This window comes from Amphiprion ocellaris, chromosome 5 (genome assembly GCF_022539595.1).
Source record: "Amphiprion ocellaris isolate individual 3 ecotype Okinawa chromosome 5, ASM2253959v1, whole genome shotgun sequence".
Lineage (NCBI taxonomy): Eukaryota > Metazoa > Chordata > Actinopteri > Pomacentridae > Amphiprion > Amphiprion ocellaris.
Window position 1 is genome coordinate 15,442,438 of NC_072770.1, and position 144,179 is coordinate 15,586,616.

Below are 144,179 nucleotides of genomic sequence, written 5' to 3' on the forward strand. Positions count from 1 at the left end.
GCAGAACAATGATACATTTCTTGAAAGCTTTCAGGCAAATATTTGACATTGTGGTAAAAGAGCAATTTTTGAACATACCATGCGGCAAAAAAGTCAACTATTCCACACCTGTCGCTATATTCCTGTCAGTGCTTTTCATTGCTGTAGCTTTTTAACCAGGAAGATGTTGCCATTAATGTACCTGCCAGATAATCTCTGATTAGTTGGCGGTTTCTCTAACTGGCAGAAACATCCATTAAGTTGATTAAAACCTAATCAGTTCCCTCAGGTTATCAAGCAGAGGTCTTACTAGCTGTTCCCAGAGAGTCTCCAGAAAGTCTGGAGAGAGTGCCATCGGTTACTGGTTCTGCTGTCTGCAATAAGATGCCTCCTGACTTCAGGTGTATTTTAACTGTTTCCATATTCAAGGACAAACTAAAGAATGTCGTCTTCAACCAGGCTTATGCTAAATTATTGTGTGTTTATTTGTAATGTTGGATGTGCTGATCGCTACATGAGCTGTTATGTGCACAGGGGGATTCCATTTGTTTGTGTTGATGTTTTTTTTATTATTGTTGCTGTGTGATACATTTGATGTACATTAGGTGTAAGCTTTATTGATTCAGATTGAGCATTTGACTTTTACTTCTATTCCTATGTTTATGTTGTCTACATTGCCTATTTTCTTCTGTTTATGACTACATACTTATACTTTCTATTTTGATGTAAAGCACATTGGGTGTCTGTATAATAAAATGTGCTATTTATGTAAATAAAATTGCCATTGCCATTAATAGAGCACATTGACATTATTGCTGGTTGTCTCCCATTTATTTAGCATTTAACAGATCTGGAACAAGGATGTGGGCAGGGTCAAGATGTTTAAGGACATGCAGTCGTGAACAAAAGTTTACATACACTTGTAAAGATCACGTATATAATGGCAGTTTTTAGTTTTCAGTGACACTACAACTCTTAATTTTCTGTAATGGAATGACTGAAACAGATGCATCTTTGAGCTGGTGATCACATGGACAAATAAATGCCTTCTGGAAGAAAGTTCTGTGGTCAGATGAAACAAAAATTAAGCTACATGGAGGAGAGAAGGTGAGTCTTTCGACCCCAAGAACATCAAATCTAACATCAAGCATGATGGTAGTAGTATTATGCTCTAAGGATGTTTTGCTGCTTGTGGAAGTAAACGGAGTATTTGTGAATGAGGCTGATTACCTCCACATTCCTCAGGAAAACCTGAAATTACGAGCCAGAAGATTAGGCCAAGGATGCAGTTGGGTGTTCCAACAAGATAATGACCCTAAACACATATCAGAAGTGGTAAAGAAATGTCTACATCAGGCTAGAAATGAAGTTTTACACCAGCTTTCCCAAAGTCTGACTTAAAAGCCATTGAGAACCTGTGGACAATGCTGAAAAAATAGGCCTCTGTAGGAAAACCAAAAAATGTTGTTGAACTGCACCATTTCTGTTAAGAGGAGTGGTCAAAGACACAACCAGACGCTGGCCAGAAGCTTATAGGTGAGGGGCACACCTTTAACTGAGATGCTGGAGGGTGTTTCTCCCCATTTAATGCGCTATACATGGGAGACAGCTTCAAATGATTCCATCAAAAAGGCAGTGCCTGTGCACTACTTTTCATCAGAAGCTGGCAGGTAGCCAGATGTGCATTTCTCAAACCAACCAGTTTACTCTTCATTCTTGAAACATTTTAGTCAATATATGGCACAAAAAGTCAAAAAGCACAATGTATGTCATCACACAATATGTAATAATGATGTTTGATTAAAGTCCTCATTGATTACAACTCATAAAACCTCATATCTGTTTATCCAAATTACATATTTAGAAGTATTTTTCCATGTAAATAATACCATCACGCTTTAAAATGCCTGAGATGTAACTTTACATCTTTACCTATTTTACTGTCACTCTCCATCCACCCCTATGCTGCTGGCCTGCAGCTCAAGCACACCAACTCACCCTTTGAGGCTGATCAAATGCTGTAAAACTACAATAATTGACAAAATAACATGTTGTAATATTGGAGCAATTAAGTCATACATGGAAAGAAGAGAAAGAAAAACAGCAAATTGTACACAATCGCTGTACAATTTGTACTGTAATGTACTTAGTAATTGTTCTTTACAACATCAGTAATGTAACAGTAAAATATATCATGAGCTTTTGGCTTGTTTGCAATATTAAGTGTGCATGTGTTGCTAAAGAAGACTCATAATTTCTCTTTTGGCAACTCTGCAAGCAAAAGCAGAACACATCTCTTCTTTCCTGCTTCTCCTCGGGAAGCCCAACCTCACAAGTTGACAGTTCCTTGTGTTACATACATAAGAAATCCTTGGTGTTCATGTTTTTTAAGAGTGTCATTGGTACAGTGCAGTTTCAAGATGTGGAGTTGTGGCACTGGCAACTTATTTCACCCATGATATGTATTTTAGCAGGTAAAAAACACCATTAGGACATGTTATTAGGTTAGAAATCTTATCTGCCGCTGCTGAAGCAGCACTGCTATCTCAAAAAAGCTTGATTTAATTAGTAATATAGAAACAGGCTGTATATATTGTTCTGCAGTTCTACCAACTATGGTTTGTTCCTGGCATTAGTAATCATTTTGTAACATACTACAGGCCTCACACTGTACCACCAGTATGCTATTTTTGATTGCCACTGCCTGCCCATGCAGTCTGCACTTTACCTACTACTACACTACTAGTGCGCCCCCACATATCAGAAGCGTGCTCAGTGGTTTTAATACGTGACTGGCCCTGCTGTAAGCTGCAGCAATGTGCTTTTAATGGAGACAAACACACATCCAGCACAGCTGATGGAATTCAACCTGTGGCAGACTATGGTGCTCCATTTCCACACATTTCTGTCCTCACTCTATCCATTACAGTCTGGTTCAGCCGCTGAGCCACACATAAACCTGCTGGCCAAAGACTATTAGCTGCAGCTTGGTGTTCATCTACAAACTTTGGGCAGGACCACACCACTAGGAACAACTTTTTCCAGCTCGAATCTGCAATCCAGAATAGGTTTAGGTGACTAAGTGGGTGAGAACTCTCTTTTTTTCCTAACCACTTGTCCCTTGACACTTCCATTCTGTACATTACACAATACTGGTTTTGCTTTAATTTAACCACACTAGCACAGCACATACTATCCCAGGTTTGTTTGTGTTGATGTTATTTTGCAGTTTATGTTCAACAAATAAGGGGATTAAAGCAAACATGCAGCAATTAATTAGTTTCAGTCTCTAATTGTTTGTTCCTTTTTTCAGACTTACCTTTCTTGGTTCCATTGTTCTAACTCACCATACAGGACTAGTGTTTAGAAGCAGGCCACCAAGCACTTCCTGAATTTATGGCATTGGTGAAGTCGGTGTGACATCATGGGACCAAACCAAGTGGAAGGCTTTTTTTCTTTCTTTATGAATGTTTCTTTTGTATTGAAATGCATCATGCAATAGCGACTTCAAGTGATTAGCTCATATGGAGATATTTAGAAATGCCAGTAAGTTTGTAGTTTCTACAGTGATATTGTTTATGGTTTTGTTTGCATCCAGGTTATAGAGAAGGTCCCCCTGCTGTCTGGTGGTAGGGCTGAAGTGATGAGGGTGTGAAGTGATCACCAAATACAAGGAGCTGAGATGTTGCTCCCTCACAAGAGAGGTGAGGCTATGCTGACAAATCTTGTGCCTTTGTTTGAATACTTATGGGTTAAGGGTTAATTAATAATTTTTTTTCTCCCTTGGAATAATTTTCTTGTTTTGTTTTGTTACCCTGAGTCTCATGTGCAAGGAGAAGCACTGTAAAATAAGGTAAGAATACTCTACCATGGTTGTCATGCATCAGTGCTATACTAGTAGTTATATGAAACAAATATTGACAATGAAATTAAACAAAGACTGCAATGGGACATTGTAGTACAGTATTTGAAGAGTCATCCAGCATCAAAGTCTCAGCTTGGTGAATGGAGGTGAGTGGGTTCTTAGCATTCAGTTGTCTATGCCTGGTTCCTTTGACGCTATTCTTGCGTAGTCAGACCATTCTCAGGTGCTGTGTCAGTGCAAGAACGGTCTGGTTGCACCTCATAGTCTTTCTGCTGTAGGAGAAAAATCCTTTACATTTTTGCTGCTCAGCTCAGGATGCAGTGATGGTGCAGCTGCAAAATAGTGAGTAATTTATTTGGTCGAACATGTTACCTTTGGGCGCCACTTGTGGCTTTCTCCTCTGCTTCCACTCTCTGCATCTAACTTTTCTATGAGAAACAACAACCTCTAACCAGCAACCAACCCACTTGAAATATATATATCTAAATGTATATGGTTGGGGTTTTTTGTGTGTGGATTATCTATTTTAACAGTTTACAGTGCTTACCTTCCTGCATGCAAGTGTTCCACCAAAACAGTTCCCCCAGTACTATTTTACAGCAGGGCCATTGTTGGGCTGTGTAACTGGACAACCCAAATCTTCCACCAGACTTGTCATGTTCAACATGTAGTTTGCTGTTTGAAGATTGCTGTTGTTTCAAGCGAGTTTTTCCGTAGGTGCACACATTGATGCAATATTTTCCATCCAGCAGTTTGTATGCACACACAGTGTGTGCATGATAATAGTGAAAGAATGGAAATTGTGAAAATTTTGATCTCATATCACAAACATGTTTGTACATTTGGGACAAGAGGAAAATATTAATGTATAAATAGAGGCCACATGTGACAAAGTGCAATGGAAACAGGTGTCCTATTGCAGTTTCACACTGTAAAAACATACTTAAATTTCTGTTCCATCGAATGTGTGTTTTCTCAGTGGGTGTAGCTGCTAGTCGGTTAACTGACTGCTGTATTGTGCGGAATCCTCTGTCTGAATCATTTTCTCTGACTCTGAGCATTTTCCACCCAAAATATGTTACAGGAGTCAGAAAATCTTTTAGAGCTGATTAACTCTGAAAGGCTCACTATAAACAAACTGAAAACACTCACTAGCCTGAGGCTTGTCGAAGACTGTAATTACAATGGTGAACTCTCCATTCAAAAGTGTCTGAACACTTAATTATGTAGTCACCAAATATAAGACTATACCCCCACTTGCATTTGCGCCAATATGGTATAATTTCACTCAGCAGCAATAGAGAACTCTGAGAATACCTTTTGTTTTTTATGCATTCGGCTTAGGTGCTGTTCAAAAACTCTTGCAACAGTGGAAAACCATACATTTAGGGATCAATGCACCTGGCATAGGATGTTTTTTAACTAAAATGTCTTTTACTCACAACTGCATGTGTTAAATACAAGATGCAACATGTAGTTGTGGGAGATTTGAACTTGTTTAACCCTCTGAACCCGAAATAGTTGTGAACAACAGTTTCCACACACTTGTAAAGACTATGTATATCTTACAGTCTTGAGGTTCCAATAACTCTTATAACTTTTTATTCTCTATGATGGAATAATTGAAACCCAGGTATCTTTAACACACAAAAAACAATCATGGAGTTTGGTTCTTTCATAGATTTATTAGATGTCTTCTGAAAATATGACAAAATTGCTGTGTCCAAAATATGCATACAGTAGTGCTAATATTTATATATAAAGCTCCCTTGTCCACTTTCATCCCAATTCTGGTAGCTGTCCACAAGCTTCTGGTTGTATCTCTGTCTGCTTCTTTTGACAGATTTGGTAAAGTTAAACAAAATTTGCAGGCCTTTTGATGCAGACTTGTTTCTTGATCACAATCCACAGGTTCTTAAAGTGGTTTAAGTCAGGACGTTAGAAAGCTCAGTCTAAAACTTTAATTCTAGCCAGATTTATGCATCTCTTTGCTACTTTTCTGTTTTTTGGGGGTCACTGTCTTGCTAGAACACCCAAATATGTCCAAGACCAAACCTTCAGGCTGATGATTTTAGGTTTTTGGAAACAGCCCCAGTGAATAATACTACCACCACCATGCTGGATGGTAGGTGCAGTGTTCTTAGAGTTGAGGGCCTTACCTTCTCTCCTATGTGTATATTTCAGGTCATTGTGACCAGTTGCCCTGAGGAGCACAACATTTTTAGTTTTGTAGAGCATCTGGGGCAAGTGACTCATTTTTGAATGAGGCATGTTGAATAAAGTATTTTTGATGATTTTGTTTGAATGTATTTCCTTACAAAACTGTATGTCACATAAGGTTTAGGACTGTTAGAAAACTGAAAATCTGATGATTCTTTGACATTTTCTGGTTCTCATCAATTGTGCATATTTGTTTTTTGTGTTTTGAGTTTAGACTACGCATTAGCCTAGCCTGATGAGGCATTAGGCTAGGCTAATGCCTCATCAGGCTAGCCTAGAATTTACTTTTTAGTAGTAATATATACATATATAGGTGCATCTCATATAATTGGAATCTGGTGGAAAAAGTTCACTATTTTTCATGAGACATTGCTGAAAGTGAAAATTATATATATTTTAGACTTATCACAAATAAATTTTAATATTTTAAGCTTTTATTTGTTTTAACTTTGATGATAATGACATACATGGAGGCAATCGGCCTGTGGCACTGCTAAGGTATATTGGATGTCCAGGGTGCCTTGATAGTGGCTTTCAGCTCTTCTTTATTGGTGAGTCTGATTCATCCCATTGTCATCTTTACAATATGCTACAGATTTTATATGGGGGTCAGATCTGATGAGTTGGCTGGCCATTCTAGCACTGTAATGCCATGGTCTGTGAGTGGTTTAGGCAGTGTGGGCATATGCCAGGACCTGCTGGGAGACAATATCTGCATCTCCAAAAAGATCTTCAGAAGACAGAAGCATGTAGTACTCCAAAATGTGCTGGTTGATAGCTGCATTGATTTTGAATTTGATTGTGCAGGGTGAACCCACACCGTCAGATTACATGGGCAACCAAATCAACACTGACTGTGGAAACGTCACACTGGACTTCAAGGAATTTGATCATCTGGCTCTCTTCTCTTCCTCCAGACTCTGGGACCTTGATTTCCAAAAGGAATGGAAAATTTACTTTTGCATGAAGAGAGGTCTGTTGACCACTGAGGCTCTGCTTAGCCCAAGAAAGATGCTTCTGACCCTGCTGGGTTTTCAGGAGTGGCTTGACAGTAGGAATCTGACACTTGAAGCCAGTTTCTTGGACATGTCTGTATGTGATGGCATTGGATGAAATAGCTCCACCCACAGTCCACTGCTTGTGAATCTCTGCTACATTTTTGAATCTGCTTTTCTTGACCGTCATCTCAAGTCTGTGGTCATCCCTTTAGCTTGTGCACCTTTTCCTACCACACTTTTCCTTCCAGTCAGTTTTCTATTAATATGCTTTGATACAGCACTCTGAACAGCCAGCCCCTTCAGCAATGTACTTTTGAGGCTTAACTCCTTGTGGACATTGTCAATGGTTGTCTTCTGGACAACAGTCAAATCAGCAGTATTCTCAATGAGTTCAGTTGTGTGTACTGAACCAGACTGAGAAAGTAAAGGCTCTTTGCAGGTGTTTTGAGTTTATTAGGTGATTGGAGCTCATCTTGGGAATTAATTTTGAGGGGGTTTCATGTGATGTAAGCTGTTGTCATCAAAGTTAAAACACGTAAAGGCTTGAAATATTTCAAGTTATGTGTAATTAGTCTAGAACATATACAGTTTTCACTTTAAGCAATGTCTGGTTAAAAACATAAAATCTTTTCCAATATATTCTGTGAGATGCACCTCTACATCAATATTGCTTTGATTGAACAAATATGCCATTGTGTACAGGAATGACAGGCTACTCCTACAACACCATCACAGTATGTGGCACAAAGAAAGGCAGCAGCAGCAGCAGACGCAAGGACAAAGGAATAAAGAAACATGTTTCTTGACATGAGGAGTGAACCATGAAAGCATGTTTAGATTGTTTACTTTGGAGGCCAAATAACTCCCAAGCCACTTTATTTCTCTGAAACCGTGCAGTCTCAGGAACTACCAAGAAGGCAAGCTAATTGAGCGGTCGAGGTTGTGCCTTTGTTGAGAAGCTTGTTCTGGTTTTAATTAACGCCAGTGGACCTCTGAAGGCTTTTGAGTGAGAAGTCATACAAGACAGGAGCTCATTCAACCACAGAGTTCGAAGAGTCCACTTTCATCAACCAGTTGTGTTGGTGTTCTGGTAGAAGGCATTGAATATGTTTGTGAGAGTATATTCTTTTGCTGTCTGGATGCTAGCACACTGCTTAGCACTGTCAAACACCCTCATTGTCTTTTTAAAAGAACGCATAATAGAACGCTGCTATTTGAGTAATTACAGCTAAAACTGAACCATTTAGCAGTTAAGCTTTGTCTTTGATCCTTGCTGGTTCCATGTGGTTTCTTAACTGACAAATGTGTTGTTTCCAGCACAGCCAGCCGTTCCATTAGCCTACTGTTATTGAGATTAATGTTGTTGTGATTGTTATTACCTGCACCATTGTTGCTGAGAGTGGGCCGAATTGGAGGGGCGGTAAGGAGAGCCAGGCTGAAATTTATTCCAATTTCTGTAGAAGATGTTGAAAAGACAAATTCTACTTAACATGAGTGGTGGGGTGGCTCTCTTCACCCTGACACCCACCCAGCATCTTCCAACATGGTTTCTACATTTCTACAACACTGACAAACCCATTTGCACAAGGAACAATTAGTTTGATTGGTCTTTTGTGTCCTGCTGTGCAACATTGTCTTGGCTGACTTTGGCCTAGATCAGTCAGGTTTGCTACAGGAAAAAGGTTGTAATGACTGTCTGAACAGTTCTAATTGTTCTCTCCTTCCACTGTTCGACACACACACGCACAAAATGGTACTTGTAATTAGAATTTTTTTCAGTGACCGATTAGAAACAAGACAATTTAATTGCTACTGTGCTGTAAGGCTGCCTACTGTTTCTCTGTACAGGAGAGTGATGCACTGGATTCTTGCAAGTTACTCTTTGAATTCTTGCTTTTCAAACTTTCTTGCTGAAGCTAGACATACCGAGCCGAGCAGAGATCGTGGATAAATAGCTATTCTCAGCCTACAGAGAGCAGTGGGGCCCCGGGGGCGAGCATGTGCTTTAATAGATGGGTGATGATATACATAATATTTCAGTTTTGACAGCAAATCTGTTCTTAAGTTGCCGTGACAGCCACTCAAATTCATGCCAGAAAGCTATCAAATGGAATGGATTATTCCCTGTGTTCCCTGTCTACAAACAAAGCTGAGCAGGAGCATGACACAGTTCCTCTGGCAGTGGTTTGCGGGGTGGCATGCTGCCAAGGAACAAAGGGCCCAGCTTGGCAGGGGCACATGTGATGGAACAACAGGAACATCTTCTTAGCTCCGGCTCAACCTTCAAACTTGTGCAGGTAAAGAAAAACAGCTGTGCACAGTCTCAGACGATCGCAGTCTCGCTCCCGACGTGAAAACACAGCTGCTTATTGCACTCTGCTCTGCAGTGAATCATACCAATTAATGTCCTCATGATCCTTCCTTCCTGGCGAATTTAGATGAATGGCACCATTGGTTCTCTTTTGGAATCGCTTACAGCACATCTCCAAATATCAGTATATCAACATCTGCAGAAAAGGACGTGTGATCACTGAGAGGCTCTCAGCTTCATGCACTATTTATATTTCTCTGTGCTCTTTCTTACCATTCATGGATATAAACATACATTTCAGTGTTATGTTCTTCTGCACTGAAGTCATAACTTGGCATGTTCGATCATTCCCTGTACAAAACTGTGTCATTTACTTTTGACAAGACTTTCAATTCACTCCACTTGATTTTAGCCTTAATAGCCTGCAAAAGAAATCAACTCTGGAGCAGAAAAGTCAGCATTAAACACAAGAATAAAAGTAGTTCATCACTCATTAATGTGAAATGCCACATACTTAAAAGAAGGAAGCCTCAAACCTGCTTGTTAAAATGAAGCAGTCTACAAGATACTTTCCATCCTGTATTAATACCCAAATTGGCACCCTGGGGCGGTTGGTGCAGGAGAAAATAGCATTAGCTTTCCTCACCACGAATATGCTCCTTGAAGACTTACTCACACCAGTAAACATCCAGTACTGTGTACTTTTACCAAGTTTCTCTATCTGTTTATTTCTGCCTCTAACAGCCACAACAAAAGCCACTACCTCATTCAGACAAAATGATAGTATCAATGTGAGACTGCAGGAAAGAAAACATTATCTACAAACAGGATAAAATGTCTATCCAAGTATTAAATTATGCAAGCATGTGGAGGGAGCATAACCCAGGAGGGAGGCAATAGATGAAAGGCTGTGTGAGGACACCACTGACCCAGATAGCCTGAAATCTGTCAGCAACAGCAAGCACAACATGCTTCCCACAATAGTCACATCCAATTCGACATGTCTCAGATTTACAATTTGAAGTCAAAGGCATCTCATTTAAAACACGTTTTATTTATCCCCCAGACTTTCCTCAGTCTTGCATGAAGTTCACTCTGTTAAACCTCTAACTTTTCAAGTTAAAAGCTCAATTCCAAACTTTGGTGAAATGTATTTTCTCTGTGCATTCTATCTTTACAATCTCCCTCCTCTGATTCCAGTGAGTGCCTGCAGTGGATTAGTTTGTTGAAGGCTGGAGATGGGTAATGGCTAAGTTCTCCAGCCAGTCTAATTTATTCACATTTTATCTCAATCTTTCTACTTCCCCAACCTCCCTCTTCAACCTCCCGGCACCTTTCTTTCTACTTTTTGCTCCAATTTTGTCCTCAGTAGGGATGTTGTGTTTGATCGGCATTAGGCTACCCAGCAGCACTTCCTTAAGTCATGTTTTTTAAGATTATGTGAAATACTATTGTTAGTTACAATGCTGCCATAGAAAAGATAATATCCACTAAAACCACACTTAGACTGGACTTTTTGTCAATATAGAATACAATATTGAGTGTATTTTTATGAAAATGCCATATAAACTTTGCAGTCTCCAGAAAATAGTCATAAAAACGAAGCCTCTGAACAGTAAGAAACTCTTGCTGCATATAGTCTGTGGGCTCCCATCACATTTGAAGCAGTTCAGATAAGCTTCCTGTATATTTACCAAGATTTCAGTATGCAGTATTGCTTAAATGTCAGATTGTATCACCTGGCAATAATTGCATTATTTCTTGATTGAACAGTGTTAGCTTTTATGATCAATCAGACAAATATTTAAGAAAGATTATATTGCTCAAGTCAGAAAGTCAGCACAATAAAAGTGAATACACCTCTAATCACTGACACTAAACTGAAACTAATTTGGGAATACTTGTGATTTACAATTAGCCTTATTTGTTTGAAACAAGGTTAGATAAAGACCTGTAAAGACCACGACTTCCTCAATTTGGGACCAGAGTGTCTATCTGCATGTTTACATCATGGGTCCACACTGAAAAGAATTCCTGGAGGAACTGATTGTGAGACTTCAAATACATGGAAAAGGCTACAGAAAAAAAAACTGTCAAAAAAACAGTTGCAAGAGTCATCAGGAGTTATAGAATGGGCCATAATACCACCAATCAGAGCCACAGTAGGTGTCTACCTCTAATGAAGCAAAGGACAGTGTACTAGTCTTACAGTGTAGCTCTAAAAAACAGACAGGGAAGTTCTTCAGACTTGGCACAAGGGTTGTTAGTGAACCAGACCATGAACCTGGTCCAGTCTACCACAGTGAATACATAGTCCTCACAGTGAAGCACAGAGGTGGGAATGTGATGATATGAAGCTGCATGATTACAAAAGGTGCTGGAGAGATGACATTTATAGATACCACCTTGAATGACTGTGGATGTTCCCAAATATTGGATAACAAGATGACTGATTGGAAATCACAGGTATATTCAGTTTTTCAGTGATCGCAGGTTTTCTAACTTGTGTGTTACTAATTACAAGTGTATTGACTTTATTGCACAGGGGTATATTCACTTTCAGTGTATACATTACATCAAGTGAGTAAATACTGGGTACATTAACTCCAGTACTATACTGTACTGTAAGTATTCCTTTGAGGTACTTGAACTTGAATATTTCCATTTAATACAATTTTTTAACTTCGAGTTCACTTTATTTCCGGGGCGGATATATTGTACATTCTACACTAAATATATCTGATAGAAGAAGATTTTACACAAAGGATAATCAAACAAATTTTTAAAAATAGCATATCCTTGAAGATTAAACCCATCATTTCCAATCTTTTTTGTCTTCTGATATCTTACAAATATAGTGTGCGTCTCAGATGTCTGAGCTGCTAATAGCTCCATAAATTTCCGTCTAAACTGATGTGGTTTCATTTCAATAAATGTTCAAATGATCCAATATCTTACTTTTAATCAAAGATTAGAGAATCAGTCAAAAAATAAAATGAAAACAGATTTGTGCATTACAACTTTGTAATTTCTGTTCCTCTGTACCATTAATCATCTGATGACCCGTCAGATTTATCTGCTGTTCCTGTATATACGACTGTATTGAATGCAGCAGCTACAACAGTAACACGCTGCTGACTTACTGATGCTTCGGCATCATTGATCATATTGTGTCATATTTACTCATGTGTTTTAATACATGAGATTCATTATGATATGTGTTGAATTATTATTAATGTCTCTGCTCAGTGTTCATTTCAAGCGTATGTATGGGAACATTTGTCAAGGCAAAGTAAGCCTCATAAATTAAATCTCAACATTAACAAAACAAACTTGTAATTCTGTGCATTTATTGACAACATATAGACCTCTATGCAAAACAGTTTTCCTACTACATCACCATTTTGCAATGTCAAAATAACAAAAATAAATGAAACTTGACTTGCTGGACATGACATTCTATTGATGTTAGAGGCCTCAAAAGCTGGTGCTATGTCAATCAATGACTGTATTTTTGGAAGGAAATATGGATACATTCATACACTTACAAGAACTTTCTGGTGCCTCTAGACCCTTTTTTTTTATAATTGTGTGCTTTTTTTCCAGTTTCAAGGGCCAATAATTGAAATGTTGGCCTCTGTTGGAGCCATTTAATCATTTGGATTTGCTGGAAACAATTTTTACTGAGTTCTCATCAAATTTCATGACTGTGGAACATGTCTTGAGTTATTAAAGCCTTACAATGGCTTTTCCTGGCAATATGTTTTTTTAAGCTAAAATTTGAAAAAAAAGGTCTCATTTCTGAAAACACATGAAATTCTCAAAATGCTGCCAACATATGTTACGGCACTTAGTTTTGGGTTCAAAACAATACATAAGTAAACTCTGAACAAAATGTGAGATGGTGGAGCAACACAGCTACCCTATAAGACATAGACTGACCTAGAAGGAAGTAAAAATTACACAAAACAGAGAAGCATATGAAAACACAGATATTTAATTCCTGTAACTTTAAAATATTAAACGCATTTAATTTCCATGATAAATTAGTTAAACTGGGCAAGACTAAGAGCAAAGTTCTTTGTCAGTATCATAGCCTTTATACAAATTAATTTTGTTTTGAGTACATATTCACACTTAAAAAGGCAACAAAATCATCATGTAACCTTTTTTTCCCCCTCAACTTTATCTGATTGTGTTGTTAATGCTGGATTTTCAGTGCAGTTTAAGGCACGACCGATTAAATCACTGGCGCAGCTATAACGCTGTGCAATATTTATCCCCCGTAATTAGCAAGTGGCTGTTATATAATCTACTAAGCATCATCAACATCATGTAATAAAGAAATTAATATGTTTAATGCATAATTGAAATAATGGCGATACCAGATGCCTGTGGGCGTTCTGCTTAGCTTCAAGAAGTCAGTCAAAGCAACAAATCGGCCTGTAAATTTAGATGTTCATTCATCAGGAAGTGTTTCCAGCTGAATAGATTTTCATTCATTTTTTTCAGTGGTCAGAATTCCTAAAGCTGATTTCAGGAAAGACTAATTAAGGAGTAGGAAGTAGAAAAAGCTACAACACTGTACACATGTTACCATATTAAATTTGCATGACTGCGACATGTTTCGGCTTCTATTGTGGACTATTGTTGGGTTACTAATGATGAATAATTAACGATAATTAGGGTCTTTGCAATGTAGGGTTATTATATACTTTGGCATAGGCTTTTTTAAATTAAATTAATGATGATGATGAGGCTGCTTGTCATGCTTGTCCCTTATATTGTTTTAACTTAGTCTCATCTTTATATTTTTAACAAGGGTCATATTAAAAAAAAAAAAAGAAGCACTGGCAATAATCATGGGATTCGCTCTGGGGACTGCAGTGTCCCAGATATTCAGTGGCTTCTATTAGAAAGGGTTGGTAGGTCACATGCTTCTACCAAGGCACCATTAAGGGAAGGTTTGGCATTTGTGATACAGTGTGGATTTATGTAACAAGGATAATTAAAGTTGTTTATAATAGAGTTATAATAGGTTAGTTGGGGGACTGTGTCTAGGCTGAGATTGGTAAATTGCTCATATTGCCACTGTTGACTGGCAACTGCAACACAAGACACCAGAGCTGGGAACAAAGTCACTCCCATTAACTGCTCCTTTTATAGCAGACACTTACTAGTTTGCCTCATAGTTAGTAGAAAATTAAGATTTTAGACTGTCTTTAGGTTTTGACCAAAGACAGTCTAAAAGTCTTTGACTGTCTTTGGATTGGAAGTCTTTGACTGCCACTGTTCCCCTAGCAGGTCAAATATGTTACATCGAAAAACATCAAAAACATGCTGGGGTTAATTGGTGATTCTAAATTGTCCATTGGTCTGAATGTGAGTGTGATTGTCTGTCTCTATGTGTAGCCCTGCGACAGACTGGTGACCTATCCAGGCCCAAATCGGCTGGATAGGCTCCAGCCTCCCCCCGATCCTAATGAGGATAAAGCTGCGTATAGATAATAGATGGATGGACACTTACTCATCTTTTTTTGTCATTGCTAACAACTTTTCCACAGGGATCATATTTGTACTACTTCAGTATACAGCTGCTGCAATTAATCAGTATGCATCAACATATGTTTTTTTTTTTTTAACGAGCACATTTTTTAAACTTCTCTTCATTCTAAAAAGTATTTTCCGTGAGTATCATTACATTTTTGATGTGTCATGATGTCATTTTTGGCTCCAGTTATTGACTGACTGCAGTATGTTTACATACAACAGCAACAAAATTCATTCAGTCAGTATAAATTTGTCCAAAGACCCAAAAATGTTAAAGTGTAGGAGTATATAAAATGATCACAGAGCACAAAAAAAAGGCTTGTAAAATGTGAAAAGTTCAGCTAGTGAAACACATGAACACCTCGAGAGAAACAAACAGGCTTTAATCAGCATGGAGGTACTTTATTGTGTTTACTTCTCTCCGTTCTTTGAAATATCCATCTTGTCCATGTTACAGTTTTCTTAATCTACAGACTGAATTTTTTCACTTTGTTGAAGCATTTAATAGAAAGTTAAATTTCTTTTTGAGTTGCCCCCTCTTTATTAAAATCATGTTTGAGTTTTCCATTTTACTGTGCAATTTTGCATTTAAATAATATAAACCTTTGAATTTAAATTTACATTTTCTCAGCTGTCTATAGCTTGGTCGACGTATTAATTGGTTGAAAAGTAGTCAGGTAAATTTATAGTAAATTTTGTGTAGACTGATTTCAGACAGTGCACTGGGCAGGAAAGATGCAGCGTCCGTTGCTTTCAGCTCTGCTGCTGAGCTAGCTGACCGGTGGTTCCTGCTTTTCTGTAGTCATGCAGTTATTTAAAATTATTTTTTAAGCTGTTTCTTTACCACCGACTCTGCAGTTGCTTCCTGAAGCATCAGAAAAATATACCCGACTGCTTTAGAAAAGAAAAATCTCACCAGTCTTCCACCAATATAGATTTGCAATGCATCATGAAGGACTACTCAGCCTGAAATAAAACTTTCCATTTAGGAAAAAAAAAGCAACAATTGACACAAAGGCGGCGGTGACTCAGCTGTACTCAAAGAACAAATACATATGCTTCACCTCTGTGAGAAGTAGCAATGTGAACAAGGTTTAACAGGAAGTGGCACAATACCTCACTGCTTATGCACAGCAAAATGACACGAAGCAGATATTCACACATTCTCAAATCCATATATTCACCATCGGAGCTGGTCAGTGAAATGCAGTAGGTGGAAGCACTGTGTGAAATTCAGACTATTGCAATAGCAAACAGAGATTGTATTTTCTGCTATAGGCATTTCCCAATGAGAGGCTTTGCAGAATGTGACGAAACAGCTGTCAGACTGTTGTGCTGCACTCACACAAAGACTCACATCACTCACAATAGCTTTTTCAGTGTTACGAGTTCACACCCTTTACTCTGTCTGCTGCTTTACAGTAAATTTCATGTGACTAAGAGGGTACTTGTACAGAGGGAACTGTGACACAGACAATTCAGCTTAATCATAAAAGGTTGGACAATTGACTGTAATTACTGAAGTACAGCAATAATAAATGACATCAGTGGAAGCTGTGACACTACGTCTGTGATACAACTGAATGAATGTGTTGCCTTTTACAAACAACCTTGCTAGGAACCATCCGGGTCTACCATTTTCACTTATTTTTGCTATTAATTAATGTGCAGATTATTTTTTTCAAATAATAAGTCTAGTAGTGAATCTATAAAATGTCCAAAAATGTCTCTCAGAGTAAATGTGACCTCCTTAAATGTCTCATTTTGTCTGATCAACATCCCTTCAATATATATAGTTTAATGGGATAAATAGCACAAAGTGTATATGTCACCTGCAAGTATTTATCTGATATTTTCAAGTTAACACTAACATAAATACTTTCCTGTGCAATAATACAATTATAACTCCATTACTGTTTATTGCACTGTGTGGCTACATTTTTATTTTCTTACAACACTGCACATTTTTACATTTTATGCTTATACTTTTCTACTTATGTTTATATTTTTATGGTGCTTTTTCCTACTTATGTTTATCTTTGTATTTTTTGTACTGCTTAAATTACTAAGACTTGAAGGAGAACAACTGTAACGTAAGCAATATTCCCTTAATCAATAATATATTTCTGATTCAGAAAATATCTGTCTGAGTGGCTGAATATGAAGTGGCTTTTCTTTTTTTTTTTTGCATTGAAAGCAATTAAATTAGTGGAAAATTAACAATATTTTTGCTGATTATTCCAGTTGGCTTTTTAATTAGCAATTTTTTGGCTAGCATTAACATATTTCACATTTTCATTTTCATAGTACAGTGCACATTTTGTATTTTATGCTTACACTTTTCTCCTTATGTTTGTACTTTTTAATTTAAGACCTATTTTTCTACTTCAGTTTATTCTTTATTTTTTTCTACTGTTTACATTTCTAAGACTTGAATGAAAGCAACAGTAATGTCAGCAACACATATTTGTGACTCTGAACAGTATTTTTTTTTTTTTTTATTTAAAGTAATTCAATTAGTGGTAAAATTTACTAAAAAAGAAAAACTTTTTCTTTCAGATTTTTTTCCCCTGTTGACTTATTAATTGACTGTTTGTTAGGTAGCTTTAATTGTGAGCATGTGCTGCTGTCCAGGGGTCAGTAGTATATCCCTGCTGCCAGCAGAGGAATGTTAATGACAGCGAATGCGACAAATCTCAGTGGGAACTGTGGGTTAACTAACAATTTTATGTCTTGCTGTATCTCAAGCTAAACTATGCATGTGCAATCTGACTAACACAGAAACAAATTATAAATTGTGCCATAAAAAGAGTGGCCCACCTCAACCTCCTGACCTGACATTCCAAATGCCGGATTTAATCAGGTTTGCCAGCTTCGACATGATTACGGAGATATAACAGCAGGAAGGAAAGGCAAATAAGGATTAGAAAGAAAAAAACAACACCTACTGAAGGAAGAAATGTTCGCTGCAATAAATTCCATGCAGGTGGGCAGCGCATTGCCAAATGTTCATGTTTAGATGCCAAGATGCCGTCTTCACTGTAATGACTGTGCTGGTTGGAACAATATCACTGTCGCTCATAACATCAATGAATAATCAAACAGGGGCAGCTCTCCATTTTATTCACCGAAAAAAAATCCATTACTTCCATAATGATGCCTTCACACAATAGTAAAAATACAGATTTAAATGCATTTTCTAATGAGAAAGGTAAAACAGAAAAACTACAAGCAGTGATGTAAAAATATTTGAACCAGTTTGTTACCAGAGCAAAAAACATACTCATTCAGTGAGCATTTTAGGGAATTCTAACTCAGCCTTAAGGTCAGTTAAGGTGTTTTGAAGTTTTTTTTCATCTATTCTTATCCACACACGTGGACAAAAACTCAAAACATCGGTCTACAGACAAGAAGAAGATCAAGAATAGGACTGAGGTTGTGGAAAACAGTACACGTCGCGACATACATGAGGAGCATGAAAAGAGCAACTAGAGGATTCAGTTTTCTTGCACTTGTGTTGTCACTGCACTTACTGTGTGTCTCAAATTTTGGTCACACAGCGAAATTTATGTGTATAAAACCACGATTTTGCCTTTTCTCTTCATCAACACGCTCAGCTCACCTTTCAACTGGTATTTTGTGCTGTCAGGCTCAGGTGCTCTGCGGCTCAGCTCAGCTTTGTGCGTACTGCTAACAACAGCGTGGTAGCACATAAACAGCAAAGCATCCCAACAGATGGTGTGATATCAGAGCCTGCTTTGAATTTCACACATTTGAAGCTGAGATGATTTTTTGTTTTATTTTATTTTTTGAGTGTCGATGAAGGGGTTCATTATTTTCATTCTTCTAAACCACTTTCACTGTTTTTTCAGAGTCCTCGGAGTGCACAAACTTGTCATGAGGTGATTTTTATTATTTGTTTTAGCCCACCTGTTAATGAGAATGTGAACAACAGTGTAACTGAGAAATAATAGGAGCGCTCTCCACAGTGTGCCCTGAGATAATTGGACAAAGATGAAGAGAAGATGCACATTATAATTTAGTTCATATCTGATGTCCACTTTCATTCATTAAAGGCATCTATACACTTTATAGGATATATAACCAAATACAAGCTATTGCTGGACAAAAGAGCATTAGCTGTCATTTCATTTTCTTGATTTATGATTTGTTAGAAAGTAAAAATAACCCCTGCAGGCACATGAACTGAACATTTCTTGTTATGTTATTGGACAGTTCCTTTATTATTTCATAAGCAGCATTTATAGCAAGTTTGATAACTATTTGTAAAGTCACAGAACTTCATGAACTTGCTGAGGCCTTAACCAAGTGTAGCCCCGTGGCTACACTGAGCACATGGGGATGGTTAGTGGAGTGGAAGCTGCAACACTACGCTTCCACTACGGTCAATGAAGCTGGCTACACCAGGCATGTGAGCAGCATGTAAGTGGAGCTTACTCACTGGAGATCAAATGTAAAAATAGACCAGTCTTCTATTTATATTCTTTACACAACATATGTGGTTCAATTAACACACCAAACTGAACATAAAGTGTCTAATTAAAAAAATAAACTACTAGAGGAAATGGCTACAAACAGGGCTTTCACTTCAGGGTCTTGATCACCCTTTCTGCATTTATTTTACCCCTTACAGAGCTGGCTGTCATCTGGGGATGTTAACTTGCCCATACTACACAAACTGCAAAAAACAACCTTGAAATTTTATAGGACTATACTCCCTCCCAAACCAGACCACACAACATTACCTAAAGGAAAGCACACCTTCTTGTTTTGCTACATCCCTACACTGTCAATGCACTGCAGGTGTGGCCCCTAAATTAATAATACTCAGTGATAAAAACAACTTCAAGAATGGTTCACATACATTATGCATCCAGTGTTGCCACAGCATTAGATTAGTTAATGTCATTAGGAATTCCCTACTGATGACAGTTCGGGAACTGATAAATGTTCTGATTCTTCAAACCTTGTGGTGACATTGAACAACCATGGGATCATCTAAGCAGCTGACCTGGGATCATAAATGAAGCTAAATGATGCCTACAGAGCAGAGAAAAGCAATGAAAAATACCAAAGTGCATCCACCTTGCAAAAAAATCTGTCATAAAGAAATGGTGGTTAAGAGAAAGACAATATCTGGAAGACTGTGGAAAGCTGTCGGGTAAAACTGCACATGAGCTCAGTAGAAAGACAAAGCAAAACCACACGACTGCAAATCAGCTTGTAGTCGATTTACCTGCACCATTTGGCTGAATAGCAACAGCAGGAAACCTTACCTGCCATCTCATTCTAAAAGTCAATGTCTGTAGTCTGCAAAGTAACATCTGAATAAACCAGAGTCATTCTGGAAGTTCCAACTGAGCTCTTGAACTGTGAATACCAAAGAGATAATTAAAGATCTAAATAAAGGCAGCAGCATTTGACGAAACACCCACCTTGCCAACTGTTAAACATGGGTGGAAATATTCTGCTTTGGGGCTGTGTGGCAACCAGTGGCACAAGAAACACTGCAAGGATAGAGAGAAGAAAGGATTCCGCTGATGCAGTCAATCAGAACAGTTAAGCTGATGCTGGTTTCTACCACTACAAAGACTTTGGTCAAAATTGTGCTTTACGAAATACGCTGAGGACTGAAGAGGGTTCCATGGTTCTACCTGGTTCAGATTAGGTTGTTAGGGTTTAATTGTATGGCCATGGGTCTCTGGGTCAACAGGCTGCTTCTACTGCAGGTGGGCTGCAACTTTGTGCATGTTCCAACTTGTGGATTCACCTTTGTAGAACCTTTTTCAGTGATGTTTTCAGGACTATAAACAGTGCTGGTAAATACTTCTAAATCCTAAGTCCTATCTTCTCAAATATTACTATCAATAGTATAAAATTTACCATGTAGGCTATAGGCAGTTAGGGGGTCATTCTTATAATTGTTTGTGCCAAATTACATCTGCCCCAAGTTCCTGCAGTGGAAAGGCACTGATTATGTTTAATATCTGAGTGGATCTGAACAGATCCAAGCACTGTCATCTCTGATCACAATACATCACATTCTCCGTAACAAACTGTGTTTTTCTAGGAGTAATAGGACTTTGTATGTAAACAATATGGTATACATTAGTTATTTTGCTTTTAATGATTCTCTTACTTCTTACAATCATGCTCTTTGCCATCAGAACTGCTTTTAAAATGATCAAATTAACTAATTGTGTAACAGTTTGCTATGAGTTGCTTTGCTCACTTTGGATCAGATCTATATTGCTTTAGTCTATTTGGGTCAGGCGTAGCTTTGCTTAGGTCTGGATTAGATCTGTGTTTTGTGAAAATGAATTTATGGATAATGAGTTGGGGTAGGTTTTTCACGGGTTTGTTGGGATTAGGTTCACCATTTTGGACCATTGAAGAACTCCCAATCCCCAGACTTGAACATCATTAAAAGTCTGCTCGAAGATCTTAAATATGCCGTATGTGCAAGACAACTTAAAAATATCTCAAATTTTAAACTGACCCGCAAAGAATACTAGCTGAACATTCCTAAATTCGTTTTTGGATACAAAAAGAATTTTCATGCTGTGATATCTGCCGCAGGGTTTTTCAAATGAGTGCTTTTGCCAACTTTTTTCATATGCCTACCGTTTACAATTTTTATTTCAATTTTTTCAAAAAATCTTCAAGCTCTGACAATTAAAAAAGAAGATCACACAGTGGCATTTCAAGAATTGTCTGTTTCCTGCAGTGGAGGTATTTACATGTTTTCATTTCAGAAATCATCACAGTATAAACTAACTTGTACATGTATATATTCATATGTTCTGTCTTTAGCGTGTGTTTCATTGCAATGAAATTATTATGCAGTGCAGACTGGACAGCAGCTACATGAATAACCACTACGAACATAAAATAATGATACTAAGCTCAATATAAAAAGAACTGTGTAGGAGAAATAGCCTTTTCAACACATCGTTCCCAAATTGCAAGGATTTGCAAATAATTGGCCACTTGGCTGTTCCTTGGACGGCCTGCTTTTATTTCAAATTGAATGTGCTGAGACACAGAACCTGGAGAACAAAAACTGTGTAACTGTCCAAATACTTACCCTCTGGAGTGTATATTATGTAACAAAAAAATCTTTTTTCTTGGGCTTATGATGTTTTTTTCTACTTTTTCCACTCAGTCCACCTTTGACTTGTTCACAGGGAGGTGTTGCCCACATCTCGTTTTTTTTCTCACAGCACAGACCCAAAGTGCACCAATAAGACATAAAGTGCTATTCTCACCAGTGGATGCTGTTATACCTCCAACTTTAGAGAACTGGCAGTAACAACAATGGAAGCAGTGTAGTGTATGCTGCCAAGCCTGGAGCTTATAAAACAGAACTCACCAGTCTCTCCATCGAAGCCGTATATCTCAGTGGGAAGCGCTGGACACCTTCAGGGGGATCTCATCAGAGAAGTAAATGAGATATCTTACATGAAACTCGGATATGACAGACCAACCCATCATCCTATACCTGACGCCATACTGCAGGATAGGGGGGTCCAGTTAGAAAATTGCGCTGGCAGACACAAAACAAACCAATGGTCAACAGAGCTGACCTTCCTGGATTTTTCTACAAAGTGACTATGACTTTGTTGAAGAATCATTGTCGTCATACGCACCTAATAAATGTATTTTTACAGGCCCTTGTGGCTCCTTTACAACTGCTTTGTGAGGGTTTGGTGGATGTTGAGGTATTTGTTTAACTACACCAGTAGTGCAGTTATCTTTTGGTGGACAAGGAGACTTTCAGTCCTGGTGTGGGGAAAAAAGATGCTTCTATCTCCCAATTATGAAGCATTAAATCTTGCGGTGAGAAACTGCATCAAAACATATAGTTGACTGTCATTGCACAGTCTGTGAGTCGAAGATGTAAAAGAAAAAAAAAACATTATTGGAGCAGAAGGGAGAATATGTGGAGCCAGACCCCCAAAACATTCAACTCTGCTCTAACAGAGTTGATGAAGAATGAGCTAAACATCAATCCAGACTCCAGCAATAGTGAGGACAGCCAGGGTAACAAAGAGAAGAAGGAATCTGGTACTAAATACGTTCAAAGCAGCCTCTTTGACAGGGGGGTTCCGTCGTTTAAATGCTGAATGAGGTCTGGTTGGACAGTTTGTTATGGAGCATTTTAATTGTGAATGCAGGCTGTTTGAGACCACACTGAGTTTACGCATCGATGCTTAGTTAAAAATGTACGAAGAAAGAGTGGAAAGGATCACATCTCACATCCACTGCACCCGCTGTTGGAAGGACAACGTGATTCTGAAAAGATTGCTTTTTATTTCCAAGGCACACACTCATTTCAAACTTCTCGCCCACTTTTTATCAACCACACACCCCGCTCAGCGTGGTGCGCAAACCCTGCTTCTGGGAAAATGTATCCTGGCAGGTTTAAGCAGTTCTTTGACCCACTCATCGTTTACTTTGACCCGTTGCTTCATGGTGTACAGCTCCCTGGAGTCGCTGTGCTCCCCCAAATCTACCTGGATGGCGAGGGTCATAGAACACATTTTTCATAAAAACTTCAGCTTTCTCAGTTGCCTCTCCTTTAGAGCACTCTGTGTGTTTTTTGCAAAGATTTCTAAAAAGATTGACTTTTTATATGTGCAAGTAAATGCACTTTCAGAGGTTCAGCCCTAAGTATGAAAAGAGTAAGAAAGTGCAAAATAGCATGTGCCTTTCATAATTAGACATTTTCCATCCATGTGCTGTTCCTGCTCAGGGGGGGTCAGTGGAGCAGAGCAGCAAAGGCCTCAATGTTGTGTTTAATAGCAGCAGTTTCCAAGCCTCTTGATCCATTTTAATTTTTTAAATTTTTTTTTTACACTGATTTGCATATGTTTGTGCAAACATATGGCTTCTTAGAGAATCCCCCCAATTTGGTGCCTCTATTGGCACATCAGTTTTTATCACTATTAGAAACAGAAAGAGTATCTTGGCTAATGCAATGAAGAGGACACCCCCACTGAGGCAATTTAAACATACGATCCTTGTGAAGCAGCTTTTGATTTTGCAGCATTAACATCAAATGTAGACTTTTATTATCAAGGATTTTTCTGCTATCAAGACTTTGTGTGTGTGTCATATCTAATTTCTGCCAACAGATTTATCAGAGCACAATGCAATATGTTGAGTTACAAATATATGGATGACTTGAGTTCAGATTCTGTGTTGGTTTTGTGTATTTTGACAGAAAAATACATTCAGGAGCTTATGAGAATGAACGCAGTTATTTAATAATAAAGTAGTGGCACTTGCATTTCTCTATGAATCATTGTCAAGAGGATAAATTTAATATTTATACCGACAATGACAGCAATAGAATTCTCCCCAGTTTTATCAATAATAATATGTCTCAATATTAAAGGTGATAACCATCCGTGGAGGCTCTGTCATAACTGTGTAGTGTTTGGACATGAGTAATATTTATTAAATCCAGTGTGTCATAGACGTCAGCTTCTTCATGTGTGTGGTTTTTATTTTAGTCCTAAAACTACCAGATGAATTGTGGGATACATTTAGCTCTAACTACTGATGCAGAGCAATGCGGGAAGAATCGTGCATTAAGTATGAGCTTGAGTGTGCTGTGTGTTAACATTTTTAAGATGTGGAACACGCGAGCATTGCTGTTTAATAGGACAATCTGCATAGCAACTGGGAGACAAACAAACTAGACACTGACCGAGGGTTAGCACAAGATGGTCTGCTGTTTTTATTTACTTTTGAATGTCAAGTAGTTCATTCGACAGTTGGTTTGAGGCGCTTTCGCCAAAGACAGAACTAAAAAAGACAAATTAAATTGCCATGAGCTGTAGCACTGTGTATGCAAAAAGTCAGGAAACTTTTGAAGGTAAGGTGTAGACTGTCCATCCTCCTTGAGGTGTAAATGTCAGTCTTTACAGTCTGAACATTTGAAATGGAAGTAAGTTTGCACACAGACTATTCGCATGGGACTTAAGTCTTATCAGTGCAGTGCATGTGTCAGCTTGTCTCTTTTCCTGTGGTGTGTGAGCACCAGCTCGGTATTACTATAACAAAAATGTCATTATTAGAGCAGATGTTCCATGCAGCATCACACAGGGTATCATCAGGACTTTGAAAGGTCTTTTTTAGCAAAGTTATATTGGTATTAGAGTTTGAGTGTAGGATGTTGAGATGTTATGTACCTATAAATTAAAGCTGGAATTACAGGGGGAGTAATAAACATTTGGAGGCCATTTAGTCCTACTGTTTTTTCAGCACAGGGAAAAAATGTTGCATGTTATGATTGGGTAACGGGTGTTAAACTGCATACCAAGGGCCATTAAAAGGTTTGTGAACGTTGTTTTTTTTTTTTTTTTTTTTTTTAATTATTTCCCAAAGCATTCTGGTAACAGTGTCAAGAGTTGGACACATTTCTACCCCAAATGGAAATATACAAAAGGTTTTCTCCGATCATTGAATTAACCCTTAAAAACCCATATCTGAGTATATATTTAGGTTTTTTGGCCATCAAAATAATCCTACCTTTAAATGGCTGGGATGTTACTCTACCCAAGTGCTTCCTTCAATTCAGTTAAATTTTACTTATATTGCAGCAGTTCACAACATATGTAATCTCATAGCACTTCACATAGTAAGGTGAGGACCTTACAAATTTTAAACCGGCAAATTCAACAAATCCAGTGCTTCCTTTGGATTCCCTTCCAGCAAGCACTTGGGGACAGCAGGAAGCAATAAAAAACCTTCCCTTTACCTGTAAGAAGAAGAAAAACATCTGGCAGAACCAGGCTGGGGGAGGGCGGCCATCTACCTCAACCAGTCGGGGTGAGGGTGAGTATGTGAATGGGGTGGGGATAAATGCAGGATGTGAAGATGTGTAATTCCTGTCTCTCCTCACAGTAATGCATTTCACAGCAGGTGAAGCTCACCTACAACTACAACTGCAAAGCTGCTGTAGTTAAAATGATGGCAAGTTGTAATGTTGGAGTAATTCAGCCTTACATGCTAGAAGTGGAAACCAGTTTTGAAAAAGAATAATGATACAGAAAGTCTAACTCTGCAAGTTAACAGGATGGGCTCTGTATGTTTATTACAGATGAAACATAATTTGTGGTTTTGAGTGGTATTTGAGTCATGGGTACGCTATGGTTTCATGGTAGAAATGCTCAGCCATTGTGTCGACCGCTTAGTTCACTCATGATGTGTCTTCCAGCGTATAAAAAGCACCATATGTTAACAACATAAAAAACTTGAATTTCACTGAAGGAGGTCTTAAAAAGAAGTCTTTGTAATTAACTAATCTATGCCAAATTAACTTTTTGCTTCATGCTGTCAGTGCTGTACAGCTCACCCTCCTGGCTTCCTGCTTCGCCTCGTTTCCTTTTGGCAGCAACGTGAGTCGGTCATCAGAGAAGTGGCTGCAATGGAGAGGTGGAAGTGGTTAAGGTTATAAAAGCCTGCTCTTTCAGTCCACTCTCTCTCTCTCTCTCTCTGGGCAGCTTTCCACTTCCTCCTGGTCTCTAAATCTCTTTAGTTAGTTTTGCATCTTTATACAACACTCTTTCATACACTTACACTCACCCATACATATCTTGTAGCACTAATGTCTTCCACCTCCGCACCCTGCCGTCATTTTGAGTAACGGTTAAATAAATTCACTGAGCGATTGAATCCTGTTGTGTGTGGACTCTTCTCTTTTGTTTGTAGTCAGAGGCAAGCTGGTAACAACACATTATTCGAAATTGCTTAGCTTTGCAATATCCTGTTTAGATGGCCTTGCAGCTACAAGAGTCCCGGTTCGTGTTCCGGCCTTCCCGGGATCTTTCTGCATGGAATTTCCATGCTTTCCCCTGTGCATGTTTAGGTTTTCTCTGGGTACCACGACTTCCTCCCACAGTCCAAAAAGATGTTCAGGTTAACTGGTAACTCTAAATCTTCCTTAAGTGTGAATGCAAGTGTGATTGTTTGTCTCTATATGTAGCCTTGCCATAGACTGGTGACCTGTCCAGGGTGTCTCCTGCCTTCACCCCAAGTCAGCTGGGATAGACTCCAGCACCTCCACGACCCTAATGAGGATTAAGCGGTGTATAGATAATGGATGGATGGAAAACTAATTGAACATTTCGGGTATCACTTAAATGCTGAATTATGGAATTACTCCACATAAAGGGAGTGAAAATCTGACAAAAAACTGGCATAGAGCGAAACACTTTTATACTGCTTAAAATGTGGCAGTACTTGAGATTAAAATTTTCCCTTTTAAGGCCTGTAAATGTACATCGTCACCTCAGGATTATGTGAAAGAGAGAAAGTTTTTCTTTGGACTTCCTTCAAGAGAAGGTTAGAGCTCAAACTCAGCTATGAAAGATCTTCAGACATAGATGGTCTATAGACACTGCAGCACGGCTCTCTGAAACTGATGCTCATGCATGCAGAATGTTCTCATCATTCATTTCACCACCTGGGTTACCTGTAGACGAAGGTTGATTATGTGCGGTGTCAGTGTATGTGATAGCCTCATATCTCTGCAGACCTTGATCTGTCATTTTCCTGAACACAACCCTCCCCCCCACCTCACTCTTCCACTCCCCTCCCCTCCACCAATAAGAAACCAAATGACCTTAATTAATGGAATTTCACCTCCTCTGTATTTTTCCATCATCTCCCTCAAACCCCTCCTGGAGTTCTCCTGTGCCCAGAAACATTAAATATTCATGCCGCCATCATTTTAATATTTAAGTAAATCAAATGGATTGTGCCAGATAAAACTAACAGCAATTATCTATGCAGCGATAGGGAGATTTATTTAGTGCGATGAGTGACAGTTGGTGAAACATGAGGCTGAATGTCTGCTGCTCTCCCTCTTCTTTGCCTGTTTCTTTCTTCTTCTTCTTCTTTTTTTTTGACAACACTGCATCTTTCAAGGCTTTCCTTAACTTGAAAGAGAATCGCTGGCACAGCTTATGAAGAGTTTTGAAAATGAGACATCCACTTTCAACCAAAAGTGACACAGACCCCACTGTGAAGTGGTTGACAACATAAGAATTACAAACTCTAGTGCTATCCAGCAGATTGTTATGGATAAAATGGTTAAAGACCTAAAGTGGCAACTCCTTTTTTATTGAGATGTAATGATAATGAGCCTCACATGTTTGATTTCACCATTGTTGTGACCACTTGGACTGCACTTACAGCCTAATTTAGGGCTGTAATGGTACATTATCACTGAATGTCTTCATGCACCAGAAATCTGGCAATTTAATTACGTGTGCGCTTGTCAAAGGGTGTTTATTCATTCTAATCGGGGTGAATATTAGTCAGTTGTAAGTTGCACAGATGCAAAACACATCATGATGTATTAAATTATTGGTAATGATTTTTCATGCCTTACTGTCAGCAATTATTTTGGTTTAGCTCTTAAATAATGAGATTGGGCTTATTTTGAACCACAGCCCGCATGCAAAAACCACAACACTCACCAATAGGCAGGCATAAAAAACCCCAGGGAATTTCAATCTGCTCAAAATGCATAAAATTGCGCCCCTGTAGCTGAGCTGGTTGCGTGGGCGACCCATAAATAGGAGCTATCGTCCCGATGCAGCAGTCATGGGTTCGAGTCTGACCCACGGCCATTTAATGCATGTCTTTCCCCCACTCTTCTCCCAGTGTTTCCTGTCTCTCTCCACTCTGCACTATAATAAAGGCCAAAAAAACACATAAAATTAAATTATATAGGAATTGATGACACTGAATTACAGCACTAGTTTAAAATTTAATAGCCACACCTAATATGTTGCTAGATTCACAGAAAGCAACAATTTGGGGACAACACTACAAGATGTAAATACAGTTTTGAAAATAGACATGTCCTCATCTGGTTTCTATTTAATTTTATTTTTTGCCTTTCATTCTGATCCAATTCTTTTTTCTTTTTTTTTTATTAACCCAAGACCATTTTCCTAGATAAGACACTAAAAGTATTGTAGATTACCTCTAGTCCTTGGTTGTAGCAACCAGAGGATGTGACAGTTTTGTGTTGACAAGCAGACAACATTGTAGAGGTTTAGATAATAAAGTGGCACCATGACATAGTCCTCCGTGATGCATAGTGATCACCACCCAATCCACATATATTAAATCAAGCCAGAACTAACTAAGGTAGTTTTCATAAACCCCAGTGATAAATCTAACAGCTGCCCTAATGGCCTAAAACAGCAATAGCAGCACAGGACAAATGATTAGTGGGTTCGATTTACATCATAAATTAATCAGTTTAAGATTGGTAATGCAGCACTATATTTTAAAAAAAAGAAAAAAGTCACATATATGACACCTGTGTGATGGTGTGTTTAAACAAACAACCAGGCTTAGCTTTGTATCGATACCAATCTGTTAAAAAATGCCTGGATCAGCCCTGATCTCAATCTTAGGATGTATCTTAGGACTGTGATTGGGACATACATAATTGGCATGTTATCATCTAATTGCCAAAGTTAATATGACGAATGTATCAGCAACATCCAGCAGACACAGACCAACATTAGCCTTTGTTTGGTATCTTTTTACAACTCATTGTCAACAATATTCACTCTCCTGCTAGCTCTACTTGGATCTCAATCACCTCCTATTCATAGCTTTAGTTTATAGCTGCTAAATAATGTGCAGTGATTCACAATTAATCAACTGGTTGTTGACTATTAGGACACTTGGCAACACTTTTGATACTGAATTAAACAGTAATTTTTAAACAAAACACAACAAACTGAAAAAGTCCCAGCTTATTAAATTTTAATATTTTCTGGTTTATTTGGTCTACTATGACAACAAATTAAATATTTTTGGGTTGTGGACAAAAAAAGGCATTTGTTATCTTGGGCTTTAAGAAACACTCGTCAACATTTTTCACATTTTCTGACATTTAATAGACCAAAAAACGAATTAATTATTGAGACAACCATTGTCATATTAATCATTGGTTGCAGCATTTTTCACAAGCTAATTGTCAGTTATGTGTTTGCTGGTCACATCATGTACTGGGTTTTATGCAAGTACTTCTGACTGAAAACTTCCACAAGCTGCTGGTACTGCAAACAGCAATAATAAGACAAGACAGTGAAAAACGGGAAGTTTGTGGTCCGCAGAACCAAAACAATGAGCTGAAGGATACGTCAATGCTGCAGACAGCTGCAGAAAACAATAAAATTAAGCGATAATACTGTAAGTTGGGCACCTTTTACATTACATATAGTAATTTGATTCATTTTGCACAGGGAAATATTGATTAGTGCAGCTTTAAACCAGGTGCATGAACGCTGTAAACAAGGATCTAGTGTGTACATGAAAAAGAACCCCACATTATTATGTGTTTATGGATATGCATGTGATTGAATCCCCCATGCACACACTATAAAGAGCTATTGTGGGGGGAAAAAACTCCACTGAAAACATTCTATGATTTCTGATGGTTGCATCATGAAAACAATGAAACTAAAATTAGGTGACATCATATTTATAAACCAAAAGGCTCCAAAGCACCTTCCTGTGTGGTCTCTAGCACTGTACTTTTCAGCGCAGTGTTTCAGGAGGAACTCTAAAAAAGGATTTGGACAAAAAAAAGTCTACATTTGAACATTGTTTTTGTTGTTTAAATTGAAATATGCCTCATGTCAAGCTCTAGTGAGTGAGCTTCACTAATGCACTTCAATCACTTCTCCTTCCCTGCTTCTATTGATCAGAAGCCACAATTCACTACATTTACTGCAAAGTCCCTGCATGGATTCACCACAGAAAAGACAATTTTACCAACAACACACAAAAAAAACCCAAAACACAGATGAGGTTGTTTGGTCATTGTGATTAATGGTTTTTGCTCATTTTCAGATTTCCCTTGCTCTGTCTTATTTTAATTTTCCAATTCATTTTTATTTTTAATTTTTTTTCTTGTAAATTTCCACTTGATGTCTGCTTATCACAGCGATAAATATCCCGAGATGTAATGTGCACCCACTTAAGCAGAGGAATGGCAGGTGCCCATAGGCTGGTGGCGCATTACTGTGCTGAGATGGGTGTTTTCACGCGTCACCAGTGGGCGCTTCTTCCTGCGCACAAAGAGAGCAGAGCCCGGGGATGCGCACAATGTGAGTCTCCGCTCAGAGGCACCGCTGTCCTCTCCTGCTTCTTGGCAGCATCTTGTGGAGTGTAACACGAGGAGGTCGAGGAACAAGAGCGCGTCGTCTCCTCATCCGAGCACCCAAAAGAGAGAGAGAGAGAGAGTGAGAGAGAGAGAAAAAAATCACTTGAGATCTGTGGAATTTACCGAAGACAGAGGTTACTATTAAGTCCCATCCTCAAACACCGAGCGGAGCAGAATTAAGTGCAGAGCGCAAACACGGCGGGGAGCGCAGAGCAGAGCAGCCTCCTCTCTGGCTTCTGAGAGAGTTGCTGTGAAAAATGCACATCTGACGGATAGTGGGATTACAATCAAAGCAGTTTAATGAAGAGGAAAAAATCTGCATCTTAGGACAAGTAAGTGTTCAGTTAGAGATCATCACTGCATGCTTGGATGCTGTTGTGACGCCTAATTTTTTCATTGCATGCGAGGAACTGTGTCCTGTCAAGTTTGCTTCCTTTGCTTTGCAGGAGAAATGACAGAAAACACAACTTCATCTGACAGAGAGCAAAAAACAAAAAAAGCCTTTTTAAAAAAAGCCTCAGTCCTCTGGCTATGTGTGCTTTAAATTTGCAAAAGGGGACAGAGTGTGCATGCTGATAGTGGTCACACATGCTGATGCTGATGGCTGCGTTTCTAGACAAGCCTCAAATGGTTTGAATGGTCCTACTGGGATTTCTACTGTTGGGGCTCATTTCCCTCATCTAGGACAAAGTCCATATGGTGCTGCTCTGCTCAGTCACACAGAGAAACAGCATCAGGACTGTCCGCCTGGAGAGCAGCTCTCTCTCCAACTTGTTTAAGGCAATTATTTCAGTCTCTGCTGAGCAAAAAAAAAGGAGTCTGAGCTCGTGTGGATTATTTAAAATATTGCATTTGTCATTCTGATTTGCTTCCCTTTGTCCTCTAACATAAAAATATTCTGATTCTGTGTTCAGTTTTCTGCATAATCTCACAGGGTCTTGACAGTTGATGCTCACAGAGCACAGTTATTAAAGAAATTATCTTAACAGCCCAGTTCTCTTCCTTTTTTATGCTTAAACCAAATATTTGCCCACTGGTTTTCCTGCACTGGCAAATATTCATTTTTCTCCCCCTCTTTTTTTTTCCCACCCAGACTGCAAATGGACAGAACAGTGAAATGCAGTCGGCTGCATCTTCAAAGTATCCTACTATTCAGGAGGGATTGTAATTGTTCTCCCATCTATTTCTGTTTATTTATAGAACCTCTGCAGGATAACAAGTTACAACCAGATGAGAGGTGAAACATGTCTTTGAAGCCATGCAGCGAATTATTCTGTAACGCAGCAATATCCAGCATGGCAGTGCAGGAATGAGTTTATACTGTACCACCATTTGCTTTCAAAAGCCTTTTTGATTGAACCAGAGTGGCAATTACATTCTACAGCCAGTTTCCTTTTCCGGAAAGGCAGTGAAATGAATTGAATAGCATAAGAAAAAAAAATGTAAAGAGGTTGCCTGAGTGTCTCCTGCTCCTCGTGCTTGACCTCGAGTCATGTGTTGTGCGGCTGTATCTAGGATGAGGGTCTAGGGATGTGCCTGGCTGATGATGGGGTTGAGAAATGGATCGCGGCTCCCCTCTCTTTTAAGTGCACTTACTCTCCTGCCCCTGCGTTAGGCAGCAGCTGAGGGATGCAGCCGTGTTTAACATCGCAGGGAGTCACTGGGGGCGTCCTGCTGTCTTCCAGGGATTCAGGGATTTTTCGCATGGAAATACACAGCTGTATAACGTCTGCCAGAGCATCCTGGCCAGATGTTTAGTTGTACCGTGGTAAACAGACATTTCAAATCTGCTGTCAGAGGAGGTCATATGTGGTAGCGAAATTGCAATTTTCTCTGCATTTGAGTGTGAAGTGCTGTCATGTCCCTTTGCTTTTCACTTGAGTGATATTTCCCCAGCACAGCTCCTGGTTCTAGTTATAGCTCTATGTTGTCTTCCAGCATTCAACCCTGACCTTAGCCGCAGTTCTAACCAAACCGCGCTGTTTTATTCATACACAACAGTGTGACATGCCAATCAATCGTGTGAAGTGGCTACTTTTATTTTTAGTCGGCGTGGAAGAAGCATCTCAGGAGAGAAATCGCATGCAACCAATACTTTCATGAATGTTAATGTGACAGCTGTTGAAGCTGGGTTTGGGAGGGGCCAATTACATGAAATGGCTTTTTATTTGAAACCTTAATGCATAATTTGCCATAGGAAGCACTACTCACTCAACTGAGAGCCTAATGCAGAGTTGTGGCACGATCAATACCGAACAATTACTCCGTCTTTGCTTCTTCTTTTCATTTCACTTCAAGTATTCGGCTCCAGTCTGAACCATGAAATACAGTCGTTTAGCTTTGCCTTTATTTGTTAATCACTTTTTTTCTGTTTTTAATCGGCCTTGGCTAAGTCAGAGTAAATTGGGAAGCATCAGTGCAGGGTTAATTGTGAATTCTTCATTCTCTGGCAGTAGCACAGAGCAGCTGTGTATTCAGATTGAGTCCGGCCCTGGTGGCGGATCCTTGTCTCCCAGGTTCTCCTGCTGAGTGATTTAATGGAGATGGCAGCAGATAGCCATAAAGATAATAACTCCATGAGGATGAATGCATCACACACTGCAAGTGAATTCAGATTCGTTGTGCCACCGGTGTTGACTTCTGACAGAAAGAGTTCTTTTTTTGTTTGTCTATGATCTGATATATATGGATCTCCTGGCTCTGTGTTTCTTGTGTACCGCATGTGATCTGAATGCAGACCTTGAGAGCGCACACCCCTTTGATAGAAACTCTCTTTTCCTCCCTCCCTTATTAGATTCTTTTGCAATTATGCTGCCCTCAGGGGGGAAATGGATGCCTTTAACCACCTCTCCTATCAATTATGCGCCAAACAACAGCCCCACTAACCAAGAAGTCATCTCATTTACTCTGGAATGCGTTTAGCCAATGACTTCCATTAGGTTTAGCTTCTGTGGAGGTGAAAGTGTGATGGCTCATTACATTTGGCAGAGCAATCTTTTGCTCATCATTTCAGTTGAGAAAGCTGAAGAAGAAAAATGCCACCTCGCCTTCGTCGCCACCGAGGCCAAAAAGAGCTGTTTTGTGTTTGCTCCGGGTGAAGTATTGTGTTCTTTTTCTTTTGGATTTGCAAAAGCTTCAGGTGATATCGAACTCTGCAAGGATTGACACTGGTGCGGCTTTTTGAAGGTCCAGAGAATTACAATTTGTGTTTCATGAAGACAAGTGCTTAGTGTGTTGCCTAGAATAACATTTTTTTAAAATGTGCTAAGACTCAAAGGATCGGAGCATCATGAGACAGTTAATCTCTTGACTAAGAAGCACCGCAAAGCTGTCCACTGAAAAATGAAATCCTTCAAGGCAGCGATGACACACCCTTCTTACACTTAAAGCTGGGCAAGAAACATGATATATAGGGTGTTTAATGAACCAGTTTTTAATGAAGAAGCGAATGTAGTAGAGATTAAAAAATAAAAACATCTTTGCAGGTTTTACAAACTGTACAATGAAGCTGTACTCAGTGGAAAAAAACGTCCATTATATCTGCAGAAACACGAACTGTGCAACAGCCAACTTGCAAAGAAAGTCTTTTCGAGGAGATTTTCCTCTCACAGACTTGAAGCTTTTTGGAATGATGGGTTGGGATGCCGAGGTTGGATCCTCCTGGAAGCGAATGGCAGCTAATACCACACACTTTTTTTTTTTTTTTTTTTTTTTTTTACTCCAGTAGAATCTCAAACCGTGTAATCCAATATGATGGGTTTTTAGAGTGGCAAAACGCCCCCTAAATTTTGAAAGACACCAGGAAATCCACTCCGAATCTAGCTGTGTCTGCAATTACACTAGATGAGGAACAATTACTGGCACCAGGACACATGAGCTAAGCCAACACTGGCCATTAAGTTATGATCAAGCAAATGGAATGATTTCTCCTCTCTGTGGATTCTACTGTGCTTTCACACTCCTCTATAAGATTATGTAGTCATGCCTTTCACGTCAAAGCACAGCCGCAATCCAATAGTTACAAGTTGATGAAACAAGTGAGTGGTTAGTATTTAGGTCTGTTTCAAGAGCTCCAAAGATAGCCCTGGGTTAATCCACACAACAGGGTTGTGCTGTAAGAATGAGGGGTTGGGTTGAATTCTTAATCCTGAGAGGCGTATCAGTTTCCACTTACTGTGATGTAGGTCAGAGCTTGAGCAAAGCCCCTCCTGTGCCACTGATACTGCAATTACAATGCTACAACTCCCCGTTCCATCGCCACATAAGAAAAGTTTTTATGGCCATTTACGTCATTGATCATTGGCTACAGCATCAAATCACTACGGCTGCTTGTGGTACTAATAAGCTATAGGGCTGGACTATAAAATCTTTCTTTATGGTATAATTTTTTATCATGATGTGTATTGATACTGAGACATAAAGCCCAGAATGTCTAATCCAGGGAGTCTACCATAAAGCAGTCTTACTCAGTGAGTTACCAGCAGTGCCCTTTATGCAACCAAATATATTAAAGTGGCACTTTTAGCAATTATGTATCATGCTTCCACAAAGTGCGAGGGCTCACAAGAGACAGATTTAAAAACAGTTACATTTAGTGCACCAGAGACTGAGATATTTTGACTTTTAGCCCTTTGGATGAATCACACTTCACAACCCATGTTACAACAAAAAGCATGCTCCACTCTAACACAGGCTTTTTGTTTTAAGCGGTCCTGGCATAATTACATGAGGTTTACAATTAATTGCTTGTTACATGCTCCTTGAAATATGTAATTGCAACATTTCATCATTTTTTAACAGCAAATGTACATTATTTAGCCACCAAGAGAATCAGAGACACCATATGTACACATCTTAAGTATTTAGTGTGTAGAGTTCGAAAATGAAAAACCTTGTTCGTTTAACAAGCAGCAAGCTTTTAACTTCAAGTAAATGACTTTATAAAAAAATCGTTAGAGCTACTATATAATCAATTTTATATAATTTGAATGCAACATTTGTAGTATAAAATTATTTCATGTTTTTTGCAGTGTTTCTGTTGCTTCAAGGTAATCTTACTGTAAGACAGTTGCAAAATTAGCAAACAGCCTTAATTACCCATAATAATTTCCTTTTATGTCATGAATGCTGGAATAAAATGTGCAACTGTTGCAAAAGATTGTATCTTTTTTCATTCATGTCAAATGGTAGTTTGAATTTTAAATAAAAAGTAACAACGCTAATGTTTACTCACCATAACCAGCCAGCAGCTAGCTTAGCCTAGCATGTAGCATTTGAAATCCCATCCTCATTGTGACTTGTGATTAGGCACCATTCAAGTCTGAAAAGAATCCTTAATTTAGGTTGTATGGATGCTTTCTAGCTAGCCAAGACTGAAAATGTGAATAAATATATTTTGAAATATGGATTTTAAGCTGTATTCCTCATATTTTAGGTGCCTAGCTAAATTGTTTCCCCTTAGCCCCAGAACTAAGCTAACACATCCCAGACAGCCTTGGTAAATGATATTAATTGTCCAGTACAAATGATTGTTTTACTGAAAAACTGTCCCTCTCCCAAAATGTCAACGTTTCACAATTACCCACATTAGTAACTCTAATGTTGTTACTGAATTCCTAAAATATAACCTCGGGCTGCACAGTACTTTTAAAAAAAAATACCGTTGCAATGTATAGTTTCCCTGCAATCTATACCATGATGTGAAAATATATGGAAATAAGCCCCGGATGACTTGAATAAGTCTATTTGGAAAGAAAATGAATCATTCCAGAAGGGTGATGTAGCAGAAGTGGAAATAATTTTAAATAAGCTGAGAAATGAAGAATTATTTTTAGTGTGAATTTCATATTGTGTAACATTGGCAAAGGCATCTGAAATAGCTTTTTGCTTTGAATGGCTTTTCATATCTGCCTTTGCTCTCATAACGCACAACTCTGTGTCATGGCAGCAATTGCAAGATACTGACGAAAGAGTACCTGGTTTTATTTGAACATTAAACTTTAAATTTTTAAGACCTGATGATGTTAGTTATGATATGAACTCACCTGAGTAATTTAATATTAAAGATTCAAATCCTTCCAAGAATAAATACAATTTTACTTAACTTTTACTTAATTTTAAAAAAATATATGTCAATGATGGAGATGAACCTGATTAGTTTAGAAAGTTATGACCCTCCAAAAATAAACACGAGAACCCAATAAATCTAATGGTTCGGTGGAATCTCTGTGAGCAAGCTTTCTTTTTTCTTTTCATTATTTTTTTTTACCTTTTGTAAAAAAGTTTGATTTCACTTTGTTTCATTTTCTTTTATTTAGTGATGCAGTCCTGGTAGTGTACAATCTGCATCATAGTGAAACATCAATACAGTGCATTTCCTTGAGAAAAATTTTGAATCTAATTATACTCAAAATGTCTCACTTGCTGCATAGCTGATTATCAATAGATAAAACAATTTACTGATGTTCCATAAAAGCCTCACATGCAGACTACAGTAGAAGCTAACTGAACAGCTGTGCACAGAGAAGCCTCTAGTCTCCACTCAATAATGCAGCAGCAATTAAGATATTCTGATATTTTATCTACATAGACTGTTTTCTGTTAGTGGAGCATTATAAATATCAGTAATGCAGTCTATCATTGAATTTTGGGAAGCCAAAATCATTATCACGATTATTATTCTGCTAAGAGTTTATCCTTATGATTGATTTTTGCATCTTCCTTTGCAATGTTTCTCTCATGCCCATGCCTCATTTTTGTGTGCACACGTGAAGCCTGCATGTCAACAAACTCTGTGTCTTGTATAAAAAAAAGAAGAAAAAAACTCCTTTGTTTATCGAGGAACCATTAAATGGGAATAAATTAGGTTAAATCAGGCCAACTCTTCTTGTAGATTAGTCATGGAAAATGAGGAACCATGCAAATTTTCTTTTTGCACCAAGCAGCAAAAACAAAAAAAACAAAAAAGTTTGCGTGACATGTTTGTGTTACTGTTGCGCGCATTGCATTGTCAATGTAGGGTTAGGGATAGTAGGGTTAGGATTCAGAGGGTTAGGGTTAGGGTCAGTGCAGCTCTAATGTAATCCCTTCATCAGTTGTTACTGACAAATGCAATCCAGAAATCTGCTACTGCCCAACACTGAGGGCAATAGTCTTTGTCTTATACAGAAGACTCCTTTCACAGTCCGAAAAGTCTACTAAACTGAGCTTTAAGTGTAATGGCATACGACTGCAAATTTCTGTCCTCCTATAGTGCATTTATTATGTCTGTCAACCCTGTTTCAGTGTGTGGTCCTCTCGTATTTTCTGTTGATCTAAGGGAAGATGATTTGTGTATGTAAAAATGAAAACAGTCACTTTACTTAGATTCAGTCGACCACCAAACCCTTTGGTAAAGTATGAAGTGGCACTTTGTGGTGTGCTGGTACACAGTCTGCCAGCTCCTATTAATAGTCAAATTGGAAGAGAGAAGTATCTTTTGAGGTCAATCATTTCCTTCCTCGCTTCTCTTTAAAGCTGCAGAATTGAGCTTGTTAGGCAAGATGAGAAACACGCACAGTAAAAGAAAACATACCCATTTAGCAGCTGTCTCGTCTTCTGTGCCACCTGAAAATTGCACCACCGGCTCCTCAGGTTTTTTTGTACACTGCTGTTTTCTCCCACCCATCCCCTTCTCACTTCCTCAAGATTCGATTTCCCTTGTCTTACAGTAACTCAAAAATAATAAGAACCAATTATGTAACTTAACAACACTGTAATCGTGTTTTTTGTTGTTGAATGCTTGTCGTATTTGGTTCAAAATGTCATATTTTAATCACATCCATAATTACTTTCCCCTCAGATTAAAATTCCTGTATTCAAGGGAGAGCATTCCATTCACAAGCAATTGGATGAGAGTCTTATTAGCCCTCGGCAACTAAAGATGATGTTACCATGGAAACAAATTGTTCTGCTATCAATCACTGGATACCTTGCAGGTAAGATGCTTTAACACATATTTGAGTCTCACTGCATTTGTTGTCATGGTTTGTCACAAATAACATTTCTCCTTAAAGAAATGTATATTTATTACAGAAGAATGTTGAGGTTTTTTGTCATTCTTAGCAGTGTTTCAATATATATACTTTTTAGTGAAGAAGTGACAAATTCAGAACAGTTGTAAATAATCTTCCCAGCCAAAAAAGCTACACTGATTAAGTCGAAATCATTATGTGTACACTTGACTAGTGTGATGTCCTTCAGCGTTCCCTAGAGTGGTGTCCTGCTGCACGTTTACTGTACACTGTTAGGGACAACTGGGAGTCCAATCCCATTCCTGTTTATGGCCTGTCCAGATCATTATCGGGATCCAAGCAGCGAATCCAGCCTCGCATTTTAGCACAATCTACTTGCCACCGTGTCTCATTCTGCCCTTGTGTAGCCACCTGGGATTCGAGCAAAAAGCACAGACACTCTACCGGAATGTCAACCCTTGTTCGAATGACATTGTAAATCCCAATGAATGTTATTCAAATTGGCTCATGGGTAATTCACGCCCTAGCACTCGAGGGAGTGAGATCCAAGCGGTCTCACCTTCCTAACGGACAAGTGTTTTTAACAGGGACTTGGCGTCTGCCTGTAGGCGCTTGTTCTCATTCAGCGTCGTGATCATATACTGGAAACAACTCGCAAAAAAATCACTAAAGCTGACAACAGTTATTATTAACATCTGAGCTGACATGTAATGTGACTCAATATTCTGGAAGAATGCACCAACTTCACAAAATAAATTGGCATCTTTGATGTTTCCATGCGTGGCATTCCATTCAAATTCACATTAAGGAGAGGATGTCAAAGAGAACTAAGTGGTGAATAGATATTATTGGATCATTTATCAAGAGATCATTGTACAAGAATGTTTTCAGATTTCATCCCAAACTTCACGTTTTTGTAGATTGATTCAGGGATAGACTGATTACCAGCCTGGCCAAGTATTGTAACCAGTATTTGCCATATTTGTGATTATTAGTGTTTTTATTGGCTGATTATTGATAAATTAAATGCACTACTTCAGGTCTGATGCAGCCTGTTCTCTCTATGTGGTCTCAGAACTGTTTCTCAAGCAGAAACTGCAAAAACTGAACAAGAAATGCGAACCAGGAATTTATCTTCTCTCACAGTGGCTAAGGCGATGCTAACAGCTAGCGGCTAAGTTGGGAGGGAGGCACAAATTACCCTGAAACAGGTCTGGAAAATAATAATTAATAGTGCATTAAAATATGGACCTTAGTGGACACTAAATGTGATAGATCAGGGAAATATTTTCGTATAATAATATAAGACAGACTGATCAATCTCAGTGAATACCACATAAACAAGGGAGAACGTTCTAATTTAAATGCTATTATTTCTATTTTACATGATCAGCTATAGTCACACTTATTAATGAAGAAGCCTAGTTATGAATGACAGGTTCCCTGCAATCACATGCAGTTAAAACATTACATCTAATGTCAATCAGTCCCAAATATCAGTTATCAGGCTTTTTTTGACCACCGATGTTCAATATCAGTCCTGAAAAACCCATATTGGTTGATACCTAGATTGATTTAATTCTGATTTGTCCATATTGCTAAATAATCACCAAGAGTACCTATGATTCATCGTCCCGTCTCAGCTTCCAACCTGTTTTGACTCCTTGACATATTATTGCAGGTTAAAACCACATGTAGAAGTGCTAGCCACATGCTGCAATCTGTTAGCAGTAGGATATTAATTAGGCCTACTCTGGCCGTCTGTTGACTCTGCTTTCATTTAGTACCAGATTGTGTTCCACATCCTTTCCTTTTAGGCTGCTGGCACATGACTGCATCCTTATGGCCTCAATTAACTGCTGCTTGTGTAGCATGACATAGATATTCTGAAAATAGATCATGCTGCTTTCATGTATCAGCCCGGTCACTTGCAAAGCATCACCCATTAATGAGGAAATATGTGAAAACAGGCATTTTACATTAGTGGCCAACCATTGTTGACTTAAGCGCTCAACTTAACTCCTCAACCGTTGTTATCTATTATTATATTACTGTTCTGCTCCTGGCAAGCAATTAACACCGAACACCTCGGTTTAGTTGCATCACTCAGCCAGCTCCATTAAAAACTCTCAAACACCTTAGCCAGCTAAATATTTACACAGGACTCAAAGCTTTTTTGTGACATGTTTCGCAGTATTTTTTATTTACTTGCATATTTACTGGGAAGCCTTGAAAGAGGGAGATTAATCATTTCTTTTTTGGACACACTAGCAACAGTATGATGATTTCTCATGATGATAAAGTGTCAAAGTAAAGCCCAGTATGCAAAATTGGAGTAAATACACATAAGTGCCGTGGTCAGTGTTTTTCTTCTGCAAGTGTCAGGTTCATCCGAAAAATGCGGCACTATAGAGAGAAACACACAAAATGTCAGCATTAGCCATTAATTCCTAACAAGGGTAAGTGGGATTTGCTTTCCTCACAGTAAGATAAGGAAATAATGCACACAACACATCATAAAGACTGTCCTAATGCAGAATTCAGAGAATAGGAGACAATATACTGCGTATATAGTATATCGAAAAACTAATACACACTGGGTGTCACACAGTTCTTGTATTTCTGCAAGATTAACTGTTTGTCCTCACAGGGTTTGTGCTTTTGCTGTATTCTTCCAATATTTTCTCTTTAAGGTCAAAGAGACAAATTTTCTCGCTTGTACGACTATAGACTTTTTCCCCTTTCTTCAGCCTGTACAGAGGATGTCATATTTCAAGGGCCAAGATGGAGGACGGAGCCAAGTGACCTCATTTTACCAATCAACTCCCCAGACCACCAGGCTACCATCATGTGCGAGGCAGAGGGGAGCCCTCCTCCGCAGTACAGGTAAATTACCACATCAAAGTTACATTCCCCCACAAGCCCCGGCCTGCGATGCCTACCTGCCCCACATCCGCATCACATGGCGAAAACCTAATGCCGCCTAATTGCTTGTGAGTCTTCATTGCTGCTTCCACAGGAATCAAAGAGGGCACCGATAACGTTGATTGCTATTGATTTGCTAAAGAACAACGTTTTCTGGACATGAATGCTCGAGAGAGATTATGCGCCATCCAACAAAAAGGCAGGCTTCAAAGAGCAACAGCTTAATTGAGCATCCATTTGTAATTGAATAAAGCTTATCTATTTTCAGCCTGAGCTGTGATGTGGAGTTAGCGTCAGGGTGCCGCCGCTGCTGTTGATGAATATGCCAACACCTAAGATATGACTGGGGTTAACTTTAATAATGATAAGATTTAAGCCACTGTACGAGCTGAATTCATAATATGGTGTGCGGCTTAAAAGAATCATTAAGGGAGAAAAGGAGATCCCAGCGACTCATTTGCACCACAGATCCTTTGATATCTCTCTGGCTATTCCCGGGTGGTGCAGGGAGCCTGGCTGAAAATGGCAGCTGGCGGTGTTTTTTGCGGTAGATTGTGTTTCGGAGCTTGGTCAGCACCATGTAGATGCACAGCAAGCAGAGGGGAGACGCAATAACCTTGTGAGTGACATTCCGTTAAATGCTTACATTTCCTATAATGTGTCTGCACTGAAAACACGGCTCAGGCACACAGCGAGGGGGGGGTATCATTATACCTGTTGTGCAACCTGAGCTATCTCGGGGAAAGAAACCATCACTTGCATGATTTCTCTCGCAACTTAAAGCCCTCTGACGTCCGCCCGTGTTGTTCGAGAGGTTTTCTCTTTCGGGCTGTTTCTGGCGTTAATGCAGTGGAGTGAAGTGGTGTCGTTGTCAGGATGATCTGCTGCTTTTTCTGATGTAACAGCTATTACAAGAGCAGATACGCACAGATTATCAGCATCAGTGTATCTACAGATTAAAGCCGCTCTAATCGATATATGATATGAATGGTGGATCAAATGACAAAGTGTGATATGAAAGTCCCCACTTGTAGTAAAGCGAGCTGCAGTTCCCTTTAGCTTCACAGAGTGCACTGTTGTCTTTCAGCTCACTGTTTTGGTTTTACGTTCCACAACTTCGCTGCCTTCATCTGCTGTCAAGCCGCAGATGGCAGCTTTCTTCATTTTAAAAAATAAATAAATAAATCTCGTAAATTAGCTTTACACTACATGCCCAACACCAAACGCAGACAGGGCATGTTAGTGACCAGCTAATGAACACCCTGGAGCATTTAGCTGCTAATGTGCCAGATGCATTTGTCATGAGTAGACGGAGATCAAAACAAAGGTTAAAGTTAGATTTAAATTAGCCAGGGCACAGGAACACTACTCCAAATGAATGCTAATGCTAAGGTGTCTTCTGGATGCATAAATTGGCGCGTTTAATCGTATCCGCCTCACTCGGTAACATTTGCACAGGAACATGTGGCTTTTAAGTTGTTGTGGAGTTCTGACCCTACCTGATCAAACAGAACAATACAAAAAAAAGGACAAAAAAAAAACAATGCAGCTTTAAGTTCTGTGATTTTCATTTTCAAAATAAATAATAATGTGATGCAGAACAGTACGTGGGTGTTTTCATACAGTCTTAATATTTAAAAAAAAAAAAAAAAAAAAGTAGACCACCCACATCTTCGGAGTTCTGTGGATAAAAGTCGTTGTTATTGCCCTTTCTATTGCTCTGATTTCATGTGCATCTTTGGTTTAACTATGGGATCATTTTCTAGTTAGCCTTGTGTGGCTTCTCATTTTCTGTGGTACCTAACTTTCCTCTATTTCATTGGCTTCTGTTTGTAGAACAAAAACAATGCACATATCTCTTTGGCAATATTCATTGAGGTCAGTGGCTCCTAATTATGGATTAAAAAAAAAAAGTAAAACTAGGCTTAAAAAGAGGAATTCATGTTTGAATAAGCAAACTCACCAATGTGGGCTGACATTTTTGATGATGCCTTTTCAGCACACTAGATTTTTGCCTTTTTGTTTTTACTTTGAGGAAGGAGTCATTTTTTTGAGCTTTATTTGGGTTGCATCAGTTTTTCTGACACTGATTGCCCTTGACTTTTTTCCCTTCTGGCAAGGAGAGGATTTTTTTTGTCCCGGTGATAAAATAGAAAGCATAAATTCTTTGCAATTTATTTCACTTACACTGGAATTAGAACCTCAAAATGTCCTGAGCAGGCTGAAAGAAATGCCTTTAGGAAGTGGCCATGCTGTGACTTTCACCAGTCTGCAAACTATGCTGGCCGACACCCTGCAAATGAACAGTATTTGTATAATTAGATATGCCAAGTGAGAGGGTATTACATTCAGAGCTACGCACTTAATTTCCTCAGTTACTCCAGCTATTAAGAAAAATTCATCCATTTAATATCGTACAGAAAATTGGGCCACACAATATTGAATTTGTCAGAGGAGATGAAGTTAACCCTTGTCAGGGAAACGCAAATGGGCTTATAGCTTTGAGCATGTCACATAGAATTGATTGTTTTAGCTTTCACACATATCACATGGTCACATTTCACATATAGCACCGATAAAATGATCAAGTGTTATCTGGATCTATTTTACTTTGTAAAGGTTTTCTCTGATTCCAGTGGAAAGGGGCCCAATTATACACAATGTAACAGAAGTCTAGCATAGGACAAAATGTAATAATCACAGGTATCAGAGGTTTTTATTTCATGAACTGGAGCTACACCTGCCCAGCCCACATAGACGTATTTAAGTAATCCAGTAATTCAGATTACTATGCATAAACAGACCATCTTTCTTCATACAAATAAACAGAGTTAAATTAGCACTAATGGATTATACAAGTAACACTCATGAGATACTATTTTTTTTTGTACTATTATTTTTATTTAAAATCCAGGTTAGTGTTAGCTTTACTCGCTAAAGTGTCAGGTTATCTACACTTAAAGGTGTTCAAATTAATTATAAGAATGAATACCATTTAAAACATTTCTTTCAAAAAAAAAGACATTTATTTAGCCCTGTTATCAAAAATTTTAATATTATGAGTGAAGGTATGATGTACAATCTCTCATCTGATCCATGACAAATTTTCCTTTGGATTGTTTTCAGACACCAAGAAATGTGTCCTGTGCTGCTTGCAACAGCATAAAAATGTTCCTGAAATAAAACAAAAATGATAATAAATGTGTTTTCATAGTAAGCTCATAAGAAATCTTAGAGAATTCAAATGTCCACATTATGCACACAAAGCTGTGTGCATAATGTGGACATTTGAATTCTATGCAGAGAAAATGTTAAGCAAAAACACTAATGACTATTACATAGCCTTTTGTGGCGTATGGATCCTTGAGGGAAAGAAGCAGCATCACTATCCCAAGAGCATACTCCTCTGGAATTGCTTTGGTAAAGAGGCGCCTGTGAAGAGATGTTAATGTAGTAATCTAAATTTACGCAATTTCCCTACAATCATTTGACACAAATATTAAGGACATGAAACACATGCACTCATGATTATCGATTATGTGAGCCACCACTATGTTAACCATTATTCTTCTTGTTGCGTCTGTCAGGTTTTCTGTTGCTTGTTACTCCTGTAGTACCTCTTCACCCCCAGGCTTGCTTCTTAAGACAGCTTCAATCAACTGATAAGAAACAAAAAGAGAAAACAGAGAGAATGTAAAACCTGGTGATACACAACTTTTATCAAGACTTTAGTGAAAAAAAGTCAAAATGTTAAAAACTAAAGCAGATTCATCATCTTGCATGTCTTCAATCCTAAGTCTCTTGCAAGAAACCTCATCTAAGATTATAACTGAGGCACTGCAGCTGAAGCTTGAGTCAGATATTTCAGAAGCAGAAGACAAACCAAAAAAGTCTGAAGGAAAGGGAAAAATGTCAATAATTTTATCCTTTAGTGTGTATAGTGCTTGATTATACCTGCATGTATAGCTCACCATCTAGTTTTAGGTTTCAGACTGCCACAATTTTTCCTGTTTTTTATTGAAACTCAAATAATTCAAGTCCAATGAATAGCTTGAAATTGTACAAAGGTAAGTGGAGAACTGCCAGAGGTTAAAAAAAGGATAAGATTACCCAAAACTGAAAAATAATGTACATTTCAGAATTATACAAAAAGGCATTTTTCAGGGAACAAGAAATGGGTTAACAACTTAAAGCTGTTCTGCAGCAATGGAGGTTGATCAAGCCTTGAAAGCTGGTGCTACCAAATCCTACAGGTGTTCCAACTTTTCTTGATTACTTCCAACCCTCTCTGTCTGCATTAAAGTAGTGTTGGAACACACCGTGGCACCAAACCTTCCAGAGCATTATTTGAATAGCATTATTCTGCAGAAAGTAGTGTCTTATTGTAAAATGGTGAGGAAAAGGCAATTAAAAGTAGAAGAGAGACAGACCATCACAACACTTCTAAGTCTTTCCTACAGAGAAACTGTGAAGAAAGTCAAGGTGTCAGTGAGTCACAATAGTAAAAATCTTTGAAAAATTTGGTTAACCCGTTTAATCCCAAATTTTTCCCTGCAAAATAAGTGCATGTATTTTACTCCTTAGACCAGGGCTATTCAATTAAAAATTCACTGGGGCCGGATTTTCAGACTAAGAACATGAGCTGGGCCGGATGTTTTTAGCAGACAGTGAGCAAAGTTAACCATTTAAAATAAACACAAACAGATAAGATAACAAACACACTGGATGTTTATAAACGTATTGCCACATCCAAAAGGACAGAAACACAATAGAAGAGCAGTACTTAAACTAAACCTGTGCTGAAATACTGCTTCTTTAAATTTTACATTTCAAACACACAACTTCAACACATTTTGATAGGTAAATATAAGCACAGGTTAAGGTGCATATGAACATAAAAACTAAGTGCCGATTAGAAACACCATCTTTTGTTTTGGTTACATCTGAAAGTGCATTAAAAAGTAACTTGCTTAACAGTAACTTTTCAGAACTTGAGACATTTTTCTTCTTTTGAAATAACAAAAAACAGAGTTTGTCCCTGTCCATATTTGGTCTCATCTGAGACAGTCACATCTTCAGTGCATATAATCAAAAAAATAAACAGTGGGCACAGTGATAGTTACTATCCCTTTGAAATGAAATAAAGCTGACATCAAAGTGCATAATAAAGTGCAACTAAGTGAAATAACTGTCAAAACAAAATGTCTTTCTTAAATATTAAACTTCTAATAAGTGACCAGAAAATAGTCACATAAATACATAAAACTACCTTTAGTGTCTGCTACAGCACGCTGCTTTGTTGCACTTACCATGTCTCGAAGACATCTGTGGCGAGAATGTTTGACGTGTCAGACCTGTTTGACAGCAGATGTCACACTCGTCTTAACTTTATCGTCCGTTAAAACTTCATCCACGACAGCCAACATGCAGTCCTTCACAGTTTCTGAGTCTGTGAACGGCCTCTTTTTCGTGGCCCTTTCCTGAGCTGTGCAGGTCCGCTTCATTGTAGTACAGCTCCAGTTGTAAGATGCAGTCAAACTCTGAATTATAGCCGCTCTCTCATGACATCCCTTGGGAAAGTTTGTCCGAAACGCAGCATGTTTTTCCAACGTGGTGTCTTCGGACATGATAATCTTTCAGCGCTGCAAAGCACTCGTTGCAGAGTAAACGCATTGGTTTGGCGTTCGGACTTGGTGGTAAATAAATAAATACTTGTCAGTCCACGCAGGATTAAACCGACGGTTTTCCTCGCCGATTTGTCGTTTCAGGATAGAAAAAGACATGCTGCTATTTTCGCCTGTATAGAACTGCTAATGTTAACTTTTCAAACGCGTCTCCTCAACACAATGCATTGTGGGTTAGTTGCTAGGTTACGGCAAGTGTTGCATTCAATGTTCGCAATAATGTTGGAATTTTTGTAAGAACTTGTCGTCTCGAGGGTTGCTTTCGGGACGCATGTGGCCCGCGGGCCGCTAGTTGAATAGGGCTGCTTTAGATGGTTGGAAAGGGGTCATTGGGGGGTGGGCCAGTTGTGAGGGGCCCGCGGGCCACATCCGGCCCGCGGGCCGCCAATTGAATAGGCCCGCCTTAGACCGTCCTAACACATAATATGTATAATTATGTAAATATGTATAACTGTTGCTGGTGGGAAACTGCATAGTCTAAATTTACACAAATTCTTCAGATTGACCGATTTACACATTTTTATAAAAAGTAAGAATAACACTAATAAGTGTAACTAGGCATGGTTATAAATGTTTTCACAACTTTATAAGATACATAAAGATACCATGGCAATGCATACTGAAGAGAACTAAAATTGACAACATTGCAATTACTGCATTTCACAGTCTCATAGAACAGTTAAATAACCATAGAGCTAAGAGTGTTTCATGCTTTCATTTCAAAGTACAATGAGACATTAACTTGCAGAATTTCCAATAAAAAATGGAAAAACTGGGGTGTTCTAAAACTTTTGACCGGTAGTGTATATGATCGCAAATAGAAAAAAGACCTCAATGGATTAAGCTGTATTTTTCTTGCTGTCTGCACATTCCGTGAAAAGACCAAAACCAAAGCATTCATCCATCTCTGAATGCTATATGATTTCACTTTCTTATGCATCTCTCAGCCAAGGCCCCGTGGTTCCTGCTGAGGGTGTAAATGTTTAAAAATGGTTCTCAATTTTACACTTTCATCATTTTTAAACAGAAGGCTCAGTAATTTCTTGAAACAGCTTGATGCTCGAAAGGAAAACGACATTTGTTGGGGACTTTGTTCAGCTGCAGACAAATGCAGATTTGGCGTTTATGACAGCAGGATGGTTTGGAGCACGATCAGTTTAAAGTAAACAGCAGTGTCCATGTTCATATTCATAAAGGAACGTGTCACCCGGTGCATCGTTGTGTCTCACTGATACATTTCTAATAGTTGTTGGATAACAATGGAGCTGCTAGATCAGGCTTCGGATAGACACATGGAAGTGATTGACACTAAGAAGAAAATACAGAGTATCACCTACCTTATCATTGTAGTGGGGGGTAAATCATTAGCAATGACTGTCTGTCAAAGTGTCAGTCACAGAAAGTGCTTTAGAGACTTTACAGTCATCTGTTTGTATGAATGCTCAACAGTCACATGTGGAAATATCTCATCGCAGAATCAAAACCAACAGAGCAGAACAAAATGCAGGCTGGCATTTTGGAAAAAGCAGGAAACCACTAAGTGAAGAAGGCCCTACAAGTAAAAACATCCTAAAAACTTACTGAATTATAAATTGGTGATGGGTTTATCTTTTAACAGGCTGTTTAACAAGATGTAAATTGTGTCTTGTTGATAAAAATGTTACAGTAGAGATGTGAAGCATATATGCAGCATGTGTGAATGCCAGGTTGTCATTTAGGTTCATGCTCATACTCATTGTGAGTCTAGATTTTGTTTTCCCCTTGAGGAGAGTTTTTGTTTTCTGAAGTTTGACCCTCTGAACCCCAAAACTCTCCATCAGATTTCGAGCATGTTATCTATAAAGGGATCAGCAGACTGCTGCCATTTGTCAGAACAAAAAACAGAAATAAAATCAACACATTTTCCGCTTTCTGATGGTCCTTGATCTCTTCGTCTACAAGTCATTTTATCAGGAAAATAAACTAAATTTGAGCTTAAAATTGTGATATTTCACTTAGAAATCCATCAAAAAGAAATCATTAACCGGAATCTGTAAAAAGCCAAATATTCTCTTGTTGATTGATATATAACAGTAGAGATACGAAAAGAATATTACAATTTCCTTTTGCAGAAATATTACAGTACAGATATGCAGCAGTTATGACAAAATGAGAATGCCAGGCTGTCATTTGGGTTTATGCATATATTCCTTGTTAGTCTCAGTTTCTAGCTGGTTGTATACCATCTAGATTTTGTTTTCCCTGGAAGAGAGTTTTTGTTTTCTGAAATCTGAGCCTCTGAACCCTAAAAGTCTCAGTCAGGTTTAAAACACATTATCTATAAAGGGGTGACACTATTTTTCACAACTGGAAACTGTAAAAACTGAAAAAAATCACCAGATTTTACGCTTGAACTCCTCATGTCATTACATTAGGAAAATAAACCAAATTTGAGCTTAAAATTCTGACATTTTACTTAAAAATCCACCAAAAATAATTTGCTTTGACCAGAATCTGTGAAAAAACAAAAAATTCTGAGCTCTTCGGTTGTTGATTGAAATATTGCAGTAGAGATATGAAGCAAATGCATAAAATGAGAATGCCAGATTGTCATTTGGGTTAATGCTCATATTCTTTTGCGAGTTTCAGTTTCTAGCTGGTTTCTTATCATCTTGACTTTGTTATCCGTCGAGGAGAGTCTTTGGTCTCTGAAATTTGATCCTCCGAACCCAAAAACTGACCACCGGGTTTCAAACATATGTTATTTATAAAGGGATTGGCAGGGTGACGCCATTCATCAGAGCAAAAAACTGGAAAAAATCACCAAATTTTCACTTTTCTGATGGTCCTTGAACTCCTCATCTGCAACATGGCATTGCATCAGGAAAATAAACCAAATTTGAGCTTAAAATTGTAATATTTCACTAAAAATCCACCAGAAATAACTCATTTGCTTTAACCAGAATCTATGAAAAACAAATCAATTGCAGTAGAGATATGAAGCTTGTACAATAAAGTGAGAATGTCAGGTTGTCATTTGGGTTTTTGCTCATCTTCCTTGTGAGTTTCAGTTGCTAGCTGGTTTTCATACCGTCCTGATTCTGTTTTCACTCCGCTCCACCTTCACCTCGCCCACTCGGCGACACGGCGAATATACGAACGGGAACCCTGACAGTTCTTCGGTTGACAAATAGACCAGTGTAGCACCAGAGCACACTCCAGGGCTCAGTGCTGTGCTTTATGAATACACCTGTCACTGTGTTTACTATGAATCTGCTGTAACACAGGATCAAGGGCACAGCAGTGATTGGAAAGGGGGAATAAAAAAAAGTGCTCTGGCTGCTGTCTCCTATCATGTAATGTGACTTCAGGCAGATGTATGACTCTACCTTTGTTTACGGGTTGGGACATGGTACCAGGGACATAAATAGAATTGGGAGAGTGTGATTAGAAGATCGTCTTTTTTTTTTCTGTCATGAATTCAATCGCAGCATGAGGCCAGATAACAGCATTAAATCTCAGTTTCAGATGGAATCGATTTTTATCTTTTGGAGGTTTACCTGTCCCTTTTATAAGGTGAGAAATTTCTATGACCCTTGGGCTTGCGAGATCATTTCAAAACCAACAGGACAAAATGGAAGAATGGAGCACTTTGGTCTTAAATGTATGCTGTAAATCTGAGGAAGCAGATATATGAACAAATTTAGTCTTTCTGTGCTTGACAAATATAGATTTATTTACCTCCTTTACCTTTAATGTGAGTAAAAGCATCATTGCTAGGGCATAAATTGTAATTGTAAATTGCATTGATTCCTTTGAGAAATGTCTGTGGGATGTGTATGTGCTGTATGTTTGTTAATATTTCACTAACCCCATAGGATTTTATAAGCTAACACACACATCTACACATGCAAAAGCACCGATACGGGGTGTTATTTTTGTAATATTTATCATATTTTTCCCAGGTTAAAACCGAATGAACTTCCATTTATTTAAAAGCAGCAGTAATAACCTGAGAAAACCTAATTGTAGCGAGCACCCCGGTCAGCGGTAGTTTCCATTTTCAGCTCTGACGCTAGTGAGAGTGTGTGAACAGCATGTGGTCTGTGTGGTCACCGCTGTCTCTGCGGGTGTCTGGCCTCAAGAAAAGCCAGGTGAGGCGGTGCTGCAGTACAATCCCCCGGTCTGTTTGATGAGGAGACCTCATGCAAAATTGATGCGAACCTCAAGGTCATGAGGAGTTCATTTGGAGCATGCTCAGATCAGCCCGTGCCTGCAGCACACCGCAGCAAATAGGACTGTTCTCCTGGACGCTGTCCGACTTACCGAGCTCCTCTCAGCCTGATGTGGTGTTAGGTTCAGTGTGCTTCTCCATGGACTGCGCTATAACCAATGTCTCACCTTTCTGTGTTAGTGATGCAGCAGAAGGAATTTTAATAGATAGAATGATAGAACCAGTGCTTTTAAATTAGTACAAATGTCGCCATCATCACTTTCTGCACATTTGCTGACTACATACCGCAGGAAATTGGTTATTGATTATTATTTTATGTGCTTTAATTGAATTTTCTTTCTCCAAGTGAGTCCCGCACTGTAGTGAATGCAGCGTATCCTTGTCACAAGCTACAGCTTTAGAACGGTTGTGAGTTGTCAGCAGCTGAACAAAGGAAGGATTTTTTTTACAGGCCTGAAGAAGTTTAAGCACCGGATATTTCAGATACTTTCAAGACATAAAGAAAAACCAAAGAATCCCCTGCACTGTCCATCATCTGAACTCACTTAATCTTAAGCTTAATGAAGTGTCGCTAAGAGTTTATGGTGTGTAAGAAGCTTGTTGACCTTTTATTGACCCTCAGATATGAAACCACTGAGCTATGAGACAGGAAGACCATATGTAGACTTGGAGGTTGGTCGAAATATTTCAGTGGTTGAAGAAGGAAGGAGCTCTGCGAGTGAATTCATTCACATTTTCTTCTGGATACTTTCACTAGTTTTAGTATCGTAGCTGCCTAAAGTGGAATTTTGGTACTGCAGCTGAATAAAGTACTAAACAGTTTTTTCATTGCAACTAACAGCTTTTTATTGACAGTAAAAAATAATTAGAATAATAGGTATTATTAGTGCTATATATGTCATTTGTAAGCCATTAAACAACACAGCATTCTGTTGCCAGGTTGTTGAAAATCATCCTTCAGCATGACACTCTTTAATTCATCACACTCTTTTAAAATAATCTATAATAACTTATTAATATTTACACCTGCAGATGTAGCTTAATGTGAGAAATGACATCAGCATTTGTAACTGCAGATTCAATGGCTTATTAGCCTTTTTTAATGACTTATTAATGTTTAGAATTACAGATTACTACAAAGTAAGAAATTAAAGATTTAATAACATTTGAAGCTCCTCTCTTGCTGTTGTGTTCCCTTTCATTAGTGACTTAATAATGGTAAGTCATGTTTATTACTATTTATTAATGAATTACTAATGTTTATTGTTAAAGGTAGCTTACCAATTTTTGCTTTTCGCTTATTAATAAGCTGGAAACTATTAAACTAACTTCATAAGTGCTTATTTAATGGGATATAATCTTCTATCAATGCCCTGATAACAATAATTGTATTATTTTCTTTTCTATTGCTGCTATAACAATTCTATCGTTTACTTTTTTCCTCATCTTTTTAAAACAAAATAATAATAATGTTTATAACTGATCTATAGAGAATTAGTGAATTATTTAATAACCATGAACAAAGTTATTTATTAGTTTAGAAATTCTGACTCATCAGAATAAAGTGCTGCTAAAAAATGGCAAGTAATTTTGATGGAGTGATGTGGCTACTCTCTGAAATTCTGTTTTAATTCTGCCATCCAACGCGCAACGTAGTGTTCTGAACAGTTACAATAGCAAAAGAACTGATGAAGTGATTATGATGGAATAGATGAATGGATGTAGGTGAAAGTGAAAGCAGCTAATTTGAACATATGTACAAAATTCAAACAGCATTCTGAACAACTGTGAAAGAGCACTCATCAAGTCAAGATTACATTTCACCTTTCTTCATCTTTTTGTATGCTGCAATTACAACCCTGCTGCCTTTGTAAAGGCACTGTATGTTTTTCTGATGTTTCTTTACGTTTTATGAACGTGTAGGTTCACATTTTCTTCCTTTACCCCTCACTGCCGTCTGATGAGAAGCTAGAATGCAGGCTTATTGTTTTGTTCACAGCTGGCCAGTAACAGTAAAGAGTTACAAAGCCGCCTTTCTAAGCAAAAAACGGACAAAACGATCCTTTATATACGCGGCGGTAATGTAAAGGACGGAGCTGTGTACGCTACCTCCTGTGACAAAAAGACAGCAACCCATTTGCTCTTGTTGATCTTCCCTTATCTTTAAATCACAGAAAGGCAAACAAGAGCTTTGTGATGACACATTCCTCGCGTCTGCTAACATCAGAACACATTTCTCAGGTGTTTCTGCAGCAGTAGTGGGTGGGTTGCTTACGGATTGTGTTGGCGGAACAGAGCGACCATCACACCCAGCCAGCTGTCGACTCTAGAGGTCTGTGATCTGTCCAGGCTGCCCACCTTCCTCTCCCATTAAGTTCAGTCGTGCTGTGTGGCTGCAAGTCTAACTAGCTTCCTATCCTTCTCCATTTAACCTCCTCCCCTCTTGCACATACAATAATCCTCCCTTTGGCACAAACAGAGGCAGAAAAGCGTGGTGGAAAATGCACAAGGAGAAGTAAAGAGGCGTAATCGATAAAGCCTAATACTACAAATTAGTATTTCATGTTTAATGTTTGTGTTTTCACATATATTCTTAGAAACCTGCGCTTTTTCATGACAAGTACAGGGCGTTTAAAAGTAATTCTGTTGGAACAGTGACAAAATCAGTCAGATTAAGTGACTGGCACAGACTGTTAGATGAATAATGCAGGCTACAAGATGAAAGACAGCTTCGTCTTTTGTAGTCTGTCAGGCAGGAAACGGGGGAGAGCCATGACTGGCTTTAAGACTGCATGAAGCATCATTCTAACTGCCTGTTAGTTTGCCCAGGAGGGAAAAAAATGATATTGATTTTTTTTTTCTTATCACTGGAATTGTCATTTCACAGTCTTGTCATCTAGGCAGACTTACACACGGTATTCCAATAATGCTTTATTTCTCACGTTCTGTAAGAAAACGTAATTATTCGTCTGTGTTAACGCTCTGAGATAAAGTCCTGTTTGCCTTCCCGCTCTTGCAGATGCAATATAGCAGTTTGCATCTCCTTCAAATATGTCACTGTCAGACTGACAGACTGTAGGTTTCGGTGAATTTACAGATAAAGTGTTTTTACTGTTCAGCGTCAACATTGTTTGGTGTTTTTGTCTCTGATGGTAGCAGTGATTAATAGCTGTCACCTCCTGAATTCAGCTTCCATGACAGAGTATCTCACGACCTTTCTTTGAAGGAAATGGTCCTTATACAATGCAATGCGAAGGTGTCAGAAAGCAATAAGTCAGAAACACAAAAGCACAAACAGAAAACTAATGAGAAAGCAGTCGAAGAGCACATAAATCTGCCAAGGCTGCACAGTCCTGCAGATTTGTAATTTTAAATTAAATGTTTAGACATTTTAATCTTCATTTAGGATTATGCAGCATACAGTACAGACACAGTCGCATGATATTCATTCATCAAGTATGTGCAGTGATTGATAAACAAAGAGAAACATGACTGCTGTGTGCTCTATGAGAGTGTGCTTAGAAACAGCATGTTAACATGTTTGTTGATGTTAGTGTGTTCGCATCCTAACTATAGCAGTCAATGCTGGATTTTTAGGGCTGATACTGATATTGATATTTGAATGCTGAAAAAAAATCTAAACATCATTATATCAGCAATGTTGATTTTACATAAGCTTGTGATGGAAATGAACTAAGTACATTTGCTTGAGTATTTCCATTTTATGCCTCTTTATGCTTCCATTCAACTACAATAATCTGACAGATGTAGTTGTTTTTAAGATAAAGGTTTAACACAATGGATACTACAACAAGATTTCAAAATATATGTTTTTCAAGACCAAACCAACAGTTTACAACCTTTTTTATCTTCTGACATCTTACAAAAAGCACTATGTATTCAGGGTCATATTTCAGATGTCTATGAGTTGCTAGTCTTGCTTAGGCAGACCATTGTCTTTTGCCGATACAGCACTGTGTAGAATGGTCTGACTCTGCCTCATTATCATTCTGCTGTAGGAAGGAACAAAGCTCTGCCGTGTTTGTATTTCTTCACAGTTTTTTTTAAGGCAGACCTAAGAACAGGAGATACAAACAGTGTTCAGTGGCAGGGGAATTGTTTTGGTGGAACATTTTTGTGGGGGGAGGCGAATATTGTCAATAAAATGGATTATTCACCAAACAACAATACCAAAAGCCAAAAAAAAGCCTAGCAGTGGCTGCCTTACTGCACTTTTAAACCTTTAGTGAAATTTGAAATGTGGCTTGTTGCTAGTCAGGGGGTTGTTGTTGTTTTTTGCCCACAGTGAAGGGGATTTTGAAAATTGTAACATGCAGATAAATGCTGTAAAATGGAAATAGAAAGCTGTAGGAAATGTGCATCCAATGGCAGACTTATACCCATAATTTACATTCGGTGAGTCAGACTAATGAATTCCTAACAGCTCTAATTAATAGTGCTTTTGATATTGATCAAATTATTCAAATCAACCCAAAAATCAAAGATTAAAGCAAAAGTCTAGAAGCTTTGTTTCGTCTACCTGCAGCAGGCACAACATTAAAATGCTGCTGACACACTAATCCTTAACTATTAATAATCTAATGATGTCATATATAATATATCAGTCAGAGAGACCAAACCATTACTTTCATTTTATTGTGCCAACTACATTTTGCTGCTAATACTTAGGAACTTTTGCTTCAGTTGGATTTTTGATGCATGATTTTTACTTGTAATAGAGTATTTTTACATTATCGTTTTGATGTTGTATAAAGGATCTGGATATTTTTTCCAAGTATTGACATGAACATATTTATATTTCACTGAGTGGAAGTCCAAACTATTTAGTGGAGGTACTATTATTACTTATTAAGTCATTTAAAATCAAGGAACTAATGTCAGTTAATAAATTGACCTGCTGGTTTATTCGTCTGGCACTAACTCAAACATAAGCTAATCAGTGCTAAATAGATAATACAGCTGATGTTGAAGGGAATCTTCAAAGCTTTTCAGGTGTTTCATGGAAAAATACGTTGGACAAAGAAAAATTTGGCCTGTAGAGCCAGGAGATGACCATACTTATGTTTTCAAGGTGGTGTATATGTGTACAAACTTTAATGGCAATCCAACTGAAAGTAGTTAAGGCTTTGCTGACTTGCTAGAGTCAGCAAAGCTGTTGGATTCACTGTCTGTTCACCATGATTGTCTGTACAGAATCTCATCATAGTTGTTGAAATATTTCAGTCTGGATAAAAGTGGCACCATAAAGGAAAGACCAACAGAATCCATAATGAAACACGTCCAAAGCTCCATCTTACTATGCTGTAAAACATAAATTTATGCATTTTAAGCCACAGTTGTTCCTTGACCCATGGCCTCAATTTCCACAAAGTTTCATAGAAATCTGTTTTTCAGATATCCAGTTAACATTTTCACCAAACATCAATGAATCTGTTTTCCTGCTAGCAGACTTACAAACTGGACTAAACCTCCTTAGTGGAGGTAATTAAAACTGAGATGAAATAAAATCCACTTCGCCACACAAGTAGGAGAAAATCAATACTCAGCAGAGCTCAGTTTTGGAATTTTGCCTAAATTAACAGCAAAACAAAATGCTTAAACAAAGTCAAGCTGATGTAAACTGGGATCCGTTGCCGTCTGCAGTGACAAGAGATATTCTCTGTTCGCATTTCTGTGTTAATAATACGGAGCTGTACTCCTATTACTCACCTTTTATCCTGTCAGCATGACGTGGGAGGACCGATCAAATCGATCTCTGTGATAAACACTGCAAGTGTTCATCTCCAGGGGACTCAGCTACTGATTGTGTTTGCGTTTTTCCAGATGGTCACTAAACGGAACACTCATTGATCTGGGGAATGACTACCGGCGTCACATGTCTGGGGGCAGCCTGATCATTAGCAACCTGGACAAGGACCAAGACACTGGGGCGTACCAGTGCACAGCTTTCAACACGTGGGGGTCTATCCTCAGCCGCAGAGCCAGCCTCCAATTTGCATGTAAGTGATCCTACAATTGCTAACACGTTTCTGGCTCAGCTCTGACACAGTTATGACATTCTGGCATCTCTTTGTATTCGCTGTGTGTCAGCCTGACATGTGGGTAATATGCTCGTCGCTCTGGTCTTCCTCTTTTTTTCATTTGCTATTGCGATTTCTTATTTAGATTGCCTGGGAATAGATTTTTAAGAGAGGAAATGGTAATCGAATGAAATGTCAGATGCAACAAACACAGTGGGTGAGGTAGCTTCTGACTGCCTCTGAACTCCATTGATTCTCATTAGTGGTTCCAACTCTGACAGCATCTATGCTCCGTCTGAACCGACTCATATTTTGCCAAGTGATATGCCCGCCCTAGTGATCCAGACATTAAAGCAGGCAAACACAAATAATGCTTAAGAAGTGTTTGTATCTTTGTAATCACCAGCCACTTCTTTAAGCATAATATATGCAGCAGATTGTGAGCGGATCAGACAGTGACAGGGTGTCTGCTGCTCTGGAAGCCTGCTGCTTAAAAGACAAAAGGCGAGTTAGGAAGTGATGCTGTGGACTGGGGTCCTACCTTCCAGACAAGCACAGTAGAGGCACCTCTCCTCTCTTGATCAGGCCTGCTGACTATTGATCATGTCCCAAGGATAGAGAGCCTTTCACTTCCTCTCAGGAGATGGACTGCCATTATCCCTATAGCTCAGTAATGAATCTCACTTGTAGGGACTGGGTGAAGACCGGAGCTGCTTGACATTTATTGTCTTGCCTAATGCACAGTGAGGGTGGTCTAAGAGATCAGCAAGGCTGATACTCTGTTTTTCCGTTTAATGAGGCCACTGCCCTAAGATAGAAATGTCGTGCCTTCTTTGCTGCTCTGTTTAGCCCTCAAAATCCAGCAGCGAAGACTATAAGGACGTTCTTCCAAGGCTCGTTTTTACAGCATAAATGATGAAAATTATGTTCAGAATTAATTACAAAACTGTGATTTAGCAAACTGTGCTTTCATACATCTCAGATCACCAAATCAGACTTTGATGGGACAAGAAACATGGCCACTGAGATGATCAGAAAGGGAAAACTTCACAAAAAACATCTTTTTTTTTTTCTGAAGTGCAAGTTAGACACAGGAAAACTGTAGCATGCATTGTCTTTTTGTAGAAGCGCTGCCTTAAACACAAACAGAAATACCTGGTTTGCTGTATGCATTTAAAGACACAGCAAATAACAAATGAATCACACTGTTTGAATTACCATTTAGTTTCACTTCATTACTGAACAATTCAGTCAGTTGCAGCAAAAGATAAAGATAAAACGCATTTTTAGATTTGAATGCAGTACAGCTGTTCCTTTAATTTGAATAATTTACTGTACAACCAGTCTGATTGTCACATTTCTAGTCTTATCAGACTTTGTTGTAACAATGTTGCTGTGGATAGAGATGTTCAAAATGATGCAACTGAGTACAATTTCACCACAACCAATAGAAATGATGGACAAAATTGAGCTAAAAATAAAACCTCAGTTGCAAATAACCTGAATTTTCCTCGCATACACTGAGAGAGCTGTACTGTGGAGCAAAGTAGCTTTGCCTGAGAACTCTGTTGGACACAATATATAACAGGAAATGTCTCTACGGCGGCGCCATTGCCCAGACTGATCATGTTTGAGCTATGAGAGTCGCTGGTCGCTAGGCTGGCCATTCTTGTATGGCTGAGGCTGATTCTGCTTACAAAGAAATCACTGCAGCTACAGTGAGTTTGGCCTCTAGCTTTCAGAGCTACAGTGTGTGGTCAGTTCACTCCAGTGAAGCCCATTATTCTTCTGCTCAGAGGCCAGAGAAGAGAGAAGTGTATCCCCTCCAGCACCGAGCCCAGCTACAACTTTAGCCTTCTCTGTGCCATTTGCGCAATCTGGGTGAAGGAGTCATCTTTTTTTCCATCCACTAAAAAAAATTATTAGGAGCTCTGTTTCACCTCCTGGTGTTTCCAAATATGTTGCTGATATAATTATCCACTGCTGTTATGCAGGGCTTTTTCAATCAGCTGGGTATATGAATCCGGCTCCAGCACGGCTGTTGTTGGGAGATGGACTCTGTATTTACTAAAGCAGCCCGATGAGATAAGAAGGACATTGCCTCTGTCTGTATTTCAAGTCAGCCATCTCCTCCTGTGGCCTCCTCGGTGTCCTGCCGTGACTTGGCTCTGTTTGATTCCTCTGCGGTCATCAGAGAGCTGCTCATTAATCTTACCAACACTCTGTCCCACTTCTCTCCATAATCTTCCTTCTCCTAATTTCCCTTATCGGTCACACTGACTTTCTTTTGTTTGTGTTTGGAAGGCTTACTCTAGGCTGTTAGCCAGAGGGTGCAGACAGAGTACAGAGCAGACTGCGGCAGCTTCCCTCCATCAGTCATGAAGCCAGGGGTGGTTTATCATCCCAGGTTTAGGTTTTGTCTGCCAGCAACTGCTCATTCATTTGCAGGGGATAGATTGTGCTGAGAGTATTGATGGGGAAGCTAATGCTTTTAAGTGCAAGATTACACCACATTTAATAATGATGTTACTTATGGCTGCTGGCTCTGCAAACTGTCATTTGTCATGTGTGCTCGCCTGTGTTTGTTCAGAGCATGGACAACATTTCCGTCCTGCCCCCCCCATCCCCATTCATTTCATCCTATTCTAGTGTAATTCTCTTTCTTGTGCTAAAGAGTAGCATTGCGAGGTAAACGTCACCAAGTCAGGTCCGTCTATTTCATCAGCACCCCAGATGCCTTTGAAAGTTGTTGGAGGCTGTCAGGAGGTGTCCCAGGGCAATCGATGATGCCTTATTAAGGTCCCAGTGTTCAAAATGTAACATCAAAAACATGCCTCAGTGAATCAGTGAGGGGAGTTTGGGAAAACTCATGTCCCCTATTTTCAAAACTATCCCTTTTCAAAGAAACCCTTGTGGATATCGACTATGTAAAAAAAAAGACTTCATGACTGTCTGGCTCTCCAGTCTGAAGTCTAATTCCGTTTCAATATTATTTCACTCTTCAGATCTCGAAAACTTCAAAACTCAAACAGTGAGGAGCGCCGTTAACGTCCGCGAGGGCCAAGGAGTGGTTCTGCTATGTGGACCACCTCCACACTCCGGAGGTAAGTTCGCTATGTCAGGCTTTTGTGCCTGTTGTTTCAGATTTGAACATGACTCACAGGAATTACCTCCACTCATTTCACATTGCAACCTTTGATAAAGGATTACTGCCTTACTTAAAACTTAATCTCTTTTTACACTCATTTCTGTGTACGCATGCTCTTAATAATCAACGCCTAATGTTGTGTATACAGAATACTACTCAACCAATCCCCGCTTGGCTGTTTGTTTTTCCATAATCTGGCTTTTTTTTTGACTAAAGCAGCATGTTTCTCACATTAGTCTCATTTTCTTTGAGAGGTAGATGAGAAGATGGATACACCGTCTTCTTCTTGTCTGAAAATGTGATGCTACAGTAAGCAGATGGTTAGTTTAGCTTCGCACAAAGACTGGAAACAGGGAAGCTGCTAGTTTGATGCTTTCAAAAGGTGGCAATATCTGCCAAAAAACCCTCTAAAACTCGCTATTTAAAACAGTATACGATTGTGCTTATTCTTTGGAAAATGTTATGGTTTTAACGAGGATCGGGTGCTTGAATTGTAACCCCATAAAACTCCAAGTTGTCACTTTTGCGCTTCATGTTTTTTCCTGTGGTTTATACTATGTTAATTAGTGAGTTTTAGAGGAGCTAAAAGGTGGATTTTGTTTCCAGTCCTTATGCTAAAGAGCATGAAGTTTTATATTTATGCACCTGCACACACTCAGAAAAAGACACTTTAACTGTTCAAGTGAGGAGCTAAAACTGTATTCTCTAAATGAGAGGATACAAACAGGAGATAAAGATGCAGGCTGCTCATCTCCACCACCCTGAGTGTGTGCAGAAAACTGAGAACATGCACAATGGCTGCTGCCTAGCTTGTCTCCCTCTTGATACAATAGCTTGCACATTGGAACAACCAATTTTCTTCACAAGCGAACAGTTTGTAGCGCAGTGCATTGTACAGCTGGTCTATGGGATAATGGGTCAGAGTACTCTGTGTGAAATACAGTTTGACAGCTTTCCTCTCTGACAAAGGCTTATATGCGGTTGGCTGCTGTAAGCGTTTCCCACATTTTTAGAAGTGAATGAAAGTAAAGCAGTGCAAGCCTACTGTCCATTTCTTCCTTCCTCACCCTGTTGCTCTCTTCCTGGCTGTCTCCCTCTCCTTTCAACCGTTCTTCTTTCATTGTCGGTCTTGAATTTTGAAAGCATTGATGTGCCTCGTAACCTTGAACTCCACTGAACTTTGTCTGACACCTACAGCACGAGGCTCTCCTTTTGGGTTTTATTACGCATGATTGGCTTTGAGTTCTGGAAAAAGCTTTTTCGTCCACTGCCACACACATTATCTCACCACCCGGATATGAAAAATTGAATACAATACTGTCACAAGCAATTGTTAATGTGTTGCTTTTCTACCCCCAACTTAGACGTTTGTTTACTCAAAGGGCTTTTTGGCACTTCTCTCTCTTGCATAAAAGCCTTTAGTTGTATTTTGTCGTAACAGTTGCTTGGAAGACTTCTATCACTGCTCATTACAGCCACATAGTTCAGAAGGAGGTTATGCTGACGCTGAACTATGTGGCTTCTGCTTGCCTAATCAGAAGGAGCTCCATATCTGCATCGCTGCACCCAGATCGGACGCTCCATCTCATCCAATGCCGTGTGTCTTGCTCCCTCGGGTAACGTTGCATATGATTGACAGTCATTGCGCTCACCTTTTGACTCCAAGTCCCTCACCTCCAAAGTGGTGGATTACACAGAGCATCTCCTCGCTCTTGGAAGTCTGTGCAGTGAGCGCTTCTCGAAAATGACACAGTAATTCATCATGGCAGGTCGCTCCTTTCTTATGGTAGACCTGCAGCTTGTGAAGGGGGCATGACAGCATATTCCCGTTTCCATATGTCAATCCATCCATCCCTCAATCCCTCTGTTTGCACCACCCAGGACCCAAGTCACTCAGAGACCCGGGGAATGGAGGCCATGTGTCAGGGGAGGGCCACTGACGCGCTGTAATCCATTTTGTTTCGCTCCCTTTCCTTAGGTCTCCCATTTATTCTGCACTCATAGCTATTACGTTTGCCATGTCTTGGTATCTTCTCCCAAGGAAACTGAGATAAGGAGAAGAAAATGACGTGATATGCTAACATTTTAAGGCCGCAACGGAGTTCTTTTGATTCGGCCGTCCCAGCCGTAGAGGTCAATGCATCTAATATGTGTGGAATCGGCTGTGGTGTGACATTGGACCACTGCAAGTTTAACTGTTTGCCTTTCTGTTCCAGAGCTGACATTTGCGTGGATCTTCAATGAATACCCGTACTTTGTTCAACAAGACAGTCGCAGATTTATCTCTCAGGAGACTGGGAGTCTGTACTTTGCCAAAGTGGAGCCCACAGATGTGGGCAACTACACCTGTGTGGTTAACAACACCGTCACAAAGGAGAAGATCCTCAGTTCTCCAACACCTCTGGTCCTCAGAAGTGATGGTAAACACTTTAAATTATAGAGTAAATTTAATTTGTGCCAACAGCTCAAGGTCATTTATGTCAGTCTTCATAGATTTCACTGTAATTTGTCAGTTTGCTATAGTGATTAAATAAGGTTTGTGTTTGTCGTCTATTGACAGCAATTGAATGGAATTATACTGAAAAACTGACCACTTTAGCAAGATATTTGAAACATTACTGTCCTCCATCATATTCATACATGATTAACTAATTTAAATGTGCTCTTACATTTGTCAGTAATATCTGATTCCACTGTTTTTAGCATGTTAACCAGATGACAGCTGAGAATGCTTTCTTTGTTTTTTTTGGTCAAGTCAAAGAATGAATATTAATTAGCTACAAATGAGTAAATTTACTGGCAACAGTCAACCTTATGACCAATAAAATCCGCTGTTTCTGGCTTAGCTTTTCACTTGGGACAGCTTCTAAAGTCATACAGAGTATTGGTGATTTGAAAAATTGGTCTGCTTTAAATTACAGTTTTGACATAAAAACAGTTTATTGCTCAGGCGTGTGTGTTACAGTAGAAGAGCATTATTGTTCACCCAGTGCGTAGGATCTGCTTCACATTCGTATGTGCAACTTTTGGGTTCATCAGCTTGTGAAAAATTCCACTTTACTGGTGTATATCTCCTCCTGTGGGGCCAAGTTCATTAATGATTTATTAAATTTTGTAGACTTTGCCTGCTTTGATTAGAAAATGAGAAACCCACCACTTTTTATAAATGGATTGCCCGTACTTATGTCAAATTAACAACACAATTGTTTTGACTGCTATTTCGCTAAGCTTTGCTGAGTTGGCTTCTAGGCTGTATGATGTTCACACTTGTCACAGCCTTTTCTGACTTTCCATCTAAATACATGCACCGAATTAGCTCTTGCATTCACACTGTGGGGTTGTAATTGCTGATAGTAAAGGGCATGCTAGTATCTCTGCAAAGAAGTCTTTGACCCGTCCTAGTGATGTGAATATAAATAAAGTCATAAATGAAGTCACATTGCCAAATGTGATAAATCTCCACCAAGTCGGTCTTTTCCCTGATGTGTTCTCTGAATCTTTTATAACCTGCCTCTGATTTCTTTTCCTCTTTACAAGCCCTTCACTGGTCACATTTGCTCTATTTGTATAAAGACTTTTGTGTTGGCTTTCCCACTGTACTACCACGCTCGCTCTGATCCAATGTGAGTTTAATGTCTGCTGTTAATCATTGATGTAAAAAGCTTGTCATCTATTGTCTCCCTTTTTGCAGGAGTAATGGGCGAATATGAACCCAAAATAGAAGTTCATTTTCCTGATTCGGTTCCAGCTGCAAAAGAATCAGTAGTGAAACTAGAATGCTTCGCTCTGGGAAAGTAAGTCAGCCTCATTGTGTGTGTGTGTGGCATAGCATAAGCTGTAGACTCATGCATGCATGAATTAGTGCTACTCAAGATGATTTAAGAATGCACGAGCGTAACATTACTCATTCTCAGATTCATCAATCCATGGGAGAGCAGGGGCCAGCATGAGAAGACAAAGGAGCAGGAATCAAAGTTCTTTTAAGAGCATCTGAAATCTGAGCAATCACAGTTTGATTTGTAGGGAACAATAATTCACAAGGCTTTTGCTTCAACAACTTTCCATCTGTGCTTAATCGCACTTTGATCACAGCGACTGACAGTTGCAATCCTGGGAACTCTTTGTTCCTCTTTTGCAGCCCTGTCCCAGAAATAAGCTGGAGGAGAACCAGCGGCGTCCCTTTCCCCAGCAAAGTCAAAACGAAGAATTCAAACGCCATCCTTGAAATCCCTAATTTCCAGCAGGAAGACGCGGGGACGTATGAATGCATGGCGGAGAATCGGCGAGGCAAAAACGCAGCGCGGGGTCGTATTTCATTCCATGGTAAGAGAGCTGTTTCAAATTGAATGACAGTGGAAGCAGGGAGAGGCAGGGATGAATGTAACAGATATCCACACTTATATAGGAAACATGCATCTGACCAGCAGCTTGAATCCCATTTGTTTGACAGAGAAATTGCTTGTCTACAACATGTTTGGCTTAATTTTGTCATGAAATCTCAGAAAAAGCTGATGGAAGCTGGTAGAAGTGGAAAATGAACACTGAATTCCACTCAAATCTGTTTACTACCATGTATGTCTCACTGTGCTGATAATCCACTTGTTGGGTTTAAACTTTGATGCAAGTTTGAACTTTAATGCAAGGCTGCTTCTACGGATGCCACTATTTACTAATCCAGTGCTACCATAATTAAAGCACATGTTTGAAAAGCTAATCCTTTCATTTATTCATAGCTAAACCTCACTGGCTCCAGACAATAACGGACACAGCTCTGTCCATAGAGGAAAACCTCTTCTGGGAGTGTAAGGCCAACGGAAAGCCGAAACCTTCCTACAGCTGGCTGAAGAATGGAGAACAAGTGATGGCTGAGGTATGGAGATCTGATTTCTTTTGGCGATGCCGACAAACTATCACATCTGATCCCACAGACCTTAGTATAATCTGCATTCAGCTCATACTGTGATTGGACCCAAATACAACATTAATCTTAAGCATGTTTTTGGGTCATCTGTCTGTACATGTCAGTATGTCCCATTCTTGAGGGAATTTCTTCAAATTTGGCACAAATCTTCGCCTGGATGAACTGATTAGATAGCCACGGCTCAAGAACCGATACATTAATTATGACAAAACTCCACATAAATGACTCATAGGATAAAATGATGAGATAATGGCATTTTATATCCAAAAGGTCGAGGGTTAACAGCACGGTGACATCATAGTGTTCGGAAAAAACACATTACTCAACGCCATAACTCAGGAACAGACGGAGAAAAGGATGTCAACTGGAACTTGACTGGTTGGCTGAGGCATTACAAAATTAATTCAATTCAATTTTATTTATATAGCGCAAATTCACAACATGTGTGATCTCACGGCGCTTAGCATAGTAAGGTACAGACCTTACGAATTATAAGCAGAGAACAGAAAACCCAACAGTGCAAAGCTGCCTTTGAATTCTCTATGAGCGATGGTGGGAAGGAACCAAAAAAAACACCTGGAATTGGTAAAGGGGGGAAAGAAACCTCTGACAGAACCAGGCTCAGGGAAGGCGGCCATCTGCCTCGACCGGTTGGGTGTGAGTGGGGATCATTAGGCAGTAACTCCAGCTAAATCTTTGTAGTAGTTTATTGCACCAAATAAACTACTGCGACTCCTGAAAGCCTGAAGGAAGCTGCAACTTAGGTGACCTTTGACTTGATAGATGGACTTTTTTTCTTAAGGAAGCAGCCATACTGTACAGGTGTGGTCTGGTTGATTCAATCGCATTCTGTTCACAGCGGATTGTAAATGCATATGCGCCTTCCCAGCATGTATTTTGACCTCATTTGCACCCAATATTAACATGCAGTCTCATGTGTTATCCTTTATCTCTTGGGATCTGAATGCAATTGTATCAACCAGACTGCATTTGGAGGTGGTCTGGCATCATGATGGGATTTCAGCCAGATGTAAATGCAGTCCTCACAGCGTCAGCATACACCCAGCTAACGTGTAATTGGTACATTGGCAGTTCTAGGCTGACAATTTTATTGGGTTGATAATCATTCATCATCACCTGAGCTGTCATTATAGTTTTTCCAACTGAGCGACCACAGAAAATGAATGATGTTTTAATACACTGTTTGTGCTCTTCATAGCTGTGTGTATCTAAGACGCAGGTTAACTGTTTTCACTGCCTCTTCATCAATTCCCAGCTGAACATACATGGAATGACACGAGGCTCTGTGGCTTTTTTCTTTTCCTGCACTCCTGCTGTCCTCCTCCCTTCGCGGTGCACCAGTAATTGCTGCTGTGCCTTTGGACATAATAGGCTGGCCTTGCAATGGATATGCAGAACTGTTTCTCTTTCCTCCGCAGGGCCGGGTACAAATCGAAAACGGGGCCCTCTCTATAGCTGCATTAAATCTGTCAGATTCTGGGATGTATCAGTGTGTGGCTGAAAACAAACATGGCATTATTTATTCCAGTGCCCAACTAATGGTGTTAGGTAAGATTGCCTCCCTCCTTTTTCTTTTATCCTGCTTATCTGTCTGTGTGTTTGATCATCTCCTAAGATAAAAAAAACCCAGCAGCCCACTGTAATGTGGCTCAGCAATCAGTCTGCACACTCATTTGATGTCACCAAAAATATGAATCTGATAGAGTGTCTCATTTCACTTTCACTCGCTTCATCTATTGATCTGGATACTACAAGCACATTGCTTTGTGGCATTGTGCATGCTTTCTCGTGTAGACGGGGTATTGATTTATTTGCAAAGCTTTGATGACTTCCATCTGAGTGGCTCGATGAGAAATTCAATTCTCTCTTGATACATGTGATGACACTTGAAGGTCCTAATGATGGCTACAAAAAGTGATGATGAGTACAGACCGTGGCTGCTGGCAGGAGATATGACATGGCTGGATGCAATGTACGTCTAAGTGTGTAGTCCGAGGGTGGGGCAACCAGTCGGTCCATAGCCTTGAGTACAATAGGCCTTTGTGCTGAGTTTGTGCTGATATATCAAGCTAAAGAAGAGCTGATCTCAAGACAGCAAAGCTGATCCGCAAAGGTTTAGGCTTCCTATACTTATTATTAAACTTGTGCTTTTCTCCCTTTCACACAGCTTCACCTCCTAGTTTCTCCAAAAGTCCGTTAAGGGCCTTGCTAAAAGCTCGCTCAGGCAGCGAAGTCACTCTCGAATGCAAGCCTCAGGCCTCACCCCCAGCAATTAGCCTGTGGAAGAAAGGGAATGAGATCCTGCAGAGAACTGAAAGGTAGGATAAAAGTTTAAGTGCATATTCTTAGCAGCTTTCATTCACATTCACTGCAAGCTGACTTGTTTGAATAGCGAATTTGGCATTTGTGCACGTGCATAGAAAGAAAGGCTAATGAGGGAGAATAAAAGCACAGTACCCACCAGGAAAATTACACATAGCTAATATACCCTTGTGTGCAAATAGCTTGGTGTGAGGGATGAAGATGCTAGGTGGTCGCATCAACACTGCATGCTTTAAATATTTAAGATAAAAGATTAGCAAATGGAGTTCCTGCTGGAGATAAAGTCTTTTTAAAAGAGGAGGGAATTCGAAAGTAAAACTGAAGCTTTTGCATCTGTGATTATCTACTTAATCATGAAACACAGATACAAGAGTTTGACTGATGCAATCACGGAAACTACAGAGACGAAAGCCTTGCTGGAGAGCGGAGAGCATAGAATCTCACTAGAGTAGAAACTGTGCACACTGACATAATGGAAACAATGAGCAAACATCAAGCACCGCTTTCAGCAGCGTAAAGTGGTGCTAAATGTAGTTTGTTGTCCTTCCCTGTCTGATTTCTTATTGAATGAACCAGAATATTTTTCTAAAAGCTAAAAAGGTGGAGAGGCGCAAAGCACATGACACATTTGACTTTTCATCATACCGATTGGCGGGAGAAGAGAAGCTTAGATGGTGACTAAACCCTACTGCAAGTCAGCGCGTGCACAATTCATACCACGCAAACGTACAACAGGCATGACAAACTGAATGAGAACAACTCCAATACAGGCATGCCAGCATACTGAAGCTGTTTGAATCACTCCCATGCTGCTTATTGAAAAGGGGGTCTGAAAAAGAACAATATGACCAAAGCGTGTTGTCGAGACATCGCCGAGGCTCTTTAGTTGGCTCCAGACGGAGAAGCTAGATCTGTAGCTGCAGAAAATTGGTCGAATTCCCAACTCGACTGACATTTAGCACACTGTATGTGAAGCCCACGTACTCTTTCAAGGTGAACAAGACGAGATGTATGCAGACACCGGAGGGGAAATGTTTACTCGTATATGCAGTCATGCTGTAAATTGGAGCAGTGTTCAGAAAATGAATTTTGCAACCATTTTGTCACTAAATATCACATCAGGTAAAGTTGGTTTCATCTTCCTGGTGTCTATCCAGGCGTATAGTTGTGGCTTAATTTGCACATATTTTGAAAGATCTATCTCTTAAATATATATCTACATTCCGCCTTCACAACCTCTGATACCCTACAGAACACACTGATGTTAGTTTATTGGTTGTATTTTTATCAAGCTTCTATCAAGCCACAATTTAACTTCATTGCGCTGACATTTAAAACAAGCACATGTAGCTACTGAATGAAACAAAAAAATCCTGTGACAAAGGAAAAGTGGGATTCATTAGCTACAGAACACCCCCAGCTGAAGACACATTGAGGTTTAACTTCTATACTTGTACTTGTTCAGGTGCAAGTTGCTCCAACAGTTCCATTAATTAAGACTTTCAATTCAATTCAATTCAATTCAATTTTATTTATATAGCGCCAATTACAGTCAAATTGTCTCGAGACGCTTTACAGAACCCATATGCCTGACCCCCAGAGCAAGCCAAAAGGCGACAGTGGCAAGGAAAACACCCTTTTAACAGGGAAAAAAACCTCGAGCAGAACCCGGCTCTAATGTGGGGGGACCCATCTGCCTGCTGGCCGGGCGGGTTGAGAGGGACAGAAGAAGTAGAGAGGTAGAGATAGAGGGGTAGAGGTAGAGATAGAGGGATACAGATAGAGGGGTAGAGATAGAGAGGTGGGGGGGTGGGACACAAGGACCATAAAACACAGCCACACATCTGAAGCATCCAGCATCCAGCTCTGGGACCAGGGACACTCGGAGAAAGGACACACTTTCTCATTAGCATTTAGCATTATCAGGTAATTGTCACGTAATGACCTCAGCAGTTGCTTTTTCGGAAAAATTGCATCATCCCACTCTTCAAGTGACCCAAACCAAAGATGGCAACAATACAGCAAACGGCGTTATTCACTGAAATCTTTTTAAGTCTTTAATCTTGCTTGTGTATTTAATTTATAGGACTTTCTGATGAATTTCTGTGAACCTTTTTACCTGTGCAGCACTGTGTTATATTACATCTAGCAGGCAGAACTGTTGTATATTGGTCTTTTATTAAATATCTATCCAGTCAGTGACCTCTCTGCATGATAGAGGTTCCTCGCTGACCTTAGCAACATAAAGCCTTTAAAGCACATTTATTTATTCAGAAAGCTATTCAGGGATGCTCTTTGTAAAATATTTCTTCATTTAGTAATGTGGCCCAGAGTTTAGCCCACCACTGAGTCAGGGTGATGGGTCAGCCTGCCTGCTGCTAACCCACCTTTAAGAATTTCATTTTTCTGGGATTTACTGGAGAGCTTTAAAGTACCATCAGGGTCAAAGTACTTTCTCAATAGCTTTTCTATTTTGACAAGAATATAGTGCACCATAGTGTAACCATAGAGAAAATTTGTTACCTGAAGACCGATAATAAAAGAAGCCACATGTGAATATATTGAATATCAGCACAAAATTTTGGAAGCAACAGAGAACTGAGCAGAGCTGTACACTCTCAACTTTAGTCAGTATAATGAAAAAAGCTGTTTCTTTCAGGATTACTTTGTTTCCGAATGGAACATTAAAGATCGCCAACGTAACCAAGCGGGATGCGGCTAGCTACACGTGCATCGCTAAGAATCAGTTTGGGACTGCAAGCACAACTGGGAAGCTGCTTATCACTGGTAAGTCCTGGTTTTGTCAATCAACAACTGCTCAAACAGCAAATCACCTTCAGTTAATTACCTTTACTATGCCCTGCCTCTACTTTGTTGATATTACACTATCTCTGACAAGATCTTCACTAAAGAACTGCTTGCACACAGTTGTCAGTGATAATAATGAAGAGTTGTCTCTTAAGAGTTGCTGTAATTTTTGGGGCGAAAAATGGTTTGCTGATTTCAAACAGAATAAGACAAAAGCAGCTTCTCCTCTTTAACTGGTAGACTTTGACAGCTGCTATGAGATTTCAGCTTGCTAACAAGAATTATCTCAAGGGTCATACAGGAAAAAAAACATTTACTTTCTCATTGAGACTTCAATGAGACGGTTGTTACTATATTCTGTGAGAATGTGGTTTTGATGGTGTTGGACAATGTAGGTGATCGTGTTTGAAACACTGCAAACATCAAAAAAATCCTTCATTAAATGTTCTTGTTGCCATTCTTAACATTTTGCCTTAGAGATTCTTGTAACTACATCAATGCCAGGTGTCAAGTGCGGTGCACTCAGATTACCTTGATACATCTGCCATTGATTATGTTTAATGCTAAAACTGAGGGACACAGTTATTCAGAATCTGAATGTATAAATGATATTGCACAATAGCAGCATTTGCAAAGCTGATGCACGCAAGTGGAAAAAATTGTAGTTATCATGGGAATAAAGCAATCTATAAAAGCTGAGGAATTAGCACCAATTATACTTTAACTTTACACCACAACTGTAGCTTGCCTTGTTTTGTTGTGCTAAACTCTGATTTTCGTGGGTTTAAATGGTGCTGCCCACTATGACTGCAATATATTCTAAAGATAAGCTGCTACTGTATATTGATTGTATTGTATGACAATATATAACACCATGATTAGCTCTGTATTACCAATACATGGACGGATATGATGACCACCAGCATGGTTCACACATTGCCTTTAGATGCATTCAAGTGTTGTAAATGGACAACTTTTACTATTGTTAACAGTGCAGGTGTTAACCTTCTGTCTCTTTTCTTTCCTTGATATCTCAGTGGCATATTTTGAAGGTCAACAGCTGCTGAAGAGTCTGTCATCAAAAATGAACATAAAAAGTATTGTAAAAATGAGAGATTTGAATCTCAATAATTAAAGGTGTATTGACTTTTACTGTGGTGACCTTGTAGCATGGGTCCTGTATTTTTAATATATTAAATCTAAACGGTTAGTGCTTGACTTCACATAAGTGGAAACTGTTCAACTAAGAAATAATGCAGTTATTATTAAACTCTAAAGTGATAGTCTTTTGAATCATTTGAAATTTAGGTGGTATTAGGCAGGTTTGTACTCACTTCTGTATTTAAAAAGATGCAAAACATGGAGAAATGCGGTTGGTATTTCCTGGTCGGTCAGCAGCGGGTCCTTGAAAGCCAAAATGACTTACTTATCACAGGTTTTTCAAAAATTCATGGTAATAATGAAGCAGTGGCTGCTTGCAGTACCTTCAAATTTTGCATGCAGACAACAGCATGGCACTGAGCCACTCTTCTAACTCTTGGCAAGAGAAGACATGCATTTCCTTTAAATATTCATTTGATCGCTACATACATAATACCATTCTAATCCAGTGACCTAATAATGCATAAAGGAGACTAAGTTCTGAGCAGTTAATATGTAGATGACATGAAGAAGCAGTATTGCATTTGTATTGTGTGATAAAATGTGATCAAAGAAATGCATAATTTACAAGAAATACAATATTTGGGTTTTGAAACAGCTTTTATACCATGTTACTGCACAGAATAATGTCATATCCTGTATAGAGGGAACTACTGATATGCTAAATCTTTGCTTATAGTGCTAGATTACTACTTAGGTAATTCCCTTGTTGGCCAGTCATGTTAAAGTATGCTTACAATTTAGTTATTCTAATGTTGTTGTAGTATTGCTACCACCATATGCACAAAGTTTTGGGATGTGAGGAAATCCAGAGCCTGACAGTTTAACAAATGGCCCGTTTCCTTGCTGTTGTCCAAAGAAAAGGTCAACCATTTCTTGTCAATCTCTGACTTGACAGTACACTACTTTTTTTTGTTTTTGTTTTTGTTTTTGTTTTATTTTACATTCAAGTTATGTTGCATACGTAATGTTTACAGCCGAGGTCATCGTCAGATTAATTTGGCTGGTATGCATTATGCAAAACAGCATTAAGACAAGCAACAAATATTATCCTTGATTTAGTTAAAGGTCATTATTTGTGAGCGCAGTGACATAACACGTTCATGTAGTCCCCCGGTTTAATCTGTTGTGTGTGTAGCCACCTAACTTATTTTTCTCATTAGCTTCTATTCTTCTCATGCACTGACAGCTGAACCATTTAATGTCATAGAATTTAATTAGTGTGACCTTTCCTCAACATACTCCGAGGCCTCCAATCCACCACAGTCAACAGTGGGAATGTGCTCCCATCTCTGTAATCCTGTTTCAAACATTTTCCTCCAAATTGATCCCGCAACATAAAGTGCAAACCGGAGATGTCATTAAATGTTACTAATGGACAGGCTTGGAATTTAAGTGCTTATTAAAATCAGGAAGCGAACACATCCGTGGGGCGATTTAATGATGGCCGCTTGATTTAGCCGTGAATCGGAGTGAGGTGGCAGTTGCGGAGGGTCACAGCGGTGTTGGGGGTTCTGATTGCAGAGATATTGACATGCGTGTGCTGTCGTCTGTTGTCTGGCCAGATCCCACCAGAATCACCATGAGGCCCACTAACATGGAGATTATTGTTGGCGAGAGCATCGTGATACCCTGCCAGATTGCCTGCGATCCAGCTCTGGATGTCTCTTTCTCATGGGCATTCAACGGCCAGCTCATCGACTTCCAGCGAGACAGCGATCATTTTGAAAGAGTGGGTGGGGTGAGTCATCTCGAGCATTAAACTCAGATACTTTCTAGCTATTCTGGGATTAATTGGGACATACTGTGTGATGTGCAGGGGTATGCTCCACTGCCCGACTGAGGTCTTCTTAGACACCAATAATACCCAAGCAAGAGATTTATGCCGAGGCTTGTCCATTTGGAAATTTCACCGTGGTCAGTGGTGAACAGAATACCAAGAAAATGGAGATCTGTTAGGAATCAGTTACATTCGGCCATTCATATGCTGGAAAAGCCTCAGTAAATGGCACTGTCGGGTCAATAATTGAGATCCTTACCTTTTGAATTGCCTGTGTGAGCTGCCATGTGTTACACCTCTAAAAATATATTGGTGAAATGCCATTTCCGTCTTACTGAGGGTCCTCATTAATAAAGTCTTTATACTTTTCATCCCTTCAACTTCTAATTCCTGTACCTCAAGGGAGAACATTTTCTTATCATCTCCCTCTGCCATAATTGAATTTGCATACCTATTTATGAATCTTGAGCCCTGAAATAATTAAGTAATGAGCTGGCTGGCATTCACCAAGGGCAGGCCTGCCACCAGTAAATGTTCATTTGAAATCCCCATGCCTTGAAATAATGATAAGTGACGACTTTTTGTCGAATATTTGTTCCCTTTGATGAAGGGCAGAGTTAATTGTTCAGAGCTTGTCAGTTTAACACTTTAAAGAGTTTAGCGCACTCTTTTTTCTTTCCCAGATTCCAAGGTTAACAGTCTGATCAGTGCCATCCGTGTGCTACAGGTTGACACCATATCTAAACCCTCACAGAGTTTGGGACATGCCAAATTCATATCTTGACGAATGCAATTGGCAATTACTAATGACATTGAACTGTGCGTAGGCATTTAATGAGATATAGTTTTCACAGAATCTGTTTCCCCTGTCCAGAGAGATTACCAGCCCCCTTGCTCAACAGCTTCTGATGAATTAATTAACATAATTAAAGCAAATCTGCCTCATCACTTCCTTCCTGCCAAGGCAGGAGGCCTTGCGATGCATCAAGAGCTCTAAGGTTGGCCAGGTGGCGGCTGACATTGGAGCGAATCAGAAATGCTGCTTTAAAACTGTCAGGCGAAAGGAGGGGAGATGAAGGCAAGGAGGAAAGAGGAGAAAAAGAACCGGGGAGGTAGTCTCTCTATCCCATAGCGGTGCCATTCGGCTCAGCTTGGCTACATCAGGTTCCTCAGAGAGGTGGAGCTCCACGGGTGTTGGGCCCAGTTGCTGGAAGAGTGCAACTATGATCAGTAGCTGCTGGGGGTGATGAAATCAACTATGACTGCAGCGAGTGTTACCTGCTCGCCCCCAGGTGACTAGTTTCTAAAGCAGCATACCCCTTCTCACTGGCTGACATGCATTGTGACAGACCACCTCAAGAGGTGACTTTCAGAGGGTGAGCTCAAATCAGCAGCAGAAATAAGAACAAAATAATATTGTGGGAGTAAAATGTGGTGACACACTGAGATGGACTTTTTATCTTTGCATGCGTATATCATTTTAACAGATAAGATTAATGGTGTTCTATGCTTTCCTTATTGTCAGTAAATCGCACCATAAGACCAGCATCGTCCTTTGTACTCTGTGCAATAACTGCAATCTAACAGGTTCAGTAAATGTTGCACTGTGCAAGATGGGTCTAGTAGTAACTAGATTGCAATCTGTGTCGGACTGACCTGCCTAAATCTGCGCAATGCCAGTTTTTAGTCATGTCATTATGTGAAGAAGCTTCAATAATTGTTATGCACTGTGACAATTTTTATGCAAGCTGTCTTTGGTTGCCAAAACTCCAAATTCCCTGTGTATTTTAGGACGATTGTTTTGGAGTGAGGACAGAAGATTTTGCCATGTTTTTCCCACAAATTGTCACTTTTTTATTCTTCACAGACCGAAATTTGATCCATTAAAAGTATTGTGGCCAAACTCTGATACAGCTCATTTCTCTGTGCAATAGGGCTCCAGTCTGGTCCAAAAGCCATTAAAAATTGTATAATTCAATTGCACTGTTTTATTGGGTGACATGTTCCACAAGCAGAATGACACCAAGCCCTGCTATTTTGTAGTAAGTAATACACCAAATGTGTATGAAGACATGGCATATAGTCCCCAGCAGATAAACTGAGGTTGTTTTTTAACCTTCCGAACCTGAAAACCCACTCGCAGGGTTGAAAGGCATGTTTTCTTATTAAAAATTGTACAAAATTACACCATTTATTAGAGCCAGAAATTAAAACGGAAAGAATCCTTGGATTTTCAGTTTTCTAGCAGTCCTTGACATCCATGACATGGCATTCTGTTGAAGAAATTAACCAAGTCTAAGATTAAAATCATAGCATTTTATATATATATATATATATATATATATATATATATATATATATATATATATGTATATATATATATATATATATATATATATATATATATATATATATATATATATTTTATTTTTATTTTTTTATTTTTTTTTAAAATCTCATTTAGAAATTTTAATGAACATAAACTCTTCTGTAACTTGATTCTGTACATTACAAAAACACAGCCAGGAAGCCAGGAAGCAGATAGAAAAAATGTATGGAAAAAAATTTAAGTTAAATAGTTTAATATCTATAGTATGTGGACCACTATTTTTTTTTTCTGTGTTCATAACACCTGTAGGGCCTTGGGAAAATGTTTGAGACTTAGATTTAGCTTCAGATTTTCTTTTTTTCCAACGATTTCTTGCACATGACAACTTTGTTAAACTGCACACGAGAGACTTTGGCCTTCTCTCTACTTCTAGCCACAGTCATGCTGTTTCCATAGAGGTGCAGGACTTTACACAGCAAGTAAAATGTGACTGGAGTTAAAAAAATAAAAAAAAAAACGCCCACAAATAGCCTCGAGTTCAGAGGATTCAAATGTTTAGCAGAAACCCCCGGGCTACAGAATCACAGACAGAGTAGCGAAGATGATAAAAATTGAAAGGTGGACTAATGCATCATTGGTTTTGCTCGCTTCATTGCATTTATTGATACAAAAAGTATAGAATAACACCACCAACCTTACTTATTCAAAATTCTCCTTCATGCAGACACAAATAACAACTACCTATATACAAAAGATAAAGTTAACAGTATTTGCTGTAAGGTTTTTGTTGTTCTTCCTTATGGCCGCCACATGCATGCAGTGAAACAATATTTGCTCTTTACACCGGGAGTTCTGCACATATCTTGCTTCAGCTTGTGTAATTAGAGAATAATTAGGATTGCTTTGCCAATTAGCTAAACTATGTTTGTTTTGTGTGTCCTGTGTGCAGCTGGTAGCTGTGTGCAGGGGGTTGGGGGGCTGGTTGGTCGGGTAGCGCCTGAAGGACAGCCAATAGCTTATTTGTGCAGAGTACATCTGCCATGTCTGTTGTTGGTGTTTGAAGAGATGCAAAAATCAGTGGCCTGGAGATGCTGTGATTTCAGAAAGCGTTATAAATGTTAAAACATCCCACAGCCAAAAGCTGAGTGATGAAATAACACTACATCTCTTACTTAGCCTTATTCTCCTCTCTGCTGCAGAGCATATCAGGGGATCTGATGATTCGTAACATTCAACTGAGCCATGGTGGGAAGTATGTCTGTGTTATTGACACTGATGTGGAGAGCCTGTCCACCTCTGCCATATTGGTTGTCAAAGGTAAGTAGAACCAATTGATTTCAGCAGCTTGTTTGTATATGCGCATGTATAAATACCCCAGTATATGTACTGCAAAGTAATGTGGCAGTGACGCATCTGTAGAAGTATTCAAAGTGAAAGACGTTCGACAGAGTGGCGTGAAAAATCCCCGAGGCTTCCTGTAAGGATACAGAACGGGAAAGCAAAAATGAACGCTCAGTCAGAGTTATGTCAGCTTCTGTTTACGTTACATGCTGCACGTGTTGGTGAAATGTAAAAATGGAACACACATGTACAAACACACACACTGGCGTGTGCGACTGTGGGCCCAGCTGAGGTAGCTGGGTTGATATGTGCTCGGTGTATCTGGCTCAGCTTATCTCCCATGATTTACATTGGTATTCATGCCCTTAACAAACTGTAATAGCTGTCCCAGGTGCTTTGAGAAGGCAATGTTTATCACAGAAAATGACTATAATTGGTTCATTTACACATCGGCAAAATATCATGGAAACCATTTGAATAATGGAGCAGCGGAACAAACAGCGACAACATGGTAAAGCCAGAGCATGGACCAATAACAAACACTTGCTTTTGCCTTCTTTGATTCTCCTCACCCATGTCTCCTCCTCCTTATGTTAGCCTCTCTTTCTTTTCCTAATAACTGAAGCCATCCAGTTTATCTTTCCGCTGTTGGTGATTCTATGTTCATTCATCACTTTGTAGTCCCGCACATCACACACACACACACACACACACACACACACACACACACACACACTGCACGGACACACCAAGGACACAGCCCTTAATTAAAGAGAGTGTGATGGCTTTGATATGTAACAAGGTGTAGAAGTCTTTATGAGTTTGATGAGGGGAGGCTTCTTGGAATGGCTGATCACCTTGGGTTCGCCCTCCTCATTGTCTGATTGATGCAGGTCCCCCTGGTCCTCCAGACAAAGTATCAGTAGAAGAAATCACAGACAGCACGGCCCAGCTATCGTGGACTCCTGGAAGGGACAACGGAAGCCCCATCACTGGCTACATCATCCAGGCTCGAACACCTTTCACTGTTGGCTGGCAGGCTGTAGACACAGGTACCCTGGAAAACACTCCTACTGCCCTCGTGTAGTATTTATGTGGGGCCTTATGTGGGTGTTTACTTATTTATCATCCAATTTGCATCCAGATGTGTGGCAGCCAGGGTTTCTAAGGTTTTAAAATTCATTTTTTCAGTGCCCGAGGTGGTGAACGGTAACATGCTGACTGCCACGGTGGTGGGTTTGAATGCCTGGGTGGAGTACGAGTTCAGGGTAGTGGCTCGAAACACCGTCGGCCTCGGAGAGCCGAGCCCCTCCTCAGCCAAGACCAGGACGGAGGATGCCAGTATGTAGACGCAAACAATAAACCACACACATGCTTACACACTGTGCTGAAGGATTTTTGTAATAAAAATATGTCCTTCTGTGATTTCTGTCATAAATAACATTCAATTGTAACAACATATTTGTGAATATTCAGTTCTGAAAAGGTTTATTTTAATTTTCTGGTGTTTTTTTTTCATTTGTTATACATGTATGCTTATGATTTCAGCAACAGTTTTCTTGATATTCTCTTTGAGGTGGGGAAAAACACTTCATATTCAGTTAAATGTAACAATTTTCCAATTGTCTGATGAAGGTCTCCTTGAACAACAGCCACTAAGATTCTCTGTTTAATGGCAAATGTTTAGAAAAGAAAAAGATAGTTTAATGTCACATACTAACCAATGTTGCATTGTCAGAAGAGCTAAACATTTAATAAGGTTTCTAGGGCATTTCATGCTTCTGTGTGTTTTGCTTCTGCAAAGAAAGGGCATTGAAGTATATTTAATTTAAAGTTTGATAGAAAATTCAAACTGTTACACTCAAAAACGAGATCAATATGAGAGCTAACATACAGTATATGAAAGGTTTTATGATGCTAAAGAGGACTGTGTGTGTGCTTCCACTAATCAGAGCAAAATGGGGGGTCTGCAGATTTTTCAGCGATTATAAATCAATGTTGAAATGAAGTTGTAGCATGTCCTGTGTGCAGATCTAACTTGTGCAGTGTAAACACAATATTTTCTATCTAAGAGACTTGTGGCTTATGTTTGATTAGAGCTTGCAACAAAGGTTAAAATGTGACAGTATGAAGCCCTGAAATAGTTCTGAATAATAGTTAGGAGCTGTATTACTGGGCTAATGTTTGTTTTCAAGATTGGAATATACATAGCTGCAAGTTATGTGAGAACATTGTTGAAGTATGGTCAATGAGATGGCAGCAGATCTCGGCAAGAATTCTTAGGAACATCGAGGATCTCAATTCCCAGCATTCAACCCTACAAGACAAAAACCCCTCATGGGCATCAGATATGAAAGCTGCTTACTAAAGCAGGGCTCCACTTTATAAAGGATACTATGAGGACGTGCTTGAGTGCTCCTCCACCTACACTGCCGTTTTTTTGCCAACACGCTGTGGTGCACAAACAGCCGAGTGGGAATAGAAACGGAGTGGATTGAGTCAAATGTCATTTGCAAAATATTACAAATTCTGGCTCGTGGTGTGCGCACGGTGACATTTGAGCAACGGAAGTAATTCACTATTCTCTGAAATGTTTGTATGTGCACAGAGTGAGGGATTTGTGGGGTGTAAAATAGAAGACGGTATCTGCAGGAGGCAACCTCGTCGTAAGGCCACAAGTAGAGTTGAGGCTTGTCGTTGAGCTTTGTAAACTGTGTTCTAACTGCTCCCCTCTGGGCTTTACCTCTCAGTTCCTGATACAGCTCCCACTGATGTTGGAGGTGGAGGCGGCACAAAGTCTGAATTAGTGATAACATGGGAGGTAAGTCATCTGTTACATTTTACTGTTCTCTCCATCGCCAGTAATGGTTTTGCTTAATTGTGCAGAATTGAACGGACAAATTTTATGACCCACATTAGAGGGAGACACCTCGCATCTGGCTCATCCTCCAAGTGCCATTTCTCCTTTTAAAAGCAGGGACAGAGAGCACTTCTTTGGAGGAGTTTTGCACTTTAGCCACAATTAGATAGCCATGCAAGAGGAAAAGATAAGGTAAAAGGTGATTGCGGAGAGCTCTGGGTGGTGACTGCAGAGAAAAAGGGGGCTGCATCTGTTTCCAGATGCCCTTGTCAAGGTGCAGCGCAGCGCAGAGACGGGCCTGTCTGTTTCTTTGTCTGTATGCGTTTTAATATCACTATAGTTTTGTGTTTTGCTCCCAGCCTGTGTCCGAGGAACTGCAGAACGGTGAAGGCTTCGGGTACATCATCGCCTTCAGGCCTGTCGGCACGGTTACGTGGACGAGGGCGGTTATCTCCACACCCGGCGTGGCGCGTTACGTCTTTCGCAACGACACCATCCCACCGTTCTCGCCTTTTGACGTCAAAGTGGGAGCCTACAACAACCGGGGGCAGGGTCCCTTCAGCTCCATAGCCACCGTGTACTCAGCTGAGGAAGGTACAGTACAGACTTCACAGCCCAGCGGCGGAAAGCGATGCTTAAATAAGCTATAATCTTTCTCCTTACGACTATGACCTTGAATAGTAATGATGAAATGAGTTTTTTTTCCAGTGCTGTTATTTCCCTCCCCTCTCAAGCTGGGAATGTCAACTTGATATTAGTTATCGTGCTGGTAGATTACAGGAAATCCTAGCAGACACTTACCACACCGCGCTGTCAGGGAGGTATCCTGTTAATTGAATTTGCTGGGCAGATAGTCTTCCCTTATGTCAGTCACAGATCCCATTAAAAGAGAGCGGGGGAAATAGCTTTTCAGTGAAACTACAGGTCTATTCTGTGCCTTACCTCTTACTGCTATTAGTGTGTGTGATGGTGTTGGATGAGTCTGTAGGATTCTCACCACATTTCTGCTCTACTTCTGCAGTCCCCAGTGTGGCTCCTAAGAGGGTTAGAGCTAGAAGTGTGTCTGCAGCAAAAATTGAAGTGATCTGGGAAGCTCTCCCTGCCATCCCCGAAAGAGTGCTTGGATATGAGGTATGATTCACTGTAAAATCATTCTTTTTTTTCCAAATAACATAATTGAGCCTTTTCTTGTGGCTTGTTTATGTGCTCGTAACCGTTCTTTTGTTGTTCTTTAAATTAGTTTTACTCGAATATCCTACTATGTGTTCTCAGGTATCGCTACTGCAGAGATAATATTAAATGACCGTGAATGCTTTGGCACCCCAACAGCAAACCCACAGGAGGAAAATAAAATCCCTCATCTTTTTCAAGAATGCAAAGAGGGCTTTGCTGTTTTTAGTTCCCCCCAGTGCTCTTTCAGTATCTGTCACCTCTGGCTCCTGGCACTAACCAAGCTCTGCAGTTGCCATAGCAGTGGCCACATTGTCCTTTCAGAACACAGCTCATTTCTCCAAACGCCGTCCTGAAGTGGATTTAGGCTGTTGAATCTCAACAGGCCACCAACAGTATGGAAGCAGAGCCGTGTGTCAGCACATGTGTGGTAATTAGATGTCGTTAGGATTGCAAATGTAGACCAGTTTCAGATTCATGTAATACTGTTGAAAAGATTATATTACTGTAAACTCAATTCTGGTGCTTATACACAGTTTTAATTGATAACAAATTGGAAATATAATAATTTATGGGCGCTGGAAAAGCAGAAGTATCCCTGAGGGCAGACTTCACATTTCACTTTAATTATTAATTGACTTAACTCTTATGTCTCTTAATACCAGACGCATGAATATTGAAGATGACCCAAAGCAAGCAGCAAATTAGACAGTTTGCTTTATCAAATACAGCTTCACCTGCACCCATAACTGTCAGCCAATGGCCTGAAGTGAATTAAATTCTGCATCTTGTTTTGCAGAGCAGAGAACCCAGCTTTGAGGTGGAAAGTATTTTGAAGTATTTGTGAGATTTATGCATATTTTTTCACTTTTAATATCCAGTTGCTTTAGACAAAAAAATATCTGAGGTTGAAATTTTTCTTCCTGGGTCAGTTATCATATGACCCACTAATGCTCTGTTTATAAGACCAGCATGGCTCACAGGATGTGCATCAGTAATTGAGACTCCTCTAGTGAAAAATTTATTACTCACCATCTCTCTCCCCGCCCCCAGCTCCTTTTTTTGTAATACAAACAGCATTTCATGATGGAATATGAATTTCAGTAATGCAGTGAGATGCTCCACTAGGATCTCTGCAGTTTTGATTCTTTTTTTCTTATTTCTTTTTGTGTCCTCCTTCTGCCAGGTCGTGTACTGGGAAGACGACACCAAGCCCGACACCGTTGGCAAAGTGCGCATATCTGGAAACTCCACGCAGGTTAACATCACAGGGCTAAAAGCAAACACAGTATACTACCTGTCTGTGGCAGCTTTCAATACAGCTGGCCCCGGGCCGCAGTCAGCGCCCATCAACAACACCACAAAGAAACCACGTGAGTCCGTCCCCGGAGGGCCATTGAAATCATTTCTAAATGGAAACTCATTCATGAAGCCTGTCAGATGATGTCGTACTGTCCTCAACATGATAGGCGTAACATTCCTTCAGCTTTGTTGGATGCGCTTAGAAAAAGTCAATCTGACAAGAGAGCTTTCCATTTTCAAAGCGGGAGGTCTAGTGCTCACTGTGTTACACCTGCAGTGAATCCTGGAAGTCTTTAAGGTGTCCTTGAAGATGAAGGAATGCTTTCAGGCACAACACACGCGAGGGGAAGAGGTGCATTACTGAATTTTTTAAAAAAAATGTATTTATTCAAGTGTAGCAGTTCAAACACAACTGGAACAATGATATTAAAAATTAAAATTAAATAATAATTAATTATATCACTCACAAAATAGTGTTCACCCGTCAGTAGGCACAGTCATGGGCTTATAATGTAATTCTTTGTCCAAACTGGAACATAGTAGAGCATGATAAAATACAACAAGTTTCCTTTGGCACTTTTTGTAAAGCATTTAATTGTTTACATACTTCTTTTCCTTGTACCCTTAAGAGAATAAATTGTAGTTGCTAGACTGGGAATACTAGTCGCTAGAACTACCAGAAGTTAGAACAAAAACCCACAATTCTTTGCAACAGCCATTCTGAAAACGAGAGCAGAGATATAAATACATAAAATCAGTTTAAACGGAAAAATAGACTAAAAATGTGTACATTACAGTCAGTTCTTACTTTCATCATGATCATTTTAGTATCGTCTTGTTTTGTTCTTGTGAATTTTGAATAATCATGCTTTTGAGCTCCTCTGGTCATCATGTCACATGTGCATAAATGCACTAATGGTGTGCATTCTTCTGAATTTCATACACTATGTGCATATGTTGTTTCCTGTAAATCCATTTTCTCATTACATTTATCTCTTTATGATAGCTTTTTCATGTGGTTGAGAGGTATTGTTTCTAGTATTTCTTTTTATTTTGTACACACTTTGTGTGACATTGCATATATCTGTATGAAAAGGTCTGGACACAGGCAAAAATACATATTTTCAAGAAATAAAAATTTTAACAACATTTTATTCAATAGGATTATTAACAAATAACATCTTCAATATGATTTCCATCATTTGTGATGCAAAAGGTGATGCACTTTGCAAGATTCACGTGAACTTGATGCAATAAATACATATTGCCGTCAATTTTAGCACATTCACTCTTTATGCATTCAACCAATTTCCTGGGTGTCCAGACTTTAGGGACACCCTGTATATGTAAGTGTCATTGATTGATTGATTGGTTGATGGATTTCATCAAAGTCTGTGAGAAAATACCCCTTTGTCTCCCTTGAGCTGTTAGTTCTGTAGCAGTTTCCCTAACAAATATGTGGTTCCTAAATTCTACATTGCTAGTTTCAAATCTTTTCAATACAGAATTATGCTCATTTTGTAAATTATGGTGCAGTTTAGAATAAAATATCCATATAAGCCACCTTGTGATTGAGAGGTTACTACCGAATGACCATGACTAGGTTCTCTAGTCATATCCACCACTCACCTGTTACATCCAGTTCCAAAAGACCAATATGGCAACAGTCAAAGCCAAACTTGAACCTTCACAACAGTACTTTATAAACCAGTCAGTGATGTCATGGTTGCTATGTCCATCTTTTATACACATGTCTATGGTCTGTAGCCCAGGGATGCTTGTTGCTAGCCGAAGGATTGTAATCGCTAGTGACAATTGTCACTACCTAATGTGAGTCAGACACACACAAGTGTAAATGGTTTGCGGCATATAGGAGCTGCCATCTGCACACATGAACACAAACACAGACTTCTGACGCTCTGTGTCCATGCTATGAAGATATTATTGGAGCAAATGAGAGCCTGTGACAGTGGAAGTTGTGCAGTTGTAGAAATTAGTCACATGTGTATCGGTAAACAGTTGTAACACCTTCTACAGGTGTGAAACTCTCATTTATTGAATTCACATACTGTTTTGTAGATGTACAGATTGATCTTTGATACATGTGTATGAATGTGTTTTGCACCATATTCAGTGCAGGTTCTGTAACAAAACTGTGTGCATATGAGTTTCTTAATTTGTGATTCGTCCAACTGTTGTGTTGACTTTGTGGAGTTTGCAACTCCTGGACGTTTCATTCTGTGACTTCAAATTTACTTACACGCATGTATGACTATTTTTTACAACTACAAATTGAGCTCCAGGGCCACCGTAGAATTCACTATGTCTTAATTAGTGCAGGTGTGCTGCTGAAGTCCCAATGTATTAGTTTTCTGTATAAACCAGGAAATTGCAAATTCTTCTACATACAAACAATCTTTCAGAAAGACATCCCCAGTAACTAGAGTATCCTGTATATGTGTACCTCTAATTTCTTTTTCTAGCTCCAGATCGGGCTCCGCTCAACATACAATGGACCATGATTGGCTCCACACTCACGCTGCACTGGGACCCCGTTGTAGCCATGGAGACAGAGTCAAAGGTCACTGGGTATTTGGTAAGTCCCAGTTCTGTGCAAAGCTCTGATTTATCTTCAGAAGTTCAGAAGCAAGAATGATGGTTTTTTGCATTATTGATTTTTCTGCATCACCCTCTCCTGCCTCAGGTCCTGTTGAAGAGACATCACTACAATGACATCAACACTATCTTGACCAACAAAACCACAGCTGAGCTCACCCTCTCAGCCAGCGACAACTATCTAATTCAGATCAAGGCCGTGAGTGAGGGCGGTGAAGGTGTGGGCAGTGAGCCTATCCACATTCATAAATTAAGTGAGTTTAATGTTGTCTTTGTGTTATTTCCCTTCTGACCACTCACAAAGCTTAAGCGAAGGTTTAATAATTTAGTGAAGATTGTTTAAATTTTGCGTCATTGCATCCCTTTCCAACCATGTGTAATAGACTTATTTTGAGTGCGACAAAAGCGACCTTTTTAGAAATGCGTGCGTGGTGTCATCCATCTCTGCCATTGGGTTATTATTCCTTGTTGACTGGCTGCACAGCACTGCAGCATATAAAGCAGTTCTGTGCTCCCATCCCGCTGCTGTGCAAAATTGTGAGGCGGCTCAGTTTGCCGCTTTCTTTGATGTGATACCAACTTTATCTTCTCGGGATACTTAAATAGCCTCTCCTGTTGAAAGCCAGTAATAATGTAGATATGGGGAAGGAAAAAAATATCATGCTTGGCTTTTGATTTATGAAGACTTGTCAGAAATTTAAGGGGGGATAGCACTGCCGATAGAGGTGCAGGTTTTCTTCTTTTGATGGGAATGTTATTTCTGGTTCCTCACAAGCTGCTCTGCTGGTTTTTGGTTGCAGGTATGGGAGCGCGGGGCTCTGGATCGAGCCGCCTCAGCCCGTTGTGCCGCTCGGCGGTCCTCATCAGTGCGTTGCTCTCCTCCGTCTGGTGATGTCTAATCACAGCCTATGGAGCGCCCTCCCTCCCCCCTCCGTCCCTTCAGTCAGCCTGTCCTATGTTAACCCTCCACTGGATTTGGCACCAAGCCCGGGCTTCAGTGGCAGGACTGGGAAAGACTGGAAAGGACTGGACTGCGCCAAACTCTTAAAGGGACCATGCCACTTCCTTTAAAGGACCATCAGATAGAAACGTGATGATTTGCGTGCATGATATTCTTTTGTTATTTCTTCCAGCGTCATAAGTGCCACCTGTGCTCTAGGTTTTCATTTTAAGAGTTCTGATGTACACATGACTTATCTTCTCAGTATCTTTGGAGATACTAATGCCTTAAAAACCCACTTTACATATACAGTCCATACCAAAGTAGGTGAAAGAGGCTGCTTGCTTTATGGTTTCTTAACTCTATAGAAAAACTGTTCTGCAAAAAAGAATTTATCTCCTCATGGTCTCAGCAGAACAGCTAGATTATATGTCAAAAATGTTTCAATCGCCGTTAACCAGTAACCACACTTATCCCGTTGTTGTGCAGCTTCTGCCAAAAGAAACATCAGACATCCATTGCAGGCTTCAAAGTTGCACCTGGCTTTGTCACATATATGAAAGACGCATAGCAAATTGATCAACTGTGCCTGAAACCCACTTATTTCTGCATACTAAAATAATATAAAATCTGTTCAAGAGCTATGGGCTCCCAAGCTGTAGGCCCCTATCTACGCTACTCAGCTAGACCTTGGCATATTCCTCTATCTCATGCTCCTCTAAATAATAAATGCCTATCACACTCTGTATTCTCAGTCTAGCGAGAAAGCCGGAGATTGCGGAGAACAGAGACGTGTGGTGTTACTATGTCAAGCAGGTCCCATGTGTGCTGTTCTTCCTCTGCATTTAGACGACCTGTGTTCTAGATACGTTCATCATATCATAGAACATATACCATCCACACCCCAGCTGACCAGCTGGCCCAGTGCACAATGGACTACGGGATAACAGTGCCTTCACTAGAGCTCACTCCATTTATTTTTTTTGCTTCCTCTTCAGATAGCTCAGGAGGTAGATTCATGTTGCAGCAGAGGCTTTGTTTGCTTTTCTTTTCCGAAGAAATTAGTTACGAAAGACAGGAAGCTCAGAATGTAGAGAGAACCCATTATTGGAAATGTTATGTTGATTAAATTTTCATTGAGACACCGGAGCACCTAAGACAAAAAGGGGTTGGAAGCTTTAGGAAAGCCGCAATGGATTGAGATACATGGCAGAAATTTTTTGTCTCGGTATTTATGGTCTGTGGTATAATAAATGTATGACTCCATCCGTAGAAGAATTTATGGGCTATTAAGGCATAAGAATAATTGATGCGAATACCGTGGTGAAAGAACCCTGACTGGAAATGGAGCAAAAGGCAAGGCTGTCATTTTACCCCAACCTCATCACCATCTGTTGGACACACACCAGACTGAACAGTAACAAAAGAACATCGCTGCTCTGCTGAGGGAGCTACTTTTCACGCCCTTTTATCATGTGGATGAGTCTGTCAAAAGCCACCCAAGTAAGAGCCGAGGTGTGATTGCTGGGGTCCTGACAATGTTCAAGTGGAAGGATACAGTCAACTGAACTGCTACACATTACTGTGCCTTTGCCGAACATGGGGCTGCGTACGGTCATTAGCTAGAGGCTGTTGTCGTCTGCATTTTGCACTCTTTACCCCGCTTCTCAACCCGTCCCAAAGTCGAATGAAAGCACAAGAAATTGATGCAAGGTGACTGGATGTCCTCACTTACCCGTCTGAACAGGTGTGCAGACCCCAGAGGCCTCGTAAAAGTCCAAACGGCCGACATAATCAGGCTGTCCTATCTGCTCCTTGACTGGTTTTATAAAGCTCTGTGCTCGTTGATTAGACTGCTGCAGACCAGTCAATGGGATATTGATTTTCCTGCCCCATTATTACAGCTGTCACAATTCAGCTGCTTGATTGACTGATGGCTGCTTTTTTATTGCACTTGATCTGTTGTGTTACAGTCTGTGATGTTTCAGATGTCCTCCATTACTCCCTATCACACAACTTCAAAGGCATCCTTTCAGTTTTTGTCGTTGTGGTTTGGTTTGACCCGAGATCTCACTGTATTTGCTCAGTTTTTTGACAGAATTTACTGTTCAGATTTAAGTATTTTTGTAGTGTGGTGGTAGATTGTGACTTTCAATTGGAGCAGTGACCTGAAATTGATTAGATGGTTAATTCTTTCAAAGTACACATCAAAACAAACCCACTGTTGGGCTGTTGTGCTCCCAGCAGTTGTATTAGTGTGTTTATTTTTTTCCAACAGCATAAAACCCAAGTCACACCAGCATTTAAAATGGTGAAATTTCATGTCACAAAAAGCTCAGACGACAGAAATCCTTTTTTCACCTCAAGGTCAAAATTTTCATATCCCTGACATTGCTTATCTTGAACAGACGGCCCAAGAATCCAAAATAAAGGGGCCCAACACTGTTTATTTGCTGTGTTGTGCTATCCAATTTTATGTTGGGTGTATGAGCTTCTCTACAAATATGGAATGAATTTTTAAACAGTTATGTTTTCAGTGGGGCAAATTCATTTCTTGAAAAAACTGTTGACTTACAGCCAATTTATGGCTTCCGTATGTCCGACAGAGACTTTAAAAACGGACAGTGGATGCAGATACAGGGCTGTCATTGATGCTCTTGAAATTCTAGCAATCTAATCTAATAACAGTTAGTTTCAAACTGGGCTGGAACACTATGTCAGTGAATATTCCTGAGGCATGCCGAATGCAGTGGGACGGACGTAGCACAGGATCTCTGGAGAATTTACAACTTCCTACTGTGCTTGGGCACCGTTGATGAAAAGCATGTGCAAAAAAACCTCTTTAAATGAGGAATTATAAAGCTGTGGATGTTTTAAGCACCGTTTGATACATCTACAGCCGGCACTCTTGCAGTCTGTACAGTCCACTTGGTCACACATTTTGGATTGGATTTCGATTTTTGGACCTTTGCAGATTGATAATGAAATTTATGTTGCATGTATTATTGCAGACTATTGTGGACCCTTGTCAGTGCGTAAAGCATGAATTGGCCTTTAAAGTCACGCCATTGACAGGCAGTTTGGAGCTAGCTAGCTAAAGTTGTCTCCCACTGTTCAAGAACTCTTTGCTGAATGAATCCTGAGAAGAAAATATCATTGTAGTGGAAATAAGCCAACACAGAGAAAAAGTCACAACTTTAGTAACTTACAAATCAGTCTCCATTAGCATCTGTTTCACAAACGTGCAGATGAATGTCACTGTGCTACTTGCTGGTGTGACCGGGTCTTAAAACAGCTTACGTGTTGATCCACGTGGTGTTAGTATTTCCGTTAATATCCAAATAAGGTAACCTGATCGCCAGATTGCAGGCTAATAGGTTAATAATTTACACTATGTACTTGTGTGGCAGTTTTCTCAGAGCTTTCTTATTATTTAGTTGTAGTTGAGCCTAATGTCTCTAACCTCTTCTAATGCTCACATAAGAAGACAAAAGTATTATTTCTAGCTTTGTGCTTTAATACATACAACAAAGTACAATCTAAAGAAAGTATTTGGAGCTGGCTGGAGAGGTTGAAATCTATTGATTACAGAACAACAACATATCTATTTATATCCATAAGGTCAGTTCAGTCAGTGGTTGTCGTTGGTAGGAAGGAGAGCACCCAGTACAGTGTAAATAGCTTGCATATATTTTTTAAACATGGCCATCGAAGACAACCTTACTGCTTTTATATAGTGTGTTCTCTGAGCTTAATACTGGTGTATTAATCCATGATCTCTGTGAGATACTGACATGTAGAATGGCATTTTCATATTGAAAAGTAACTGTATTGTCTTGTATACTAAAACTGTGCATGTTAATCATTGTTTGTGAATTTGTGTTGGATTTTTTCTAAAACTATAACTTAATAAAAATGTTTATTCCAGTCATTGCTGTTCTGTCTCCAGCTTCTGCCAAATGCACTGGCACACACAGCCTTATAGTGTTAGTGGATTTTTGATAATTTGGTTGCAAATTTGCAAGAGAATTTGTAACAATAAAGCACAATATCAGCTAATCAGTCTCAATTACTGGCTATCATGCCTGATGTCAAAATCTAGTTTTAAGAACAGCATATAGGTAATTAAATTGTGTTTAATCAAAATTAGCATAAATTGACTAACATGCAGTGCACCTGGAGCCAGGACGTATTATTTCAGCTAGGATTACTGCTTAGGTTTTGAATCCACGGACACATAATGCAGCTGCAGAGTTTGCTGTGTGCACTGTTTTGCAGGCAATAGGCTGCATAGTGTACACACTGCAAAGAGGTCAACGAGGGCCACACAGCAGAGGCCTCCTAACAGATTAATCTAGCTTTGCTGAATGATATAGTTGAAATAATTATCATAACATTAAGGATATTTCCCCATAATAGCAGGTGTTTCACAATGGTACATCTATGCAGAATCACATATAATCCAGCTAATGTCCACAGCAGTGAACTATGATTGAGAGCTCTGCACTGTGTGAGATAAAACTATTTATCAGACAGTTTTTTATTTGGAAAACACTATGAAATGATATAACAGTTTACCCAAAAGTAGAAGATTACAGACACAATCTGAAGTCAAGTTAGGTCACAACCTGACCAAGTATTCAGGGTGTCAAGACTGAGACCTACTAAAGACTGAATTTGTTCTAAATCATGCAGCTCTTACCAAATGTAACAATGATTAGTTGGCCTCCTAAGGATAAATGGAGATATTGATATATTTGCAGGCACCCTGCAGCACCTCATTATTCATGGAAGTTCAAGCTAGAGGTTTGTTCCGTTCAAATCTCTGATAGTGTTTGTGGTTATAAGTAGAAAGTATGCTTAACATCCATAGAATGACCCAATTTTAACCCCATACATACTACATGCTCATAACTAAAAGATGTATAGATCTTTACCCCCTGCTGCTGAATAATGCATAGCAGCTCACTGAGAGGACTTTACAGATATCAAGTGAAAGCTGATGTGTAAATGACAAGTATTAACTGATTAAAGTAAAAGCAACTCCATCCATAATCCAAAGCCAGTAACGGCAGAAAGCTGCTGCTTGTGGGATTCACACATAGCTGGCAAGCAGGCCTTTTAGTCAGTGAGATCTAAACAGGATTACTTTATGCCACAGCAGTTTGTAGAGCAAAGGAGTGTATCAGAATATAATCACCCGATTCATCAAAGCACAGCTTTCCACTGGCTTCTCGGCTGTGCATTTTACCCGTCATTAGCCCTGCACAGGCACAGAGTCTATGAAGAATAGATGTTTCTTTATTTATGACCAGGGGTCATATCTAAGTAATACACACGCCATGGGATTTGAACTCGTGCTTTTGTGTCAGAAAAGGTTGCTCATTTGCTTTCATCCCTTGTTGACCCCCATGTTTGGTTTTTACAGTATTTATGAAGAGAGGCAATCTATTATGCATGTAAATGATCACCAGTGAATGTCGTGTTGTAATGAGATATATAAGGGTGCAACACAGTTCATGCTCTTGTGGTCTATTCTAGTTTTCAAAAACAATACTCCTCCAATTTGGGGAAATTATTTTCAAAATTGTGGTGACGCGCAACAGGAGGGTTGTTTCATAAGTTTCACAAAATATTAAAATATTTACAAAATTCACACTTGCCTAATTTTTTGTTCTACAAAAAGGAGCAGCATAATTGCCTGCATTGTAATGATAATAATAATAAGAAAAGCCCTCAGAGAGCTCAGTACTCCACCAAGGCTGCTCAGTCATTGCATCATTTCCGACGACTAAAATCATGGCGCTATAGAATGAGACCATTTAATAGAGATGTACCCACAAACAAAATGACCTTGCACTGAGCACAAGTGTGTGTTATGTATGTGTACATTATCTACCTGACCTTCCCTGAAAATTTCATCCAAATCCGTAAGTCTGTTTTAGGTTAATGTTAGCAACAGACAAACCTACGCCAATCGTCACGTAACTCCTTGGCGGAGTAATAACTTTATTTATATGGCACCCTTATGAACAGCATTCAAAGTGTTTTGACAGTCAAAACATGCAAACACAGACAATAGGGCAACACATAAAGAGACAAGGCAGAGCATTCAATTAAAATAAAAAGTAAAAATGATATAAAGTTTAATTGATTATGAGCTGGATTTGAACGTATATCAAACAAGGGAACTAGGCAGTTTAAAAATTAAACAATAAGCTTGAGGGTTAGAAGTTAGAAATCAAAATCAAAAGATTAGACAATTACAGAATTAGAGATGGCATCACACTAAAGAATCAGGCAGCTGAAATTAAAATAAAACAAGAGAAAACATCTCAAATAAACAGGACATAATACAATATCAGTAAAATCTTAAAATCAATTCTAAAACAAACAGGGAGCCAGTGGAGGAAAACCAAGATAGGTGTGATGTGACGTTGTCCGTTAAAACCGGTAAGAAGCATTAGTATTATAAGCGTAATTTATGTATTGTTTATTCAAGCTGAGATGTTTACGAATTACTGAAGGTCATTTCATGCTTTTGAATCTATTCCTTAATACTGTGGGTCAGGATTTTATAATTAAAGTGTTCTGGTCTTTCACACAGAACCACTCAAGTTATTCATGACAAATGATTACAAAATTCAATATACAGAAAATTTCCTTTAAAAAGACAGAAGTACAGCAATTTATCTTTGTATGTCATCTCTTTTTTCCCACTGAAATACTTCATATTTCTTAAATTCAAAAGACTCCAGCCTTCCTCTCATATAACCTCTGCTTTATTTCATAGAATTAGTCAGACTGATTGGTAGAAGGACAGAAAAGGAATCTGACCTTGACACAAGAACCCTCATCCTCATTTTTGTTTCCTAGAAAGAAAAAAAAAGTTGAGTTGCAAAGTTACATTTATTTCAAGGCCAAATATTATGTTATTACAAAGTACTTGCAAAGTACAACATTTTTAGGAAATGTGTTTATGTGCTTTCTTGCCAAGAACTGGATGTGGAGATGGATTTCATATGTCTGTGAAATATAAGGCTTTGGCTTAGTTTAGCTTGGCATGAACACCCATTTACTGCTGGCATTACATGTGATCTCTGTCTGGATACTTTATCTACATGAGGCGATCCAATCCCTGCATTACAATGCATCCAGTGTGTTCCTGATTGTCATTCTCAGTATGTATAGGCAAGGCTGACTGAAGTAGTCCAGGTCAAGGGAAGCAATGCTGCTATATGGGCTCTACTTTTTCTATTGCTTATCTTATCCTTGTGCTACTATTTGTAGCTTTTACAAGGACAGCCTGAGCTAGCAAAAGGAGGAAAAGTGATCGGGATGCAGAGTGTGTGTTAAAAGCAGGCATAAATGAGGTTGAAGATTGGTAGCAGAAAAGAAGAAAAGCATCTCTTTTTTGTATGAATTAAACAATGGAAATGTAAGATGCTAAAGCTGACTGGCTATAGTGCTGCTAGAAGGTGGATTTTGTTACTATAAGTTTCAAACAGACTCCTGCACACTGTCTAACTTGCAAGAATATATTCTTTCACAATGGTTTGGTGCGACGACTTCATCAGCAAAATGGTTTGCGACAAAGAGAAACCATCTTAAATAGGTAGTCGCTGTAACTCTGCAACCAATCACATCCTCCATGTTCTAAAGGAATGTATGAGTCCCAGAACACCAGTCTAATGATAAGATTGGCAGATTGCTAAATTGAATATTTACAGATCATATTCAATGGAAGAAATCACAGAAAGATTTTAGTCAGCCAGTGTAGGAATAGGATAAATCCAGTATTTATGATGTTTGAGTATTTTATCATGGTCTCCAACTCTAAGTTGGAGGGTGACAGTCACAGAAATGCAATGAAGGGATGTCATAGTGTGCAGCTCTGAAATGCACAGCTACTGAAAAATGCCAATCATTTCCACATATTGTGCTTTGGTGCTCACTGATTCTTTGTTTAATGTTGGAAGATTGTTTATTGTGTGTCATTTTCTAGTAAAGTTTAATCTGATGAGGTGCCTAGTCCTGCCCCAGACAATCTTGGATGCACAACAATCTAGAGATATATTACCAGGTCCACTTACTAATGTACTCTGTTGATTGTGTCCATTTAAACTGTGTATTGATACATAAATGTTGCATGGATTTCTGGAGGCGTAGATACTGATTATATTTCTATATTATTCCAGGGAGGATCTTGAGGTGATTTATTTCTGAGGTAAGTCATCATTAATATTATCCTTCTTTGTATGCTAGGTGAACTGTTGTCTGCTTAATATGTGTATTTCCTTAATTACAATAGCCTCTGGAGGCCTGGAGGATCTATTTATAGGAATTCACTTAATTGTATGTATACACTTCCGGCAAGGCGGGGTTAATTCTTAATTATTACTATCAGAATAGGTATATACTGGCAGCAGACTATTGAGACTTTGTTGCATTTATTATCAAAGGATTCTGTTCATTTATCAGTGCCTTTTCATACTACATGTAAATTATTTCTCAAGGTTCATCTACATATGGCTCCTGCAAGAGAGCTGTAAATGGGTCATTCCATCTCCAATCATCCTCTTTTGCTCGACCATTTCTGATTTGCCTCACGTGTTCATAGTATAAAATGTGGATAATTATAAAGTAATTTAATACATTTCAGCTGAATGTATCAAATACCTACCAATGTATCTCAGAAACTATTAAAGATAAAAGCCTGAAATTTATACATTTTTTTTCACATCATGCCACTTATTGAGAATCTGTAATACTGGAAAAGTAAAAAGCCCAATCTTTGAGGACACATTATCAAAAACACTGATAATGCAGACATCAGTCAGTGATATTCTGAACCACATGTAGTTGAGCGTCACAATAACACAGACAAAACACACAGAATGCTTTTTCTCTCGTGCAATACTTGGTCACAAATACTATTTAAATTTTGAGAACAATTTGGGAACTCCTGAACTCTGTTCTACTTCAATTAGGTGATGTACCTTTGTTTGTTTGTTTTGTTTTTGTGGTACAGCTTGAGATACTTATATCAATAGCCCATCAGTAGTTTATAGGCAAATCCGAGATGGTTGAGCAGAAGGCCCCTGATGATATGTGATGGAATAACCCACATGTGTTTTTGGGGATGCAGTCAAACCTTTGGGGATTTTAAGAATTCATATAGTATTTTGCCCATTTCATTTCATAATTTTGGGGTAAATTTATGATTGTAACAACTCAGCTGGTAGGGTCAGGTGGGTGTAACAAAAACAACCAGATGTCATTGATTAGGGTAAAGCAATTTATTGCTCAGTGACCAAAGTAACATCAAAGTGACCAAACAATGGCTAACAGAGTTCTCAACCTAACTAAAGAAAACAAAACAACCAAACCTAAACACAATAGCAACACCCACAACAAAGAACAAAAACTAATATAAATGAGTACAGAGTGCACAGAATTAACTAAGTAAAACAGGTGACTCCTAAACACACATTACCCACAAGACACAGGACGTGAATCACCACCCCTCAGTGGCTACGAAACACACTGGACACTAGTAATTTCTCACCTAGTTATGCAGCTGCTAACAGAGGTTACAGTCTTCACCCAGACATGAGTTCCTGTCACCCAATTAGCAGCTGCTAACAGAAGCTACATTTCCAAGTAACCACCCCTCAGTAGCTACAGAAAATAACTAAGACCCACACAAAGCATAATGACAAGAGGCATCAGGACAAACGGATCACATTAAATCGCAGCTGCCTTGACTGAGAGTTTGGTTGTAGATTTATATCAGGTGTGGTGATGGTTGGAGTCTTTTGGGAAGAGGAGCTGTGGTTGTGGGTCAATCTGGTGGGTTGGGAGGTGGGGAGAACCAGGGCTACGAGGAGGTCCGGAGTTCCAGGTCAGTCATTCCTGATGTCTGCCAGGTGGGATCTGGAGCTTAGTCTTCAGCCAGCTGTAAGCCATACAGGCTCCACAAACCATCTCCCCACAGAGAGGAGCACAACGTCCGTTACCAACCACATGACTACCAGAGGACCTAACAATGACTGTCACTCTGTAAGTGTTTTCTACCTTTCTGTATATTAGTAAAAACTGTCATTCAGTAGAATGATGTTTGGTACTCCAAGACTTCATTTCATACATGTAGGATATGTCTCGTTATGGAGTTACAGCCACTCCCTTTTTAAGATGGTAACAAATCATTTCCATGATGAAGCTCATGCACCAAAATTGTAGAAAAAAAAGTGTCGACACTAAGCATTAGTGTGTTTGAACCTTTAAGGTAGGCTTGTCCCTCTTCTACACAGATATTTCATGAAACAGATGTGTGAAGAGTGTCTTTGTCTGACACTTGGTTATCTTAGAACAGAAATAAACTCAATGTTTATCCAATTTTTATACCAGGCTTAACACACCAGCTACTGGCTGCAGCTTTTTCCGTGGCCATAAATGAGCATGTGGAGCAGATCAAATAAGAAGTAAATGAGTGTACTGATGTTGCAAAATGTTGAATTTTTACTTTGATGGTCCATACAAATACATTCCCTGGTTTTATGTCAACTGAAATCAATAGCAGCTCAGCCTGTAAGGAAAGCTTGGTATTTTATCTCCTGTGTTATGGAGGGGCGGCCATAAATGGTTATATTTATAATTATAATAATCCCAAGGCACAAGTGCAAAGAAGAAAATATACATTCAGGTAGCTCAGTGCAAGGTTGTAGCACGAATGGTATTTGCAGTAGAAGGCTGACAGCTATTCAGGAATTAAATGTGTTTATATTCAACAACTGGGTTCTACTAGAATGAGGGTACTAGTGAAAATTGATTCAACTCTAGCAGGGTGTTAATATTTTTTCACACAAAGGGCAACTCCATCTCCAAGATTTACATCAATGCAATATACTTCTAAAATGTATATTATGCATTTACGTTGTGCTGACAAAGTGGATAGAAAACAAGTGTGTACTGATGTTTAGTGCATAAAAAAATGTACTTTCCACAAGACAGTGTTGCACAGGGACATCTAGCATTCTTCTGAATGTCTTCTTATCATAAAGCTATTGGTGTCCCAGATGCCACATAATCAAAGATGAGAGTGACACTAATTAAACCAGAGGATGTAAACACACATTCAGCACACAGATTTCAAAGGAAAGCAGTATTTTTACATACAGTTTTTCTTAATGTAGCAGTTCTATAAGTGCCAATCTGATCATTAACAGAACTAGAAGCTTGGATTTTAAGGTCGAACAGCCAGTATGCTTTTATTACATGTCTACATTCTTTTATACATTTGTTCGATTTAATTGATTTTCATCAGTTTTCTGTGAGATACAAAGGAAGCTTAAAACCTTTATTACTTGAATATGAGGTTCTAAAATGATCCATTAGACCAACAGATGAAGACTTCTGCCACAGTCAGTATTCACAGCTTTCCTTTCAGCCGTGGCACTGCTTTGTCCCCGGCCACTCTGGATGCTCCATCAATGTTCACTAATTAGGAGGGCGCCTTTTACTTTTTCATTTTTTTCTTAACAGACAACAAGGGAAGGGACACAGGAGGGAGGTTTGAAAATTAATCACTGAGGTTTATTAATGAGGGGGTATCGGCCCTGTGTGGCCAGAGAACAATATGAAAAGGAGCAATCAGAGGCGAGATCCATCCATCACTCTGGAAACTGCGAGGAGCCACCAGCGGAGAGAAGCTTTCAGAGGCAATCTTTAATGTGGGCACAAGTGAAGAAAGAAGAAAATCATCATCTCAAATGGCATGTAATTATCTAGACCTGATTTTAAGCTGTGTTATGAATGTTTGCTACTGTTTAAAAAGGCAGATAGGCCGTATACATTGTTTTTGAGGATGGATTTCTCTTTAAAGCACTCCTGAATGTCATCCTGTAACCTTTGTGATGCTACTTTTACCTCCACTGACAGAAACACGAAGAATTCATTCTCCAGAATCATATTTTCTGTGCAGTAGATTTATACCTGCTCGAGCTGATTGTTCTGCATTGAGTAAAATGTGACATCTCTCTAAAATTTACCCATAAAGCTCCATTTGGCCTGGAATTGTTACTCACTATTAAATTTTTTAAAGAACAATCTTTACTGAATTTAACACGACAATATATTTTTAAAAATCTGAAGAGCATGTGCAATTAAGGGAACATTATAGGGTTGAGAGTAAAAAGTGAGAATTATAATGATTAGTGCCGGTAAGTCAGTTTCTTCGAAGAGTCAGTCATAGCTGTTTTGATCATGTAGCCCATCAAATGTGCAGCAGGTTCTGGGGAAGGTGCTGATTTTAATCTATTGATCTCTTCTGGAGGAGGCCAGTAAGTGTATTTTTAATGACCATGTCACTGTCAATCACAGTTTGATATATAATCATGCTGCTTCTAGTTTTCCAGTTAGATTTTAACCCCATCCTAAGCACATATGTAGGTCGCCTTTCACCCACTCCAATAATAATTAAGCACAATTACCTGCTGGTTACGGCTAACTTGGTGATCCTCCAGCCTGGTATCATGAAATTACTCATGAGTGTCACGCCAAATGACTTGTTGCATGTTATCATGACGCATGTTTTTGCTTTTCATGTGTTATTTCACGCTGTGTAGAGTCAATGAATGATACCCTGCCCCTGATCTTAAACAAACCGTGACTGTTTTGTGCGTTACTTTAATGCTGTAAATCGACACCTGAAACACAGGAAAGCACATTAAACATGAAATGTGGAATCCTACAATATCATGTTAGATCATCCTCTGATTTATATTTGACAGCCAATGAAACCATTGTGACAACTGACCAATATTAAAGCCTGTTAGTACAGCAAGATCCCTAAATGTGCAAATTTTAGATTATATTTATATCTAAAAAAGTGGTATATGCTTTATTTTAGATGCTCAAGAGTGAAAAATGGGTTTCAAATGGACAAAAATAAAAAACAAACCCAAAGATGATGATGTTACGGGAACAATCTGGGACGAGGGCCTCTTTTATCATCTGTGAGGTCCAGGGGAGCTTTGACTCATTAGGGAGCTTCGGTCAGACCACCTCGTCCGGCTCCCAGATCTCTCTGAGCTTTAGAGGATGAATTCAAGTCTCCTTCCAGAAGGCAGCTGGTCAGGCGTGGAGGGCCAAGAGATGGTGGCTGTGCGCTGGAGGTTTCTGTGGCTGACTTCATAACCACTGGCAAGTCCTGAATGAGGCACATAGAGCCAAGTGAGAGGAGAAGTAGGACATTGGTTATTGTCGTAGGAAGCAGTGGATGACTGGAGGTTATACACCACTGATCTAGGAGACAGCTGGGTAGCAGGAAGTGTAACAAATCCTAATCCTGTAGGATGTGTTTGCGCTGTTTTAAATTCTGTGTTGATGCTACCTCTATAAAGGTCTGTTCCTCAGAAAAATTAACTCTTTTAACAATTCCACTGAGCTGATTTCATTGAATCTGTTTAAACCTTTCACTGCTTGGTTTGGAAATCTGAATTTGTAGTATAATAACAGACTTGGAATTTCTTTTTTACAAAGTGATCTCAGTGAGCAGTCAGGTGGAGCTCTTTTTCATTTACAACAGACAGGTCCTTAGGAAGATAATCCTATATTACATTGCCAGGACCATCCAATACATGGGGAGTTTGAGCGATTGCCTTCAGGCTGTCGTTTCAGGGCATCTGTCTCTTTTATCCCAAGAGCTATTGATGTTCTTAATGGCAGTTAGCGCTCTGACTGTGTTCCTTTCACTACTCTGGCGCATTTGCACTGTTACACATCTTGCATGCAAAGGCCTGATATTAAAATTTTCCTGCATCAGTTTTTGTGATTTGTTGTGGTTGTTGTTATGTTCTCCCTGTGCTGTTTGTCATTATGTGAACTCTTGCTGCAGAACAAATTTCTCCTTTTAAAAAAAATAAAGATAACCTAACCTAACCTAACCTAACCAGGCATCTAGCTAGATGGTTTTTACTACAAATCCCAGAGCAGCAGGGAAAAATCTGAGCAGAGAAAGCGAAAGAGGATGTTTTTCTCCCTCCCCCAAGAATACCATCAAACTGCCCTTGATATAGGCACTTAACCCCAGTTTGCCCTTGTGTTGCTGCTCTGTGGTTAACAGCCGAGGACTGTGACTGTGCTGGGCAGCTCCCAGCTGTGAATGTATCTGACTGAATGGGCATGTAGCTTCTCTTCATAGATAAGGGGATGGCAAATTAGAAAAACAAGGTTAGCATATGCCTCTGAATGCTAACAGCGTTTTGTTTTCAAAGGGTGACCTAGATCAGATAAAATGGGGCTTTTCAAGCTCAGAATGTGACCAAACATAGACTTGGATGGTTCGGGGATTAAAAAGCAGTCCCTTTAACCTTCTATTATGAATTTTAATGCCACAGTCATTTCAGAAAAACTATATAACAGAAGCCAACACTTAAATTTCACCTCAACTTTGAGTCTGGACGCTAATTCTACTGTATTATAAGTTGGATCTCATTTGTGAAATGTATATCCTTGAGTGGGAAGCTGCAGTCGACAAAAGTAATCCTATCCCACGAGCTTCTCTGGAGCTGTTTGGAAGCTTTCAATTACATCAGAAAGTGGAACAATCAAGTAGTTAACACAGATTGTCAAAAGTTATTAAAGGGGAACTGTAGCAACTGTACACATTAAAGTCTGTTCACAGGTGTGCTACAGAAGTGCTACTCTTGTATGCAGTCAAAATGTGTTAATTAGATAAGCTATTGCATCAAGTGTTGCTTAGGCCTGAAGACGAAATTTGAAAATGAAAACTTAATTTTCTGAATTGAAAAGAAGTGAGCTTACCAAACCTCTGTTGCCTGCTGCTCATCTCTGCTTTAGGCAAGAGGCTCCAGGCTGCATTAAGTGCTACCAGTGTAGCAGCTGAATCTCTGACTGGGTAGAACAATGTGTGGAATAAAAATCACAATACATCTTGCATTCTATTGCATCAATTTTGGCCATCTTTGAAAACATTTTAAACTGTCTGTGAGTTTGCCAGTGTCATATGTCAGAGAGGGTGCTATGTTAAATCAATATTCTTTTAAGGGAAAAGTAAACACATATAAAATGTTTAATACCAATATCCATATGTGCACAATTACAGTGAGTAGTTAGGACAGTGGAAAGTCATCTGCAAACTTATGAATATTTACGATGGACTGTGTGGATAACAAATTTACACTTTTTGTGCTTCAAGTTCCCAGACTCAGCTAATTTAAGCTTCTTGGTTAAGAAACCAGCGTTGACAGTGAGAATAAGTTCATCCAAATAAATTTTTGACTAATACACCTCTTAATACATGACACAGTTAGAATAAAACTTATGAAATGAGCCTGCCAAGACAGGCTCTTTGTATCACCTTCAAGAAGATATGAGCAGAAGTCATTCATACTGTAATGCTTCGGATTCAAATCACACGCTACACAGCCACAAAGCCATGACAAATATTCATGCTTAGCCCTCACACCTCTGTTGCACCTCTTAAACATATCTGAAGAGTGGGTTCTAGCACAGGGGTAGCCAACACGGTGCCCGCGGGCGCCTGGTTGCCTGCAGAGACCATGTGAGTTGCCCACAACGCATGTTCTGAAAATAACACTAGTCACCATGAAATTCCTTATTAAAAAATATAGTTGCTGTTCTTTTAAAATCAAAAACACTTACATTAATGCAGATTTTAAATTACAATATTTCTTATAATTAAAAAAAAAAAAATAAAAATGTCTTCGGTGTAAATGAACTTTGACTTTGTCCGAGTCAAAGTTCACTGCGCATGTCAAACCACCACGTCATTCTGCTGAAGCTTCCGGGCGCAGACACTTTGGGAAGCTAGATGTGGTTTTTACCCCCAAAACTTGACAATAAAAGTGAAAGAGAAAACGCTATTTTCACGATGACTGGGAGAAAGAGTTCTTTTTCACGACAGTGAAAGATAAATGTATGTGTCCTATTTGCGGGGCGACTATTGCGTCGGCAAAGCGGCACAATGTGGAGAGATGCTACTTTAGCCGCTACATAGCTTCCATGCTAACTAGCCACCTGCTAGCGCACATAGACTGTATGCGCACTACGGACAGGAAAAGCCTGGGACTTGACATCTACTACGCGGCGAAAAGTTTCTTCGTGGAGAAAAATGTACCATTAGAAAAGCTTGTTTCGGTGGCGACGGACGACGGGGCTTCCCTCCATGACGGGTCGGCATGCAGGCTTCATTGTACGATGCAGAGGTGATCCAGACTTCCCAACATTCCTACATTACCACTGCATCGTTCACCAGCAGGACATATGTATGTACAAAAATGACTGGATTTGATCATGTGATGACTCGTGTCGTGAAGATCATAAATGGCTCCAAAGCCAAACAACCAGGACATTGAAGGTGCTGCTGGAGGAGCTGCCAGCTGAACATGGTGACTAGGGTGATGACTTTTTTACAACCTCATATCCCTGTATCATAATTTGATGAACTTTTATTAAAGATTAGATAAAATCTTACTTTTAAGGTGATTTGATTAAAAAAAACCTCACGCACAAAATGATTTTAAACATTTTAATTATCAGCTTTTTGGCCAGAATTTATCAACTTCAAAACAACTACCAACACTTAGATTATCTTTTAAGGCATTGAATCATTTACTTTTCTATGGTTGGTGCATTTGGTACTGTTTGTGAATGCTTCTTTGGGCTTAACGAATTTAGTCCCATTGATAGTAATAGTGATTTTTTCAAAGTGGTTTGTGCGTGACCTTTTTCAATATTTCAACAGAATAAATGTCATTTTAATCATTAATAGGCAAAAGTTCATTCATTAGTGCTACAGGAAATAATTTTTGAGAAAAAAAAAGTCAAAAAGTCATCACCCTAATGGTGACCTGTTACTACACACAGAAACCCCATGGATCAGCAGGGGAACAGTTTTGCAGCGTTTTTTGTCACTGTTGGCCGAAATCAAAGAGTTCATGCAATCCAAAGGGGAAAACACCTTGGTGCTTCAGGACACTGAGTGGATTCTTGGCCTTGCATTTTTAACGGACATCACTGGGAAACTGAACCATCTGAACTGTGAGCTGCAAGGTAAAGGTAAGACATGATAAGCTCTGCAATGCCAGGCTTCCCACTAACACACATTTACAGACAAAGAAAGAGGTAACATGTTGTCATTCAAAACACCGTGCCATTACACAAAAATGAGAAAAATAATTTGTTGAAAATGTAATGATTTGTTGTTATGATCTGTTAAAAATGTTGCAATGCTGGTGAAAAATGCTGGTGATTAGTTCTAATGTGATAGGATTCATTTCAAAATGTGAAAGAGTTGATTTTTTTTCTTACATAACTGCTAATTTGTACAAACATGGGACAGAGTTCATGAATTGTTCAAAAATGTTACAAAGGTAGGGGTTTGTACAAATGAAGCATGATTTGATGACAGTTAATGATTTCCTAAAATTGTTAGAAGTGACAGTTTGCACAGAAATGTAACTGGTGTGATTTTGAACAAAATGCTGCAAATATGCTGATTCATACAAAACTGAAAAGAAAGATATTTACAAAAGTTTCAGAGATGGGATACCTCTGACTTGTGTTGGAACAGATTTCCATATATATGTGTGTGTGTTTCCTACCGCCATTGTTGTGGAAATTGTTGTTAATAATTATTGTAAGGAATAATTAACATAAATGTGATCAGACAGTCTTTCTACATATTATTTTCATTATTATTATTATTGTTTAAAGATGATGGTGCAAGTTTGCTATTGAGGAAGTTTGAATCAAACAAGGTGCCCTTCGTACTACTCAGTACCCTTGAAGTAGTTCTCGGGTTCAAAAAGGTTGGTGACCCCTGTTCTAGCAAAATCTGAGGCTTAACCTTCTTTTTCTTGTGACTCAGGATGCAAACGGTGGTTGTAAATGTCATTGCGTTCACCCCAATCACCCTTCCTCCCCTAAAAGTTTTGCAACAACTTCATGCTACTTGCACAGCCACAAGAGATCCTTGTCAGGGAAATGTAAACAGTCCTTGTTCTGTCTTTGTTCCAAAAGCGTTCTCACATCATGTGTTGTCTGCAATTACCTGCTTCATCTTCTTCTCGCATCTCTTGCTTCTTCCCTGCCTGTTTGAATGGTGTCCTTGTCTTTGTTCCTTGTGTTTGGCTGGTGTCAAGCCTTTTTCTCTTATGTGTAGTCTGTCAGATTTTCAAATTTTTCTTGGAGGGGAAGGTTGTGTGGCGACATCAACATCATATTTTTTATGCAGCTAACCAAATACTGTCATTTAGTTTCTCCTCACTGTAATTTTATCAGTGCTCTTCCTGTCTGCTCAGACTACCCTACCTCCTTTTTTTCTCTTTCTGAGTTTGTCATGTATTATTGTGGAGTTTTTTGTGATCTAAGCTGAAAATAGTGGGTGTCATATTTTTAAAAACCTTAAGAGTCAAAGGATTTTAGGGTATATAAATAAAAATGATTAGACTGAACTCTATAGAGTCTTGTTATATACATATACATATTCTTTTTTGTATTACAGTGTCAGTGTTATTATTGCAAATAGAAATTAACAGCACAAGTAAAAATCCAGGTAATCCGTTCTTGTTTGTCTTGTTGTGTTTGATCACTCAGGAAGAGAATTTTAATCAGGATCTACCTAAGAAAAAAATGCATCAATCTATAAACCATAGCTGCAGTAGGTGCTAATCCTCTGAGCCTTGATTCATTATCCCTCTACAGTGGATGAATGGAGGCAGCTGTCATTTACGACTGTTCAATTAGTTTAATTCAACATGATATTTAAAACGTAACAAACTGCCGTATGTTTGGATTCTTGCAGATTATATTGTACATACATCCATCAGACACAACATAAAAACCACTGACAGATGAAGTGAATAACATTGATTATCTCATTACAATGGCACCTGTCAAATGCTGGGATATATTAGGCAGCAAGTTAGTAGTGAGTTCTTGAAGTTGATGTGTTGGTTGTAGGGAAATTGGGCAATTTAAGATTCTGAGAGACTCTGAGAAGGAATAAAAGCTGTGATGACTAGACAACTGGATCGGAGCATTTTTAAAACAGCAGGTGTTGTGGGGCATTCCCAGTATGCAGTATCCCCTCTGAAAGTAAAATCAATCATGAGCTCTTAGGTTATTATCTTTTTGTTCATTTTATGTACATGTATCTTACCCTGCATTCACCCTAAGTCAGCTGGGATGGGCTCCAACACACCCACGACCCTACAGAGGAAAAGTGATATATAGAAAATGGATGTATCGTTGTTGTTGGGGAACTATTTCATGTTTGTAGTGTAACTTTCATGAAGCTCAGATGCAAGAGTTACCTAAGGGGTCGTAAAAGGTTAAGGACTGAGGCCAATCAGAGAAGATATGTTTATACCACTGAAAAGGTTTTTGTCTTTGGAAAGATGGATTTTACATGGTATAAACATTGTACCATAAGGTTTAAACTTACAACCCATTTACAGTGAGCCAATAGGAGAAATATGTGTTCATACAATAAAAGCTGCTACAGTTGTGCTTCTTCTTTGGGGGAGAGAGGATTGAGGTCTCTCCCCTCATGTTAAGTAAGGTCTGTTCCCAATTGCAATAATATACTTTTGACAATATTAGAATTACCGACAACCCAGCAATGTATTATATATAATAAGATAACATATCTTATTCAATTGGAAAACCCTGGTGCATAAAATATCCCTGACACAACCAAAAAATGGTCCAAGGATGGAAACTGGTGAACCAGCAAAACAGTCATGAGCACCCAAGGCTCACTGATGTGGTCTGATTCCACAGAAGAACAACTGTAGCAGAACTTGCTAAAAACCTTAATGCTGCTATGATAGAAAGTTGTCACAACCCACAGAGCATCTCAGTTTTCTGTTAGCTGTGGATTAGTCAGAGTGTCTCTGCTGACCCCTGTGCATTGCTGAAACTGCCCACAATAAGCAAGTGAGCATCAGAACTGGACCACGGATCAATGGAAGAAGGCGTCTTGCTCTGAAAAATACATTTTCTTTACTTCATGTGGATGGCCAGGTGTGTGTCATTTAGCTGCAAAAGGCAGAGCGGCGGCGGCACTGTGATGCTCTTGAGTAGCGTTCTGCTGGGAAACCTTGGACTCTGATATTCATGTGGATGCTACAACAACATTGTAGCTACCACCTACATAAACATTGTTGCAGACCACATACATCCCATCGTGACAACACTTCTTTGTTATTTCAGTGGCCTCTTTTAGCAAGACATTGCTCCCTGCCACACTACAAACGCTGATCAGGAATAGTTTGAGGAACGTGACGAAGAGTTCAGGGTGGTGATTTGGTCTCCAAATTCTCAATCTGTGGAATGTGCAGGAAAAATAAGTCGGTTCCACGGAAGTCACAACTTGCAATTACTAGGAGTTAAATGCTGCCTTCATATGTCTTCTGTAGTCCATTGATTAGAGTTGTTTGGCAGCATGAGGGGGACATACACAATATTTTCAGGTGGTTTTCATGCTATGGTTCAGTGGTATGTATCCTTGAAAGCAAAATACCCTCCAATTTACAGACTTTATGCTGTTTTTCTGTTCTATTGAAAATTTCTGCCATTTGAAATCATGTCACAGTGTAGCACTACATGTATTTTTTATATAGAGCAAAGCTAAAAATAATTTATAACATATATCTGTGGTCTTTTTTTCTGATGGCATTTTGGTGAATCTCCCTTTATTAATATTTCCACTGCTAGTCTTATTGCACAGCACTGCATGGCAGCAAATTATACCAGTGCATGCACCTTGGCGATTAGGACAGTGATAGATGATTATTTTCATGCTTTATAATTTTTCCTATTCCATGAGGAGTTTTCTGCTAAAACAATTTAAAAGGATTACGCCAGAGTTCAAATAATAAACCTTAATGATAAATCTCCCCTTGGATCGGAGCAATAATCTGCTGAAACTAAATTACAGATAGACTTGATACACACTAGACACTTTATACTTTTAGTGATATAAGCGGAGCTTCAAGTTTGCAATGTGAATGCCTTGAAACTATGAACCATGTTAGATTATTCTGTTTTCTCAGTTTATTTTGAGCCTTTAAAAAGTTCATTAGCACAGACGTAGAAGAAGTTTATTGCAAGCAGCTTCTCTTTTCACTTTATCCATGCATTCTTAGCTTAATGACACCATTTAACACTAGAAAATCTGCTTTTACATTCTTCCCTAACATTGAGTTGATGATGTATTCGAGTATGTCAGGATTTAAATGTTTTTATATGCAAAACATAACAGTTCTTCAGTTCAAATTTGAGCACAAATTAGTACATGCAACCAGAGTTAAAGATTCTGTCACATTTTCTTCTTATGTGTTCCAGTGGGATTACTGGTGATTCATTTGAAGAGAATTTGCACCATCCTTGAAGTTTTGATACATATTTACAAAATTGGTGTGCTACTTTAGATACATCAGACCATGAAAACAATCTAATTTTGTATTTGGATCAAGCAAGAAGGCAACCCTGCCTTGGTCTTTCTCTGAATTAAGAGCTTTGAAACCGAAAAAAGCCATTACTGATGGCATTGTAATTGATGAAAGCTGCGAAAGGGAACAATGAAATAAAGTTGCTGCTGTTTAAATGAAAGCAAAGCCAACAAAACAAGAAATGATGACCGAAAAGACACGAAGACAAAAGCTAAGACAAGCTATTTAGCTGGATGATAATTTTATTTTTTCATCACTTTAAATGGATATTTTAACAGTAAATGTTGCCATTAAAAATTGACATTAAATGTTTATTAATGCACCTTCAATATTCATTCCTGTTGCAGGATAGAGAAACAGTGACATTTACTGACAGCTGATGTAATCATGTGTGCATGATTTGATTTACCAGGCCTTTCTTCAACCTGGTGACTGTTCTGTAATCACTGCTAACATGGGTGTTAAACTGGATTACAGCAGTTACATGCTGTGCCATAACCATTATTCATTGCTCCATGATTCTATTTTTGTGACACTAATTCATACCTTGGCATTTATACGGCACAAATTAAGCATATTAGAATCATATTTCTTGTAACCTTTTCAGTGTAGTTTGTGTGTTTGGTCAATGTCAGAGACACGCAAAAACACGGGTTTTGTCATTTACGAAAATGTGCAATTATTTATAGTCAGAGAAATGTCTATTTTAAAAATTCATTCATAGATTGATACATTTCTTGTTTATACTGTCTTCATACAGAATGACATTTACCATACCTAAATTAGTCAGCGTAACAGTCATTAAACATGTTGTTGTGTTTTAATGCACATGGATATTTCACACCTCTTACATTTTCTCCAACTGTGGCCAAATCAGCTGTTCTTAAATGTTAAAGTTTTTTTTTCTATTCTGAAGAGTATGTATTTAATGACAATAATTTCAGTAAACTTCAACTGTCCAGCCATATTCGTGGCTCAAAGGGTACTGAAGTATCGACATGAACAAGGTGATTTCACAATAAAATAGATATGAAATAGAGGAAGGTCAAGACCCAGCAATCTCCTTAAGCAAACGCCTTTTAAACAGAAGGATTGTGTCTTCCAAAGTTGAAAATTTGACAATGGAACCCATATGTGGGTTTATAGGAGTGCAGTTGAGGCAGCTGAGGAAGCTGTAGGAGATTCCTTCATTTTGATCATTGTGCCATTCTGAGCACACATAGTCTGATACACACTGAATTGCTAAGTCATTTTCCATGCCCATGTCCCGCTTTTAAATGATCTGATTCACGGATGGCACAAACACTTAAATCATCAGTAGCCTCGGGTACGTATTCATTTGCAGAGCTTTCATCATCAGGACGCTCCGAAATCAAAGAAAATGCTTCTCGGAAATAAACCTGTTACACAGCTTTAGTCCCGTCATGTTACTGTGATAGTAAGCCAGACAGACACATTTCTGTATCACTGTGTCTGGATTTAGGGACTGTAACAGTGAGACAACAGCACAACGGTGAAGTAAAGATGGATATCAAAACATTATCCTCAATAATTTAAATCAAGGATATTCATCTCTTTTTTTTTAAAAGGGAGCTCTACCTCAGGTTAGTCGTAACTCTTAAATAAAACATTTTAAACCATGTTGTCAGATGAATTAGTATTATATAGCCACGTTGTTATTAACAACTTCAATTGTGCACTTTGGGGTTAATGCAAGAGCATTTATGTACTTTTACTACGCATGGATCAACTTGGCAAACAGGCTGAACGATGGCTTCAGAGTCGACAACACATGTAGGAATTTATATGCAACACTGGCAGTAGAGCTCTACGAGTTGCATGCATCATAGGAAGCCATTTACCCAATCTGGTACTGTATAACTTGTCTGAATGACAGCTTTTAGAAACGTGCACGAAGAATTTGAATAGGCATTTAATTGAGCAGCTAGCATAAAACCAAAGCCTGGCAGATGACATATGTTAATATGTCAGTTCTTTTTCTGCACTGTAATTTGTTCTCTTACACACAAGCCTAGAGCAAATTAAATATGTATCTGAATTATTTGAATTATACATTTGTATCAGCAGCACACTAAAGCAGGGGATGGTGCGGTGATTAACATTCCTAAACTGCTGTTATGTTAAATCAACCCGTGTCTACACAAGCAATTTCATTTATATATTCTTGAATGATCATGTGGCCAATGAGAAATATCTTGCAGAGCAATTACCATGACTCAGCACAATGTGCTGGTTTTTATTCACTGGATCTTTTTCTGTAATTTTTTATGGTTTATGCAGTCGATCTTCCTTTTTTTGCCCGTAGCTTGTAGCCCTGTGAAATATCGTTTCTTCGGTCTGTTTCTGCTGTTCATATTGCCCTGAGGTTTCCCCAAGAATGAGGTGCCAATCATGAAGCCTAGTGGTATAAATGAGGTCTGACACTGGGCACCAGAAATCCCTGAGCTGAATGTAGCATCCCCACTTATTCATTATGGCTTAATTAAGACACTCAAACACAGATGTGGATTCTGTATGCTGATGCTGTTGAAATTCCCCGTTAAATATACTCAAAGGAATTCTGTTGCTGTCGGAGGGACATGGGGGCATTGCTGCTTTTGTATGCATCTGCCAAGATGTGTATATCAGAACAAATATCAGGCTGCTGCAGCTGATAATTGTTGTGAGATCCAACTACATGGGGTCGGATGAACTTGCATGCCTCTCTGGACTGTGGCAAAAGACACTGTAGTGTGATGCTGCGTATCATTAAGTTAATTTAGTCTCCAACAGCCTCTCAGAGTTTAATTCTGATATCACTGAAATACAATTTGCACAAGAAAAATGCAGGGAGGAAGCTATTATATGTGTCACCCACATCTGATATATTCCGGATGAGCCATGAATTGAAAAGATATGTCTTAATTTTCTTTCGCTAAAATGTGGGAATTCATGCTCAGGCACATACCGAGCCACAGTGGAAAGCAACACACCAATTATTGGTGCCAATACCATGTGATGGGGGGTAAAGGGTGAGTCGATCATTGCTAATCTAGTTCATAGCAAAGTGGCTCCCCTGTGGTTTCGACACAGGGCTTCCTTGATCAGACGCTAGCGTTTCGTGGCAGGACCTGGATTTAGTGAGGCCTGTCGGGGCAGGAGAATGTGAATTACGGCTCAATGTTACTCGACAGTGCTGAGCCGGTAGCTTCATCTGTTCTGACAGGCTCTTGACTGTGTGTGATGATGAGAGACAGCTCCGGGTTGGTGCTCGGCACCAGCTCTTCAGCTGACAATGTGAATTATGGAGACCCACAGGAGCAAGAGCATGCATCAGCAGACCCCCACTCCTATTAATCCTTCCCTCAAAGGTTCCACCGCAGAGACCCCAGACGTACCTCGTTGTTGCTCACACACTTCAAACGCTGGCTGAGACATGATGGAGGCAATAGACCTGAGTGCTCCTCTGACTTCTTCTTCAGTTTCTTATATTCCCCACCTACCTATACGTCATTATTAGAGGATTCTCTTTTCTTTAGGATTGTAATATTTATGGTACATTTTAAACAAACCCACTTATGGGGCCTCAGTAGGTGTTCTACTAGGTCTTAAAAATCATTAAGACCTAACTAGGGCTGCCTCTAATAGTTGACTGACAGCACATTCTTACCACTACTAGAAGAGCAAGCAAAGAATCAGACAGGGCTGCTAAAAACTTTATGGATTTTTTTGGCAGTCCACCGGCCATCAGTGCAGTGGCCAAGTGTCTTTTTTTGACAGGGGCCACTGACAGAGTGCTGGCAGCATTAAAGTGCGGTCCTAAACTTTCTGAGATAACTTAGTGAGGATGATGTAGCTATGCTTTGTTGACCCAAGGCCCAGTACATCATTAGGTTTTTTGACACAGTGTTTCCTTGCTGGTTTTTCCTGACACGTTCACAATCATTAGTCTACTGTTTTTGCTTCATGTGTGCATTTGTAAGATTAATATTTTATTATTAGCTGTGGTTTTGTGGTTTCTCTGTTTTGGATAATAGTGTTAACTATGTTAGCCTGCTTATAACATTCTGTCTTGTTCCTGCGAGTCAAATCGTTGTCTGATGCTCCTCAAAAAATACATATTTAGATCATTTATATCATAAATGTGTATTGATGAGTTTTAGTCAATGAGGAAAATATTTAGTCAGGACGCAGCCTGAAGCTCAACCTCTTTATTACAGTTATTATTTACTTTAATGCTTTGCTTTTATTCTTAGCATATTTTGTTTTAAATTTAAATTTTATTTATCCTATTTTAACCGCCTCACGGCTGCTGCTACTATTGTTGTTTCTACTGTTATATGTCCAACTGCTCTACGTGCCTTTGAATTGCCCCCAGGGGACAAATAAAGTTTTTTTTTTTTAATTTAATTCTCTCAGTTTTGTTGTGTATCATTTAATTTCATAATGACCTTTAAGGCATTGAGACTTAATTATAATGAAAGCTCCTAACACCACTCATCTTGACTGCCTATTGTCACCTGCATTTCTTCTGCCAATCATAAACTCCCTTCTCCTATCCAGCGAGCAAACCCAACAACTGCCACCAGATTTAGGCTAACACGAGAAACCGATGCTATCTGCAGCTTTTACTCATTCAGTGATATCCGCCATACATTTCCCCTTATTTCAGAATCCACTGAAATAGCAATCTTGCGATTTCCGACCATTTGTTGAACCCCAACTTGAGCCTCTGTTGAAGGAGATATGAAAATTGAGACATTCCCGAGAAAAGCCCAAATCCTGTTGCGTGTTCATCGCTAATCCTCCCTTTGGACTGTAAATGCATCGCAGAGCTTAGAAATACACCACCCAGGCTGAACCGTGATGTACAATCTCCCGGAGACAATAGAATTGGTGAGTGTGTTTTCTCATCTCATGTCTCTGCCAAGTTCACATGCCCACACACACACTCACAAAGACACACACACACACACACATTGATGCCAACTGCATGCCTCCCCCGCCCCCGGCCCTCACAACCCACCCACCACCACAAACCACCATAATATGATAGGTTTATATGCCGGAAGCTATTGGTGAGAATATATAGAAAACAAGAAAACCTTATAGGAAGCGTTTTGCACTGAGGGACTGTTGGGTGAGTTGGTCAGGATTCTTCACTGATAAGATGTTTGTTCTTAACTCTATAATCAATCCATTGCATATATTGAAATGAAAGGTAATTCAAAGATAATATGAAGGTTAATGGATCCTACATTACAATACTGGGAACCCTTCGGCGTCTTGCAACAGTAAATCTGACCAGCGTTGCAACAGAGACTATCCTGTTGCACACTCGCTGCCAGCTAATCTTATTACTTAAAAAGAGCAGTCTCCACTGTTGGCATGCTGTCTAAGGTTACCCCCTTCCCACCGCCTCCTCCTCCTCCTGCTCTAGCACACACAGAATGTGTTGCTGTTGAATATATCCATTTCACTTTCAGTACATTTGTACGTGTCGATAGAGATCTTTGCTCTACTCTAATGAAGGTTGCAATTGATTTTAGATTCCGGGCATGCCGTGTTTTCCAAGATGTTGGATCAGGATGTTTCAGCATCAAAATGTATATTGTTGCACTAATATGACCAATTGTGCACACAATTCCTAGTTGAGTGCCTCACGTTTTTGGATGTATTTCATTAAATGTCTGGCCGTGTGTGAGTGTTAGGTTGGAATATAAGTTCAAGGACAAGCTTGCTTTTTCCTCAAATCTAAATTGGCTATGCGCACAATTTGAATGCAGGGATATCTACTCTGTCAACAAATCAGCAGGCATTTATTCCTGCTTATTTATACGCAATGTTTTGTTGTGTGTCATTCACAGGCTGTTTCCGCCTTACTGTCAGTAGCAATAAGATTTCTGTGGGAGAATTGTTTAGTCATATCATCGGGTTTTAAACTCTGCTGAACTGAATGAGATTTCGCACCAGGAAGGCACATTATTGAATTGACACCTCCGTACTAGTTTGAGCCAAGCCTCCTCCTTTAATACACTAGTATATGCATTTGATTCCTCAAAATTACATTACTTTAATATCAGTCACATTTCTTCCACTCAGTGTTTTCGCACAACATCGGCATCATCTTTCATTATCCACTACTACTTTGAAGGTCCTCCTCTGCACTCATAAATGCTGAGGATTATTCAATTGCTGTCAATCTGTCTGCTGCCTCATAAATATACTGGCACCACAGTACAGGGTCATAGGATTCAAGGGGAAAGCTCCTGAATCTCAGGAGGATTTCTGTGTGCGGTAGAAGGACTGTGGTTTAATGTATGTGAAGCTCTATCCAGCTGCAGCCCACGATGCACTGACACAGGATTCTCTTGCCCAGGGGTGTACCTGATCTGTGCAGTGTTCACATAGATGCCACCAGCCTTAAACATGTAACTCCGATGAATTATTAACACTGCAGCTGAAGTAGAGAATGATACAAAGGATGTGCAGTCATAACATGTCTGGCTAGTGAGTTTCTCTGGTTTGACAGAGGACAAAAAGTAGAAGTAGTCCTTTAGCCTTAGCATTTCTTAACAGTATGTATGCACTAAAATGAAATGGTTTATCACTTAGGTATTACAACTACACAAACATTTTTCAAGAATGTTATACAACAGTCCTGCAGTTCAATTTCACTGGGATGTCAAATGATTCAAAATCCTGTCACTTTACAGGGACTATATCATCTCTAAGTTGAACAGCAGACAGAGTATTTGCTCCCATGTAAATTAAAAACTAACAATTTAGATTTACTATATTACAAATACAGGCCCCACAATAGGAAATCAGTGCAACCAAAATCAGTCCATCTTTTTATTACCGAGATTCATCTTTTATTTCCATATTTCTACCTTTATTTTTGATGACAGACTCACTCCTCCTCAGCTTGAGGATAGAGGTGTCAACAGATTTCTATCTCATGTGTTCCTCACAGACGACTTTGTTCCGGTTTTGCGAGAAGGTTTTCTCTTTAAAATACCTCTAAGGTGTTATATTCAATTCAAGTTTGGCAACTAATTTGTCCAGGTGATAGTTTAACTTTTTATTCGTGTTTTTTTTTTTTTTTTACAAACTATTGTGTGATTTTTACAATGGGCATTGGCTCAACATCATTGCATTGTCACACTCCTACCTTTGTGCTTCACTGTTAGGAGTATGCATTCACTGTGTTAGTCAGGTTTGATCTTTAGTAACATTTCATGTGGCATACTTGTGCCAAAGAGAAAGTAAGGGTATTTGTTTTGTTGGATGCTGTAGATATCGATATTATGCAGCGCCCTTCTCAGTGTCTGAGCTGTCACAGAAACTCAGATTCCTATTATTCATCCCTATGCCAAATATGAAGCATTTCCCTTTCTGCTTTTCGGAGCTGTGTGTAGATAGTTGTCATTTTAGGAGGAAAATCAGTGCAGCTCTGATTAGTGGTACTGTGACTCATTCTATATCTCTTGATTACTGCTGCCACTGTGTTTCCACTGATTTCAAATTAGTGACGGATCCTTCCTGTATCCTTTCCATCTGTAGTCTTCTTCTTTTTTCCCATTTTTTTCAGTTCAACTCCTCATTGAGCCATGATGCAGACATGCAGATAATTCTGGTTCTGGTCTTTACAGATCATTTTAAACCCATGTTCATGTAGTTATGCTGACTGTCAATCACAGGTGTATCCATATATTTTCTAACTGGTGTGTCGGTGATCATAGGTGCATTTATTTTGTTACATAAAGTTTCTACTTTAGGTTTGTATTTTCAGGATAATATTTTTAAAGTATTGTTTCTAATTGTTTTCTTGTAATGAAATAATCTACTCATCAAGTCAGAAATAATGCAATTAGTAAGAGTTAATTTCATTTTGAAACATTTGACGTTCATGTGATATTGCACGGGGGTGTACTGACTTCTGTTGTAAACTGTACCTGGTGCCAGTTACCTATGTTGAAATTACTTTTAACAAGATGCCCATTTGATGCTGGATGCTCGTTACAAATGTTTTTCTCTGAATGTTGCCCAGAGCTGTTGGTAGCAGCCACATGGTGTTTCATTTCCTGAGGCTAAAATTATTTTTTAAAAACTGTAAGACACAATAACTGGGCATCTTGATAATGATCACTTTGAAAAAATGTATCTAAAGCAAACGTTTTGCTATCACACAAATTCTTAATTCCCCACATTTCTAAACCAACATTCTAAATAACAAGTGCTGTACTCACAGTGTGTGGAATTATCCTGTTTTCAAGACCCAGAGGCTTGTGATAAAATACAAAATAAGTTTAGAAGGTTTTACCATTGCAATTCATTTTTTCATCAACGCAGCAGTGAAACATAGTTTTTGATTATCTTATTGAGTGACTGAGACCAACACACCCATCCTTCATAAATTCAGTCACTTTAACAGAGAAAGTTAATGGAAGGATGAAAGCGTGTCGCATGCCTCTAAAAGATGTGTTAAATGCACAAGAGTTTATATGTATTCACTAATGTTACTGCATTACAGTTATTCTTACTTTGTGGTTTAATTGTAAGGAGACAGGCAGCTGTATCTACAGCAGCAGATGTTTTGTTGAAGAATCTTTTATAGAGAAAGTTGCTAACTGGATGCTGGAAAACACACATATATATATATATATATATATATATATATATATATATATATAATAAAGAAAATGAAATGAAAATAATAAAGCAAATCTTTCAAAAATGATAAGCGATCGTTTATACATTTTTTAAAAATATACACTATCTGGGGTGTTGAAAGTATTAGCATTGTTTTATTAGCTGCCACCTAAAAATGATTAGTTACAAGTCAATAAATCATGATTTGCAACGTTTTGTACATTAAACAAATACGTTATAAAAAGATTTGCTCATCTTTTACCAGAAAACTTAATGCCTTGGTAGGTTGTGATGCAGAGAAGAAAATTCATGTTGACCCCCTAAAAAAGCAAATTTTACTCACACTGCTTTCTGTCCCTCTGAGTAGTTATAGTTTTGCAATCTCACTTTCACCTAGAAGGCAAATATGATCAAACAGCATTACTAGTATCTGTTAGGATGATGCAAGGCTTGCAGTGAATATCTACATACCTAAAAACTGTTCGTGATACTTTAAAAACTCCATGCAATCTCAGTCCTGCAAGTGTGTCAATCAAACTGATTTTTTCTGCATATTAAGTGACGACAAAGTCAGCAGTGCTAATACTGTCTTTCTATTCTTAACACAACAGGAAATCTGAGTATCTCTGGGTAAAAACTTTATAAAAACTTCCAGTGTATAATATTCATGCTGGATAAGAAACTTACCTTTCTCTTTGAACTGCTAGTTGATAAACCCCAACAGAGAGCATACAGAACACTGTGTGAAACTTTCTTTCTTTCTTGTACATTGTTTTGTTTTTTATATCTTTTACTATTAAAAAGTATAATATTACTTGGGAGAGTTTGGGTGGAAAAGTAAACAGTTCATCAGCAGGTCAATACGGGGAACTAAACTGTGATACAGTTTGAGTTTTTTATATTCGCCGGTCAATTGTCTCTTTCACTGAAGAGTTTCAGAGGTCAAATAAAATGGCAGCTGCAGGCACAAAAGATTGTTCTGTACTGTATTGAACTGCTTTCTGAGTGACTTTGCTGCTCTCAGTTTTATTCCATATATGATGCTCAAATATGTGTGTCAAAAGTCAAATTTAGAGCTTGCAAACAATTGGGATTATACACTAAATGTATTTTCTAGCTATGTATTTCCAAAAATGTCTCAACCTCTTATGAGACTGAACTAAGGACTTTGGTAAACAGGACCAGCTCTCAGACTTTTCCACTGGACTAAAGTAGTGTATTTGTTTTGCCGTGGCTTTCTCCCCCTTTGGCAAACACGGCTGCTGTCACATAAGACTCCTGAACCTCGCTGAGCTCTGAATACAGACATGGTCTGTCTATCAGAGTGGCTCAGTCAGCACTATTCCTGCAGTGCAGAGACTTTGTCCTCGGGCGGCAACCCCCACCACACCTCACCCCAAGTATTCTCTAATAGCACTCCACTTGATGTGTGAGAAGCACAGCTTGTGGTAGACCACAAAGCATTGAATCATTGTTTGCTGATAAAACACTCAACACAGTGAATGCGCACAGAGAGTCCATCTCCAGAGTGCCGGCAATGACTGCAGATGAGACCGAGGGGCCTCCGCTGGTCGATTTCATTACAGGCAGATATAATGGCATTGTGTTTACTGAAGAGAATGGCAGCGTTACTGGATACTATTTCCCAGGTTTCATTTCATATTTCTTAAGCCAGCACAACTAGGGGTTATCGACAAATAGGATTGGGGAGGATTTTGGTTCAGGACTATAAAAGGATAATCGCACGACTTCTGCAACAGTTCTCTGTGAAGGGCTCCCGTTTAGTAATTGGACTTGGATTCCCAAATGAGATGCAGAACTACAGTATGAGGGGTGAATGTTTGATGCGATGCCTCATTTCTGTGTGTTTCAATTTTCTCCATCTCTTGGAACACCATCCTCTACCGCATTTGCACTTATAACAGAAAATAATACAGAAAATAGAATCATTGCTGTAACCTTATTTTATTCCACCGTGCAATGCCAAACGCGAGGCTCCCAGACTGATGAGACAAAGGTTTTCAACAATTACCTATCAACAAGAGATGTGCACTCAGATAAAAATAGCATGCAATACACACGTTCGTTCTGCTGACTGAGAAGCTACAGGCAAAACAGGCTCAAGTGAAGACTGTCAAATTAGGAACCAAATTATGCATTAGATAGCAAAGGCATGGCTGGTGACTGGTGTGCTGTAGAGCAGCGCGAGTGCTCCGGGAGGTGAGGCTGGAAGGTTGTCTCCCACTGTAATGGAGCCTGACAACCCTGTAAAAGAGCAGGGAGAAGAGAAAAGCAAATCTTTTCTACCTTTCAAACACCACATGTCAGTGAATTAGCAGAGTTCAGCTTTTGTAATTTGCCATTTTTTCACATTACGAACTAAAAATAACTGTTTGCAGCACTGTTAATGGAATTATTTTGCATCTCAGCAACTGTGTTTTGGCACAAGAAGCTTGTTTTACACTTAATGAAGGACATCTAGAGCCAGATTGATAAAATGTCTTAATGAATGTCTCCAAACTTTGAGGGAAACTTGTGGTAGGAGGAATTGCAAGTGAGTATCCACAGAGATCTTGACGATTATTACTTAAGTATAGTGACTAATCTCCATATTGCCATACTGGCACTGTAACTGATTAGCTACTCTCTGGAGCAGTAATAGTCTCCGTAGAAATTTCAATCTGCCTTTCGTGAACCTCATAGAAGCAAGACAGCTCCTCTCAAGGTGATGAACGACTTGCTTTTAGTAACTAAGGTGGAAAATCCTGTTTTAGTTCCCCTAGATCTTCGTGCAGGTTTTGACACAGACGATCATTCACTCCTACTCTCTGGGCTGGCATCACTGCCACCGCTTTAGGCTGCTTTCCATCCTCTGCACAGAACTTTATCTGATGCAGTTGAAGAGTTCAGGTCAGCTCTGTGGTACCCTCTACGGCTCCATTCTGTGTTCTTTTCTCTTCCCAGTATATACAACGCTTACTTTAGGTAGCATGCTGCGAAAGAACAGCAGTGCGAATCGAAAATGCTCTCCAGCAAAAATCTGCTTGAAGAATGGAACTAATCAGTTTGCAAGAAACCAGGTACGATAAATTGCAGAACTCCCCGCTAAATTTCAAACTTGATCCAATCTGTTTTATGTGCTAAACTGAGATTTAGATTCATGTAGTTCACCACTATCAATACTGAATCTGGATAGACAGCAGTTTGAAACCCGGCTGAAAAATTCAAACAGACTGTTAAATTTAAACAGAGTTTGCTTCCCCTTTTAAAACTGAAAAAAACATTATATGATCTATCATACTGTCCACAGTGTGTTATTAAAATAACCTGTACGTTCATGCTGCTGCCACTACTCTTAAAGTTCCATGTAATTCATTACACAGGACAGCTTTCAGATTCAACACTGTGAGTTATACGAGAAGGTTGGACGGTCATCACTTAAGATCTGCATGTCTTCATTCATAAAGCCTTGCTGTCCGAGCTACTCAGATATTTTTTAGCTAAGTTCAGAGCTAATAACCATAACACCGTATCACAGGATGGATTGGCTTTGAAAGTTCCTCAGAGCAGCTGTGAATTGGAGGGTTTCAGTCCTGTTGCCCTCACTAAAGCAACGCAGCATGAAGTTTATTCATTTATACCTCTGGGAGACTTTAAATCTTTATTAGCTCATATTTCTAATATTTGTGGCTGTTTAATTGGTGTGCTGTTGTGTGTGTACAAGCACACGTGTGGCTTATTTCCAGCGTTGTGGCTTTGTGTACTGTAATTTGTTCTCAGGTCTCTCTGGCATCTTGATCTCCATGAGACTTCCTAAATGAAGAAGACTATGGAACTTGTCCAAACAACTCCAGCAGAACTCTCATTTCAGTCTCACTTTATTACACTTTGACCGGACTTGAAGCTGAATTTAAATGCAGAGTATTGACTAGCAGCGAACCATATATCTCAATTTCTCTACGAATGCACCATGACTCTGTAGGTTCAATCCGAAATCTCAAAATTCAGCATGCAAGCATGGTTGTGACTTTTAAAGCCCTCTTGCATCAATAATTAAACACCTTAAAAACTCAACTCCGTATATCAGTTACATATTTGGAAATGATTTCTATGAAAATAATCCCATGAAAATAAATTTTTCTTCTAGAATGTGCAAATCTAGGAAGTGCTCACCTCTTTCTGCACCCTTCCTGCGACTCCCGAGAGCAAAAGCTTACCTGTGATTCTGCTTAAAAACATTAAAACTACTCTGCACTACACAATGCAGATTGTTGAATTGGAGGAATTCAGCCAGAGATGTACGTATAGAAAATTCCACCGAACAAGTTGACAGGATTGGCTCCTTAAGTTTGCCACACATGAAATTTGATAAGCTTGAATCCATGTTTTTGAGATTGGTCATCAATACGCTGCATGTTCACCTCAGAAATGCTCAGCCGTAGTATTGACTGCTTATTTTGTTTATGATATTTCTTCCAGCATAAACACCAGATGGTACATCAGTTTGTTGGATTGCTCACTTGTGAGGGATCACGATTCCTTTAGTATGATGGTTTCGATTAAGAATAACATGCTGCATGCTTGGAATTAACCACATAATAGTAGTTACAGTAGTTGAGTGGGTAGTCACTTCACTTTGCAATTAAAACTACATTAGTGCTTGCAGCTAGGTGATTAGATTGAACTGACATACCATAAACATACATGACAAAATGTAATGTGAATAAAACTTTAATGTATCTCCTTGTAATTGGACATAATTTCTCAGATCAGATTGATTTCCATCTGTGAAAACAACAACTCCTATGATCCCATGCTACTTCACAATGACTTCAGTGAGACTATATCCAAAATAAAGGCTTCACTGTAGAAACTGTGTAACAAAACTGAATACCCTTGTGATCACTGACATGCAATTTAGAAAACCTGTGATCACTGAAACAAAACTGTGTACACCAGTGATTTCCAATCAGTCTAAATGCATGGACATGCTTATAAAATGAGCTGTGAACACCACAACCTTCTCAGGTTTGGGCCTATGAGTTGTGTCTATCTGCTTGTCTGCAGTATGGCTCCACATGGAAAAGATTTTCCAGAGGAATTAAGGAAGCGGACTGTGAGACGCCACAAAGGTGGAAAAAGATACAATAAGATCAGTGACCAACTTAAAATCTGTCAAAACACAGTAACCAAGAGGTATAGAACAAGACATCGTACCACTAATTAACGGTGGCCAGCCTCCCAAAACTTTTTTTTCTGTGACGACTCAGATGGTGTGAAGAACATTGCATACCTTCAGCCTCTGGCATCCAAGAAGAAAAAAGAAAGAAAAAAGCTTACTTGCTCTTCAGCACAAAACTGGACGATTAAACTTTCAGGAAGAACATTAATAGAAGCAATATGGATCAATATTGGGAGCACATTCTTTGGTAAGATGAGATTGAGATTGCCTGACTTGAATCCAATAAAATATATTTTATTGTATATTTAAGAGAAGGGCTTTTGTATTTTAAAAAGAAGGGCAGAGCAACCCAATCTCTGCAGCAAATAGAAATTTGTGAAACACTGCAATCCTCAAAACAGAGGAGGATTGACATGGTCATCAGTAATAAAGATGGACATATGAAGTATTTAAAAAACAGATTGAATCTTACTATTTAAAAGGTGGACTGACGTTTGTTGCATTGATTTCCTACTGTTAGGCCTGCATTTTTAATATATTAAATTTAAACTGTTAGTTTTCAGTTTTACATACGTATATACATCCAAGCTGTTATTGGGAGTGATATCTAACCAGTGTGAAATGTTCTCATTAATACAAACTTTCTTTAAAATTTTTACAATTTTAAGCATAAAAATTAGAACAATTTAAACACAGTGAGATATAAATGTATACAGGGTGAAAGATTTATTAAATGGTTAACTCCTCATAGGGGGTCATAGCGCCACCTGCTGGCAAGGAAATGACATGTTTTACACTTTTATGTCCTGTTGTTAGCCGGTTGACCATATTAACCTCAAATGTGGTGACATAAGCCTTAAGACATTGATAATGATTTATGGAGAAAATGGTGACTTGTCATTAAACGCCGTGTCCATGACAACGTGGCAAATATACTAAAGTGTTTATATCTCAGCTGCGCATGATCCAATCTGGCCCAAATTTCAGATGCTGGACAAGAGTCCAGTTCTTAAGACATTCACACTCAAAAATTTAGACATAGTCATTGCGCCACCTATTGGTAAAAGGAAGTTATAGGCATTATATTTGCACATACTGTTGCTAGAAACTTTGTGATACAATCCTTGAAACTGGTCAGTTGAATCGCAGCAACCTCACATTTCTGCCACACCCCGACATACACCACACTTCGACGAGCCCCACATACTAGCATAGGTAGGTGTGCGAGGACGCCGTTCAACGCTGCTTGCAGCTTTAATTGATCTTTCTTATTGTGAGCTTAAAAAATGGCACATACTCTATTATGAGTGTTGCTTTACACATAGTACTTTGGAACAACACATTGTGTTCTATTCTAACCCTTAATTAAGACTGTCTCAACAGGTTTCAGCTTGTCCACATCATTGAACAAGAAATGAAAATGATAAATTACCAACATGGTTCAACACTGCAGCAACTTAATTCCTAACCAGTGACAATGACGAAAGAAGCATTATAGTTCTTAGCGTACTCTATACACATAAATACAGGATGTGCAGATGCTTTCCAAGGTCACTCAATAAAATGTTCAAATGAAAAAAAACTACAGCAGCTCCTTTGACCTGACAAACAATATACAGTTAGAAGCAGCCGGCTTAATGATTCCCAATCATTGTCTCTTTCTCTGTATAGGAATTGACATCGCAATGCACAGAGAGAGCCGCTGTACATTAATTGAATCACCCTGCCTCTGTGTTCAAATCAATACTTGGATTTATGAGCAAGTCTGCGACATATTTTTGCTCTCACCTCCAGACTGGAGGGCACTTTAATTGGTGAAATCTATTCCTCTGATTAGACATAATTCACATTGGGCATTGTTTAATTCACTTGTAATTAAAGAGTCGGGTAAAGAGACAGGGCTGTTTAATTAATTAACACTCTGATCCCTCACGTGTAGATAAAATCTGCAGCACATTCCTCCGTTTATAATTCACAGACAAAAGTGAAAAATTTGCTGCTCATCACTGAAGTGATAACATTTACTCAGACAAGACGCGATGTCTTCGACTACAGCGATGGGCTGGTGATCATATTTGAACTAGTGAAATAAGTCCTGTGAAGAAGCAGTCGACACAGAAGTAATTAGAGTTCAACACATCTGCGTAACATCGAAATCTAGACATAAAACCTGTCTCATTTTGTGACCATGTCTACACCTGTTAGTAGCAAGAGATCCTTATCTGCAGATGTTGTCTAGGTAGGGAAAACAGATGTTAATGTAGGTCTGAATGCAGAAGGTAATTCTAATGCAGAACAAATAAAATGCAATTTTAGCTATTGTTATTTTATAGATTTTCCCTGTTTTTGCTAAATGTAAGATACTTAGTAGGAAAATCGCAGAAAAAAATACTTTAACTTGTCAAAACTGTACATAATGTCCAAAAATCTGCGTCAAAATCAAAAGTGAAAAAATTGTGGTTTTGTCTTGCAACCATTCCTACCAGTTTTTTAATGCGATTTATTTTTTAACAATGTGAACCTTCATTCTTGCCAATGTGGCAAATGTTAGCACAATTAGCGAGGTCGCTAAATATGACCTGAGGATTCCATTGGGTGTCTCCATTACTTGATTTTTCCCTTGCATGTCGTAGTCACGATTCAAAGATGCCAAGATGTTGTGGAACTCATCACCATAGTAACCCAGAAAATGGAAGAGAGGCTTCAGACAAGTAGTTATGGAGCCTAAAACTAGCCTAAGGGCAAGCGAGGGCAAAAGTAAACAGTGAGTGAAAACCAAACTTTGGTCGAAAAATAAGAGCCACATGGGATACAAATATGGATCTTTGAAACTGGAAACATTTTCCATTAAATCATACTGTTACCTTTTCAGGGAGAAACATACTACCAAAATCCTTTTGTTCAAAACTTAATTAAGAATAGAGCTTAGTTGTATAGAAACACAAGTTTAAGGTGACAAGGCTAGTAAAGTTTAAAGTAAAGTTAAAGTTGCTACTGTTGTTTTTTTACCAATACACCATCATTACAAAAGCACCACAAATCACCCATAGTTAGGTCCAACAAAATTTGAAAAGTCTGAAAGAGCTGTGGATGTAATAATTTTTTTCAAGCAATTCATATTTGATGGAAGACAGCTGACCACAGAAGAACTCTATGAGTTTTAATAATTACTTGTCATTCCCTCATTTGCAAATCCCACAAATACTCCTCAGTATCACACAGGCATTCACCTAACACTCTGAACATTTCATTTACTTTGTCTCACACATGTCACTTATGTAACCTGATTTCCATACAAATGCAGCCACAATTTTAACCTTTTCGCCAGAAAATCAGCAAAAAGAAAAAGTGAATGTGCCTTCCATGCAGTTGGTGGCACTAATTGTCGCTAATTGTGCCATTAGACTGTTGCAGGAGGAGAGGGTGGAATGAAATGATGTAATTAAAAAAGAACTAGTCAAGACTCCAATGGTAGGAAATCATGTAAGATGGAAATATGGCTTTTATGTTTGTTTTATGTTTCAGTTCCCCAGACGCTCAACACGTGATGGTTTCATCTCTTCAGCGAAAGCTTTAGTGCACGTTAAAAAAACATGCTCCATGGAAGTGACATGCTTCATCGTCATGATGTATAAAGCTTTTTTTTTTTTTTTCAATATTTCAATTGGATAGAAAAGCAGTAGTGGAAAGTTCCTATTTGCATTTGCTCAAGTATGAGCAAATGTAACAGACTTTTGAAATAGATCACATTGTTAAAGATGCAACCAATGGTTTTCAGCTTGTTTGGCTCCTTACAGAAGGCAGTGTGTGGATGAGGTCACATTTCAGATGTCTGAATTGTTAACAGCTCCACAAAATAATTATTTTGCCTTCTATAAACTTCTCACATGGTTTCATTTCAATAAATGCTGTGATGATCCAATATCTCAGCCAAAGATTAGAGGATAAGATCAAAAACAGAAAACATATCTTTGTGTCATAACTTGCTCATTAATCGTGACGAACGCTCGGATTTATCTGCTGTCTATCTGCTGTATATAAAATTGGATATAAAGTAGTTTAAACTGGCTCCATGTGCTGCAGCTACAACAGTAAGATGCTGCTGACACACCGATGCTTCACTACTGATAATCTAATGATATCATACAAAACAATATATTAGTCAGATGGACTAAACCAGCACTTTTACTTTAATACTTTAACTGCATTTGGCTTGTAATACTGGTGTATAAGTAGGATTTTTTTAAAGCATTGTTTAATTTGTTATGGAGTATTTTTGCATTGCTTTATTGGTATTTTTACTTATGTCAACTATCTAAATACTTCTTCCCTCACTGATGAGGATACTGTGTTTCAATGAAAGATTCCATGATCACATATCAGTATTTTAAAAAAGGATTTATACTGCACTTCTAAGATCAAAATGATATTTTACTGTATTGCACTGCATTATACCGGTTGACATTTTATGCACTCTATTTATATCAAGGCAAAATACCAGACACTACTTTTGTATAATATAGAGCAGTTCAATAGCACCACAAACTGGAGCGTAAAAATTTGCATAAACATTTCTGTGACACAGCTACAGCAAAACATGAATATTAGAACCTAGAAACTGCATTAGAATGTGTTGATCTTAGCTTGGTGTGTCTGATAAACCACCAAGTATAAAGTGTACACTGAAGAAAAGTGTCAGATAAAGCTAGCTAATGTCAACTGATGCTGATTTAAGACATGCAACTCCACTGAATTTTTATTACATCTGTGGTTGTAGCAGTTTCTCAGGAGTCCCCCCGCATCTTGACCGAAGCTGACTGTTTGTTGACAAGTGAGCCATCTCGGCCTAAATAATTTGCATACTGAGAATTGAGTCACAAATGCAATAATAAGAGTGGCATGAATGCAAAGGCCCCACAATAATGTACCCACACAGACTGCATTTTATTACCAGGTGAACAGGAAGTCTTTTTGGAATGCAATCTGCCTCCGATGGTAAACACAAACGCTGGAAAATGGGATTTTACTTTGAAGGAGGGAATCAGAACAATAACATCATTGTCCCTGATGTGGGCACACAAATAGCTCCGTTATAAAGATGTGCTGATTTATATTTATGTGAATTTGAAAAGGTTCTGACAGTGTGCTGAAAACACAAGATGAGACTGTACTTCAGAGAGGAGGAAAAGAGATTTGCCTTTGAAAAGCGATTTCTTTTTGATTGTTAATAATTTAAAGTGAGATAAGCTTTTGGGTTTGAAATTTGCCTCTGTCAGGTCTCGATATCCCTCCGGCCCACTGAAAGGCCCGGTTTGGCCCAGTGCGGTATGACACTTTTTCCAGATGACGGTCGCATTAAAATGCTCAGTGAGGTTTTAAAGCCGGGAAGTCGAGGGGTGGGGGGAGCAAAATCAATCTTCAGATGATTAACTACTAACCATTTTCAGCTGCAGTGAACTAAATAATGTGCATCCAGGAAAAAAAGAGAGAACACACACTTGTGTTAAAATCCCTTTTCCCTACCTAAAAAAAGGACATTTTATAAAATTTGCATGCAAATGTGGATTCGTATTGCTTCATTGGCTACTGTGTGTGTGTGTGTGCCCTTTTTAAATGATAAATAAATAGAGTGAGGTGGCTGCTGGGATCAGATGTTCTGCAATGAAGGGGTTAAAATGATTAACAAGGCAGAATGTAGCTATTATGTGGCCGTGACCTACTAATGATGTTAGTCGCTGGAATTGCCTGTCCGTGTTAAAGCAATACTTTTCATTACATCATCATTTCTGCTTTAAATGATTACTGTCAAACACGGTCAAGCCCAAACACTGCATCTCCATTAGGACTGCGTAATGCTCCAGGGACTGCCTTTTCTAATCATTGGTATTACCCACACCCGTACATATTTGTCATGCAGGCTGCACCATAAGCCCAGTGTTCAGGCATTACACTGGTAGCTCTAGCATGCATTAGGATAACTGGTATTCCATAAATATTAGTCTTGCAACACATTTTCAGCTTGAGTGACTTCGTATATATATTAAGAGGTGACAAACAGATGGGAAGTGCTAGCGACAAAAAGAGGCAGGCTTAAGGCTGTCAAATCAATTCTGTGAGAAGTTGTAATGCTGCCTATACTAAACAATCCCTTAATCAAATATAAAGACCGCTTTGAGTATCTGAGGGAAAGAATCCACATCGTTCAACAGGCTTCTTATTATCAGCAATAAGTAAACAAAATTAGACAATTGAATTTCTCTCAACCAACTGTTTGAAATTTCAGCAGCAGGTTTATGAGCATAGAAATCGCTTCTGAATGTTGCATTATTAAGGCTGCAGAACTTGATTGCTACAAGTTGAGTCCCGAGTAATAACAATGATGGTAATAACTGTATTTACTTCTCAAGAAGCAAAGAGAATTAAGTACGATTACAAAACATGACGCTTCCTCGAGAGCGTGCAGCACAAAAGACTTCAAACACAAAGGAACAAGTCGATCAAGAAATATCAGTATAAAAAATGTAGAAGCAAATTCAGGAGATGGATGGTGGTAACATGACAAAACAGCAGCAGCAACAATACAGTCATTCGTCAGAAAGGCAAATCTATAAAAATATGTTTTCAAGCCGGGTTTTAAAAACAGAGACAGTGCTGGGGCACTGAATACTAAATGGTGCTTCAACAGCACATCACCCCATGACTTCAACCTGGCCTTTGCAACAGCTAAAAGACTAAAAGCATCAGACCTGAGAGGCCTTTTGAGACAGCAAGGAGTAAAAAGTTCACTGACATAATCCATTGCCAGGTCATGTAAAGTCTGGTATGCAATTTTAAATTGAAATCCAGGAGAAACTGTCAGGCTCTGCAAAGATGCACAGGTGAAGAAAAAAGTTTTAGTTGGCATCATTTCTGCAGAATTCTTCCTAAATTGGTAGCTGTAGTGTTGAGGCATGTTAGCAAGGGGTTACAAAGCTTCAAGCAGAGGAATTTTAAAGTGTAAGTTATTCTGTTTGTGTTGATGGAAGACAAAATCTCATGGTGAAATGTTAGGAATATGTGGACCGAGAAGATGATTAAGTGCCATTGCATAAGCATTGAAGCACATTTTTTATTGCTTGAGCTTATTTTAGTAGATTCTTTTCTTTTTGATTCTTTTTTATACAAATGGCATTTTGGTAGCAATTTGTCATACCATTTTTACCTACTATGTTCGAAATTCCATTAAAAATCTTCGTTGAAATAAATGAGAAGTCAACTGCAAAACTGCCAAAACCCAGTCATCTTTGGAAACCAGTAGTTCTGGCATATTTTATAGCAGAAATTTAATTCAAACTATTTTAAACGTGTCACAGAGCTCTGAAAATTATTAGTCTAAATCTGTATTTTGATATCTTTTACAGTTGCTATGCAACTGTAAATTTTCATGACTTTTTTTAAAATTCATTCAGTTAGGCAAAGGGAAGGAAGTTCATGTATTTGAATCTGGTCTGGGATAAAACTTTAAAATCTACAAAACCACTTATATCTAATGAAATATAGCAATTAACCTATATGTGTGAATGGTTGGGTGTGCAGAAAAGCAATTCATAGCTGGCCATTGCAAAATACACATACTGTCAGCCAGGTTTACACAAGTCAGTTTCAGAAGTCAAGGCTCAAGGGTTCAGTGTTCTGTTACATTGTCCTTGTTCAGGCCAGAACTACACTATGAAATGAAGTCATAGCTCCCTCCAAGCTATACACATAAAAAAATTATAAAAGGGTCAAATATTTCAAATAAAAATAGAATAATCCATGAAACAGGCACACACAGAACAAAAAAAGAGTATAAAAAGTGGCAGTGAAGGGAGAAACGACAAACAAAGCATACAATATTTAAAAGGAAGAAATATATATATATATATATATATATATATATATATATATATATATATATACACACACACAGGTCTGTCAAGGACACACACCAGCCCCAACCAAAGTCGTTTCTATATTGAATATACCGTATCAAAGAATAGACCCAGTCTATGTTCAGTGTGAATAAAATTACAGGCCCATATGAAGTTCTAATGTGATCCTGGTAGTTTTAATTGGAACCATCCAATCATCCAGAACAGGTGGAGGTAGTTAAATGGCCGTTTATGCAACCTGTTCTCAGACGCAAGTGTAACCCACTTACAAAATTCAAGCAATGTCTGCAGAAGCTTAGTTGTACGTAATTTCAAATGTAGACATAAAATTAATTATTTAGAATGTGGGTGTTCCAGCAAATTAGGCATGTGCATACCTCCAAATCCAAATTAGAAGTGGTTGCACGGCTAATGGCAAGTTGGCTTTGTGACAGTGAAGTGAAAAAGTAGCACTCCAGAGCTCTCGAAGTTATTTCATTTCTAATTGGCAACAGCTTAAAGTAGTTGCTGTTTTGACTTAATGGTCAAATCATACATAAAACCAACTGTAAATATTTGACTTGGCCTGTGTCCCGTTTGTTTTGTTCAAGTAAGAAACATTCAAATAATGTATTCAAAGTAACACTCATTTGGTATTATGGACAGAATAAGTTATACATAATTCAGATAATGTCATTTTCAGAAAGATTTTTCAATCTTCAGACACAATATATTAGATAACAGATAGTGATGAAGTAATAGCAACATTTAAAAAACTAACAACAAAGCTAATCGGAGTCAGTTAAGTTTAGTTTGACTTCATTGCTTGAAACATTATTTTACATTGTGTATATGAATTAACTACATTCATATACACAATCATAGCGCACATCTACTGACTTTTTAAGCAGACTTAGCTACCTTCCATCGAACACTGTTTTCTGTAGGTGAAACAGTTCTTTATAGTAAATGCTAACATCAACCTGCTAGCATGCTATGATGTTCACAGTAACAATGCTAACGTTCTAATATCTACGTGCTGCCATATTGCAGGGGGTTCTGGCCAGTTGAAATGGGGAAAAATGTCAGAGTTTTGCTGCTTTTGGAAGTTTTAAAGAAAGACATGCCAAAACCAAGCAACTGTGAGAAACATTTCTAAGGTAAGACAATTGTAGATATACTTGTTACATGACAATACAAAAAAATCTTTGTCATATGCAATGCTAGCTATCCATCAAGTGAAAAATAAACATGCTTTTTTTTAAAAATTAAAGTAATATTTAATTTCCCTGGTGTTTACAGTTTTAGTTGTCAACAAAAATGATTTTTTTTATATTTTAGCATGTGTCATTGATACATATCTGGCATTTGAAATGGATCAGATGACATTGTTACAAATAGCACCACTCATTGACTTGTGATTATTTCAATTCCACATTGACCTCTTGTCCTGATAAGCATACTTGCATCATATGGCGGCCATGTTGACACAGTGCTGTACCAAATGAGACACCTATGTATTGATGGGTAATACTTTTATAGCTTGTTTATGGCTAGATGTTTTAACTCTCAAATTCTGAGCTCTGGCTGTTTAACGGTCCACAACTAAAGTTAAGGACATCAGTTACATCATCTTGAGTGGTCATAATGACAAAATGACCAATTCCAGATATTTATAATGTCAGTCTGTCAAAATTCCAGAAATGTCAGTAAGTCAAAATATGAGTTGCAGAAATCTTAAACATCATTAGGACTAGTCCAATTTTCTGTGCAGGATGTTGCTGACGCAAGGCCTCCCATCTCTAGCAAAGCATTTCAACAGTCTTCTCAGGAGGAATAACAAGCACTGTGGTAGATGAGATTGCTGCTCTAATGGGGCAGTAAAATGGCTTATCATATGCTGATATAGTAGCAGTGGTATAGAATGTTTGAAAAGCAAGCTGTCACCACCTCTGTGTCCTAATTGATGTAGTTTCAGGCGTAACTACGGATATCAATCCATCCATCGCCTATACACTGCTTAATCCTCATTAGGGCCGTAGGGGGTGCTAGTGCCTATCCCAGCTGACTTAGGGTGAAAGCAGGGGACACCCTGGGCAGGTCACCAGTCACAGGGCTACACAGAGACAAACAAGCACACTCACATTCTCACCTACGGAAAATTTAGAGTTACCAGTTAACCTCATCATGTTTTTGGACAGTAGGAGGAAGCTGGAGTACCCAGAGAAAACCCACGCATGCACAGAGAGAACATGCAAAATCCATGCAAAAAGATCCCCGGCCCAAGCGTGAACCAGGGCTCTTCTAGCTGCAAGGTGACAGTGCTAACCACTGAGCCACTGTGCAGCCCTAACTACAGATATCTGCAGTCAAAATTCTAATTCATGCTCTCTGTAATTACATTTTGAATGGACAGCATTAAAGTAGGAGATATTTCCAACATCACCCTCATAGTTCCACTTCAAGTAATCTGGATAAATTATTATAAAGTCATGGTCAAAATAAGTAGAACTGTAACCACATTTGGACTAACTAACCTCAACATTGTCCATATGTGAGAATGTGAGTGTGAACGCTGTATACTGTACTACACACAATTCAACCTAAGGTGACCCCCTCCTGTTTTCTGAAAGGTTTGTATTCAGTAAAGAGATACAAAAGTCCACAGAAGGGATTAAATCACCCTCTTTTTCTCATTTTTTAACTTCCTCTCTATACCCAGTTCAGTGCCTTCTTATTGAACTTAAATTCACTAACAGATGTCAATAGATAAATTAATAAGAGGTGTGTGAAAGCCAGAGCTTTGGTTCTGTCACCACAGATGCACTGTTCACTCGCTAGTATCTGTTTTGGCAGCGGTGCTATGGTGCTCGCAGGGCTTTGGAAGCAGGAGCTCTGGAGTCTCTATTGAGAGACAGTAGAGAAGCAGAGAGAAACAGAGCGAAGGAGGGCTCTTATCACTGTCCTGGCAATTAATCCTTGTGTGCTGCACTCCCACATATACAGTACACGGCTCCTGCGTTGCACCCTCTAATTTACAGGCTGAGAGACAGCAGGTGTTCAGGACAAAGTAAACAGAGGGGAAGTTGGAGGGAGGGATCATTCGACCTGCTCCAGCCTGCTATTATGTGGCTCCCTGCTGGACTGAAAACAAGGAGACACCTCTCTTGGTATGCAAAACCTGTTTAGCTTTCCCTGTCTAAGTACTAGGCTGGGGCCCAAGGTCACACTTCCAGGGTAGGCTTCGCAAATGTTGTTCTACCCCCAAGGCGTCACACAGCAAGAAAATTAGCAGACACTTTGTGTTTTTCAGTGTGTTCCTGTGAGAGAGGTGGCTGAATGCCACACTGATCCTATCTTGATCTCCTCAGCCTAAACACTCCATTACTCACAACAATAGTTTACCCTCTGTTCAAAGTTATGCTGCAGCATAAATAACTGGTTTCTTAATTACAGCTCTGTGTGATAACTCAATAACATCAATTCCTTAATGTAGTCCGTCACATTTTGTGTCAGATGCGTGCTGTGTGGTGGGGAAATATGCATTTTTATAATCTTTTATCATTTTTGTTCATTAGAAATACAGAAAAGCATTCATTTTCTTACTGTGTGCAGCACACTACCATAAATCAAAGTACAGTTTGCAGTCCAATAAAGTTATTAGACTCACAAGAAAAAGTGCAGGACTTATTTTGCATTTGTCCTTGCTTGATACTGTAAAGAAAAACACTGATTTTGTCAAAGAAACATCTCCCCTGAAGTCTACTGTACTTATATAAGCAGATGCTAGGCCTGAATTTCTGTTGCTAATTGACTCTTTGCAGCAGAGAGACTTGGAGTTCACCGCTTTGAGCAATTTGGCAACAAACCCATATTGACAATGTTCATTTTAATTTGATTTGCACATATTTGGTCATAAAGTGTTGCAAAAAACTTTTACCTCACATTGCCAATACAGGAGTCAGGGGATCACAAGAGTTAGTAAAATTCATCCTGTCTGTTCCATGTATTTGCACCCAATGTCAACTTTCTAAGGTCCTTAGAGGAGAAGTTAGTCATTAGCATTCATCTGTAACACCCAAGATTGCCTGCATCAGCATTTGTGTCAATTCAGCAAAGATTAATTAAACACGTTTATTCATATCTCACTTTTCAATATCAAAAATCTAACTAAAGTCACAGCAACATGCAGGGAATAGACACATAGCTAAATATGCCAGAAACCGTACAGTAGAAAAATATAAACAAGTGACTGTTAAGTTGCTCCTTAAAAGGTGTCAACAGTGTCCAAAGGGAGCGAGTTCCAAAGTTTAGAAGAAACAACCTCAAGAGCACACTCTCCTTTTGACTTGAGCCTGGAGCAGGGAACAATCCACCAACCTCAGTCAGAGGACTTGAGAGTTTTATTGGTGATATAAGACTGCAGCAGCTCTTAAAGTTCGTTTACAAGTTTTTCCTAATAATGCCACTTCATAAAAAGTCAGGGGATCACCAGTGTCACTGGAATTCATCTTCTAAGGACACTGGTTTATGGTAATTCATCCAATACTTCAGTTATGCCACTCAAAATCCCAAATGCCAACTTCATAGTCATGGTATAGGAAAAGAAAGACATCAACAAAAGGACTCTTCCTCTGCAGACCTTGAAGGTCTGAATAAAAGTTTATGGGTCATAAAGATATTTCAGTCTGAACTGACCAACATTTGTGTGGCCAAAAACAAAAGGTCAAAATTGATGCAACAGAGGCTGAGATATCCTGACCTTTAGTCTCTCATGCTCCAAAACTGCTAACAAAAACCACATTGCGACCCAGAAGCATCTATAGTTAGATCCTTGTAACATTTGTAATACAGTCATCATTCATGGCACTTCACAAAAATACTCCAAAGTCACAGAAGACATCCTACAGTTTACAACTATTTTTTTTAGTTCCCTTTGAATTACTATAAAATCAACTGCAAAACAGGCATAAATAAAATGTTAACTATAGAACTAGTACTCACATAAATACCATTTGTGAAACTCCTGAACAATGGTGCCTCCATGGAAGACTGTCCTGGAGCGTAGCAGTCGTGTTGCAGCCTCAGCAGCAGAGGCAGCATAATTAGCATGCTGTCAGATGTCATCCAATTGGCCTACAGACTCATTGCAATGACCTTTATCACTGTTTGAACTTTCCCTCACTGCTAAATATACATATTCTAAATCGTTGCAAGCTACAGTTTCTTTAGACACACTTTGGCTGACATTTCCTTAAGAAACATTTTGATGTCCATTTGACATTTTTAATCTCTATATTTTTTTCTGAGAAAAACATACCAGTGTTGGCATTTCATTTCCAAGCTACAGTAGCACTGTGTCCCTGCTTCAAGAGCTTTCTAGGTACAGCAGTGATCTGAGAATTCCTTCAGTTTTTTGAATGTATTTTCACTGTGGTTGTGACGTTTTTTTAGCCATGTGAGTTTTGTTGATTTTGGTCTGCAGGCCACGTGTAAAGATAGCGGTATGGTAGTTTATTTCAGTATGACACTGTTGTTTTGTATGTTTTGTAGGCTTGTGAGAAATCTCTTTACGTGTACTTATTCACAATCCCGTAAATTCTAGAGTGCAAGTTTCTCTTGAAACATTCTGGCATCTGCTCAAAGAACCCAATAAAACAAAACAAAGACTAACAGGGTTCTCAACCAACTAAAAAATAAATAAATAAACTCCTTAGCCAAATCTAAATGCAATAGCAACACCCACAGCAAACAACAGAAACTAATACAAATGAGTGAAGAGTGCACAGAAAACAGGTGACTCCAAAACACAAATTACCCACAAGACACAGGACGTGAATCACCACCCCTCAGTGGCTACGAAACACATTGGACACTAGTAACTTCTCATCTAGTTATGCAGCTGCTAACAGAGGTTACAGTCTTCACCAAGACATGAGTTCCTCTCACCAAATTATCAGCTGCTAACAGAAGCTACATTTCCAAGTAACCACCTCTCAGTGGCTGCAGGAAACACTCAAGACACACACAAAACACAATGACAAGAGACACCAGGGAAAACTGGTCACACTGAATCCCAGCCGCCCTGACTGAGAGTTTGGCTGTAGATTTATATTATATTAGGTATGGTGATAGTTGGGGTCTTGTGGGAGGAGGAGTTGTGGACCAATCTGATGGGTTGGGAGGAGGAGAGAACCAGAGCTGAGAGCAGGTCTGGAGCTCCAGGCCAATCATTCCTGATGTCTGCCAGGTGGGATCTGGAGCTCGGTCTTCAGCCAGCTGTAAACAATACAGTCTCCACAAACCATCTCTCCACACAGACGCTGTACATTACCAACCACATGACTACCAGAGAACATAACATAGCCTTTGAAAGTTTACATTTTCCTAAATAAATGACAAAAAAATTATTTTAGGTTAGATTCAACATTGGTGTCATTGTTGAGCAAAGAAAGTTGATGAAATACAGTTATTATCTAACCAGGAGTGCAAAGATGCTCTTCTTTACATATAAGAAAATGGTAAAACAAAATACTGCCACATAATTTGTGCTATTTCATATAGTCTCCAAAGTGAGACTAATAGTGGAGAGCAACATACAGAAAATGATTATGTATGTATGTATAATGTATTAGACATTTTAGAGGTGAGGGGGACAGAGTTGAAAAGGTGAGTTTTAATGAGGGCTGCATGTACAGTTAATTAAAAATAGGTACAGTTGGTTGTATGTACATGATAATTGTAATCAGAACAATGAAAGACATTGCACAGTGCAGATATGAAGGTAGTAAGACAGTACTGTAATGAGTGTAACAATGCCTAGCGCTGTGGTGTGAAGGTCGAGAGCCTCGGGGAAGAAGCTCTTGCTGAGTGTGCTGGTGGAGGGAGCGGAGGCTCCTGTAAGGTCTGCCGGATGGCAGGACAGTAGAAAGTGCATGGTTAGGGTGGGATGTATCCTTGATAATGATTTTCATCTTGCCAAGGCTAGCAGATTACGGTAGATGTTCTCAGTGGTGAGGGACTTGGTGCTGCTGGAGAGCTTTACAGTGTGATGTGGAGCGATTGCCGTAGCACACCAATACAAGTTCATTAGTATTCTAGGACACAGGTGAGCTTTGTCAGTGCATTTCTTTTGTTTTGTAATGAAAATGTACCAAACAAAACCGAGGTATATACTTTGCATAGCGTTGCGCTCAGACTGAAATATTTCAACAACTATGGGATTGATTGCCATGAAATGTTGTACATAGATTCATGGTTCTCAGAGGATGAATCCTGCACACTTTGTTGATGATGATGATGATTCCCTTGCATTGTGACCAATAGGGTTAGTAGGATGGGTAGAGATATTCATAGTCTACAGATTAACTTAATTTACTTAATTATATATTATCAATTTATTTTTATTATCATGAAGTATGACATATCCGTTTACATGTCACGATGTTCATTCATCCAGTGAAATACCTAAGATCTACTGGATGGATTCCCATACCCTTTACTGAATGTAGAAGTTTAGTTGATTTCATGACATGCAACACCACAACCAGTACTGTGAACCAAATACCTGCAATACCAACTGAAGACATTCCCATCAGCCTTTGCTGTGGTTGTGTTTAGTGTCAACTAGAAAATATTAATAAGCTAATAGTTTAAATTAGACCCATGCACGAGACTGTTTTCATAATCTGGCTCCCGCCCACTCTTTCTGGATTTCTGGCCATTACCACTCGCTCCTGCAATGTGTGTGTTCCACTCCCACCAGCACCTGCAAACATTCACACCTGCAGAATACAGAGTTCCATTGATTTTGTGTCTTCTCCCATTCCTCAGGGAACACACATTATATTACTTTGTGGTGTCAAGAAAGAGATGCATACCCATTGGCAAAACATAGTAAAATTACAAATACATTCATAGCATTTAGTTATTTAAGGGCAGAAAGCACACATGTCATATTTCTTAATAGTATCTTGGTTTACATGTGCAGGAAGAAGTGCTGTATTTTTGAAGAAGAGCTTATTTCTGAGGCGGGAGAATAGAGCAAATGTTGCCTCAACCCAGATTTGTTAAAACCACCCGTCCTGTGAGATTTGTGTTGAATCTCGCAGGATCCTAATCCCAAAGCAGTCCTCTAAGTAGCACAGGCCTCACAAAGGTGCTAGCAGGCTGTAAACTCTCCATGTTTTTCACATATGTGACTACTTGTGTTTTTACTGCACAGTGCTGTGAATGTCACAGTGTATAAAACACCACCTCCTAGCCCTTAGGTTGAGATGTGCGGATTGTATAAGCCAATGATCTACATTTTATTTTTGTCTAGTGTTTGAGCAGACATGTCAAATCGTATCATATAGTGAAACACCAAGAATGTTTCCCAGACCAGCAGCTCTTCTTGCCCAGTCAACAGTGCCGTCATTGTCATTTCCAGCCGTTGATGTTGAGGCAACTGACTGTCCAAAGGGATCTTTTGCAAGCCATGGAAATAACAATGGCTGAATGGGAGCATGGGGTTGAACATGACTATGGGGGCAATGGGCCAGAGCAGTGTAGTAAATACAAGGCTAGCAGAGAGTGCTGTGTGCTGCTAGCACTTGGTATGAATAGGGTTATAAACGCTTGAGTGGGCTGTCAAAATGATGTGATGTGGCGTTTAACCATTTATGATGTATGGAGGAAAAAATATGATGTGATAACCAAGGACAGTGCTATCTGTTCTGTGGCACTGAGTGGGAAAAAAATCTGATCTCAAAGTGCAGATTTGTTGGGAATAATGGCTTTCACAGTGCTTTTAGACAAAGCATCTCATTTTGCAGATGTCATATGGTGTGATCAGTGGAGACTTCTGTATGGTATTTCCACACAGAGATGCCTTTGAGATATGAAATTCTGCCAGACTGCGTTCTCAAGGATCCGTGTACCACCTCTTAAGCAAACATTTGCATTCACCACACATCTGTTATTGTATCAAACCGTCCTCATGCAAAGTGCACTTCTCAGAAAAAAAAAAAAAAAAAAAACTCTGTCAAGGGTGATTTTCTAGCTCAAGGTTGCAAAATGCTACTGTGACCTCAGTCCACTTAAAATAAAGTTCAACTCAACCGTCCATTTATGAAGCAAGCTTGAGCACCCGTCTCTGCTTGCTGTGGCTGGGATTTTATCAATTATCATCTCATAAGTGCTCGTGCAAACATGCCACGGCAGTATAAACTGGAACATTACGGATATGAAAATTCATGTTTAATGATCTTCATACTTTATGGGGTTACTCTGCGATCTTTTGTGTGCTGTTCAAATTATGGAAACAATACTTTTCAAGGTCGTTTAAATGCAAGGTTCGGTTAATGCACATTGGTTGTCTGACGGCGGAATATTAAGCATAAATTTGCTCTCGCAGAAGGTGTTTTTAAAGACTAGAGCATGGCATGTTGTAAAGATGACAGGGTTGCTGTGCACCAGGATGACCTTAAAACCAGGAGAAAAAAAATATGCTATAGTTTGATGTCCAAAGCCTCGGCACTTGTGCCTTTGTCTGAGAGTTAATTGCATGTCAAGACCTTTGGACAACAGATTTATGTTCTTTCAGGCTAATGCTTCATCCGGAGCATGACTGTGGTTCTGTTAATGTGCAGCCTGAACACTGACATGGCCTCACCTCCTGTGTCACCACCTCCAGTCTCACTAAGCTAAGCAGCTCTCCTTCCCTGAGTGCCTTGAGCCCCTAACATGTACTCAATCCATGCCACAGAGCAGACCTAAAGTAGTTTCTGGGCTCTTATGCCCACTGAGATGCATTTAAATCAGGTATGTGACAGTTGTGCGTATATGCATGCTATGAATATAAACGCACCGAGCGAGGCTGCTGAGGAGTGGATGAAAAAACAGAGCCGTAGATAGAATGAAATGTAATGTAGAAGGGCTGGTGTTAGAAATGCTGCCGGAGCTGTAACATCTGAGAAATGTCTGCTTGTAGCTCAACAGAAGCAGATAAATATAAATTGATTGGAAGTGAACTCCCACAGTGCAATGTGCCATAGTGTTTATAGGCAGGTGGAGATGCAGAGTGAAGTGCTGTGGGCTTTGGAGGAAAGAGGCTCTCTGCACAGTAACATAGAATCTCAAGAGTGGAACCATTCAGCAATGTTTTGGATTGCTTACTTATAGAACAATAAAAAAGAAAAAGAAAAAGAAAGAATATGAAAGTGACAACAGCTTGTATTGGAACTGACTTGTGTTTGAACTAATGAACAGCTTGCAGAGTTGGAAATGCCATCTCTGACAATGCACTGTAAAATGTTTATGGTAAAGTTAACCTGGAATGATTACAGCTAATTACAAATGATCCAAACCATGTCATATTCAAACTTTATCACTATCACCTCATGGTAGCTTTCAAAAGGAAAATGCCTGTGACTGAAATCACAGAAAATATCCCATTTTTGCAGCAAAATGAAAAACAAGAGATGCAAAAAGATTTTCAGTTTCATTCAAAATGTTTACCCCTGTTTATTTAATGAGTATGTTTTCCTTTTTCTTTTTTTGTCCACAAACCCTCCATTAGCTACTGTGTTTGAAGGCTCAGTGAACAGAAAACACATCTTTGACAGTAAATACTTTCCTTACATAAAAAATTGGCATATAAATGAAACACGAGGACTTTTTAAGCAATTGCACAATGGATGCAAGACATAAAGAAATGCAGGGAATCATACAATGTCAGAATCACACAACTGAATTGTTTAACATAAACGTAGCTCATTTTTGAATATCATTCACAAGTAGTCAGAATAGTAAATTTTTAGTGACTGTGGGAATTTCTTGAGGAGTTGCAGACACCATTTCTGTAGGCCAGTTTGACTGTGTTTTCCATATTTGGTTTGCTTTAGCTTAATTTGCAAAACAGATGAGCGAATTTGCCTTGTCCACTGTGTACATACCTCTGGAAGGTTCAGACTGTTAGGTTGATTGCATGATGGAAAATGTCGTGGCAGTTTTGAAGCATTTATGAGACGTTTAGTAACACATGCAAAGCTTATGCAGCATCTACCTGTAATCACAAGGACGACACCTTGAAGCTGCATGTTAAGTATATGCAGTTATATATATTTTTAGACCATGATAAACAGAAGTGGGGAAGTAGGTATAAATAAGTGCCTAACGTCAATGTAAAGCAGTCATAAATATGTGTTCCCACTTTGTCACACTGCAGAAAAAATGTGCTCTTATCCACAACTGCATTAAAATCGCATTTCTCTTCAATAAGATACCAGCTCCTCTTTAAACAGCTGGCTTTATTTTGCCTCAGTGACGACTTGTATCTGTACCACTAAAATTCTGGGGCTGATTTAAATAGTCCTGCTATGCTTCATTGTGTCACATGCGGCAAAAGTGCCTAGTATCCCCCTTCATTCACTACAAAAGTATTTCCAATTAGATTTCAAATGCCATCGCAACTCTTGTCTCCCCAGGCATTATGTGAATAGAAGTCTCCCAGGGTTGCACTTATTATATCTCATTACTGACAGCGCTGGTCACCTGGGACTCCAATCAGAATATCTGAACACTTAAGCAATTGGCTTCTCTCTTACTGCCTTACTGAAATTGATTGGGTTTGGGCTCCCCGAGCACCACTTTAATGTCAAACACATAATGCACTGGCCAGACTTGAGGTAGAAAACATTCAATCTTTTCATACAAACCGGCTAATGATATTTTTTACCTAAGTAGGATGCAGATTGCATTTTTCCACCCTATTTTTTTCTTTTCATTTGTATTCTTGAATGGGTTTTAAAATAACTATCAGCAACACAGAACTGAGCACCAGATGGTTTCCTAATTTGGATAATCTTTATCATATGTGGATAGGATAGAACTCAGTACAAGTAGTGTGACCAGAACTATCAATTAAAAAACAAAAAAAAGGAGCAGCATGGGTTGTGGAGTTAATGATCTGAAAGGAGGAACCTTAAAATCCCAACTGGAGCTTAATACAGGAGATTAGTTATCTGATTATAATTTAAAAAGGCATTCAATATTCTTTAATCGGATGAATTTTTTAAAGGGTGGCCAAAACATTGCCTTCCCAATCCATGCCACAAATGGTGAGAGTTAAAAGGAGTACAAAAGACTGGCAGAGGGCAGGATGGTTGGCTGCGTTTGTCTAAGCCGGCTGTGAAAACTGAAGCTGGCTTAGCTCCGATACACACTCTTCTAACTTGGTCCTATCGCTGGTTTCTCTCTTTTCCTTTTAAGACAGAAGATCACACCAAACTGTATGCTAAAAATGGGTAGTTTGAGGTTTCATTACTCGCCACCACTCGGGCATCTAGGATCTCAAATACTGCTTGAAGTATCGCAGTTTGGCATTCACTTCTGCAAATGCTTCAGTTTGCATCTACAAATCTTCCCTTAAATGAGTTGTGGTGTTTTGTGATCTTTTAAATATATACTTCTGACCCCTTCACGGGTCTTTAAAGTGGATGCAAACCAACCAACAATGTCCCCTTGTCAGATTGCATTGGTATAACGATAAAACCTAGTCAGTACCACACATTACAATAATCTGTGGAAATACCCGAAGCATGTCAAGGCTATTTTTTAATTAGTGGTATTGTTTTCACTTCTGCAAGGTTTTTCGCCTATTATCTTCCTCTAACAAAAGACACCCTGTGACACCGTGTGACACCGTGTGAGTTTGTATATTTTCACAGCTGTACCACTGTCAATTTTCACAGGCAAAAAGCCACAGGACGTTTCACACCTAACCTATTTACTGTAAATGAACTCTGGTCCATTTGCCTGTTTGCTTCAGTTTGCTCAGGCTGCAGTGAATACTCTCCCTTAAACATCTAATGACAATTAAAACAGACAAGTGGACACAGAGTTAATTCTGGCGTGATTAATTCAGGCTTGTAAAAGCAAACCACAGCACTTAATTTAAAAGCTAAACCATTTCTAAATTCATTTGCTGTGAAGGAAGTCACAAGTGATTTAGTGACCATGCAGCATCTTTTTACCATTGTTGCTATTCCCTGTGTAACATTACTGTATCAAGTAGCTCTTGGTGTTTTCACCTTTTTGTCACTATTCCCACCTCACATAGAGTAGCAGTCTTAATGAATAATGCTCATAAAAAGTTGTTTTTATTCATGAGCTCTCTGTGATACACAAGAAGAGGAAAAAGAACACATAAAAAGCAACACAAGTGGCTGAGTCACCAGAGTTTTATATCCCCTGATGTTGCCCCGATGATGCAGGATGACAGTGATCAAAACTGTCCAGTCAATCCAACTATTCAACCAAAAACCTGTCAGTCTCTATGACTTTTTGTCCCAGTTTGTAATAAGCCATTTTGAGCACAAAACAGACCAGAACTAAACGACAGATTGTGTTTCTCAAGGCAGCCTTGGCCAACGTTTTTTTTTCTCAAAATGTGTACTTTAACCCATTCTAACATACAGTAAGTAGCACAAGGCTGATGTGCCGTCACTATGGCTACCGACATACACTGATATCTCTGATATAGAACAATAGTAGAGTTATTCACCAAAAGTTGTCTTGTTACAAAACAATAAATAAGAATTGTGTTTTATGTCATCCTGGTGTTTTTACCATTGATGTGGTTACTGTGGCTTTATGGGTCATGCTAATGCTTCACCTCAGTTGTAGACATTTGGGAAAATGAGGATTCGAACAAAGCAGCTTGTAAATAGTATTTAGCGAGGCAATTTGCAATGCAGCTGTGCAAGGAAAGATGGCTTTTTTGACATAATTTTGTCTCTCAAATTTTACATTCCTATGCAACTAAACTGCATTCTCATTTTTTGAAAGAATTCCTGAAAGGTAAGACTGTGATGTAGTCGGAAAACCTCTCAGTCCATGTGAGTAGGAAGCATAAGTCAGCGACGGAACTTTCACCCAGAAGACTAGGATTCATGTGTTATGTAGGATTATTACTCGAATACTTCAGTTTCATTTTCACTTGTTTACTTTAGGTTTTTACTCACAGTTAAGTTCAGATACCAGAAATACAAAGCTATGTTTAGGAAAATGAGGTAGTTTGAAGCTTCTCCTCCATTTTCTGGTTACCTAGGTGATAAGTCTAATCTCATCTAGTGTATGATATGAGACTGCACTTAAATAAATGCTGATTTGTGATTCATAGCAAACATATGTCATCAGGCAAAACCTATGTTTTGTTGCAAA

General features: G+C 39.0%; 1 protein-coding gene and 1 long non-coding RNA gene across 2 annotated transcripts; one reads left to right on the plus strand and one right to left on the minus strand.

Annotated features, from left to right (window-relative positions):
* The first annotated feature begins 31,077 nt into the window (after positions 1-31,077).
* On the plus strand, positions 31,078-90,676 carry cntn3b (contactin 3b). The gene is made up of 23 exons (XM_023261309.3): positions 31,078-31,483; positions 38,992-39,127; positions 41,914-42,049; positions 57,830-58,005; positions 61,032-61,130; positions 63,391-63,594; positions 64,866-64,968; positions 65,313-65,497; positions 65,908-66,044; positions 67,535-67,664; positions 68,284-68,434; positions 71,098-71,225; positions 73,973-74,148; positions 77,716-77,833; positions 78,751-78,909; positions 79,049-79,198; positions 80,608-80,678; positions 81,077-81,311; positions 81,739-81,848; positions 83,074-83,260; positions 85,673-85,785; positions 85,894-86,059; positions 86,606-90,676. The coding sequence occupies exons 2-23, from the start codon at positions 39,073-39,075 to the stop codon at positions 86,695-86,697; spliced, it is 3,081 nt and encodes a 1,026-aa protein (XP_023117077.2). The 5' UTR covers positions 31,078-31,483; positions 38,992-39,072; the 3' UTR covers positions 86,698-90,676.
* Positions 90,677-98,314: 7,638 nt separating this feature from the next.
* On the minus strand, positions 98,315-102,765 carry LOC129348898 (uncharacterized). The gene is made up of 2 exons (XR_008601641.1): positions 99,707-102,765; positions 98,315-98,470 (listed from the first exon to the last, which is right to left on the minus strand). It is a non-coding gene; the product is annotated as an uncharacterized LOC129348898 (long non-coding RNA).
* Positions 102,766-144,179: the final 41,414 nt, after the last annotated feature.

Coding starts and splice junctions, on each gene's coding strand:
- cntn3b (XM_023261309.3), top strand. CDS start 39,073: ATGATGTTACCATGGAAACAAATTGTTCTGCTATCAATCACTGGATAC. Junction 65,498..65,907: donor GGGTCGTATTTCATTCCATG/GTAAGAGAGCTG, acceptor ATTTATTCATAG/CTAAACCTCACTGGCTCCAG. Junction 80,679..81,076: donor AATTAGTGATAACATGGGAG/GTAAGTCATCTG, acceptor TTTTGCTCCCAG/CCTGTGTCCGAGGAACTGCA.